General features: G+C 38.9%; 1 protein-coding gene across 6 annotated transcripts; it reads left to right on the top strand.

Annotated features, from left to right (window-relative positions):
- Nucleotides 1–15,541: 15,541 nt before the first annotated feature.
- On the top strand, nt 15,542–78,704 carry Slc38a1 (solute carrier family 38 member 1). 6 transcript variants are annotated; one of them, XM_026400614.2, is made up of 18 exons: nt 15,542–15,711; nt 15,936–16,062; nt 28,575–28,689; nt 31,933–32,150; nt 41,450–41,525; nt 41,807–41,922; nt 61,709–61,782; nt 63,322–63,414; nt 63,690–63,771; nt 64,803–64,885; nt 66,315–66,373; nt 66,506–66,622; nt 67,868–67,947; nt 69,932–70,032; nt 71,988–72,106; nt 72,752–72,893; nt 73,005–73,102; nt 74,807–78,704. In XM_026400614.2, the coding sequence occupies exons 4-18, from the start codon at nt 32,029–32,031 to the stop codon at nt 74,906–74,908; spliced, it is 1,464 nt and encodes a 487-aa protein (XP_026256399.1). In that variant the 5' UTR covers nt 15,542–15,711; nt 15,936–16,062; nt 28,575–28,689; nt 31,933–32,028; the 3' UTR covers nt 74,909–78,704. The 6 variants fall into 6 exon arrangements, with proteins under 6 accessions (XP_026256399.1, XP_026256400.1, XP_026256398.1 ...); XM_026400615.2 differs by having other exon boundaries at nt 15,967–16,062; XM_026400613.2 differs by lacking the exon at nt 15,936–16,062.
- Nucleotides 78,705–144,179: the final 65,475 nt, after the last annotated feature.

The following is a 144,179-nucleotide window of genomic DNA, read 5'->3' on the forward strand; positions in this document are numbered from 1 at the left end:
TCCCAGGGAAAAGAGCTGAAGTGGAAAGGATTTCACCAGTGCATTGCTGGTCTCCCCAGGGAAGGGGAGCGTCTGTGCATGGACTATTTATAGCACGTGCGTGCACACACCAGGGTGTTCATGTGCATGTGAGGGTTTCTGTTATTTGTAACTTCAACAGATCTGGAGGCGTCCAGATCTCAGAAAAGATGGTGGTAATAATGGTGGTGGTAGTAGCTAATTGTCACATGGCTCTTCCCCTGTTTAGAGTCTTTAAATACATTAACACACTAAATTTTCTCAACAACACTGTGAGTGGGAACTGTTAAAATCCCCATTCTGCAGACCGGGAAATTGAGAGACAACTTAGTTAAGCAACTTGCCCAGGGTTACACGGCCAGCATTGGGCAGAACCTGGGTTTGGCCCCAGGCCATCTGTTCTAGTGTCCAGTTTCTTAACCACCATGCTACACTGTCCCTCATAAGGATTCTGGTAAAGAATACTAATTCTTATTGATAAGTCATAAGTATTAAGCTCTACTCTTAATTGAGCTATATTCTCTTAAGCCTTATGTGTTAGATACAAGGTATATAAATAAACCTGTATCTCATGTAATCCACAAAACAATTGTACAAGATAGGTACCATTATTATCTCTACTTCACAAGTGAAAAAACCCAGGACTAAGGAGGTTAATTTACTTACCCACATTTGCATTTGGCACACAGGCAAAACTAGAATTTACGTATATTTAGTAGCAAAGCTCATGCTTGTATCCAGGACCCTATGCCAAAGGAAAGAATAACTAACTTACTATTTTAGGTTCTTCGTTAAAGTCAACAAACAATTCAAGAAAGCCTCTCTTATTGAGAATTTTTACTCCCTTTCATTCCTTTTTTTTTTTTTCCAATATATCCTGCTTTCCATTTCCAAAAACCTACTTCAGGGCATACTCTATGCCTTTCATGTCTCCCAGATACCAACTTGACACACACATTTGTAACTGGTCAAATAGTCAAAGGCATTAATTGGATAACTATCTCAGTTACTTTGCCACTTGGATAGGAGTGAAATAGTGAAAATAACACCCCAATAATGAATGGAACAGATAAGTCAATTGCTGTATATGAGTAAAATTGTATTCTACTTACCTGTTATTAATACCAGTAAATAGTAAAGTACCTGATAATCACTCCATGAATGTTTATTAAACCAAAGAATGATGAAAATAAAATCATTCTAATTACTTTGTCCTGTTTTATCACTCATATCACAATATATGGAAGGGAGACATTGAGAGCAGACAATCTCTTTGAATTCTAGCTTAGTGACTGTCTAAGAAATCTGACTAAGTTACAGCCCCTCTCTGCCCTTCAAATCCTCCCTCTGCAGATTGAGAATAACAGATCTATCTCAAAGTTTGCTGTGACAGTGAAACAGGAAATACACCAACACGTGCCCTAGAGGTGGATGCATGCAGGTGTTCAGTACTCTTCCTGCTCTGCCTTCCCTTGAGACTTTCCTCAGCAGGGACATTTCTCCTGCACCTCTGGGTCTTCCCTCTATCTCTACCTGCTCAGGCCCTTCATCTGGAATCCTTCATCATCAAGGGAAAAAGGAGTTTTGTTTTTTAATTTTTTATTTCTGGCACTGAGGATTGCTATATATACCTCTGAGCTATAGCCTCAGTCCATTTTAATTTTTATTTTGAGTCAGGGTCTTGCTAAATTGCTAAGTTTCCTTAAGTTAATGAGGTTGGCCTTAAACTTGCAGTCCTCTTGCCTCAGCCTCCAGAATCACAGCCCGACTGATGTTTTTCTTAGTATAAATATATTACTATCAAAATGACTGTTCTCTACTTAATCTATGGTATATCTGTCCCTTGAGATTCACCCCCCCCCAACCCTCCCCACCTCTTCCTCTCCTTCTCTGTTTCTCTAACACAGAATTTGTGCCTGCTAGGCAAGCCCTCTACCACTGAGCTACACCTCCAAACCCTTGTCTTCTTTTTTTTAATGCTGCTTCACTAAAGAATGGAATGGAGAGTAAATGAAATGAGAGTCAAATTTTTCTACCCTAGATTTTCATTTCCAAGAGTTGGACAAATTAAAAAAAAAAAAAATGAAAACCCTAGAATCCCTCTTTTTAAAATATATTTATTATCTGCTCACAATACAAAATGTATGCTTTTAGAAACAACTCAATAATTTCGATCTACTTTTACAAATACTAAATACACAATGCTGAAGTCGAAATCGTAAAGACTATTTTAAGTTTATACTCTAGTTGACACTGGGACATGGCCCATGTTCCCCTTGAGGACAGCAGCTGGAATTGCAGAAGGCCTCTTTTAATCGCCCTCTTAGGGAAGTGCATCAGCCAAAGTTAACTGCTTTGCCCAAGGTCACTTTGGCAACCCACACCGGCCACTGGGCAAGATGGGAATAAAATATTTGGCCCCTTCCTCTAACACAGGACAACTGAGCAGCCCCACACTCCCTTTGGGGTTGGATAAGGCCTTCGATGAGACTGCATGCTGACTTCCCTCTCTTCCCCTTAAGGCTTTCTTTCCTTCTCTTTCTCAAGTGCAGACCCCAAAGCACTCCCTAATAAATTTTCTGTTTATTAATCTTGACTTCAGAATATGTTCTATAACAGATGCCTAATTGGTTAATTTTCAAACATTTGAGCTGAAACCAAGATTCTCTTTTACTCCATATAGCAAACAAAAATTGCCATTTATGTCTACCTATAAAATGTCAACAATTGTATAAGGTTAAAAATTAAGCACATAAGGAGTTTGTATTTATGCTTGCCTAATATAAAAATATAACTTACCGAAAAATGGCTGTCTTCTCTAAGCATCATGAACACAATTCATTTTTTTTATTTAAAACAAATAGGATTTGTTTTAAATCCTATTAATTTTCTATAAATTATTAATTTTCTATAAATTAATTCAGTAAAAATTGACATCTTCAAACTGTAGCATGATACATTTTTTCAATGTATTCAGATTTTCATTTACCTATTAGCAAAGCTTTATACTAAAAAAAAAAAAAAAAAATAGCCAGGTGCATGGTACACATCTGTAATCCCAGTAACTTGGAGGCTGAAGCAGGAGGATCACAAGTTCAAAGCCAACTTAGCAAGATCCTGTGTCAACATAAAAAATAAAAAGGGCTGGGAATATAGTTCAGTAGTTAAGTGTCCCTGGGTTTAATCCCCAGTACGGCAACCTGTCATCCCCCAACACACACACACACACACACACACACACACACAAAAGAAAAAGTTAAGAAAGAAAGAAGGAGACTACTTAGGTATACATTTTTTTTTTTCTGTAAACACTTTATTGTAGGTGTTTCAATTGATTTTTAAGCATAACAAAAGCTCAGTTACAATGTTTTTGCTTTATTGGCTTAGTCATGATCCTAAAATTCATCTGGAATAATAAATAGATAAGAATAGCTAAGGAAAATATGAAAAGGCTTTTTACCCTCATTGTTAAAACACGAAACAAAGGTGTAATAAGTGAATTAGTATATAAAGAATAGATCAGTGAACAAACTAGTTGATCAGGAGCAGAACTTTTTTCTTTTTTCTTAATTAATAACATCTGCTAGAGGAGGTGCCACCACTGAGTGAGGAGAGAAACGAAGGGTTTCTCACAACTGGCACTAGAATAATTGGTTAGTGATTTGGAGAAAATCAATTTAGATTCTTATCTTTCATTTGAAGGATTCAAGAATTGAATTGAGAGAAAAGAATTGAGAGAAAAGAAATCTAAGTCATAAAAACTAAAACCAAATTCTGGGGAATATTATCTCTGTATAAGAAATGAATTGATTGACTTAAGAAAAAACATTCCATTGACATAACAACTTTAAACTGTTGAACATAAAAAAATACACGCACATTTTAAAAGTTCAACACAATCAATGAGAAAGAAATGTAAATTATATACAGAAACTCTTTTTGACCTACTAAATTAATAAAATGAGCAAAATTATAATAGTCAATATAATTCAATTAATTCCATAAGCATCTTTTTATACTGTAAGTGAGGATGTTAATGCATACTCTCTTTCTAGAAAGTAGTTTTATAATTTATCTGAGATATTATTAAATGTTGTTACATTTTTAACACTGAAATTATACTTCTACAAATTTATCTAATGGAAATAGATATGGGGACAAAGTATCATACACATATATAAGAAAAGAAAATCTGGGGGCTGGGGATGTGGCTCAAGCGGTAGCGCGCTCGCCTGGCATGCGTGCGGCCCGGGTTCGATCCTCAGCACCACATACCAACAAAGATGTTGTGTCCGCCGAGAACTAAAAAATAAATATTAAAAATTCTCTCTCTCTCTCTCTCTCTCTCTCCTCTCTCACTCTCTCTTTAAAAAAAAAAAAAAATCTGGGTCTGGTTTAGCATTTGCCTCAAATGCATGAGGCACTGGGTTCTATCCTCAGCACCACATAAACAAATAAATAAATACAATGAAGACATTGTGTCCATCTACAACTGAAAAGATTTTTAAAAAATGAAAATCTGAAATTAATGAGAACTATTATAAAACCATGTGATTGATTATCTTGTAGTTATTTTATAATTTGTTTTTGGAAGAATTTCTCATGATAAAGTAAAATGATCATAATTTGATGTCACAGGCAAATACATAACTGGACATGATTCTGAATGTCAAAAAGGTGTGAAAGGGTTCCAAAATGAGTGTCAACAGTGTTTATGAATGGTTTTGGTTGTACTGCCTTTTCAAGTTTTCTACAGTGAGAAAACAATTTTGCAAGTATATTTGTGTGTCTAAAGAGAGAATGCAAGGTAAAGAATTAGAAACATTTTAAACAATTCTTCAGAGAAGTTTGGTCTTAAACAAAAGATGAGAGCTGCTAAGGGAAATGTAAAATCCCCACCCCCCACTTCTCTCCTCTTCCCTTCTTTCTTTTTTATTCACGGAAGAAATGTGAATGCTTTACTGTCCACAAAGGATAATAATACAGAAATAAAAAAATAAAAATAAATGTAGGACTAAGTTTCTTGAGGAGATGAGAACCAAATAAAGAATGCTGCAGAAGAAATTCACTGGGAACTCATCCATCAAGTGAATGAATGAATGATGTCAAGTGGTAAGATTCAACACTAAAAAGGAAAGATTAGTGCATTTCTTTTTTCATTAAAGTAACAGTATTGGATATAGAGACAGAATTGTTTGTATTCATTATTAAATTAATATTGCTAAGTGGTTCATATCTGAACTACAGGATTATGCTTAAATACTATTTGTTACAAGAGCAAGTAGAAACAACAGAACAAATTAACTTGTAACTCTTCTTTTACAGCACAACATTTAATTAGACTCCATTTACATATGTTGGTTTCACACAGAGAATATGACTTGGAGAATGCTGGCACTTATCCAGATATTTCTGAAACCAAAAAGCACACTTGCTTTTGAGGAAGGGTAATTTTTAGGAAGTTGGGGCTCTGGATTTGTAGGTACTTTTTGTAAGGTAGAAAATGTTAAACCAAATATATTACTTTTTAAATATAGGCTGAGCTATATTCCTTTTTTCTTTTAAAAGAATGACATTCAAGGGGCTGGGGATGTGGCTCAAGCGGTAGCGTGCTCGCCTGGCATGCGTGCGGCCCGGGTTCGATCCTCAGGACCACATACAAACAAAGATGTTGTGTCGGCCAAAAACTAACTAACTAAATAAATAAATATTGAAAAATTATCTCTCTTTCTCTCTCTCTTTAAAAAAAAATGACATTTGGGGCTAGGGATGTGGCTCAAGCGGTAGCGCGCTCCCCTGGCATGCGTGCGGCCAGGGTTGGATCCTCAGCACCACATACAAACAAAGATGTTGTGTCCACCAAATACTAAAAAATAAATGTTAAAATCCTCTCTCTCTCTCTCTCACACTCTTTCTTTAAAAAAAAAAGTAAAAAAATGACATTCAATAGACACTTAATATTGATGTTTTAAAATTGTAATTTATTTATACAAGATCCCCAAAATAGTTAGAGTTCTAAAAATAGCTATTTATTTGATTTGTATATATAGACTACTAAACTTTAAGAACCTCACTAAATGTAACTTTGATAATTCACATACTTTTTTCATATCTCTTTCATTTGAAGGACTTGAAATGTAAATTAAATATAAACGAATTAGAGCTACATAACTGTAAAGATATATTATCTATTTATTCATCCAACAAGTATTTATTAAACTTCTGTTATGTGCTAGGTACTTGGAAACCAATATGAAGTTGTCATCTGCCCTTACAAAGCTTACAATCTGATAGGGAAGACAGTCTCTGTATAAATAGTTTCATTGTATAGAAACCTTAGCTAATTTGGGTTTCAAAAATGGCTGCCGAATGGATTCCACCGTATGTGTAATTATAATGCACCAACAAAAATGGCCACCAAAAGAAGTAATTTCTAATCTGTACTGGAAGGATTAGGTGATCTAGAGTGGGTAGAGAGAGTCCAGTTAAAAGACTCATGGATGCCAAGGCTGAGGCAGGAGGATTGCAAGTTCAAGGCCAACCTCAGCAACTTAAGAAGACCTGTTGCAAAATTAAAAAAAAAAAACAAAACGCTGGGAATGGGAATGTTGCTCCGTGGTTGAGCACCCCTGAATTCCATCCCTGGTAGAGAGAGAGAGAGAGAGAGAGAGAGAGAGAGAGAGAGAGAACACAAATGAACAACAAATGACCCGTGAAAGGTTAAAGCAGGGTCACAAAATGGACTTCAGGAGGAAAATATTAGAATGCTTATTCAGATTAACAGATTGAAGATGGCCCTGCCTCAGCCCACATTTCAGATAAGCCCCTGTCACTCAGAGCACTTAAGGTCTCTCAAGGAATGGGCACAGGGATGGCAGTGATACCTGGTTGATCTGTGACCTTTTGTACTACAGTTTCAGTGTATTTAGTTGTGTTAATTTATAAATCATATTATCTGATTTATATGGTTGCACTTATCTTTCCAAGATGGTCAATTAGATATAAAAGATTGCTCTGAATATACTGTACATACAAAATAATAGGACTGGGGGTGAGGCTCAGTGGTAGAGCACTTGCCTAACATGGGAGAAGCCTTAGTTCAATCTGCAGCACTGCACCAATCAATCAATCATAGGCATTAGGAAGGAAGCAAAAATAGAGTCAATACTTTTACCCCTAGGAAGAGCTCTTAGATGGGCCACAATGTAAGGTAAAACAATGACCATCTATTTAAATGTGATAAGAAGTCTACCCAAAACCAATTCAGGATTATGAAGAAGGATTCTTGGGTTCATCTCCATTAACGATGGCCCTTAGTTAAGTGCACATTTGTAGACAAATAACAAAAATCATGTCTTAGTAGGTGGATAGGATGGAGAAATAGATGGCTTGATCTGGAATTGGACCCTATGAGGCCCTTTCTCTAATGTGTCTACATGTCTGGGTGAGGTCTCTTTCTAGCTACAATAGTGGTTAAACTCAAGAATCTAAATAAGCCGAATTTGGAACCAGACTTGTGAATTGTTGTATCATAGAGCATTAAAGATTTAAAAAATAATAATAAATTATACCAAACCAAATTTATCTCACCCAAACATTAACAATTTAAAAATTAAGAATATATGATGATAGAATAAATTATTATTAACAAATCTAAAATGTAAAATCCTATTTAAACTTTCACATTTTTAAGAATACTTCTAATGTATATAATAAATAGTACTACATACATATTATTGCCAGTACATGCACAGATATATTATATTGGGCAGGTATAATGAAGATGTTTTTAACCTGGGGTGTGTTTTTAACTCTCTCTGGGGAGTCCTTGCTTGGGAATGAGTTAAAGGAGGTTTATACTAGCAATGATCATGGGCGTGAAGGAAAGGGAAAAATAGATGCCAGAAATATTTAGGAAGTGGGGTAATAGGATTGGTGATATTCCTTTAAAAATGCACATTGGATCATATCTGTCACCTGCTCTCCCTTCACCCTATTTCTTTTTGTTTTCAAAGTGCTGGGGATCAAACCCAAGGCTTTGTGCATACTAAATAAGTGCTCTACCACTGAGCTATACCTCCATCCCAATTGCTCACTTTTTATTAAAACTCTTAGTATAAATGCAGAGGATAGAGTGCAAACAAGGGTCACTTCTCCGGGGAAGCTTTCCCTGGTTCCCAGGTCGGTACCTAGTCCTCCATCATTCCTCCAGAGTCAGACTCCTCCTTTCCTCAGAGCTCTAATCTCCATCTGTAATTAGTACCTTCACTGGCAATATCATCTGAGTAATGTCAATCTCATACTTTAACTCCAAGCTCCACGAAAGACTAGCAGAATGCCTGGCACTTAGTAAATGTTAGAAGAATGAATTAATTAGATGCCAAGAGTAATGGAGAGGAGCCAGGATCCCCCCATATTTCTGGTTTGAGCATCTGTGCCCATGTGGTGCTATTTTCCAAGATGAGGTTTATCAGAGAAGAGGGTTTGAGTTGGGGAAAAGAACAATGAGTTTAATTTTAGACATATTACATTGGAATAAAAAACTTTGAACATCTTATTTTAGAAGCACATAAGTGTGTGTGTGTGTGCATAAATAACTATAAATATAGATCAACAGAAGACTATCAATTTTGAATCTGTCATTAAAATTACCCCTTGTGATTTTGTAATAGGTTCATATGCCGCAAATGTAAAAATCAACTGCACTAAAACTTATTTGAGGGCTGGGGATGTGGCTCAAGCGGTAGCGCGCTCGCCTGGCATGCGTGCGGCCCGGGTTCGATCCTCAGCACCACATACCAACAAAGATGTTGTGTCCACCGAGAACTAAAAAATAAATAATAAAATTCTCTCTCTCTCTCTCTCTCTCTCTCCCCTCTCTCACTCTCTCTTTAAAAAAAAAAAAAAAAACTTATTTGACGTTTCTTATTTTAAGAATAATCATCTAGAATGAAAGTTTATTTTTGTAAAGCATGTTACTCTACTCAAGTTATAAACAAGATTCTTCCCGTTACATACTGTCAGCCATTAAAAAAAAAAAAAAAAGAAAGAAAGAAAAAAAAAAAACACAACCTAGGGCTGGGGATGTGGTTCAAGAGGTAGCGCGCTCGCCTGGCACCCATGCGGCCCAGGTTCGATCCTCCGCACCACATACCAACAAAGATGTTGTGTCCTCCGAGAACTAAAAAAAAAATAAATAAATGTTAAAAATTCTCTCTCTCCTCTCTCACTCTCTTAAAAAAAAAAATAAATAAACACAACCTCTTTCCCAACCAAAAGCTACCTTTTTAGCAGAAAATATGAAAACTTATTTCTGCTCAGCAAGATTGTAGTATCAAATAGCACCCCTTGAAATCATGCCTCCCGCATCCTGAAACAGTCAGCCCCATCCTGCCCTGGGATCTCATGTGATGGGTTTCAGATTTCCTTGTGTTTTGATCTTGTCATTTATTTTCCTGTTTTCTTATCTATATACTGACTTCCCTTAAGCCATTCATCACTTCCTTGATATCACTTTCAGTTCCTGATCTTGGATGTAGGCTACATTACTTCTGGATGTTCAACCTGGACAGTAAGAGTGATCACATTAGATCAGAACTAAGGAATGGTCAGCCCTGTGTCCTATTTCTCAAACCCTGTTTCTCAGGGTTTATGGCAGGTTCAGGTTCAAAGCTCTCCCAAGCCTAGACTTCTAAGCATTTAATATGATCTATCATTTATGAATTTGTTATCCTTGTTTTTTTAAAAAATTTTAATTTGTTATATATGACAGCAGAATGCATTATAATTCATATTACACATATAGAATACACTTTTCCATATACACAAAGTAGAGTCACACCATTTGTGTCTATACACATGTACTTAGGGTAATGATGTCCGTCTCATTCCACTGTCTTTCGTAAGTTATCCTTGTTTTGAATGAAGTATTTAAACATGGTTCTTATCTTTACTTGCCTCATTCCAAAGCCTGTGCCCTTAGCTTCCTTTGTACATTATTTCTAGGGTTCAGATTTCCAGAAGTGATACATATGCTGGCCTCCTTCTACTACTTGCCAAACTGTTTTCCAATAATAATAATTGCTACTTATGAAATACTTAACTATTTAAAGTGCATTTTATGTATTAACGTGTATATTTCACAAAACCATGTGAGGTAGGTATTAGCATTCCCTTTTTAAGTGAGGAAACTGAAGGCACAGAGAAGTTAAGTAACTTGTCTATAAAGTTCCAGAGCTAATATGCTGTGGCACCAAAACTAGAACTCAAAGATCTGTCTCCAGAGCCCACAGTTACTAAATTTGCTACTTCACAAAAGTTGTGTCAATTTACACTGGTAAGTGAAGATGTTATGCTCTAGTTTGAAACACTTCTACTTTTTAATTAATACATTCTCATGTGTACCCAAAGCTTACTTTGTCACTTTAAAGTTAAGGCTGTGAGTGGAAATGGAGGCCCACCTATTCTCTAATACCTTCTCTTTCCCATTGCCACAGTGGGAAGAGTTTGAGCTGAGATATGGGCTTCATAGTTTCTTCAGAAAGAAGTAAACAGGGTCTGGGGACGTGGCTCAAGCGGTGGCGCACTCACCTGGCATGCGTGCGGCCCAGGTTTGATCCTCAGCACCACATACAAACAAAGATGTTGTGTCCGCTGAAAACTAAAAAATAAATATTAAAAAATTCTCTCTTTCTCTTTTAAAAAAAAAAGATAGACTCATATTTGAAATACCTTATTTACATTAAATTAACCACACCATGATGTAAACAGGACAGAATACCTTGTGTCTGTGAAGTTGTGTTTTGACATTTCATTGCCCCCTGCTCATCTCTGCAAAGTGTGCAAATAATGATAGGTACCATTTATTGAGTGCTTATTTTGTGCCAAACATCTGCTTAACTACTTTGCAGACTTTGAATCGTTTATGAGATGGGTATCACTACCCCATTTTAAAATAGCTAGGGGAGCTGCACTCAGTTGATCTGCATAATGGTGCATAAACATGCGGCAAATTAGACACTAAACTCCCAGGACTGCTCATTTGGCCTTGGTTCTTTAGTGAACTTGAATGAATGAGATTGTATCACCATGCAGTTGCAATAACTAATGAACGTCACCTTCAGTTTCCCCTGACAGACAAACATACGTGATCTAAGAAAGCTAACCTAGGCGAAAACCAGAGATAACAGATTTTTTTTTTTTTGAGGCTCATTCTGCTTTAGGATTTTAGTTTAAATTAAGTTTGGAGTCAGTAAGGGTTGTTGACCTCTTACAGTGCTACCATCAAGGGGGATTAGACCACACATGTCATGTATCTGTAGAAGGATGGCCAAGATAGTCGCTGTTTCCTTTCATTGTGAATTTATTTTGTGTTGTGGCTATTCCACCAATTTTAGTGTCAAAATATTGTCATGTATGGATGTGATCCAAAGAACCTTGAGGATGGTAACAAGGATTAATCAGACAAAAAAAAAATGTGATTTCATCAGTCAAGAAAAACCAGGAATTGTAAAAGACCATCTGTTGTTCTAGGGTAGACCATATAAATAGGAACAAAAGAGTGGTCTCAGAATACACAACCTGTTTTTACTGAGGTAGGATTTGGACATCTGGTTGCAGCACTGCTCCTGTTACATACAGGAAATTTGCAGGACACTCATTCCTAAATAACCTCATCAATTGACTTCCCTATTTTTTTCTTTCTTTTTTTTTTTTTTTTTGTACTGGGGATTAAACTCAGGGTCACTTTACCACTAAATTACATCCTCAGCCCTTTTTATTTTGAGACAGGGTTTTGCTAAATTGCTTAGGACCTCTCTAAGTTCCAGAGGCTGGCCTTGAACTTTAGACTCTCCCACCTCTGCCTTTTGAGTCCCTGGGACTAAGGTATGCACCAATGAACCCAGCCCTATTATTATTATTTTTTAAATATATTGTTAAAATTCAGGTTGCCCTGTGTTAGTCCTTTACAGATTAAAAAGAAAAACTATATTCAGAAAATAGTTTTGATCCCGGTCTGGGGTTGTGGCTCAGCAATAGAGCGCTCGCCTAGCATGTGTAAGGCCTGGGTTCGATCCTCAGCACCACATAAAAATAAAATAAAGGTATTGTGTCCAACTACAACTAAAACATAAAATATTTTTTAAAAATAGTTTTGATCCTGTTACTCAAAATTCTTATACAAGCAATCTACTTAATATCAGATCAGATATATTTGAAAGACTTTGAAAACCCATGGAAGAAAGCAGGTATTTTCTGTAAGCAGCCAGCATGGCCCCTTCTGCAGCTGTCCTGTTGGATAATTCAGGCAGAGAGCAAGTGCAACTGCAGGGAGAACAGGGTGAAGCTGGGATGAGAGCAGATGTGACTTAAGATCACATTCAATCTTTCTTGGGGTACAATTAATTTTCCTTCACAAATCAACTTTGGAAAGTCTCTCTTTCCTAATGCCATAAAAAATAGCTGATAGGGCTGGGGATGTGGCTCAAGCGGTAACACGCTCGCCTGGCATGCTTGGGGCGCTGGGTTCGATCCTCAGCAACACATAAAAATAAAATAAAGATGTTGTATCCACCGAAAACTGAAAAATAAATATAAAAAAAATAGCTGATGGTGCTACTGGAGATCACCCAGGTGAATTTATCCAATTTTCCTTTTATGATAAAACTTTTTAATGTCTCCTAAGGATGTTAGGGAAATCTGCTCAATCGGAAAAGGTCTACAAATAATATTCAATACTAGTAACAATGCCCTTGGAGCTCAAAAACCTAATACTGGACAAATTGACTCTGTGGACTTTGTGAAAACAGTAGTACTTCCTATCAGAAGTCTGAGTGGGTTGGGGCCCTTCCCACCTCCTCACCCTCCAAAGAGGGTTACTCCAGAATTGAGGGACATTTTAGAGTCAGACATAGAAAAGTGGCTTTGGAGTCAACACTGGATTCAGGACTTGCATATGCCAATTAAAATGTGTGAACTTGAAATAAATCTTTTAACCTCTGAATCAGGGATTAGGATAGTGTGTCCTGATAGAAAGGTTGTGAGGATTAAACTTGAGATCATGGGTAAGATGCTTAACCTGCTGCTTGTCTCTGAACACATTAAGGAGGGGAGCCATGGTCAAGATATCCCTTGAAGACCCCACTTGAGACCACAGCGATTGTGTTCAGGTGCTGAGTTACTGAAAGGGTATCAAAAAAAGGAAGTTTCACCTACAAGCAGTTCTGAGAAAAGGCTCACAGTGGTGTTACCAGGCACTCTTCCTGAACACTGCCTCTTTCCCCCTTCCACCACAACATCCACACAGCAACAATCCTTCATCACAGCCTCGGTTTCCTCCAGTTCCAGGTTGTCAACTGAAATCCAGAGGTCGGGTGAAGATTTTTGCCTGATTGCCCAATGGTTGAAGCACTGTGGTTAAGACTGGGCATGGACTTATATTAGACCCAAATGGAACTTGCTTCCCCCTTCACTATTTACAATCTTTTGTAAACATGACAAATTTAACCTCTTGGAACCTAGTTTCTTATTTATCTAATGAGGATAATACCTAATTGAGGGGTGAAAATTATTGAATGAGTAAATATGTATGTACATGTAAAGTGCTTAGTACAATAGCCGGCGAACAGTAGGGCCTCAGGACACAACCACTGAATCCTATTCAAAAGTGCAAGGTAACTGCAGTCTTTTGGTGTATAGGAACTAATAATTAAGTTAAAACTGGAATCAAAAGATATGCTGGGAATCACATTCTTTTAAAAAGGAATGGATGGCTATACATCCTATCTTTAATAAAAATTAACATTTCAACAGGCTTGAACTCGGCTCACAGTTTATCTACTTTACCTACTTCGGTTTCTTATTTATAACAATTACTTGTTCCAGACAAGATACACACTACCTAAAATCATTAATTTCATTCTAAATTAACTTCCTCTAGGAACAGGGTAGAAAGAATCAAGTTTCTGATGACCTATAGATTATTTGTGATGTGTGTACTATTATCTCCTTTTCTTACAAATTAGAAAAACAGCACCAGGACAAAAGATAATCAGGCGAAGGAAGCGATAAGTATCTTCAGAGTTGAGCTCAGGTGGGCTGAGGGAGGCTGAACCTTGGTCCCCTTCAGTTCCCCTTGACTGCCCTTTTACTTTCTCAGGTATAATCAAGAATATGTCTCCTAAACAGGGTTCTCAGGAAGCCAATCGAACTAGACAAGAACAACGCCTGCCATCGAAGAGAATGAGAATTTTAATCAATAATGAGAAACTTAAAATCTGGGTGTCATCTCACTTTTCCAGCGGGGATTAAAAAGCGACAGCCCCTGCCACACAGTGACTACTCAGTCTGCCCCCATGAACGACTCCAGGTAGATTAATTTCTGAATTATGATTCACCTTCCCTTTCCTGTTTTGATGGAACACGAAGACTAAACCATCTCTGTCAATAAAAAGCTCAAATTTCCTCCCTGCAAATTCGCGCTAGAACGACAGTCTAATTGGCTGACGCGCAGGTGGGATTTCCTGTCGCCATTTTAAGGAGACACATCCCTCTGCAAGAAGTGCCCAGCCAGTTAAAAGGGGCTGTGCTTGAAACAAAGAAAAAGCAGGAAAAAAGGGGGGGGAACGATCTCGGTCGCCCCTGCCTGCCTCCCCCTGCCCCCAACCCATCCCCGATTTGGGCGCTGGGAGGCGCCGGGCGGATAGGCGGAATCGCCTGAGGTCCTCGGGCTCCTCCATACTCGACTCTGGCCTCTTCGCGCCTAGGCAGGTGCGCGCTCGCAGCCCTTCAAATCTTCTGGTGCGCTTCACACCCAGTCCCCAAAACAGAGCTGCACAGAGCAGATCTCAGGGAGGGCTGGCGAGGTCTGCGGGTGTAGGATCCGGAAGAGGGAAGGAACCTCTTGGGGAGGGCTAGGGACAAAGGATTTCCAAAGGTTCTGCGCTCCCAGCTCCCCCAACCACTCCGGTCCTCTTCCCGCCCACCCGGGCCGTCTACCGGCCACCCAAGGAGCCGACACACGGCTCCATCCCTGCCCGTAGCTGCAGGCGCTGCCAGCAGCTTTCTGGGCTGCATTCCCGCCAGTCACTCTTGCGGCCATCCTCAGGCTGCATTCTTCCCACAATGCAACTCCTCTCGTTTCTTAGGCCCTGGCTGGTTCTGGCGTACCCCAAAATGTAGCCCTCCGCCCCAAGGGCCCAGCTTTCCTTTCCTCCGCGGATGCCCAGTTGGCCATTCCACCTTCAACCCCAAAGGTTCCCATTCTCCAATCACTACCGCAGCCGAGTTTGGAGCACGCTGCCGGGCCCCAGGAGGGCGCGGGGCAGGTGTCCTGGCAGCGTGGAGCCTCCACTCTCCTAGCTTTCATCAGTAAGCCCCTCACGCGCGCGCCCCGCATCCTCCCTCATCCCTTCCCCCCGAAGCTCAGTAGCCTCCAGCCTCGGTCACTGCAACGTCAGAGCTGCTAGAGGAAGGCAGAAAGGCGCGGCCGCCAGCAATGACACCATGTGACAAGCACCACTTAGTGACACGCAGCTTTGGTTGAAAGCGGGCGCGCAGAAGGGGAGGAGACGGTGGAGGAATGGCCTGACTTTCCCGGTTAAAACATCTTAAGCCCCAGACTGCAGAAGGACCACGCGCCTCCCAGTAGGAAATGACTACGGCTCGAGACCCTGAACGCCAGAGCGTGTCGATGTAAGTGAGAGGCTGGCGATAAGAGTGTGGGTGAGGGTTGGTGGTGGCGGTGGCTGGGGGGCGGGAGGAGATTCGAATTCAATCAGCCAAAAGGAAGAGAGCCAAAAGAACGCGGCCTGGGGCAGCCACGCCATTGCGCCTGAAGGTCGCTGGGAACCTCCGCCCTTCACCTTCCTCCGAAATCTGCCACGCCAAGCTTCCCAGCCCAACCCTCGCTGATTTAGGACCACCTTTTTTCCCTGCCCTGGGAGCCAGACCTTGACACAAAGGACATCAAACAGCAGTTGGGAATATCCGGAAGGGCGGACACTTTGACATCGCCTTTTGCCACCTTTCCCTTTATTTCCCAAGGTAAGGTGATTATTTTCACCCTAGGGAGGGCTGGGGGAGCGGCGGTAGGGAGAGGAGTGATGGTTTGAGCCTCGAGAGGAGGCTGAAACGTAGAAATTCTCCCAGCATGGAAGGAGGCAGAGCGCGGCTGCGCCTGATGTCTTCAGATTTTGCTTTTCGGAAAGGAAAAGTCCTAGTCCCCTGCTCTTCCCTGAGGTGCGGCCATGCGAGGAAGCGTCAGGGTCCCTGATTTCACCTTTGAAGGGGCTGTGGCTTACTTTTTTGATCTGTTTCTAGGGTGGCAGAGTGTGGCGTCAGGTCTGGTTACATTTCATTTGGTTCAGCGACCACGCAGGTCTGAAAGGAGAGAGCAGACAATGTGAGGGCGCGGAGTGCCGAGAAGTGTACGAATCCCCTTGGGGGGGAGGGTATTTCCTGAGTCGGTAGGGCCCCGAGAAGCGCGTATGTTGTCCCCGAGGGTGCGGCGTGCGGCTGGCAGGTCTAGGTACTGGCCACTATTTAGGGAGCCAAGCCGCCGAGCAGAGTAAACAGGAGCACGTTGGTCGCCCCTCCTTCGCGCTTTGCGGGTCTCTAATGAGGACGAGTAGGAAGATGCGGAGGGGGAACTATCAAAGGATGCTGGCAGTGACTCATTGTCTTTTCCCGCCCAGAAGAGATTCTTTACAAAATGGAGAGAGAGAGGGCAAAAGAGGTAGTTATTTTCCGAGACGCGGATCCGCTGGAGCCGGCGGACAAAAGGCCACCGCTTGAGCCGGGCCCCTCGCGGATTGTGCGCCCCTCCAGGCTCACCTCCTCCCCCCACCCCATCACCTCTCTCGGGTCCCTAAATGTTGCCACAAAAGGCTGTTAAACTCTCAGGCTTCCCTCCTGGAGGAAAACGCGCCTTCGATCTTGCGTGCGGCCCGCCCTTGTCTCCCCCCCAAATAATCCGCTTCTTTGCGCGCCTGAGCTCTTAGCACCCACTGGGACCCCGCAGGCGATCGCGATGCCTAGGCGCCGCTTGGTTGCCGAATCTCCAGGCCCTGGGTTTCTTCTGAAGTGTAGTCCCTGAAAGCACGAGTGCATATGGCGGCAAAAGGAATTTCGCGGTAACCGCGTCACGCCGTTCCCAGTGCCTTTCACAGGCTGCCTTTGGCCGGGGAAGGTGGTGCTAACAATTGAGTCCTTTGTGTCTCGCTCTGCGGCGCGGATCTGGAGTTTTTACGAGCCTGTTTCTTCCGTGGAAACCTAACTGCCGCCGGGATCGCGTACTTTTTTCAGACCAGTCTACCGTGATGTACGTAGTAAGAGTGGAAAAACCCGGCCGCTGGGAAACTGTATTCATTTGCATTTGGAAGGGGGTTTGACATCTCTGCAATGAGTTTTTACATTTTTGAATGTAAGGGGGAGTGGGACGTTAAATGTATGGTGGGCAGAATGTGGGGCCTAGCGAGGCTGTAATTTGTCACCTTGATAGAAGAAACTGTGCAACAAACTCGTGCTTTTTCTGACGTCAGAAGGACAACGGAAATAAAACCTGAGCCTGGCTGCTGGCTGGCCTCATTGTCAAATTTCTCACACCGGGTGGGTACTCCTGTAATCTATGCAAGACAGTCAAGTGGAGACACTGATCTCGTGTGGGACCCCTGGATTTTGTTTCAACCCCTGCCTCAAAATGGCTTTGCTCTTGAGAGTCTCTTAAGTTCTCAGTATGTTGCTGTAAGCAACTGGAAACCGGCCTATTTTGATTTGAGGTCTTAATCTTGATGAGGTTTATTCGCCTCCCCTCCATGTACTGCATGCGATATATTATGAATATACGTTTTCTCCTGAGGGCTCACTATGTAGCTGGTAGCAACTAACAAGATCAAATTTCTGCTTCTGTGATGCTTCCGTTCTCATGGGGGAAGCACATTATATGCATGCATGTATAGATACTCGTCTGGCAATGAAGAAACAGGTCTTGAGATAGAGTGACCCACTAGAAGGGCCCTAGTGTGTGGAAAGGTGACATCTGTCCTAAGACCTGAGTGATGAGAAAAGATCAGCTGTTTGAATTATCAGGAGAAGTCCAGCAGAAAGAACAGCAAGTACTTCCTTATTACACTCTGCTTTGCTGTAATGTAATTCAGCACATGAGGTCAATAGATTTTAAAGGTGTTTTTTTTTTTTTTTTATTCTTTAAACATATTCTGTTGCATATATATGTGCACACCTGTTTATCCTACTTTTTTCCTCTCTCTGGGTGATACTTGAGGGCAAAACCCATCTTACTCATTGTTCTCCTAATGTCTTGCACATAATAGTTGCTTAATAAGTACTTGCTGGATTGAGACCTTAGTCAAGCCATTTTATCCACCTCTTTATTATATTGTTAATCATCCCTTCCTTTCCATATCCCATTATCTGTTCCTTACTCCTAAGTTTGAAATATTGGGGTTTTGCTTGTTTGTTTTTTGTACTGCTTTTCTTTCTTTCTCTCCAACATGGTCCTGGGGATTGAACTGAGGGGCACTAGACTACTGAGCCACATCCCAGTCCTATTTTTTTTTTTTTTTTTGTATTTTGTTTAGAGACAGGGTCTCACTGAGTTGCTTAGTGCCTTGCTTTTTGCTGAGGCTGGCTTTGAACACACAATCCTCCTGCCTCAGCCTCCCAAGCTGCTGGGATTACAGGTGTGCACCACCAGCGCCTGGCTTTTTTTTTTTTTTTTTTTCTTTCTTGTATTTTGAACCAGGGTCTTGCCAAATTTCTGGGGTTCTGGGGCTGGCCTCTAACTCTCAACCCTCTTGCCTCAGCCTCCTGAGAGTCTGGGACTATAGGCATGTGCCACTGCGTGTGGTTCTGCTTTGCTTTTCTTTTTCACCAACTCTCCCTTTTTGAGCTGTGGCTAAGCCCTAGCAACTGCCTCTCAAACTTGTCCTCTTGTCTTCATCCTCACTGCCCAAGTATAGGTCCCTGTCACCTGACCTAGATGTAGCAATTCAACTAGAAGGCTGGACTATGAGAATCACGAAACAGAATGGAAGAATCCAGTGGTCGAGGGAGTAAGATGCAAATTCTAGGCCTGGTTAGGAGGGAAGGAGCCAACAAGTGAAGAGGAAGAGCTTCCCAGCTGGCCTCCTTCATACTAAGCTCTGCTCCTGTAATTCAACCTGGATACTCCCATGAGATTTGTATTTTTAAAACTCAGTTTACTTTTTTTTTTTTTTTTAAGACCTTGCTTCTAAGAGCCTCCAGTGGCCTACAAATAAAATCGAAATTCCTTCATGAGGCAGGCAAGACCCTTCATGTTCTGACTCCTCCCCTTTCCCTCTCTCTCCCGAGGTTCCCTTTCTCCCAGTACAGGCTCACAGTACACCCTTCCGTCACTTTTCTTCTTCAGTAGCTATGTGGATTCCAGACTGGAATGCCCACTGAAGTCATCATTTGTGACAGCCTAGCCAGATGCCATTCTTCTACCTCTTGGAAGAAGTGTTTGCTGATCACTTCATTGACTTTTTTTGGTTGTTGTTAAGGATTTGTTGATCCTCTACTATTTGCATTACTGTCACCCAGGTCGTGCATTACTGGGGTCTCATCAGGTCTCAAATTACTAGCCCCAAGGACGACCTTAGCATCTCTAAGTTTCAGTGTTTTTCAGTTGTTAAATAGGGATGCTGATGACAGTGGTAGTGGTAGTGCCCATCTTATTGAGTTATCCTGAAGATTTAATTAAGATAATGGATGTGATGTGTTTGGCATGGTGTTACCACTTCATTTATATTAAAGTAGAAAGGACTTCAGGTTCATCATCTTTCAGGAGAAGTGGGGAAAGTTGACCAGTGATGTTCCCCTTACCTTTGCAATTCTGTTTAATCTTTTAAAAATGCTTTTCTGAAAATAATATCCTAATGGAGAACTATCTGAAGTTTTCCAGCCTGTGACGTGTGGGGGTGGGCATGAAGGAAGTATGTGCATAGAAGTAGGCACATTCAAAACTGTATGATGGACTTCGGAAAAAGACATCTTGCTAGGCTGACCCAACTTGAATCTTTTAAAAACACTGTTAAGCTTACTAGTAGAATTTGATTGCATATTCATTGGTTTTCTAGTGATAATTTATGTATCAGGATTAGTTATCAATGGTAATGAGCTCAATGACTGGGAAAGCAAAGTGGCAACATGGTTTGGGGGAACTAGCCCTGGGTCTGCAGTCAAAAGACTGTGTCCAGCAAGGCTACAATGTGTCCTCCTTGCCAATAACTATCTGCCCAGTCTTGGGCAACTCATTCAACATTTTTATACCTCACTTCCCATCTGCCCAACTGTGAAGATATAATGAGAACTGAACAGAGAAAATCCTTGAACAAGTTAAAAGAACTATTCAAGATGATGGTCATCTGGAGGTCAAGCACATTGCTAATCTGCAGGTTTGGGGAAGGGTTTAGATATTAGTGATTCTCAGCCCTGGCTTCACAGCAAACTCATCTGCAGCCTTGTAAAAACCTACCAATACTCAGGCTCCATCTCCAGAAATTCAGATTTCATGTAGAGTAAAGCCCAGACACCAGATTTCAGAAAAAAAGGAAAAAAAAAAAAAAAGGAAGGAAGGAAGGATCACTAATATGTGGTAGTCTCTATTTAAAACAAAGCAAACAAACAAAATCAGAAATTCAATGAGGACCTCAGTCTGTTGCTTGATGAAGTCTTAGCAATGCAAAATTATGAGCTTGACTAACTTTTCCCCTTGATGTCACCGAGCCACCCAGTTGTTGACCTCATGGAGCCACAGCCTTGGGTTACAATTTATAACCTGAATTTTCCCAGGCGTAAAAGCCTGTCCAGTAATACAGCCAGGGCCACATGAAGATTTAATGTGGATCTCAGTTTCCATCTCTTAGGCATGACGAAGAGGATTAGAAAAGAAGGGACACAATGGAAAGGAGAAGGAAAGGGATACGTTGTGTCAGGCTGTAGAAGGAAGAGACTGGGTGGGCAGAGGGGAGAAAAGGTGGAGTTTAGTCTATTGAAACGGTGTTTGTTTAGGTTGCAAACTGGTGGTTTAGGGCCAAATTAAACCTGTGGACATGTTTTGTGTGACCTACACTTTCTTTTGAAATTGTTTGGAGTTCATTGCCAACATTGAAAAATCAGGATTTCACTTAATATCTGGATTTCTGGCATGTTTTGAAAAAAAGAAAACCACTTCTGGCTCATGGTTACTGCTAGCTGGGGGGAAAGAGATGGGATACTTGTTCTCCAGTTGGCTTTGGTCATTTATCTTGCCTGCCCGGACACTAGCTAAATTTGTTTTTAACTTTTTTTTTTTAACTTTTAATCTAAATCTGTAGAGTGGATTTTTGTTTTGTTTTGTTTTGGTTTGTTTGTTTGTTTGTTTTTTGATATTGGGGATTGAATGGGGGTAGGGGCACTTAACCACTGAGCCACATCTCCTGCCCTTCTTACATTTTTGTAAATTTTGAGACAGGGTCTTGCTAAATTGCTTAGGGCCTTGCTAAATCTCTGAGGCTGTCTTTGAACTCTGATCCTCCTGCCTCAGCTTCCTGAGTTGCTGTGATTAAATCTGTAGATTTTAAGGCTGGTTGCACATTCAGATCCCCTAGAAAGCATTTAAAATACCCATGTTTGGATCTCATCCTAGACCCATTAAGTCAGAAACTGTGGGTATTTGTTGTTCCCTTATCACTATTTAAAAAAAACAAAAAAACTTCCAGATGTTGAAAGAAACATCATTCATTGTTTAGTCTGCACAGGCTTGCCTCAGAATTGAGGACTACTTATCTACTAAGTCAACTATTCAAAAGAGGTCCATCTTATCTTTGAAAGTGAACCATTCAGGAAGAGTCTGTATAATCAGAGGACTTCAGAACTGGGGGAGATATTTGAGAAAGCATCATCCATTAATCCAACCTTCCTGAGACCTGGAGAGAAGAAAGGAATTGTTCAAACACTTCCATCACTTGGTTTTGAATTATGAAGTGTCTTTTGTTCCTTTTTTTTTCTTTTCAATGCGGGTATATTTTTAAAGGTTTCTTTTTAGAAATGATCCTCTTGATATATAACCACTTCATAGTGCTTTAAACTTCTCAATATTTCTATTTTTCCTAGAGTATTTTGTAAATGTCATAGCTTAGCTAGGACTTAAAAACTAACCATCAAAACTCTTATTCATTGTTTTTAGTTCTAGAACAGTCCTTGACCAGAAATGTCATCAGGACAAAAACATATAGATACAAAGAAAAATTTTCACAAAGGCTGAAATATTCCATGTTGTTTCTACTTCATAAGTTTTTAGTAATTATTGAAATCCATTTTCAGTTAATGAGAAATGCTTTTAATTTTGTTAGTACATAGACTAATATGCTCCCTGTTTAAACGAAGCTTCAAATGCTGTTGATTTTTCAATGTAATATATGGTCTGTACTCCTACATTCAAACTTATGGGTTGACTTAATTTCTGGAGTTTATCATTATTTTCTCTCTTGAAATCAGAATAGTTCCAAAACATCTCAATATAGAAAGGTTAATTCCCAGACGTCATAGGATGGGCATATTCATAACAGATTTTTCCGAGGAACTTGAATAGAAAAGGAATTATGGAACAGTAAAAACAGGTATTGGGTCATTGGACAAGATAGGACACAGTGGGCAGTCTGCTCCTGCAAGTTAGTGGCTCATCTCCAGGCCCCTGGCAGAAATAGTCAGTGTTCATCCCCTGTGAGTTTCCTATAACATCTTCTCACCCTCAGCACTGCCACTGACATTTTGGACCAGATGACTCTTTGTTATGGATGTTTAGCAGCATTCCTGGATTCTTTCCACTGGATGCCTACTGCACCCTCTCACTTGTGACAAGTAAAAAGGCCTCTAGACTTTGCCAACTATCTCCTCAGTTGAGAACCTCAGCTTTAATACAACTCTGTCTCTGGACTTTCATAAATCATACCAGCAGTTTCCAAATGTACCAAGTTCAGTGGCCTGAATATTCGTGACATGTACTTTACGTTTATGTAGTACTTTACAGTTTTAAGTGTATTTTTTCACCTGCCCAGGAAATTCAGTGGTAGACTTATTGAAAAACGATGAGACGGGGCTATCCACGTTGTTCTCGATTTTGTTTTGTTTTCCTACAGAGATTGTGTTTGAAAGAATTGCTGAATACATTGTCTGCGGGCAGATGATCATAGCTTTCTTTTTAAATTTCATCCTTCTTTTTATTATTAACACATGTCTACTATCGCCATGTGCTAGGGATCCAGGGGAACTGTGGTCCCTGTTCCCAAGGAGTTAAAATGGTAAATAAAACAATTATTAAAATATATGGCAACCCTTGCTGTCAGCCAGTGCGTAATCTGCATAGCAGTGTTGCAAGGTTTCCTAAGTAAACAATCAACCACAGATTGCTCATTGGTGAAAGGCATGATGGAGCAGGAAGAGTAAACAGGGATTGATTGGACATTGTTAGACAAAGCCGACAAGCTAGGCTTTGAAAGAAACGTCATTCATTGTGTCATTCATTGTTTAGTCCAGGCTTGATGGGAAGGTGGGAGATGTGTTCAGAAGCAGGAGGATGAGGAATGTAAAGCAGAAAGCTGCATGGGAACAGAATCTCTGAGGGAGTGGAGGGAGCGCTAGGTTCCAATGGGATGTGGTGGGAAGGAAAGGGGAAGAGATAGTGATGAGCCATCTGGGCTTTGCATTCTAGGTTCCAGTAATTAGACTTCGCCCTGTGGATGTGTGGAACAGTGATGTTTGGCAAGTTGGGAAGAAAAATGTGCAAGACACTCATTTTCAGGAAGATTTGTCTTCTACAGAGGAGAGTGACTGGGGCCACGTGAGGGTTGTGGGACTGCAAGGAAAGGGAGGAAGAGATGGGACAGGATGAAGGAAAGTTGGCAGGACTTGGTGACTGATTAGATAGGAGGTTTGTATTAAAGTGTTAGCCAGGTTTCAAGTCTGGGTGACAGGAGAATGTACATTATCTTAAACAGACATAGAAAAGCTGGCGCGTGAGGTCGGTTTTTTCACTTGTGGAGTCCAGCAGGCAGCCTGAGAAGGTAAAGAATTTGTGGAAATTTTTTTTCTAAGCAGGAAGAAACCTGAGAGATCATCTCTCCCTCCTGCCCTCTCATGTTACAGATGAAAAAAACACGGGACAGGTTAAGTGGTATGATCATTCTCAATGAGTATTTAAGAGGGAGATCCTATATCATAATGCAAAGGAATCCTAGTTGCATAAAATGGAAAAAAAGATCTGAAAGATGCCCTTGTGGGATCTTGAAGTCCTAAAAAGGAAAGAATTTGGAATGTGTGGAGCAGGAAGAGTAGAGGGCCAAAGAGCCCTTTATTCTGGGAGGAAGAAGGGAGTTGGCAGAGGAAGTAGCCAGGAAGGATGCAGAGAGAAGCAAGGTGGGAGAGGTGGGGACTCAGGATGAGGACTGGGAAAAGCCACTTGTCTTGGTTAGATTTTTACAGTAGGAAACATAGTCACAAAAGTAAGTGCTGCCCATGGACTAAATCATGGAATCTTTGTGACTGTTCAAGATGGGTCATACTTCCATTTTACTGATGAGAAAACTGAGACAAAGAGAAGTTAAACTACTTGCTCAAAATGACACAGCTCTGTAGTGGAGGAGCCAGAGAATACCAATCAAGCATGATTTCAGGGGACAGATGAAAACAAAAGCAAGGAGTTCTGAGGCTGTTGGAAGTAAAGGGGGGGGGGTGTGGTTCAAGGTTCTAGACCAGGTTACTTTGCAGATAAGGAGCTCAGAGAATGAAAGACAGAGGCCAGGGAAGCCAGAGGGGGCAAGCCTAGAGCCTTAGGCAACAGGAGATAAAACACTTCTGAGATTGTTTGCTGGCTCCTAGCCTTTTCACCACTAAAGGCTGTTTTTATTATTACTTAACTCCCAGGTTTCAAAGAGTTTGACTAACAACTTTAAGCTTTTAATTGAGGTACAAATTATGTACAATGCAATGTCCAGATCTCAGGTGTAACATTTAGTGAGTTTTTTTTTAAGTAGTTGATGGACCTTTATTTTATTTATGTATTTATATGTGATGCTGCGTGCCTAACACACAGGAGGCAAGTGCTCTACCACTGAGCCACAACCCCAGCTCCACATTTAGTGAGTTTTCATCATAAACTTAATATGTCATTTCACTTCCCAGTTTTATTACCCCCCAAAATGTGTGAAATTGCCAATTAGAACCTAAGATTATCACATCAGGCCGATACAATCTAGCTAAAAGTGAGGATACCTGGCATGGTACCCTGTTTAGCCTCTCTGAGGCTTTGTGAAATATATCCATATTAGCACATAGCTATATCTACATAACGTCATCTAAGAGTGCAGAGATCTAAGGACCCAACATGTATGAACAAGCTTAGTCAGTTATGGGAAGAGATGGCCAGGGAGAACAGGGCTATTTTGGATTTTATGCTTAAAACTATCTCTTTAAAAAAAATTATATATATTTCAAATATAAAATGACATTTTCTTCTTTTTTTGTGTGACAAGAAGATCTAAAGTCTACTTTTAACAAAAATCCCCAATCTAATACAATATAACTCTCATCCTCCTGTTGTACATTAGATCTCTAGACTGGTTCTTCTTACCTATCTGCAACTTTATATCCTTTGGCCTACATTTTCCCATTCCCCACTGGCTCCTGTAATCATTGTTTAATTCTCTGTGTATACATTTTCTTTTTTTTTTTACTTTCCACGTGTAAGATCTTGCAGTATTTTTCTTTCTGTCCCTGGCTTATTTCAATTAGCATAGTGTACTTCAGGTTAATCCATTTGTGGCAAATGACAGGCTCTTTTCTTCAGGCTGGATCACATTCCACTGTGTGTGTGTGGATCACAGTTTCTTAATGTATCCATCCATCAGTCCATCAGTGGACACTTTTTTTTTCTTTTTCTTCATATCTTGACTCTTGTGAGTAATGCTGGAAAGAACATGTGAGTGCAGGTATCTTTAAGAGGTGGTGACTTCATTTCCTTTGGGTACATGCCCAGTAAAGGGATTGCTGGGTCATTTGGTAGTTCTATCTTTAATTTCTTTAGGAATCTCAATTTGTTTCCTCCAACAATATACGAGGATTTCCTTTTCTCCACACCCTTGCCAACCCTGGTTATCTCCGGAGGTTTTGATGATAGCCATCCTAACAGGTGTGAAGTGATAGCTCCTTGTGGTTTTGATTTGCATTTCCCTGGTTAGTGACCGTTAGGCACTTTTCATACACACTTGGTCACTGTTGTGTCTTGTTTGGAGAAATGTCTATTGTCTCAATACCACTGGCCAAGCTATCAAAGTTGATTTTGGGGAGTTGAGCCAGGAGAGGTATGGTCCTATTAGTTCTTCTTAAAAAACAACAATGACTCATAAGATATTATCAATTTTAGTCTGTATAGCAACATATGTAGTAATAGTAAGGAATTGTTATTTTTTAGAGGTTTTTTTTTGTTTTTGTTTTTTGGTACCAGGGATTGAACCCGGGGGCACTTTACCACTGAGCCATATCCTTAGCCCTTTTAAAATATTTTATTTAGAATCAGTTGTCTGGCTGAGTTGCTTGGGGCCTCTCTTAAGTTGCTAAGGCTGGCTTTGAACTCATGATCCTCCTGCCTCAGCCTCCAATGGGCTTACAGGCATGTACCACTGCGCACAGCTTGTTATTTTCTAGGTTTGAGAGTAATATGGTGGTATTGTTGAAAATGACAGGCTTACCTTTTAAAGATAATGCTGAAAAATTCCAGGTGATGGTGGGTGGGGATAAAAATGTAGCCAGACTGCCCTGAATTGAAAATTGTTGAAATTGGCAAATGGTTGTTCATTATACTGGTCTACTTTTGTATGTATTTAAAATTTCACATACAAATTTTAAAAGAGAGGTTGGGAGAGTAATTCAGGGGTAAAGTATGTGCTTAGCATGTACAAGACCCTGTGTTCCAATCCCTAGTACCAAAAAATAAGTAAGTAAGTAAATAAATAAATAAAAAGAAGGATAAAATTAAAGATATCAGTCAGGTTTTAGCTGCATTTAACTGAGATTTTTCTATGATAAACCAAAAAAGTTTAACAAGGAATTAAGAACCTATAAAATTGCAGACAGAGGAGGTGATAGGCTGGGTGTCTAAGAATAATTACCATAACTGCACCATTCAGCTGGCTGACTAAGGTCAACTGCTAATTGTACCTACATCAGGAAGTCGTAAACTAGGAAGCCACTGTTACCATTGCATGCTCCAGGAACACATCACTCAGGCCAGATCTGACAATGAGGAATCATGACTACAGCTGTTGACTCTAGTGCCACCTACTTGCTATACCTGTTAGAATTGTTCCAGCAAAATGGATGCCTTCTCCCGCCACTACTACTCTCTGATGGTGAAATGTAATCACTGCTAGATCCCTGGCTGTAAGAGGGTGTGGGAAATGGAGTTTACTTCTTCCTACATGTTGTGAACTCTACTAAAAAAAGGTGGAAACAACTGAGTTGTCCATCCCACCACATACTACCATTCCCATCACACATTCCCACCACACAGTACCATCAGCAGTTGGTGTATTAGCACTGTTTCCAGTGTAATCTTAACTGTCTTTACACACAGTTCAAGTCCTGTCTCTTTAGAAAGCCTTACCTGACTTCTCCAGGCCCTATTTATTTTTCCTCCTTTTCTACGTTCCTGACTGTTTTCCTTCCTTCATGCACCCATGCATGTGTGTCATATGTGTGTGTATATATGTCTCTGAAACCTTTGTGGACATAGTCTTTGTTCTGCCATGTAATTTGATCTCTATCATGCAAACATTTTTTTTGGCATACCATCCGTTTATATGGGATGCCGTGCTTGCTTCGACAGGCGTTAAGTGACTTAAAGCAAGATAAGTTTGTATTTGTTCCTTCCTTGGGTATATAATTCCACATAGAGAGTAAATTTATGTATTTAACATGAGTACCATTGAAAAATGTACCAGTAAGTGTACCCGGATAATCATGCTTACCTTAAGTATCTTACAAGATTGTGGTACGGATCAGAAGTGTTCTGTGCTGAGTGAATTGTAATTTGTTGAGAGATAGTAATTATGATTAGGTTAACGCCAGGATTTTCACACGATGACCCCAGCATGCCTTTTAATTAATTGCATAGTTTGATGATTGTTTCTTATCTTTCAGTGAAAATGTAGTTCTTTGTTTTTTAAATTCAACCTGTACTTTCTGTCTCTCTGGGTTGAAGTCTAGGCTCAGGCCCCGTCTCCACCTGTCAGTCTTCTTTCCACCAAGCAGTCTGTCCAGCGATAGTGGGTCAGATGTCCATTTCTGGCACAGTCAATCAATTAACCAAGCATATGTAGTAATAGTGTAGACTTGGTTTACTGACAGAACTCAGGATAGAAAATGGTATCTTGTCAAGTGAAAAAAATACATATATATTTTAAAAGCTTAATGATTGGCATGATTTCCATCTTTGTAAATGTATATGTTTTTAAATTTATACTCATTCTTTCATTTAACAGATACTTACTGAGTGTCTCCAGTGTGCCAGGCAGCGGATCTATGCGCATAGAGGAACCTTGGAATGCAATACAGCAGTACGTATCCAGTGATCATCTCTTCTTGCTGATTTAACAGGTGACTTTTTTTTCTTTTTACCTGTTTCATTTCATTTGCAAAACCATTTTTTACAAAGACCTATTTGTTTATTAATAAAAAACTAATATTTTGGGGGGATGTGGTACTGGGGATTGAACTCAGGAGCACTCAGCCACTGAGCTACCTCCCCAGCCCTATTTTGTATTTTATTTAGAGACAGGGTCTCACTGAGTTGCTTACCACCTTGCTGTTGCTGAGGCTGGCTTTGAACTTTCCATCCTCCTGCCTCAGCCTTCTGAGCCGCTAGGATTTCAGGCGTGCACCACCGCACCCAGCAAGAACTAATGTTTTTTTTAAACATACTTCTATTCATCAAAATGCTTATAAGATGCCATTCCATGAAGAAAGTAGATTGAAAACAATCTAAAATCCACATGTTAAATTTTAAAGGGGGGTGGAGGGAGGTGCAGTGGCAGTGGCGCCTGTAATCACAGCTACTTGGGAGGCTGAGGTAGGAGGATCATGAGTTCAGCCAGCCTCAGCAACTTAGCAAGGCCCTAAGCAACTTAGCAAGCTCCCGTCTCAAAATAAAAAAATAGAAAAATGCTGGGGATGTAGCTCAATGGTTAAATACCCCAGGATTCAATCCTTGGTGCCAAAAATAAATAAATAAATAAACAAACAAACAAACAAATAAATGGTGAGGTGTTGTAGAGGTGGATAAATTGAGAAGGAGAAAAAGGTGGGGAAGAAAAGGTGGAGAGGAAATGCATTAAAATCCAACAATGGCCCATTTTTAGGGAATACAATTTCTTTTATGATATTGTTCTAAAGATTCTCGAGTGAGCCTATATTGCTCTCAGAAAACGATTGTTTTCAATGTTCAGTCCAAAGTTACTTTTCCACAAAGCTCCTCCAGATGCCTGAATATGACACTTTTCAAATTTTTTGAACCATTCCATCACTTAGCACTCAATAAATACATTGAATGGATAGTGTTTCCCAAGTGTAGCCTCAGACATGGTGATAGGTGTCACTAACTTTGTTTTTCTCTTCATATTCCAGAACAAGTTAGATTTCATACAGATTATTTTATAGCAAAATTTATTCCATATGATTAGTTCCTACTGACATTTGTCTAATATTGACCTGATTTTATTGGCCAGGTTTTCTGTCGTCTTTTGTCTTTAGCTCATTTCTTTAAGTAATTAGTTACATGTGTGCTGTTTATATACTACACACAAACACATATATTTGATATGAAAGTTTAAATTCAATGCTGGGCACAGAGGCACATGCCTGTAATCTCACTTAGGAGTCTGAGGTAGGACTATCACAAGTTCAAAGCCAACTCTGGCAACTTAGCGAGACCCTGTCTCAAAATAAAAAACAAGGGCTGGGAATATAGCTCAGTTGGTAGAGTGCTTGCCTCACATGCACAAAGCCCTGGGTTCCATCCCCAGCACCACAAAAAAAGGTGGGGGACAGGGAGCTGGAGTGTATTTTAGTAGTATAGTGCCCCTGGGTTAAATCCCCAGTACTGGGAAGGAAGAAAAAGAAAGCTTAAATTCAAACAGTAGTCTCCAAATCTATTATTAATCAACCTCTCTTCACCTCAGAAAATTTTTGTCTTGTGCCCTACTTCCTTCCAGTTTGAAGAGAGAAAAAGACTTCTTAACCCAGATTGGAAACTCCAAGCCTGCATTAGCTTTCTGTTAGACCTGTAGCATCACTTCAGTGGCCTTTGAGTAGTCAGGCAAGCAGAATCAGTTTGGCAGGAGTCCTAGAAATTACCTGGGCTAGCCCTTCTGAATAGCTTTCATCAAAGGGAGCCAAGAAGTGAGAGTGGGGTTTAAAGAATTTCAACTTTTGCTGAGTAAAGATGGTGGGGACCATGGGTACTGTGTGAAGGCACTAGAAGCAGTTAGAGCCAGGAGTACTGTAGCCAGATCAGTCAGCTTCAGGCCAGGAGGAGCAGGGTTCAGATTTCTCTGTCTTGGCTTCCTGACTTCCAGGAGTGGCCCTGCCCTGTAAAAGGAAGAGGTTCCTGCCACATGAGGGATTAGAAAGTATGTTGTGAAAAATTAAAGGACCCTGAAACCAGGGAAGTCATTCTAGATAGGAGGCCATGTAAAGGAAAAGGAATATTTGGCCTGGATATGGAAAGAGAAGAAGGGAACACCTGAAAAGTATCATTCTAAGGTACTTTCTGTGGGTCCTTAAAATATTATCAATGAGTAAAATGCTTGCTGCGATATACTAGGATGTGTAGATGGGCGTGATAAAGTTCTTACTCTTAACTAAGTTAGAGTCATCCTACGGAATTCAGAATCAGACAAAATATTTTGTTGTTCAAGATGTTTGCCATTTGGAAGTATGAAAAACCAAAATTCCTATTGACATTCTGCCTCATTCGTGGGTCCCCATTATGTCACTAAGAATCCCAGTGAGGCTCCCTAGTATTTATGGGTATTCACCTCTCTGGCCACCTTCTTTCTGACTTGTGATGCAGTGCCCCAAAACTCTTTCTTCCTCTTCTGGATATTTCATTGGTGACCTCTCAGAAATCTAATCCACAATCATCCGTGTAGGATAAAATGTGAGTTCTGATAGTCTTTCATTTCTGATGAGGAAATAGAGTAGCAGGTGGACTAGCCAAAATCCCCTGAGTATGAGTTTTTAATTCCTTAATTCCCTGACATTGGAGTGATTTCACTGAAGAGATTGATTTAATCTCTTGCAGTTGATGGATAAACTATTTGCTAAATTTCAAAACAATATCTGTCTTTTGCTTGGTTGGCCACCAGGTTGAGTTGTCTGTCAATCTTTGTTGATGCCACTTGAATGAGGATTTGCATTTTTATTTAACTGGAATTGCTACATCAGGGTGCTCTGTGCCTGTGCAGCCTGCACTCCAGCTATATTATGTGCCCTGTGATCTGACACATTAAAATAACTGACTCGGTTTCATTTTAAACACACGATTTCATAAAAGAGTATCTATATTGCCTGGAGCTGATAAGGCATTCCTCTAAATGTGAACATAAAGGTTATAGGATATGACTCATTTTACAGTTAAAAATAAAGGGGAATTTATGAGAGGCATAAACTTTACAGGTAGGCTTCTATGTTTTGAGGTGCAAAGATTTGCCTTAATGCATTCTACTAGCAAAATGTAAAAGTTGCATTATTAGTAAATTTACTGTTTACTTATAATAGTTCATTTTTCATCAGTGGTATTTTTCACATGATTAAGTCTTTTTTAATTTTGCTATATTTCAGGGGTATCACACATATATATTTGCTGCTATCTGCTACTACATACACTCAAAACGAGAAATTTGGACTAATTGTTTTGACTATAAATAACTTCTAAACATGATGCATTTCAAAAGTGGACTCGAATTAACTGAGTTGCAAAACATGACAGTGCCCGAGGATGATAACATTAGCAATGATTCCAATGATTTCACCGAAGTAGAAAATGGTCAAATAAATAGGTGAGTATTTTTCCACTAATATTTTCAATCCAGTGAAAGAAATGGCTTTTAAAAATTATTTCGGTTTTCCGTTATTCGTTTGAATTATTCATTACTAAAGTTATTCTCCATTTGAAGATGCAATTTGAATTTCTGATGTGACATCTGTTGGGCATAGTCTGCAATAGCAGATGAAGCAAATAGGAAAGTAATTTATTCATCTTTTCAAATCTTTCAATTGAGTCTAATAAAAATGTATAAATACATTGGACCCCAACCAGCCCAAACTTTCAAAAGCTCTGTGCTGATGAATTAGACTGTTGGAATTTCACTGCATCCCATATCTGAATATGTACTACACTCATTGGTACACATTTGAATCAAGAAGTGGTCCACGTTGCATTTGCCAGTGAACCTATGTTAAAACTAGAATTATGTCATCATTATGAGCATCATTTATATTGTGGATTTTAAATAATAATAACAATAATTGTGCCCATTTGCCATTATGAGAGTGTATTGTAGAGAAATGGTACATGAGGAGAAAGAAAAATAGAGGGGCAGGAGGGGAAAGAAGGCTGGTTTGGAAGCTCCCACCACTAGATGTGCCCTTGGGCGAGTCCTCCCAACGCTTGGGTCTCTTAATTATAAGAGCAGAACAAACAGTATGTCTTTTAAATGATTTGAGACATTTTCTGACTTAACTGATTTTTTAGCTGGTTTATGTGGATCCTTGGCAGGAAGTGGCTTGAGAGTTAGTGGCTTAGCCTCCTGAAAGTCTAGCAGAAGGAGAGTGGTATGTGTCAGACTATTTATTAGAACACCAATAAGTCACTTTGGTAAGGTCAGCAGGAAATTGGGGTAGGGGGAGATAAGAGCATTTTGTAAATTAACCAGATATCATTATAAAAATCTTTCTGGTAGTCTATTCTGTGTTCTCATTTAGTGAGTAACTGAAAGCCCACCAAAGGAATTAGCTGTCACTTAGAACACTTAGAATTTTCATTTTTCCTCTCTAAAATGAATATTAAGTCCTCAACTCAGGCTCTTTTCCTTAATAATCATGTAAGTATTATTTATTGTGTTAGATGACGATTGTTATTATTGGACTCAAGTTTACTTTCTTTCATTTTTTTTTTTGAGTCATACTAACTGCCAATTCTTGAATGCCAGGTATTTTACATGATACCATATACTCTTACAACTGTGATGCAAGGCGAGTTGTCTTCTGCAAATGAGGAAAATTTTAAAATTCAGTTTACAAATAAGGAAGCCAAGGCTCAGAGAAATAAGATAACTTTTGCATGGGCACATACAGAGTTGTCTAGGTCTGTGTCTTTCTGCTCTTCCCTCTGTCTCTGGTTGTACTTGGGTGTTGGTTGAAAAGCTAGGTTAATGGTTCCGTGCCATTTTGTGCCCTTTACTCCTGGAGTGTTCTGTAGTCACTGCTGACCTTCACTGAACAGTCACAACTGGGACATTTTTTTTTTTTTTTTAAAGAGAGGAGAGGGGGAGAGAGAGAGAGAGAGAGAGAGAAAGAGAGAATTTATTTATTTATTTAAGTTCTCGGCGGACTCAACATCTTTGTTGGTATGTGGTGCTGAGGATCGAACCCGGGCCGCACGCATGCCAGGCGAGCGCGCTACCGCTTGAGCCACATCCCCAGCCCACATTTTGGTTTTTAACAAATCTTCATTCTCATAGCAACATAGCCTCGACATCATTTATAACATTCAGTTTAGAATCTGAACTTGATTTTTTTAAGTTTTACTTACTCTAACTGTTAAAGTTTTAGGTGATTTCCATTTGCAGTAGGTGAAAAAAAAAAAAAAATACCCATCCTCATCCCAGACTTGGGCCCTTTGCCCACATGAACTCACTTCCCCATAGACTATGACTTGGTCTGTGAGCTGGTTCAGAGCTGTGGGTGCTGACCACTGGTTTTGTAGACTTTGGTTCCACTGTTTCCAATGCATTCTGATGCTTTTCTTTCTTTCTTCATTTTATTTCCCTTCCTTCACTGACATAGTTCACAAGTCTTATTTTTTTTTTTTCTGGCTCAAAGATAATTAAATTTAAAATAGCATATGATAACACTGAAGCTAATAAAGGTAACAAAACATAAAACAAACAAAAAACTCTGCCAATCTTAAGGCCCTCAATGGGTGACTTGGCTTATTGCTGGCATATTCTAGTAATCTATGGTTTCTGCAAAAGCTATACCTGAATATTTTTCACTCCTTTTGTAGCTTTCTCGCATTTGTGGGAAGAAGGCCGGACCAATTATATGAACCTAAAGAACACACCCCTTCCCAAATAGTGAACTGCTAGGTAGTAGTGACTCTTTTTAAGATGCTAGAGAAAATGTTGAAAACAATGCTGAACCCAGATTAGTTGGCATCTAGTTTGCCTGCAAACTCCTCACGGGGATACAATAAGAATTTTATTATTTTTTTCAGTTTCTTTTTTTAATTTATATTTTTTCTTTATATATGACAGCAGAATGCATTACAATTCACAATAAGAATTATTTTTTAAGTTTAGTTAATAATAGAGTAGAGCCAGGCATGCTTTACTCTGTTATTACAGAGTAGAGCTCTATAATCCTAGAGGTTTGGGAGGCTGAGGCAGAAGGATGGCAATTTTGGGACCAGTCTCAGCAATTTAGAGAGGGTTCAATCCCTGCTACCAAATTAATGATGATGATGATGATGATGATGTAGTAGAATCCCAGCAGGGTGGTGCACACCTATAATCTCAGCAACTCAGGAGGCTGAAGCAGGAGGATCACAAATTCAAGGCCAGTCTGAGCAATTTAGACCCTGTCTCAAAATAAAAAATAAAATGGACTGGGACTATAGAGTGCTTGTCTGGCATATACGAGGTCCTGGGTTTGATTCCCCAGTACTGAGGGGGAAAAAAAAGGTGAAAACCAAAAGAGAACCATTTGAGCATTAAAATATCTACAGTTATTCCAGTTCAATGTTTTTATTTTATTTTATTTTATTTCATGCCCTAATTTTGGGGTTTAATCCTAAAAATCTCTACCTGTAATGACAAAGCTTTCGAAATGTCTACTAGATCAGGGCTGTAGATAGTTTGATGTGCACATGAAACATTTAGAAACCTTGTTAAAATGCAGACTCTGATTTGGTAGGGCTGGGTTGGGGCCTGAGATCATGACTCCTGGCAAGCTCCCAGGTGATTCCCAAACTGCTGGTCTATGGACCGTACTTCTGAGTAGCAAGCTTTAGGCTCCTTCGGGACGTGAGCCTCTTGAGAGGGACTGTCTCAGTCATCTCTTTCTTCCTTGTACTGATCATTATATTAGACACAGGGGGGACATTCCAAATAATTACTTTTTGAATGAAGGGTGTGTGGGGGGTAAAGTAGATGGCTGTGGAAGTAGACCTGTGTGGAATCCTGGCTCTGTCATAGATCTATGTGATCTTACGTTCTAAGCTCAGGCCCATCCTTGTAAGACAGAAATAATGGAATTGTTGGGGAATGTGTAATGTAGTACTATTTTAGGTTAAGAACTTAGGCTCTGTAATCAGCCTGCTTAGGTTCAAATTCTGGCACAACAGTTTTAGTAATTAGCAATGTAACTTTGGTCAAGTTATTTAATTTCTCTAAAATAGCACGAAAACAGTACCAACCACATGTAATTAATGAAAATAGATGAGAAAATCCACCTAAAGTACTTGGCACTGTGTCTGGCAATAGTAAGCCTCTTAGTATGAGAAAAGTCTGTCTCAATAAAGCTACAACCCTCTTTCTTTGGCAAGGACTCCTTTTTTCTCCACCCCAAAGAGCAACAATATTGCTTTAGGTTTTGGATGACTGCTGGTTATTGCTCTCTTAAATTTGTTGAAATATTTGTAGATTATCCTAAGTGTATCCAGAATACTCTTCAAATATTTCCATACTTATCTGCTGCTGTTCTCATTTCTATCTGTGGATGATCATTGTTATGAACCGGGTGTTATTTAACAAAGACTTTCATTAAGATTTGTTCTTAAAAGAACTTGAGGTAACTCCTGTCATCACACCCTAAATCAATCTTTTTTGGTCTTTATATATTTTTTGGAGTTCATGTAGTGACTTTTTTTAAGTCACCAAAGAGGACCCTTGAAAAGTTCTTTCTTCTTTTTTCCTAATATATTTTGTATACTTAAGGGAAGAAGATTCCATAACTTCTTCCCATATTTAGTTAGAATATTCTTCCCTTGCTTCTGTCTTTCCTGTTACAATTAAAGTCTCTTTTCTCCATGTTTTTTTTTAAATTTTATTTATTTATTTTTTTTAATATTTATTTTTTTAGTTCTCGGCGGACACAACACCTTTGTTTGTATGTGGTGCTGAGGATCGAACCCGGGCCGCACGCATGCCAGGCGAGCGCGCTACCGCTTGAGCCACATCCCCAGCCCCTCTTTTCTCCATGTTTAGTGGGGTTCATTCACCAACCAAGGCTTTCCTGCTTCTCAATCTTCTCTTTAAACGCCTCTGCTATTTCGTTAATTCTTTCTCTTCATTTTTCTGATCCCTTTTTCCTTGCTTGAGGAAAGGTCATGTAAGCTGAGCCACTCAACTCTCTCTTGTCTCTTTTTTTGTTCTGAATCCTCAAATGAAGCACTATAATCTAGTAAGAACCTAAGCAATGGAGATTAAAACAGGAAGATTATCTTTCCATTGTACAACTCATCCTTAACTGGATTGTTGTGGTGGTTGATTTATTTTTAGTTTTACATAAGTGCTTTTATGTTGCTTGCTTCTCTTCTTATCCTTCTAAAGATTTTTTTTTTTTTAAATTAGGGGTCACCAAATCACCCGTTGTAGGGTTTAGTTTTGTTTTCTCAGAGCAATTGGCTACCTAATGGTTGATCAAATTCTGCTTTATGGGAACAGACTGACCCAGTGCAAACTCTTTACTTTCATCATCCTAAGATCACATGTCAAAGACATTTTATCCCATGGCACATTTTAAGTTAATAAAAAGAAATTTTAAGTCAATTTCATTGTGAGGTCAGTGCTTTTTTAACAAACAGTTGTGTTTTTAAAATGATAACAGAAACTTGTGATGAGCTGCTTGACCTAGATATTTTGAATGGAATTTTCCACTACAAAAAAGGTTGGTTTTTATCCATTTTTTAAAAAGTTTATAGGAACACAAAGATTTAAAAGCTTTAAATATTTTTAAAATTCTACCTAGTTGATAGGGCTGAGGCAGGAGAGTCACAAATTCAAGACCAGCCTGGGCAACTTAGCAAGAATCTATTTCAAAGTAAAATTGAAAAAAGGCTGGGGATGTAGCTGGGTGGCAGAGCACCTGCCTAGTATGCATGAGGCCCTGGGGTCAATCCTCAGCACTATTATGAAAAGCTAAAGGGAAGAAAAAGTTGAAACACCACAAAGAGAATAAAATATTCTTCTTTAGCTAAATTTTCCTGCAGCTTAAACTACTTCCTAATTCCTAAGTAGACAGTACACACTCAGTTTATATTCCCGGGAATTGCCAGTGTGGGGGTGGAGGCAAACAGAAGGAGCTAAAAGGCACAGGGTGCACGATATAATCACTATGGATTCAGGATGAGTAAAGCAGTAAGTAGGTTGGAGTGAGAAAACTCAGTTCAAACCAGAGTGTAGGAAGACTTGTGATCGCTAAGGGTTTTCACTTGCAGGAGGGGACTTACTGGGAGGACTAAGGGCTCCTCTGGGGAGAGGGATTCCTGCCACTGCCTTGTTTTTCATTCTCTGTCCTCGGGAATGCCCTGTCTTGTCTCCACCCACACTTGGGGACCTAAGATCTGAACACTGAGGCAAAATCAAATTAAGCAGCACTTGAAATGGCATGGTGAGGAATTTGTACCTGAAGCTTATTCAGTGGGGAAGCCAGTGGAGATTTTTTTGGGAAAATCTATTAAGTCTTACTGCAGAAAGTGGACCAACAGAGGCAGAGCTGAGGAGTCACTCAGCAAACAATAGGCTTTAATGTATTCCTTAATGGTTGTGCCTTAGAACAGCTCTGTAAATCAGTTTCATCTCCTTCTGCAGTTCCACAGGAAATTGCTGGAGGCCAGGCAGGGACTTTAGTCTTCTGCTCTTCTAGTTGCACAATGTTTGACCCTATTTAATGTCCCCTTCCCCATGTCAGGTTGCCCACATCCTTTTCTTCTCTGCCCACCAGTCCTCTGCCATCGACTCTGAGGAGTGTTGGCCAGGCCTGGTACTGAGATCTGCCAAAATGGTCCATTGATGGGTTTATTTGAAAAAAAAAATGCTCAGGCTTTTCCCTTAATTTGAAAATAATGGAAATTCTCTTTGGAAAACAAGTTTTCTCCACAAGAAAGGCAGATGGGGGACTTGTTAAGATTTGGTAGACTTGAGTTCTGGTCATTCAAATTAGCCTGATTACATTCAGTCTTTATGGAACAACAGGACTTAAATATGAGTCAGTTCCATTTTGGAAAGTCCAGAACCCACACTTCTTTGGGCTGCTAGTCTGGAAGGGAAGGCTGCTTTTCCCTGACCCTCTGCAGCCAGATCTGTAAATCTCAATTCTGTGAAAAGATTGAGAATGTTAAGGACAAAGGAAAGGCCAAACCAGTCCTTAGCAGCAATGCTATGCAGCTGTCAGAGTTCAAAAATGCTATGATGCCATGCTGTTGTTAAAAACAAGCAACACTATTTCTCAGGTTTAAATGCTTTTACGTTTCCAATGGCTAATCCCCCCCCAATACTTGCTTTTCCTTCTCTGGATTCCTTATCATCTTCATTTTGCTCAAGCCAACATTTCTGTACTGGTGTTAGCTGCTATGGTCTTATTTCAAGTGGAGCATGAACTCCTATTTCTGGAGACCAGGTTTTCACTGTGGTCCTTCACAGTGACTGGCAGGGTCTGCGGATTGTGCAGTTTATGCACATGATGGCTTCAGAGTGAGTTTGTAGTATATATTTTTTTTCTGGTCTTTGACTTATTCTGGCAAAATAGTATAAACTTGGAGAAGTAATGCCAGGGAGAACCAGATCTCTTGGATTAAAGATGAAGAAGGGAGATGAGTAAAATCAACATCAATGTAACATATGATTCATTTTTTAAAAAAATGCCTTATTGTGAAGTACAACATGACTCAAAAAGTGTTTGGAAATATAATGCACAGTTTCAAAATACATGCTCTTTAATACTTCAGCTTAGGTGGTTTCAAACTTATTAATGAACAATTCACTGTGATTAGTTCTAGCCATGGTCAGATAATTGATCTCCACACCTGGAAGGACCAAAAAGCAGCCTTAATGTGTCTTGAGAATACATGAATACATGAAGTGGTTTACCTCCTTTGACAAAATTATTTTTTTAACTAGAGATTTTTTAAAAATTAGAAATTTAGGCCATCAAGTTCTGATATCAACTCTGAATGCATTTAGTGAATCTAATGGTTCTTAGAGCATTTTGAATTTTTTAGTTGTATGTGGACACAATGTTTTTTATTTGTTTATTTTTTTTTTTATGTGGTGCTGAGGATCGAACCCAGGGCCCCAGGCATGTGAGGCAAGCGCTCCACCACTGAGCCACAACCCCAGCCCTGAATTTTTTTTTTAAGAGAGAGAGAGAGAATTTTTTTTTAATATTTATTTTTTAGTTCTTGGCGGACGCAACATCTTTGTTTGTATGTGGTGCTGAGGATCGAACCCGGACCGCACACATGCCAGGCGAGCACCCTACCGCTTGAGCCACATCCCCAGCCCCCCTCCCCAGCCCTGAATTCTTACTACTATATATTTGTGTGTATCCCATCCCAACTCAGGCCCCTCCCATGCTGTGGAGAGGGATGACTAATGTCTGTCCCTCTCATCTGCTGCTAGGTGCTGGACCCATGTTTTATACGTGCACTCTCTGTGAATTCTCCCAGTAGTGCTGTAGGGCAGTGTCATCATGTCACTCCCATTTCACCCTGAGCAGACAGGGTGGGGCATGCCCAGGTCCCCAGACCTGGTAAGGATTTGAACTTAAGTTATGAATCCCGTATGCTTTCTCAAAGCCCTAGCTTTACCCCTAAAGTGTGGACCATGAGCCCTGCCTCCCCTGCCGTAACTTTCTGAGTGCTATAGGAATTAGACTAATTAGGAATTAGAATTAGAATTGGTGCTATAGGAATTAGAATTCTTTTTAGTTATACATGACGGTAGAATGTATTTTAACATATCATGCAATACATGGAGTATACTCCATGTATACTTCCCATTCGTATGGTTGTACACGATGGGGAGTTACATTGTTCATGTATTCATATATGAACATAGGAAAGTAGTGTCTGATTTATTCTACTGTCTTTTATTCCCATCCCCCCTTCCCTTCTTTTCCCCTTGTATAATCCAAAGTATTTCTGTTCTCCCTCACCCCTGCCTTATTGTGTGTTAGCATCCCACATATCAGAGAGAACACTTGGCCTTTAGTTTATTGGGATTGGCTTATTTCACTGAGCACAATAGTCTCCAGTTCTATGCATTTGCCAGCAAATGCCATAATTTCATTCTTATTTATGGCTGAGTAATATTCCATTGTGTATATGTACACACATTTTTATTATCCATTCATCTGTTGAAGGGCACCTAGGTTGGTTCCATAGCTTAGCTGTTGTGAAATGAGCTTTAATAAACATTGATGTGCCTGCGTCACTGTAATATGCTGATTTTAAGTCCTTTAGGTATATTCCAAGGAGTGGGATAACTGGGTCAAGTTTTCTGAGCAATCTCCATTTATGAAACAGGGAGAGGGAATTTCTATTTAGTAACTCTTGGACTCCTAGAGTATGAATGAACTCAGAAGAAAGGTTGCCTCTAGTATTCTTTAAAATGCCAGGTTTATAGTAGTCTTTCTTGTTATCTAATTTTCCACTTAAAGGAAAATCTACATAAATAATTAACTTACATTGTATGTAATATTGTCATTTATTATGAAAATGATTCAAAATATATAGCTGTTTTAACTTAGAGTTGTGTTTCATTTCATCTCAAAATGAGCATCTGTTACAGGTATTTTTTGGTACCAGGTAGAGTGAGAGATATAAAAACAAATGAGGCAAGGTACCTACTTTGGAGCACTCAGCATTTATTTGGTAAAACAAAATTGTAGGCAAGTAATTCTGGTAAAACAAACAAACAAAAAAAATAGGGGGTGTCGAATAGGGCAATACATGTTTAGGCAACCAGTTGATAAATTTTCATATGTAATATGTTTTGGTAAGCAATAAATTTTTAGTCTTGATGTTAAGCTTGAAATCATTATCATAAGGTTAAATATATTATGCATGTCTTTACAGCAAGTTTATTTCTGACCGTGAAAGTAGAAGAAGTCTCACAAACAGCCATTTGGAAAAAAAGAAATGTGATGAATATGTAAGTGTCATTATAATAAAGTGTACTTATTTTTTAATCACATAAATTGGGACAATTGTTTTTAATTCATATAGCATGGTACCAAAAACAGAGTTGTCTGTACACTAGGATATTCCTCACATATCCTATGTAATTTCTCCTGTAACCCATTTAAAAAAAATAACTAGCTCAACTCAGAAAGGATTTCCATGCTGGTTCCTAGTAGTGCTTTAAAAGCTTTGGCCTGATGGGCTTTCCTGGAGACGGACTGACTCAGTGGGAACGTGTGTTTCTTTGTTCAGATCCCAGGAACGACCTCCTTGGGCATGTCCGTCTTTAACCTGAGCAACGCCATCATGGGCAGTGGGATTTTGGGACTCGCCTTTGCCTTGGCCAACACTGGAATCCTTCTCTTTCTGTGAGTATTGGCATGACAGAACTTTCCATTTTTAGAACTTTTCTGTATACTTATGTTACTACGTAGAAGAAATTGGAAATAATTCTAAATAATTCGTATTTATTTATGTCTAACTTGGCTATGTGAGCAGTAAGACTTTTATTTATCGTCAGACTGACCTTTTTATTAATTAAAGAAATTGAAATAGCCTTTAAAAAAAAAGATTAAAACATTTGAAAATAGCAGTTTTTCTTGTACTCTTCTTGTCTCTTTTCATATCACCTAAATGGGCAAAATATTAAGATATTTAACTCAGCCGGTCACCACTTTGGTATTTGGAGTGCCATGGAGCATGTACTATCGCCAAAGACAATTACAGAGGTGTTTGTAAGAAATGTGCAAGAAGCAGAGATGAGAAATGAGTTGTACCCTTTCTCTGAGATTCAGTGATAAGAAAATGGCAATTTTCTTTTCGAATAACTTCATCTCCAACCGTTGAATGGGATTTTCTGCAAATGTTGTCAGCTGGAACATGATTAAGACAGATCATAGAATTCATACCAGGAAAAGTCTCCCCCAGCCTGCAGAGCCGAGTGTCAGGGCACCTTCCTGTGTGAGGCCAGGAGCACGTGCGTCCTCTTGGCCCTGCCTGTTCCCCAGTTTTGCACTAAGGCTTCACAGACCTTGCTCTGTTTGGTTCTCATTGTTATGTCTTTCTAATGGTAGCATCATTTTCTTGGAAACAGAGACCCTACAGATTGTGTGTGTGTGTGTGTTGCCAAGTACCAGGTTTAAGAGTGATATGACATATTATTATTATTATTATTATTTTCTTTTTTTGGTATATGTGAAACTCTGAGGATGCTGCAGGCATATTGGGTAGTTACACTTATGATTTTCAGTGCATTGACATGAGACATTGGGTCCCAACTCCTGTTCTAAGTGACGGTGTACTCTTAAGCAAGTGACTTAGCCTCTCTAAGCTTCCCTTTCTTTCTCTTTAAGACAAGGAAATTGTACAAGATCAGATCTCAGAACCCTGCCAACCTCCAAAGCCCTATGGTTCTGTGACTTCTTTCCGTCATTCCAAAGCTAGAAATTCATGGAGTTCATAAATGTGTATTACATTGATTTCTTTCTTTCTTTTTAAAAAGTTATTGTAATATATCAAGTTATATGTTAAAGTATAAAAAGTCAATTACTTGATGGGCGTAACAACTCTTGCAGCTCTCGCTTTATTCTGCATCCTGACAGCTCTACAAGGTAGGTACCATACTATCGACAGTTCCCCATTTCACAGATAGGGAACCGAGGCATAGGGAGTAACTTGCAATGGGAATCTCTCTTTGTCACCTTTCTGGGGATTCCCTTCACTCCTCTTCTGTGGTAGAACCCTTGTTTGCTGTATTTCATTTCTTCCTCTTTCTAGTTTTATTTCCTTGCTGTTATTGCTGTGAAAAACATGAATGGGAATAAAGTTTTTGAGTTTCGTGTCTGAAAAATGTTTTGATTCTACTTTCATCTTTTTTTTGTCTGTTTGTTTTTGTTTTTGTTTTGGAGGCATCTCTTTTCTTTATTTTAAAATACAAAACTGTAGGAATTGAAATAATATGGTAGTGACATTAAAAAAAAAAAGGCATACAAATTGGTGGAACAGAATACGAGCCCAGAACTAAATCCCATATATAGTCAACTGATCTTCACCAAGGATGCAATATTAGACCAAGGAACAACTCCCAGTAGAATTGGGACAACAGAATATTCACATGCATAATGATGAAATTGGACCCAGATTTTATGTCTTACAGAAAAATAAAGCTTGAAATGAACTAAAGACTTAAAAAAAAAAAAAAAAAAAAAAAAGAACCAAGGCTATAAAAGTCCCGGAAAAAAAAACGAGGGTAAACTCTATGACTGTGGTCTTGGCAGTGATTTCAAAGGAATGATATAAAAAACACAGATAACAAATCAAAAATAGATTAGTGGAGTTGCATCAAATGAAGAAGCTTCTTTTTTTAAAAAAATTTTGTTCTAATTACTTATAAATGACAGTAGAATGTATTTTTGACACATCACACATAAATGGAGTATAATTTTTCATTCTTCTGGTTGTACATGATGAAGAATCACCAGTCGTGTAGTCATATATGTACATAGGGTAATAATGTCAAAGTCATTCTACTATCTTCCTACCTCTCTACCCCTCCCCTCCTTCACTCCCCTCTATCTAATCCAAAGTAACTCTATTCCTTGAAAAGAAGAAATCAATAAACCCAATTAAAAATTCAATGGAAAACATTATCACCAGACTAGACCACTTGGAAGACAGAGCCTCAGGCAAAGAAGACAAAATATATAACCTTGAAAATAAAGTTGATCTTGCAGAGAGGATAGTAAAAAACCATGAATTATGGGATAACACGAAAAGACCAAATTTAAGATTTATCCAGCTTCGTCTTTGATTGGCAGTTTGGCTAGATATAGAACTCTGTATTGGTGATAATTTTCCCTCAGAAGTTTGAAGATATTGCTCCATTGCCTTTGAGATTTTTCTGTTGTGAGATTCCAAATACTTCTGATTCCTAATCTTTTATATATAGTCCAGTTTGGGGTTTTATTTTTTCTGGAAACTTGCTGAATCTCTTTGTTGCAGTGTTGCGCAGTTTCACAGTGACCTCGTGGAGCCGTGCTGTGGGCCTGTTTTCATTTTTTGTGTGAGCAGTTGATGTGTCCTTTTAGAAATCCATGGTCTTCAGTTTGGGGAACTTTAAATTATTATGTTAATGAATTATTTCCTCTTGTTTTTCTTTTCTCTCCTGGAACCATTACCCAGATTTTGGACCTTCTGGACTGGTCCTCCAACTTTTAAAATATTTTTTAAATTTTCATTTCTAATAACATTTAGCTGTACTCCTTGGGATTTGTCAATTTTTTCCCCTAGCTCTTTAGTGACTATATTATTTTTGTTATTAGTTTTTTATTTATAGGAGCTTTCTAAAATACTCTGAATGTTCCCTTTCTTAATGTTATTTTGGTTCTGTCTCAGGGTCAGAAGTCTTAGGGTCATTGTCTTCTCTGAGAATTCTTATGATAGTTTTTCTCCATTGTGGAAAATTTCAAACATAGAATAATATAAAAGATTTTCATGTTCCCTCATCCTATGGCCACAATTATTTAATCAATCCACACCTAGATTGTCTTGAAGCAAATCTCAACCGTCATATCATTTCATCCATAAATATTTCCGTATATATAACATATAAGAACTAACATATAACGTATAACATATAAGAACTCTTAAAACATAACCATAATATGTCATACCTAAAACCAACAATTAACAACAGTTCCTTAATATTGAATATCCAACTAATATTTAAATCACTGATGATTTCATATTTAAACAAACCAAAACAGTTGGATTTTTTCAAATCCCCAGTACTCAAATAAGGTTCATACAGTGCAACTGTTGGTTATTATGTGTTTGAAGTCTCCTAATCTATACAGGGTCTGCTGTCTCTCTCCTTGTTTTCCATGTAATTTGTTGAAGAAACTGGACCATTTGTCTTAGAGATTTTCTAAGGATTGTATCCTTTTGTGCAAGGTGATGTTTGTTTTATTGTTTTGGATTCTTTCCTCAGATGTCAGGTGGCTCTTCCTTGTCTGTTATATTCAAGAATGCAGAAAAGCAAGGCTGACTGGAACCTTGTGGGTGCACACGGGGCCAGTTTGTAACAACTTCACTCAAGGTGCTCTTCATAACCCTTTACCTGAGGAGCCACCAGTGTCAGTTTCTCTATCAAATCTCCTTCCTTCCTTCCTTCCTTCCTTCCTTCCTTCCTTCCTTCCTTCCTTCCTTCCTTCCTTCCTTTATTTCTTTCTTTCTCAGTGCTGATTCTTGAGACCATGAACCCAGGGCCTCATGCATGCTAGGCAAGCCCTCTACCACAGAGCTATGTGCCTACCCCATGTCAGTTTCTCTAGGATGCTTCCTCTTTAGCTCTTTGGATCACACAGAGAAGATCTTGCAATTCCTGCAGGGTCTGGGCCTGGGTGTTGTCTTTCTGGGGACCAAGTCAGAGGAGGGGGCTGTTGGGACTATCACAGCATGCCTGTGTTCCCTGAATCCCTAATTCTCATCACAGTGCCCTATCCCCAAATTGTGCCTAATTCCTCACCCAGAGGTCTGTATTTTAAACTGTCCAGTATCTTCAAACTCTGTTAAGATGGAGAAAAGAGCGACGGCTCAGCTTTATGGAGGAAAAGCAAGCCTGCCCCTTCAAGAGCACTCAACATATTCAGCATATTAATTGATCCCTTCCATTGTCCCTTACTTCCAGTAATGCCACCAGAGTGTTTTGAGGATTCTGTGGTAAAAATTGGGTTGGTCTTGGCTCTGTCCACTGTCATTTCAGATTCAGTTCTGTCCACCTTCCAGCTTCTGAAACAATTGTCTTTCCTCATATTCTTATTGTCTCAGCAGCTTTACACCTTGAAAAGAGTAAAATCAAATCCCTTTACTTTTATATTAAAAGGGAGGAGGAGTAAATCCTTGTATCCAATCTACCGTTCTTGGAAATCGGTTAATTTTTTTCCACATTTTTTGTTGGTGCATTATAGTTGTACATATTGATGGGATTTGTTGTTACATATTTGTACATGCACACAGCGCAACAATACAGTTTGGCCAATATCACTTCCCTCTTTCCTCACATCAATTGATTTTTAACTATACTGGCTCAGGGATAATTGATCTCCTATCTCATGACTCTTTTGCTTCTGAATGAGCAAAGAATTGGATAATCTTGACTTTTATAGTTGAAAGATTTCCCCTGGATGAAACTATTCTAGGTCATTTAGTTCTTCGTAAGACACAGAAATAGCGAGCAGAACACACCAAATCTTTGGTGAAAGCTCCTGAAGGTAGTAGTATAAAGAGTCAAACTTAAAAAGTGTCTCATGACACACAGGACTCTCCCACCTTAGAACAAGGACTCGCTCTGTGACTGTTGTAAAACCAGCTGCTCCCACAGCTGCTCAAAGCCAAGAAGCATTTGGCAGGTTCAGGACATTTCATCTGGTACAGGGCCCTGTTCCAGGCTCATGGGCCAACAGGGAAACGGAGCCCAAGACTGTGCTGGCTTCTTTAGAGACGTAGCCGGCAAGGCTCCTCCGTGTCGCGCTGGGGCTGGGGTGGAACTCTTTGCTGGGGTCATCTGGAATCTTGTTGGTGTGGTTTCTTGGCTGAGTGTGGGACTGGCTTTTTTTTTTTTTTTTTTTTTTAACCTAGAGTAATGGCTGTTATTCCTGTTCAACCCACGCATCTATTCAATTCAATTTGATTCAGTGAGTTCTGCACATTGTAAGAATGCTGTTAGATTTTGCATTTTCCTGAATTCTGAGGTGTTTTGTTTTGTTGCTTTTCTTTTTTTTTTTTTTCAGTACCAGGAATTGAACCCAGGGGCACTTAACCAATGAGCCCCATCTCCAGCCTATTGTCATTTTTTTATTTAGAGACAGGGTCTTGCTAAGTTGCTCAGGGCTTTGCTAAGTTGCTAAAGCTGGCTTTGAACTCGACATCCTCCTGCCTCAGCCTCTCAAGTCATAGGTGTGCACGATGGTGCCCGGCTTCTGAGGTCTTATGATGCCTTCTGATAAACAGGAAGTATGCTTGTGCGGAATCTCAATTTACACTTGTTTCGAAGGTATAATTTTCTGTGGGAAACAAATGGGGCCATAGCTGGAGGCAGTAGTAAGGGATATACTGAGACACAAGTGCTCAGGGCAAAGGGTTCCTATGAATTGAGATTCCATTTCGATTGGGAATCCAAAGAAAAGGCAATAGGTGCCAAAGAAATTTCCTCCCATGTAACTTCTTTATTTTCCTAAGTATCCCCATAATGCTGTCATCACAAAAGTAGGAGTTAAAAGTTAGTATCGACATGAAAGAATGGTGGGTTATGTTTTGTCATGCTTTCTAAATATTTCCATTAAAGGCATGCATTTTATAGAAAATTTATCTCTTTAGAACATATCATCTCCTTATAATGCTAGGTAAATGAGGTGTTTATTAAACTATACAGAATCTGATAAAGCGATACATGATTTTTATTTAAATAATGTATCCCTTAAGTTTACAACTATGAATGAGGACAGTGAAACTCATGACACTTCTGAGATGTTAGAGTTTATTGTAAACAATGAGTGTGTAACTGGACAGGATGGTGCATGAGGGCAGCCTGGGAAACTTAGTGAGACCTTGTCTCAAAATAAAAAAACAAAAAGCGGGGTGGAGATAGCACAGTGGTAGAGCAAACCTGGCTTTAATCTCCATTAACACACACACATTTATACACATGCAAAACATAAAAACAAAAGAAACCCCAGTGAGTGTGTAAACAATCCCTTTGACGTAATACATAATATTGTCAAATAGCATTGCAATCTATACAAAATAATAGTTGTTTTTTTTTTTTTAATTTTGGTTGATTAGAATTCCAGACTTTTTTGTCTCTCTTGTTTTCTACCACACTTGGGTCCTGGTTGTGGAAATGCAAATGTATTTAAAACACACTTTGAAAAGTGACATGCAAGGAGAATTTTATTCATCAGTATTAATCCCTGCTGTGAGGGGTAAATGAATGTGCGGTGTGTGTGCATGCACGTGCATGCATATATTAATGTGTAAGAGAAAAGAGATGCAGAGGGTACTAGTAGTGCCTGGTATATAGTAAATATTTGTTCAAGTACTGTGGTTATTATTAGACAATAAATAATGGTTAACATATATTGAACTTCTACTGTGTAGGTAACTATGTATACCACGTTATCATATTTAATCCCCCCCAACAGCACAAGGAGGTACATATAGCCCACTCTACAGGTGAACTAAGTGAGGCTTAACAACTTACATATGATCATGAGTTAGGATGTAGAGGAGATAGGCTTGCTCAACTCCAGAACCAGTGAGATCAAAAGCCCTGGACTGCCTTTTAGTGTTGCCCTCTCCTTCAGAAACCAGCCCTGCGTGGGTAATGTACAATATGAGAGAAGCTTTATCCTCATCAATGGATGTTTGTAAGTTAATGCTTTTAACTTTCCAATATAATTCAGCTTTAAAATCACCTTGCAAAATCATCAGTATTCCGGATTTTTATCTTTTGGACTTATCGTGTTAGTATTCCACCAAGAACCATTCTCGTTATTGTAATAAAAACAGCTTTTCAGTATCAAGTGTACCAAACTGTAGAGCAAGGGTGGTCAAGTTCTTGGTCACAGTGAGTAGAACATATGCCTACAGTATATTACAAAACCAGTAGAGCAGCTGAACTGCTCAACAGCAACTTTGTGTTTTTCATGCTTTTCCTCATGTGCAGTTTAAGGATTTCCTACTGCCTCAGGAGCCCTTGAACTTAATTCCCAGCAAAGAGGTAACTAACTTTTTCTGTTATTAAAAATTGAACACCACATAGTAGCAAAGACAAATAAGACCAAGTTCATCATTAGGAAATTGGTTAAATAATCATGGTAGTTTCATAAAATAGAATATAAGATTATTACTAAGGAGAAAAATAGGCATGTTTCCCAAGAGCATTTTTATTGTAGATTATAATATTATTATGTGAAAGCAAACTGAATATTGGATGGCAGCGAGCACGGATGGAGACTGTATATTTGTGTACCTCTTGCCCAGAATATCTGAGGGGGTTGGACAAGAAAACTATTGATGGTGGGAACTTCTGGAGAGTGAGAGAGTCTGGGAGTGGAGTAGAGATGGAAAATTTATACTCTTTGAATTTATTTTTGCAATGTACTTTTAGGAGGAAAAAACTAGTTGAAAAAATTGGTCTCTAGAGAACTTAAAACCAATATAATAAAACTCCTTTTCCTCTTACCTAAAGAAAACTTGAGAAAATATTTTTGTTGTCTATAGACCACAAGAGCTCAAATGAGAAATCAGTGTGGTGCTGCCTGGTCCAAATTCTGTTTTCAACCTTATGCCTTGTGCTTTGGCCACATTGGTTATCTCCCAACCTATAGAAGCTGAGGTGCCTCCACTTCACCCCACCCCACCTCATCTCTCCATGCTTCTGAATCCTGGCAGTCCTGTAAGACTCAGGGCAGATGCCATCTCCTCCAGAGGTGCTTCTCTGATCCTCAAAAGTGGAAGGGAGATTTCTCTTCCTTTACTTTTCAGTGTAATCTCTACATTTCCAGTAAGTAAGTAACAGGATGGTAATACTTAACAGAATTCATGTTAAATTTTTCCTTGTTCATTCAAATTGTGATCCTTACCCCCAAGAGGATCTAGAACAGTGCTTGCATATAGGTATTTCTCAATAGAGTCTATTGAAATGAATGAATGATTATGTAAGCATTATATTTCGCAAAACAAAAAGCAAAGCTTTAGAACAAAACATTGGCTCTTATCATTGTTGCACTTACAGAGGAGACACAAAGTCAACCAAAAGGTTTAGTTTACCCTCAGATTTTTAGTTGGCCATGGAGATGAAATGATAATAATCAGAAGGTTCTGGAACTCACTGATTATTAGTTTCCTTAAGAATGTCTCCTTCATTTGAAAATTCAGAATAGTTCAAAGATTGTTAAGAAATACAGTGTGAGGTTAGTATTGCAAAATGGCATTTGTTGTTAAATTGCTGTTTGCAAAAAGGACAGTAATTGTCATTGTCAGTTTACAGCAATGACCTTCATTTTGTGGTGGGTTGTTTGCTTTCATTGTAGCTGAATTTTTCCCTTTCTCCTAATATTTGCCTTGGTGGGCCATTTGTCATTATTTTATCAATAAGAGAATACATCATTTTGTTGTCTGTAACTAGTGTTTACAAACAAACCAGTAAATAGCCACCTAGTAAAGATAAAATAAAATAAGGGTGTTTGTCAACTGAGATTAGATTACTAGGTCTCTCTTCTCTTTAAATTCAGCATTTTACAATTGCGCCCACATTAAGGGTAGACAGATAAAATTGGAACTACAGACTCATCAACACATGGCCCTAAGTACCTGTTCCTACATTGTGGGAACTAGTTTGTTGTCCTTTCATAGAAATGTTCTCATTTTATGAGGAGGTTTATATTCATTTTAAACAACTACCTCAACAGAGCTCTCTGTCTCTCAGTATCTGTCAGCAAACTCCAGATTGGGTTGAGATTGCCCTGTACCTTTGCAAATTTTCTCCCTGTTCTTGAACTGCCATTGCTTGGTTACTTCATATGTATTCTAAAAAGTTGGAGTGACGCCTATCAAGATGATAATTTTGCATTTAGTGGTAACAAAGATGGTTTTTGTGACATTTTCTGAGCTATTCCTTGTAAATGTTACGTCCTTTTTTTCCTCTGCACAGTTCCAAGGAAAGACCAAATAGGATCTCGTGATATAAAAATGGGGTATTTAAAAGAGTCAGTAAGGAAACCCTACTCTTCCGGATGATCCTAGGAGGTCCTTGGATAATGGGCATATTCGTCTTCTGTCTTGTCAATCAGTTACTTGTTTTTAAAATTCTTTGAGTTATAGTCATGGTTCCTTAGAAATGATCTGAAAAGTGCTGTCCCTCAGCTGGCAGCAAAAATTATTGGCATCGGGGTCTATTGTTTGGAAATAATAATCCTGGAACGGGAGAAGTGGCACATTGAGGTTTGCCAGCAGTTGAAATACATGTGAAAAAGGACAGTGGCAGTGCCACTGAATTCTATTGAAATTCATTGGATTTAGAAGCTTTTCAGAAATAGGGAAGTGGGAAAGTGAGTGTCATGCTAACAATGAGTGTCTATTTTGTAAACAGAAAGAGTTGGCATGAGTAGGAGAAGAGTCCCATCCATTGTTTTAAAAGTTGAGCATTTAGCTTATGAGTCATCTATCATGCATCTGATAAGGGGTTCTAAGAATTCAATTCTCTTGGCCTGGAAAGATAGGAATATGTGTGCGTGTGTGTGTGCCTGTGTGTGTGTGTGTGTGTGTGCGCACGCATGTGTGCGTATGTGTGTGTGCACGTGTCCATGCACAAGAGTTCACTTCTTTTGTGCTCAGATACCTTGGTGCTAACCCAAGGACAACGGGGTGGCCTCTGTTTGGGTCCACTGTATTTTTCTTAGCTTGCAAAATACAACTCTACTGTCCATGATTTTAACAGCATAATTCATCTCCATGATGTGTAGAATGCCTCTTCCATTCACGTTCTGGCTTGCAGGAGACTGGGTAGGTATCAGCAGAGTAGGATAGTTTAAATGTAGTTCGGAGAGTTAGATTGGCAAGGTTAGCTTGAACTTTTATTACTCACAGAGTGGTAGTTGGTTTAATAGATTAGGAAACAGCTCCTGTGTGGACTGGTTAGTTTTGCTTTGTTCTCTGGCCACAGACTTCTCCTTATATCAGGCACATGGTATCAAAGATCTACATCTATATCAAGGGTTGGTCGGCACATGACAGCCCATAGACCAAAGCTACCCACAGTCCCTTTTTGTGTGGCTTGCTAACTCAGAAGAGTTTTTATTTTTTAAAAGGTTTTTAAAAAGAATAAGATAGTTTTAATATATACATTGTTTCATGGACTCTCTATAACTACCCTATTTATCATCCCCATTTTATAAAGAAACTAAAATTCTCAGAGGTTAAGTGGCTTGCCCAGAATCACACTGATTCCTGGAATAAGGTGAGTATGGCAACATGTCCATTGGGCATTGCTGTTGTACCTCATCTCCTTAAGTGTGCAACATTACCATGGAAATGGAGTGTCAAAGTATGAATGAAACCCCACATCTACCATTCTACTGGGGAAAAGTCCAAAATACCCACCAAGAACTGCATATTTGTCTATTTTAATGGTATGTGGAATTTTTCACCTTTGGAGTATGAAAAGAGGGGCATCATTTTAAAGGGTAAGGATGTAGGTTTGAGGAGAAGAGCAACCAGCAGATGTCCTTATGGAATGCAAGAACAGGAAGGAGGAGGTGTCAGCAGTTATAAATGAAGCACCCACAAAACCCACAGTGCTTTACCAACTATAGGCAAAAACAGGAAGTGGTAGTAGCACACGGCTTTCTTTCTTACTAGTACAACTTCCTCATTTAAGCTCAGACTTCCTGCTAACTTTTTAACCCCACAAAGCTAAACTGGTAAACTAAACTGGTAAGCTTCTATTTCTGCCTTCATACCTCTTTTAAATACTTCTTTCTTTTTAGGATCATATGAACATTAGGTATTATTTGATTTGGACATCAGTGATACTTTTTCTAGACAAGGGAAAGTACCTAACCGAAAGGCTAGCTTAAGAGAAGTTTTGCAGCAAAGAGTTTAGACTGACTTATAAGAAAAGAAATGGAAGGAATTGTACAAATAATTGATACCTACCTGCTGCTGGGCCAGCATTTTAAAATCATCCCTTTTATTTCCTAGCCCAATTTGGAAATACTACAAATAATCACATGCTACCTAAGCCCGGTGTGCTAATCCTCTGATGCTAGCTGTGTGACCCTAGGCAAAAATACTTAATCTCTCTGGACTTCAGTTATCTGCAAAATAGGAATGTAATAGTCCTACTTATAAGTGAAATATGAAAAAAAAAATGTGCTGGGCATGGTGGTGCATGTCTGTAATCCCATCAATTCAGGAGGCTGAGGCAGGAGGGTTGCAAGTTTGAGGCCAGCTTCAGCAATTTAGCAACACCTTGTCTCAAAATAAAAATAAAAAGGAACTGGCGTTGTAGCTTAGTGGTAAAGTGTACCACTACCAAAGTGTACCAGTACATCCCACCACCAGAAAAAATGCATTTGATAGACCTGACATATAGTGAATACTCTAAAATTTATCATTGCTAATAACCAATAAAGTATTTTATTAATCATACTGAATTCCCATTAAAATAAATTAAAGCTGCTGGCCACAGTGGTGCACACCTGTAATCCCAGCGGCTTGGGAGGCTGAGGCAGGAGGATTGCAAGTTCAGTGAGTTCTCTAAAATACAAAATAGGGCTGGGGATGTGTCTCTGTGGTCCAGTGCCTCCTGATTTCAATCCCCTGTACCAAATAAATAAATAAATAAATAAATAAAATAAAATAAAATAAAGTTCAAGAAACTTGATGCAAAAGATAATTTTGAATTTTTCAGAATATCTAAAATATTCATATGAACTAGGGGACTCAAAACCCTCGTCCCTCTCTTCACTTTCAGGCGTCTCCTTCCATTTGAGCTCTCATTAAATAAAGGATTCTTTCCCTGTGTCCTTTGCCTCTTCATGTAAGCCTCCCACCTGGCATGGCTTCCACAGGACAGGACCTGTTCCTGGCCTTGAAGCTCATGGAGAACCTCTGGTCAGTGCCTCTTTCTCTGTCCACATTAAATATCAAGGTCCCTCACTTGCTCGTACTCTGCTTCCTTTTCCACTGACTGTCCAGCACACCGTCCTGGTTCTGAGTTTTCCAACCACGCAGACAGACAGCACTTCACGTTCTCGGTCTCCATCAACAGTTGAGTCCTCCACGCTGCCCAGCCCCTCCATGACTTTCAGGAAGGTCTGTCCTCTGTCAACAGTTTTCAGATCTTCATTCTCTCCGTACACATATTTCCCTTGGAGGAATGGGAGGTGGGATGGAAGACGATGAGAGGTAACAAAGATGAATGAAGAGGTGCAGGTGGACAGCAGGGATGGTTGGGAAAGCAGGGAGGTAAGAGGTAGGAACAGGAGAGAGAGAGGCCAGCAGCAGAGGGTCAGGGCTGCAGGAAGATGATCAACCAAAAAGCAACGTGCTTCCCTTGGTTTATCTAGTTCTTTGGTACTGGATTTTAATTTTTTCTCAACCAGCAGTATGTCTGAGTTTTGAAGTGAGGGTTGTGGGTTGACATAAATAAAAACAGAACAAGTATTAAGACCATTTTAAAAATTCTAGCTCAGGGAGTTTTTTTTACAGATTGTTCTGTTCACTTAATTGAGGATGGTTGAAGTTTTATGCTTCCAACTGGATTTAGAAGAGGAAGAATTAGGTTTTTGGCTTTGGAGGAGGCGAAGGTGCAACTTTCTTCAGTTGTCGTGATCCAGGTTCATCCAGCACCAGCTGCTCCTACTGCGCAACCCAGTTTTGATCCCATTGAGATCAACACTCTGTGCCTGAGGTGGACTATCAGCAGGCAGGTGCCACGTCCACGCTGGATCCTGAGATCGCACCCCTGAATCAGCCTCCAAAACAGATTGATGATTCATTGCCAAGGCAACTGGTGACTAAACAGAGCTGAGGATTATAGTGAAGCTGACCTTTAGGACAGATAGGCCCGGATTGAGGCTTCTACCTCTACCTTGATCTTCAAAGCCTCAAGGAATCATGAAGAGACAGAAAGAAATAGAAAAACTTCAAACAGAGGAATATGACTTTTTATGAGACCTCCAACATTGCCCAACAGATATGGCAATGACATTTAGCCAAAGAACTTTCTGGAACCCTTAAGGAGATCCCAGGGACTGCCCAGTCTCTGGGCTGAGATGCTGATGGCCACCACCCTAGTGACATCCTAGATGACAGCAGTGGGATGAGTGGGATGCCCAGCTAGTTAAGAAGGACAAAGAAAAATATTTCAATATAGGACCAGCTGACCAAAAAAGAAAGATGAGGAAGCATTATATAGTGTGGTGAGCCTCAGATCACTTTTAGAAAGAGCAACATGGAGGAGAAGAATTTGAAAATAATGTTTAAATATATATCCTGGTGAAGTAAGGAAAGCTTAAGGAAATCAACCCAAAAACGTGCAATTCAGCTGTGAAGTGCTTCCTTTCATTGCAGTCTGACCTGGATAACTATGGGTCTATGTTCCAGACAATGGAGCTATCACGCTGGCCCAGACAGTGTGGCAGACTACCTGGCTGAGAAACAGAAACAACTGAGATTTATGGGGCCAGAGCTTGAGCCTTTTTTTATTTTATTTTTTTCTCTTGGAACTGGGGGGTGAACCCAGTGCCAGATTGGGCACACTACCAATCAAGCTAAAAAGACTGGGGAATGCTTTTAATTTAATTTTGAGAAAGGGTCTTGCTAAGTTGCCCAGGCTGGTCTCGAACTTGCAGTTTTCCTGTCTCAGATTGTTTCATTTTTTAAATTTTTCCTCCAAGTAGCTGGGATTACAAGCATGCACCACAGCATCTAACTGGGAGGCTTTAAACCTCAGCCCTCCATGTGTGGTCCATGGACCAGCAAGCACAAGCATTTTTGGAATGCTTGTTAGAATGCAGAATTTCAGGTCCCAGCCCATACCTGCCCAATTAGCTCCTTTCAGCTTTGGCAAGGGAGAGTCATGCTCCAGAGGGCTGGTACGGGTTCTCTGTTCTTTTGAAAACAGCGGGTCCTGGAGGAGTTGAAAGCACTCAGCTGGGAACCAGCCCCCAACACCCCCATCTGAGCTATTTCTGGATCCAAAGCAGTGACAGCTGCTTCACCTCCACCCCTCGCAAGGGCTCTGATGCTGGGTTGGGAGTGTCACTTGAATCTTGCTGTATAACAAGGCTTTTAAAAATATAGTTGCATCTCCCTTAAAGTCTTCTGAGGTTGTTTGTTTTTGTTGTTAGGTATACTTTATATACAATAAAATCCCCAGTTCAAAGGAGAGGATTTGATAAGTTTACCTGATTACACTTGTGATCATGGTATAGAGCATTTCAGCCACCTTAAATATTTTGGTTCTGTTTGTTGTCGAAGCTTTCCATCTTATTCTCATTGTATTTTAAAAATGAAATTTATTGTAACTTCATCCATAGAATCTTTGGGTAAGTTATGGAAGAATAAAGAATTACATTCCTGTCAATATGATTCAAAACATAAGTGTGTAGAAGTTCATTGTTTGATATGAGTCAAATTTTCTAGTAGCAAATAGAGTAAATGTATCTTAAACCTCTGTCACAAATATTTAAGAACTCATGGAGAGCAGGAGTATCCCTGAGGATTGGAAGTAGGCAGATTTCATCCCAGCTTTCAAAAGTGGCCAAAAAGTGGACTCCAAGCAATGTTATATAGCAAATTACTAAATGGCTTGTTTATGTGCAGTTAACACAGAAAATATTGTTCCAAAGAGACTTAAAACTTCCCTAAATGGCATTAAATTAACTTTTTCTTTTTTGATACTGAGGATTGAACCCAGAGATGCTCTACCGCTGAGCTATATCGCTAGCCCTTTATTTACTTATTTTTTAAAATTTTGAAACAGTGTCTCACTAAGTCGTCAAAACTGGACTTGAACTTGTGACCCTCCTGTCTCAGTTCCCTTCTCCCCCAATTAGATGAGATTACAGATGTGCACCTTCTAACTCAGCCTAACATCATCTTTCAACATCTGGATAAACTAGTAGGTCACAGGGACTATCCTAAATAAGTCTTGATTTTACCAAGGTATTGATATAGACTCACCTAACTTGCAAACGAGATCCTAATATTTGTAAATTCACTGATTCTTAGCTAAGAATCTGTTGTTTGTGTGTTTGGTGTCGAGTGTAAACAGATCCTAATATTTGTAAGTTCACTGATTCTTAGCTAAGAGTCTATTGTTTGTGTGTTTGGTGTTGAGTGTAAACAGGTAAGTAGGTGAATTCAGTCACCATGGCCTGTCCTGTAATCTGGTGATGGAGACACAAAAAAGCAATAAAATAAAAAATGATTCTGGCTACTGGGTGAAGGATAGATCTAAGGAGGTACAAAAAGGGAGATGGGTAAAAGTTATCAGAAGTTAAAGATGATAAGCTCCTTAGACTGATGTCAGTGGAGATAGGGAAAGCAGCTTATGTATTTGGGATATATTCTGGAGGTAGAAATGATGAGAGCTTTGCTTGTGAATTGGGTATGAGGAATGAGAGAAAAGGTAAGAAATCAACAGTGACTTCCAGGCTTCTGGCTTGAGCTGTCAGCTAGACAGTGAGTCATTTGCAGATTGTCCTGTTCTATTCAGTCAGGATCAGAGGCTTCATGAAGGTACACTGAAGATACGAAGCTGCTGAGATGGGTAGAACCAAAAAAAAAAAAAGAAGAATTTTAAAAGATAGCACAAGACTTGAGAGATAAAATGTAATAAAAATAGATGTGGAATTTTACACTTAAAAAAAGTAGACAGGATAGGCTAGAATCAGGCAGACTTGGCCTAGGAGCATTTTATACCAGAGCTCAAAAAGAATGAGAAGTGTGATATGACTGCCATAAAAATGAATCCCCAAATAGTTTGCCTTAAAAGAAATATGATGTCCAACTCAAGAGAACCGAAAATCACATCATGCTTTGCACTATCTGGATAGAAACTGAAGTTGTAGTGTTGTGCTTGTCTCAGCACACAGGCCTTGGAAGAGGAAATCATCTGAACCCTTTCTCACAAGATGAACCGTTGAAAAGTCTGGAGGTGTGTTTAAGTCAAAGTGTCCAGTCACCTTCGGAGGGATTGTTAGGTAGAAGAGGGGTTAGATTTCAGGTAGATTCAAACAGATCTTGAGGGTAAAGTGAGGACCAAGGGTAGAATAGCAGCAGTGATTTCAGCTCAGTCTCAGTTCCAAAGCACAGAACTATCCAGAAACAGAACAAGTTGCCTAATGGGTCCCCTCTCAGAATATATTTTGCAGATCTGGTACCTGTATGTTTGCGTGGAGTGTGGCGGTTTCTTGTACTGGGTGTAGATCTAGACCGAGGTCGTCTGGGAAGGTCTGTCCCTGATTCAAGTCTAGAAATCCTCTAGAGTTCCCTAGCAATTCTCCCAGGAGACAAAATTTCCTGATCACATTCTTCACACTTCTGACCTTCCCACCGCCCCTTCCCCACGGCCCATCTAGTTACATGCCCTAGATCCCCTCTAGTCAAGGCCAGACACAAGTGTGAAATATCAACATCTCAAAACCCCAAGTATCATGTAAAAATGCCTTTTCCAGCCACCAGTTTTTTTTTGCCAGCCGTATTAAAACTTTCGCCCAATGGTTAACAGTGTGGAGGCTTAAATGATAATCCAGATAAAATGAAAAAAGGAATTACTCCTGTTCCCCTTTGTTAACTCAAGAATACCAGCTAGTGTTTCTCTTCCAGGAAGCCATAATTATGTGTTCAAATACCTATTTAGACAAATAGGGGCATCGTGCTACTGAACACCAGTGTTTAAATAAGCCCTCACGGTCTCTCCCATTGTTCCTCTCAGTGTTTTCCTTTAAATGTCATGGTTTCTGTGTTTGGTTTTCTTAAACTATTGTGGGATCTGTTAGAGTCAATTAGACAACATACTGCTTATTTCTAAGAATCTAAATAAAGAGGTGTTCTTTTCTAAATTTTAATCTTGCTAATGCTAGTTTCTGATATCCCAGAAGAATTATTAGAATTTTACCACTTACAGTTTGCTTTTTTAGTGGCCTGGACAAGGGGAAAAAAAAGTTTTGTTGTATGTTAGTTTTCAGTCATGAAAGGAAAGATTCATATTCTGTGAGGGAGGAAATAGAATCTTCATAGATTGAATGGTTAAATGCAGAGGCTCTGGGACACTCGCTATGTGTCCTTTCCTGTGGGGTGCAGTGTTCTGTCCTTTAAACATGGGAGCAGAATTGTTTCCGTCGCTGTGGGAGCACTTCATCCTGCTGTGTTTTAAAGTGGGGAACAAAATCGGGAATCATCCTACTCCAATCTTCTCTGATCAACACTTATCCCATCTGATAAAGGAAAAGGAGTAACAGGATTTTATGAAGAAATTCTTCAATTCTTTGACGAGGGCCAGAGGCCCACTGATGAGCATCATCCACTAAGAGATTCAACTGTAGAATGCGTGAAGAGACAACCATGTGGTTCCAGGGGCTATTAGCGAAGAGAACACTGCAAATGTTTTCATAGAATATTTCTTTTGCTATTAGGTATTCAGTTTCTTCCAAGTTTAGAGCTTCTGGTAAATCATTATATAGATGCTAAGTAATTAATACTTCCTGCTAGGCACATCTTTCTGCAAGGTCATACCACAGCCTTGGGTATGTAGTAATACCTCCTGTACTGTTCTTCTCAGGCCCCAGCAGAGTCCGATTAGGTCACATGATCACCCCAGAATAGCACATGACAAAATCCTAAGATGGCACCCATCCTCTCCTCACTGGGAAGCCCATACTGTTCTGTTCTGTGCCTCCAGGGTCTGTCATATGCACATTAGAAGTCGACACTTAGTGTTCAGGATCCCTGAACTTGAGAAAACTCTGAATAAAACTCAAAGTTTACTTTTTTAACATAAATATTATTTATCTTATAGGGGAAAAAAAATCAAGCTACAATTTGATCCTGTATCTTTTTCTCTCACAGAGCATATCAAATCATGTTTCATTACATATGTCAAAGCTACTGGGTTGATCAATAAACACTTGCTCTCAATGTTTTATGTCCTTTAACCAGCAAAGATTGTAAGGGACTTACCTTACCATCTTAGTCACCCCCCTTAATCACTTACCATCTTAATCTCCTCGATCAAGCTAAACAAATATGCATCTGAAGGTATCTCCTCAATCAGCATAATTAATCTAAATTCCCCTTTATTGGCAGGACAGTTTGGCCTGTACGCAAAGTGTTGGGTTTTCGATTTTTCCTCCCAAGTGCTCTGACTCTCTTTCTGACCAATTTCTGTCAGTCCATCTGTTTAGCTGGTGACCATTCTGTACTTCCTGTTTTCCTCCACAGCATTTTGCATGCAGGAGAAGCAAAATGCTATAGGACCAGAGACTAAGGAACAGTCATTCCACCCAGTGCAAAGGAATGGCCCTATGAGATGGCCTCTGAGCTGGGCCAAGAGCCCCTGGAGTTCAAAAGGTGTGCATGCAGTGGGGGAGGATCAGGAGTAGGAGCCCCGCCAAGAACAGCATGTTGTGCCAAGTGCCTCTCAACAGCACTTGCTAGGAAAATAATTGCCTTTATTTACTCAAACATGGAATCAATTGCAGTAATTTATTGTTCTAGGTCTATATTTCCCTACATCAGAGAGTGAGTGGTTTCACTTGGGGAATGGAATATTTTCCCCCCTCTTTTTAATAAATGGGTTTTATTTTTAGTATCATGTCAGTTTTAACCAAAGGATTCAGAAATAATCTATGTAATCTCCCACATCATTTTAACTGTAAATTTTCTTGAGAAGGGTTTCATAATGAGCCAGATGTACTAAAACAAAAACATGAGTTCATCATTGAAAAAAGCCTTTTCATTATGCTTGATTGTCAGAATCTCCCCACTGGAAGAGGTGGGTATGCATCTCAGAGGAACCACATGCAAAAAACAAGGAAATTAGATAAGTGGTACAATGTATGGATTTGAAAATAGCCATAGGGGGAAAGGTCACCCATGGAAGCAGTGAAGCAAGTTGCCTAGAGTCACGTGGTCTCTCTTGGAAGGTCACTCCCTGCAAGCTTTTTCTTTCACTCCCCACCCCCAAACCACTTTCTCACCCAGATGTAAAGAGAGACTATCCATACTCTAGACTAAAAATGTATTGTTTCACAATGTGGTCTTACAGTCATCTCAACTGAAATGTTCCCAGAGAGCTGTTTCGGCTTCGAATGACATAAAAAATGTTCCCAGAGAGCTGTTTCGGCTTCGAATGACATAAAGAACTTGAACTGGTAGACTTACTCAGATTCTAATGAGCACTTCTTTATTTGGTAGGACATTTTTATTGAGGTTTCTAAAGCAGGGTGACTAACAGTTTCCACATTTTGGATACTATTAACAAATAGTGTTAACCATATAAATAAACCTTTGCCCTTCTAAAATGCAAGATCAGAATATGCTGTTTTCTAGTTATTACAACAGAATTTATTTTCTTTGCTTCAGGATACTTTTGACTTCAGTAACATTGCTGTCCATCTATTCAATAAACCTTCTATTGATCTGTTCCAAGGAAACAGGTAAGCTAAGAAAAAGTCTAATTTTGTTAAGGCTGAGGTGAATAATGTTCATGGTGAATTGTGAACAAATGATGCTCTCTTTGTTCAGCAATTTGATTATTAAAAAGAAAGTCTACTTTGACCTACAGTAACTGGAAGACTTATTGTGTTATTTGCCTAGAGAAACAGGCACTCAAGTTTAAATTGTCATGAGCAATGAGCAAATAGCATTGTCATTTAAAGTGAACCCTTAGTTGCATCTGTTTTTCTACTTTAAGATGACTTCATTTTCAAGGCTTCTGTTTTCCCTTAGGCCTTCATAAATCCTGAACAAAGATTGCATGTTTTATATCATAACCTCCAAGGTTTTAAAAAGTAAATAGACCTTTTATCCTCTTTGGTGCATATTCCAAGGAGAAAATGTTACTCCTGAGGCAGTGTGGGAGGGAGCCAGCTACCAAGGACTTCAAGTTCTCTGGGCAGTGTAATACCTGAAGTGTTTATTTTCTATTCCTGGGACACTGGATTATGTTTGTAATACTTTGACTTTTACATTAGCTAAAACCACATTGGCCAGCTATTATTGTATACAGATGACTGGAACATTTTGTAATAAATTTAGGATCTATCCATTGTCTAGTTTAAACACCAGTCTTATGAGAGATTAAATAAAGGTTTAATTATAGCCTGATCCATATTGCTTTCTTGAACTGTCATAAAGAAATGTAACAGGTCGTTGTGTTTTGTTTTTTGTTGTTGTTCTGTCTTTTTTTCTTTTGGGGGTACTGGGGATTGAACCCAGAACCACCCACATGCTAGGCAAATACTCTACCAACTGAGCCATACACACAGCTCTTATTTTTTTGTTTTGAGACAGGGTCTGTAAGTTGCCCAGGCTGCCCTTGATGTTGCCTCAGCCACCCTACCCAGGCAGTTTTTGTTGTTGTTGTTTTTAATGAATGGATAACAATTTTAGTATCTACTGATATGAGCTTTTTGATCACTTTAGAATTTTGCTACAGCCAGATTAGTCTTGGCTCAGATTTGTCTGCGGCTTTCTTTGAACTAAATTTTATGAATGATCAGAATTCTTATGTGATTACTACTAGAAGCCTATCTTTATATTTAGGACAAGAGGGATTGATGGAATGTTATGAAGATAATTCTTTGTTAGCCTGATCTGTTCAGGTAGTTAATCATAAAGGAATCTTTTTGTTTTAAACACCAGGATCTTTTTTTAATCAATTCTTCAGCAGTACATACCAAACCTGAGAAAAAGATGAAAGTGGGAATTGCCCTCCAGTAAGGTAGAGATATTTTAAAATAAGCCATATGATCTAGAGTTTAATTATAATGCCATGTAATTATGTAGCCAGCTTGAAAAAGGAGAAATGGTGGTCATGTCTGACCTTTAAAAATGTCAAGATGTTATTTTATCAATGTAATGCATTAACCCTTGCATAGCCAAGCTGGCTGCTATTTGTCTGAGTTTGAGAAAGACACAAAATAATTTGAGGAATGGTCAACAGGATTGTGTCCTTAATTTTGACTCTTAAATAGGCTGCATGGTTTATGAAAAGCTGGGAGAACAAGTCTTTGGCACCACAGGGAAGCTGGTCATCTTTGGAGCCACCTCTCTACAGAACACTGGAGGTAAAGAGAACATGCTTTCCATACATAAAGTATGTGACTTATTGCCTTTTCTAATTCTGGTAGTGGGGTGTCCACACAATTCAAGCAGTTATCACACATGGAATGTACGGCAGAGATAGCCGTTCTTACTTAAAGACAAATATCCCACTAGGGCTGCTAAAGCTACCTTTGTGTCTTACTGAAGGTTAGTCTAAGAACAGGCTGGTAGTCTTCTAGATAGCTTGCAATATGATCCTTGGTATTATCTTTCTAAAAATGTCCTCATTTTCCTCCAGCAATGCTGAGCTACCTCTTCATAGTAAAAAATGAACTACCCTCTGCCATAAAATTTCTGATGGGAAAGGAAGAGGCATTTTCGTAAGTTATAGACTGTGTGTGTGTGTGTGTGTGTGTGTGTGTGTGTGTGTGTGTGTGTGTAATAAAACTAAAATGTTTTTAATTTAAATGCAGGCTAACCAAAGCTTTTGTTTTATGAAAATTGCAGAAACAGAGTTTTTCCTTGGCTGTTTTTTTTTTCCCCTTTGTTCAACAATAAATTTCTTTGGGGATATATAAGTGAAAGAAGCAGGGAGAGCTATTTGAATATGAACGTTTAAAGGTAGAATTATCTGTTATGCTGCAAACAATTGATACTGCATTTTCCCATGAGCCTGAAATCTATATCAAATTTCTGTGAAATAGAACAGATATAGAATATTTTTACACAGAAGCAGGACATGAAAAAATACAAAAAATAAGACCCTAGCCCTCTTACTTAAAGGCTTATAGCATTTGGGGAGCAAAGTTTATATGAACGAACCTCATTAAAGATGTTGTTAATCCTGGAAAATGTTGCCAGCCACTTTTGGCATAGGAATTATGTTTTGACTCTTTCTTGTTTAATAGTTCTTATTAGTCTTAGTTTCTGTTTTCCTTTGGAGAATTGTAGGAGCCAGAGTTCCTAGTGCTCTATCCTCGGGATTCAAGGTCAAATCCAAGGGATCAGCGAGAGAGAACTGCCTACCTGTGGTGACTCGATTCTCACTGATACCAGCCAAGCAAAACAAAAAGGAACTTTCTCTTTGAATAATTGATAGGACAAGTTGTAATCTGACAGAATGCAATGTATGCATTCAGCTTCGAAACTACATAAATAATTCAGAGGAATGCCACATTTAGCCAATGAGAGACAAAGCTCATTCCCCTTCTTTCATTACCTGGGAGTGAGGCAGTAGTAAAGGAGTAATAGTTGGGTTAAAGTGTCTGGATAAAACCTGAATAATGATTAAAAATACCAATGGTAAAATTAGTAATAAACATGAATTACAATATATCATGAAATTTTACCTGGGGCAGGCGTGTCACTTTCTGAACAAAACATAGAACCTAGCTGCTTACCTGCCTTTCAGAGCCTGGTATGTGGACGGCCGAGTTCTGGTGGTGATGGTTACCTTTGGCATAATTCTCCCTCTGTGTCTCTTGAAGAATTTAGGTAAGGAAAGATCTTGCCTTTATCTTTATCTTGCCTTTATCTTGCCCATAATCTCTACAGTGCCCACACGATTTAGAAGCCTCATAAAAATGAACAACATTGCCTTGTACTTCCACTTGCAGGGTCATAATTAAGTGAATCATAAATTGCAAGTATTAATCAGGCCCAGTGTTAAAATGTGTGAGGAAAACACATCAGTATGTGACTTCCTGAGTAGTCCCTCTACTAAGCTGGGGTGGGCAAAGGGAAGGTTTTTGGGGCCGATAATACAGTATACAGGTTGCCCCAAGGAAAGTCCTGAAAATGGAATTCTCTTCTTATGAGGTCATAAATACTCTGATTATTTAGACAGATTTTCATATTTAATATCAAGACAGAAAGTTGCTTGTATTTATACCCCAAAGTGTTATGAATCACTCTTAAATTTCGAGTCTAGCTAATATCAGTGATTTCCCTTGCTGAAAGGAGAGTGAAAAAGTTTAAAGTCAAAAATGACATGATCTCCAAGTCACATCCATTTGGTTTTGACATTTTGTTTCTATGCTTGTGAGTTGGAGACAAGTATGCCTGCTGTTAAGAGAATTTCATACACTGAGTAATGAGGCCAGGTTGCTGTGTAGTCAAAAACCTCTAAGAGGCATTTTCTTAAAGTCTGGGCTAATTCAAGGCAAAATTTTGGATTAATGTTCTTCCAAAAATAATTATGAAGCAGTTTTTTTTTCCCCCCTGTTAAAAAAAGAAAAGTCACACTTCTATAGCTTCTATGAAGTTTATTAAATAGACTTGTTTTCTTTTAAGTACTCAATTTTCTACTTTCTGGGTTGGTGTAGGCTTTTCTATGATGCCAGAGAAGGGCCCTTCCTCAGGGATGAGAAGAATGCAGTTCCCAGGAGCCCACTTACTTCACCTTCCTAGAGGCTGTGCAGAGAGGCAGATGGAGTTCTTAGAATCCCAGTTGAATTCTAAGGGGAACAAGTAAAGCTCCTCAGATATGCCATTTATCCCTAGAAATTCACATCTTGTGCCTGTCATCTGGGGGAAGAATTGTTATAATTGACACCCAGTGTGCACGATGAAGAACTACAGAGCATTGAGGAGTAAAGGGATTTGCCTGTAGGACTGCCTTAGAGAACATCAGCACACAGGCCTAGGGCCAAAATTGGGAGGCTCCTTTTCCCTGAATTCTGGGAATCTGTGTTCTCTAGTGTGCCAGGGAGCACTGAAATCAAAACACCTAATATCATGCTTTTATTCAAAGCCCTAATTTTTTTTTGCCAATAAAGTAGCACTGTCAAATAATAAATCTTGTATTCACATGGACATGTGTGCATATTATTGGAGTTCCAAGCTAGGCTTCAAATAATGCATTGAAAGAAATGAAATAATTGATGAAATAATAATAGCAATTTATTTTTTTTACTTTTTAAAGGATATCTTGGGTATACTAGTGGATTTTCCTTGAGCTGTATGGTCTTTTTCCTCATAGTGGTAAGTGCTGATTGAAATGGTTTGATTTTGACATAGTACAATGCCATGTAACAATTATTCATTGTTTGGCTTTAGTAAAATCTATATAGTTTCTCTGGTTTTTTTTTTTTTTTTTTTTTTTTTTAATACCAGGTTATCTACAAGAAATTTCAAATTCCCTGTGGTTTTCGAGAGCTAAATTCAACAGCAAATGCTAATTCAACAAATGCTGACATGTGTACGCCAAAATATGTTACTTTCAATTCTAAGGTAAGTTTCCTTGTCCTTTAAAGATAAACAAGAACATCTTGATTAAGGCCAATATATTTCTCATACTTGTAAAATTACACTGTTTTGAGTATATTAGTTCTTGTAAGAACACATGGGGTCATTGCTTTTGTATCCCACAGTCCATTCAGAGACCTTTGAGATGTATGGAAATATATTTCCCCTTACTTCTTATCTGCTTAAGACAAACCATGAGCGTTTACTGTGAAAATTTCTTTCTGGGTAATTATCTCAGCTTTTCTCTTAGGTAGAGTACAGGGTGATGCTTTAAAAGCAAAGTATAATATCCTTAGCCCACTGCATTTATATGATGGTGACAGAAGGAATTCCTCAAACCTGTTCAGTTTGCACAGTTGAAATATAGACTTATCACCACGAATTGGCATGTAAAAAAAAAATGTTTATACTGTAAAATAGGGTTGATAATATGGGGAACCATGGACTCTATGGTCCGTCAGGCTTGGATTTCAGTCCTTAGGCAAGTCATATCGCTTGTGTCAAAATGAGAATCCTTTTCTTTATCTCCCAGGGTTTTGTGGGACCAGGTCTCCTATAGAACTTCAGCAAAGTAAGAACAGGAGATATGCTAACTTTTCTTCCCTTCTCTATCAATTTCCTTTTCTATAACAAATTCTATTGAGTTTGAGAGTTTAAAAAAATCTTATCTAAGAGAATAAATAGGTCTCTCTCTCTCACACTTTAAGGATACAAAGTAGTGAACTATGGAACTAGCTTTCTTTTTAGATGCTATCTTTTAAGTACTCTTTGATGCACCTGACCTAGCCAAAGAGCGGTCAAACAGAGGTGGAAGTCCTAAGCACATTACCTAACCTGTCCGAGGGATTCCAAGAACAGCAAGCAATGGCCTCTCTGCTGCTCAGGGCTGCTGCAGGGATCCAGTGAGAGTGTGATGTAGGAAAATTGCCATGTAACTGACTAATGCCACTTAACCATGGGTTTACTGCGCTTGCAGTGCATAAACACCCTGTAGGCGGGCCAGATCTAAAGCCGTTATGTGACAAACGCCTAATGGCTAGAGCTAGATAAGCCCTCTTGAGAAAAGCTGCTCCTGTTTTAGAGATCAAAACTTTCCTAATTACCAAATAATCCAGAGATTCTGAAGAGCTGTCAGATAAAAAACAGCTCTGGAAACACTGGAGTGAGCTGTATAATTTTTATGGTAAAGATGTCTTTTTCTTAATGTTTATTTCTTTTTCTTTCAAATAGACCGTGTATGCTTTACCAACCATCGCATTTGCATTTGTCTGCCACCCATCAGTCCTGCCAATCTACAGTGAGCTTAAAGAGTAAGAGATTTCATTTTTATATCTTGATCATTTTATGCCCCCTCATTAGTGGACAAGTTCTGTATTAAAATAAAATCTTATGGGCTGGGGCTGGGGCTCAGTGGGGTTCGATCCTCAGCACCACATATAAATAAATAAAATAAAGGTCTATCAGCAACTAAAAAATAAATAAATAAAATAAAATCTTATACAATGAACCACCACAGATTCATCACCCAGTTTTCAACATTGACTGACATTTGCCATTCTTAAGTACTGTATTTAAAAATCCAGAAATCTGCAGTATTCTTTGGCCATAAATATAGAAAGTGGCCAATCCTGTGGGATTTTTAGTTAATTTGTATTTTCAAATATTGTATTAACTTAGGAGAGTTCAAGTACTTGTGTTGCTTTTTGTTCCTTGTGCTTAGTTTTCAAGTAATGATAATCTTCAGACTGATCTGGAAACTGCTAAATGCACTGTCTTTGATTCCCCTGATGGTTGGGGTAGAAAGGGCTGGTAAATCAGACAATAGGAAATTAATATTAAGGCTACAAACTAGAAAGAATAATATATTATTTTTATGGACACATTATCTTTATTTATTTATTTATTTATTTATTAAAGAAAGAGTGAGAGAGAGAGAATTTTAATATTTATTTTTTAGTATTTGGCGGACACAACATCTTTGTTGGTATGTGGTGCTGAGGATCGAACCCAGGCCGCACGCATGCCAGGCGAGCGCGCTATCGCTTGAGCCACATCCCCAGCCCCACTTATTTATTTTTATGTGGTGCTGAGGATCAAACCCAGTGCCTGACATGTTAGGCAAGCACTCTACTACTGATCTACAGCCCCAGCCCAGAAGAATAATATTGTTGTTTGAAATTATTAAGATGATTCTATGGATTTATTTTTGATTGTCCTTTTAGAGAAGAGTAAAGACCAGCTTATAAATCTCCTCTGGTGTTCTCCTGTTATCAGATTATTCTATATAAAAATAGTCATCAAGGAATAGTCTTAGGTTCAGAAAAGATATACAATATAGTTGTTCATCTCCATTTTTAGACAAAAATATTGATGCCATTTAGCATTGACTTCTCTCTCAATTCTTCCCCTTTCATATTTAATTGATAAATGGCCAAATTTTGAAATGTTTCCTTTTATTTAAAATCTGCATATAAATTCGTGATCCTACATTTAGAGAATTTAAATATGTCTTCATCATCTTTTCAATTTAATGGTCTGCTTTTAGTTTATCATTTTCTCAAGTATGTACTGCTCGTTTTCCTCATTTTCCACGCTCTCTCACGACATCCCAGATTCTGTATTAGGACACAACTAAATGTTATGACTATCTGTGGTCTGTTATGGAATACAGTCTTGTAGATTAATTATTTTAGCAGTTTAAAAAACTTAAAAGGGTCATTCCAACCCCAGAGTAGACTGGACCTGAGAGACAGCCCACCCTCATCGCCAGTGCCATCTCTTGAGTCCCTCCTGCTCTGGAGATACACAGACTTCCAGGTGCCTCCCTGGGGTACTTGATGGGCCAACCAGAGCCCACACAGCAGCCTTCAAGACACAACTCCTGAGGTCAAGTTCTAGCTCTGCCACTGATCTCTGCAGCTGGGAGAAAGAGCACTTGAATTTTTTCTGCCTTTTTTTTTTTTTTTCTTTGCCCAGTCAGTGTGGAGATAATAAACACAAATATTAAAAAGTACTGTCTGGCCTTCAGATGAGAACTTGATATTCTTTTAAAAGCATGGGGAAGAACACTCAAGGGAGGGTAGTTCATGGATCACTCCCTCACAACATCCATTTGGTATTAAAGGTAGTTATTTTAAACTGGCATAATTGCTGGGGGTTTCTAGCTGACCAGATCTGCCCCAACTTGATGGAAGTAAAGTTAAATGAGTATGTTCCTCAGTGTTAGCCCCCGCACTTCAGTTCAGTAATACATTTTTTTTTTTAATTTTCAAATTTATTTATCTTTGTTTTTAGTCGATCACAGAAAAAAATGCAGATGGTTTCAAATATCTCCTTTTTCGCCATGTTTGTTATGTACTTCTTGACTGCCATTTTTGGCTACTTGACATTCTATGGTAAGTAATCTCTGTCGATGCATACTTACAGGTATGTACAAATAAATTAGTTAAAATCAATAACAAAATGACAGGGAGACCAAACAGGGCAACCAAGTTAGCTTTTCATTGGTTTTACTGTTTTCACGTAAAATGGTGATGGTTTCTTTTACATGTTTATGTAGATTGCAAAATAGGATCATCACTAAAACAATATTCTGTAGTTGTTTTCTTCTCATAGCGTCCTTAAAAGAAATTGCATTTTAGTAAAAGGCGAAAGATTTATACGATCTGAAGAGAAACCAGAGTATAAGAAATTGCATTTTAGGAGCATGCCGTCTGAGGAAAGTTTGAAACTACATCACAGAAGACTTTCCTAATTGACACTGAAAATTGGGTCAGACTCCATTAATAGAAAAGACAGAGACAGATGCTGGAAGTGAGGAAAAGGAGAGTGCCACACTCATGACACTCTACATTAATTAAAAATAAAACGCTAAGTGTTTACCGGAAGTTGGGGCCTTGCAAAGACCAGAAGGAATGACATAGAAAGTTAAATGAAATGAAATCTGAAAAAGAAAGCAAGGTTTTATTTGTAACTTGTATTGACCCTTTTAAATAGCTTACCTGCTTTTGCTACTTAATCTCTCCTACTCAAATTATCCTGCATCTTTGTTTATCATGTTTCAGTGGCATATTTTCACAATTATCTCTATTAAGTGATATTTCTTTAGGGCATTTTTCTTTTACATACAAAAATTGCCTCAAAATTTAAACACATTTAAAGATTAATTTAGCTTGGAGAGAAAGGCTACTCTGATTATACAGTTGTATTATTACTATTTCACAAGCAATAGAGAATAGCATTATCTACGACTCCATAACTAGCACATTTAATTTTGCATAAAAATGGTGTTTCTGCAGTTCCCACAGAGTCATAGGACTAGGGTGGGTGGAGGGAGGGAGAGAGGGAGAAGTAATGTTAATTGAACAGTCTCACTGTTACCTTCTTCAAGCTCTGATTTTTCTTTGTAAATACATTTTTTAACATATAATAGAATACTGAACCCTTTTATACTCTTAGAAGAAAGAAAAAAGATGAGCTATTTTTAAGTGATTATGAATTCTGAATCAAGAAAATGAGAACTAATGAGTTGGGTTTTTTTTTTTTTTTTTTTTTAATAACCTTTGGTCCTTTTCCAGACTGAGACAAGCTCTATGGTACAGGTTAGAATTTGAACTTCAGGCCCAGAATCTTGAGATTGGTTCAATGAGAAGCTTTTGAAAGGAGACATGAGGGGAAATGATTTCTTATCAAAAGAACGAGCATTTCCATGCTGTTCTTTGACTGCTTTCCCAGCATTGGTAGTCTTTGAAATAACACTTTCTAGAATTTGAGCTGAGAGAAATTCAAAGTAGTACATCAACTGTATGCTTTTTTTTTTTTTTTTTCCTCCTCTTAACAAAAAAAACATTCGTGGAGGAGAAGCATTCTTTCTCAGTGGTCGTGAGGATGGTGAGGTTAGGTTGGTACCTCTGCTCCTTGGCCACTGGAGGTTGAGTTGCAAGAGTGGAGTGTGAAGGAAAAAAGCTCTCGTGGTCTGCAGCCCCCTAGGAAGACTGCAGCAAGTCGTTGTAGCTTGGAGAGTAGCTCTCAGTCAGGGGAGTCTGTAGATTTGGAGGGGCTTGTGCCTCAGTCATGCAGGTTAATTAGTTTCAGTGAAGCAGCCCTGCTCCATGCACCTTCTTCTAGTGATTGCTTTGCATTCTTTTCAGCTAAAGGTACACCTGAACGCTGGAGCATGTCTCTCTCACATAGGGGTGGTTGTTGTTTTTTTTTTTTTTTCAACTTTATAAATGGTTTTAACAGATATTTCTTTACCCTTTGGTTTACAAATTCTTGGTAGTTCACAAGAACTCATTCAGCAAAACCCTTTGTCTCCTTCTAAAACTCACTTGCTTTTCCCTCCCTGTAGACAATGTGCATTCAGACCTCCTTCACAAGTACCAGAGCAAAGATGACATTCTCATCCTGACAGTGCGGCTAGCTGTCATTGTTGCTGTCATCCTCACCGTGCCGGTGTTATTTTTCACAGTGAGTAAAAGGCCTCAGTGTCATCTGAGAAAAGCTGGGGTCTTGCCTTTCTTTTTTGCCTTCAGAACCCTGTTCCAGAAAAAGCCTGCCTAGGTGACTTCCCTAGTCATTGAATGAGCCTGAGAGGCTCCATGCTCTTGGGACAGTAAGTGGGATCTGTGAGCTAGTGTACCCTCTGTAGATGGAATCTTTTTTTTTTTTTAGTTGTAGATAGACACAATATCTTCATTTTATTTATTATTTAGATTTATGTGGTGCTGAGGATCGAACCCAGTGCCTCACACATGCTAGGCAAGTGCTCTACCACTGAGCTACAGCCCCAGCCCTCTGTAGGTGGAATGGTTGAATGTCAGGCCTACATGATGAGAGGGTGTAGAAAGACCAGGAGAGAACACTCAAATCTTAGTTAAAGCAAAGAAATTACCCACCCCAAAGGAAAACTCTTACCGTTCATATATGCAAATACTTGGAAGTTGAAGTCAAGCCCCATACGTCCAAAACTGTTAAGCTATCTCAGAATTCACAAGGCATTATGAAACATTCCACAGATTCCTGTGCCGCAAGCCATCAATTATTCTACTGAGAAATGTGAAGTTTAGTGTTCTGCTTAGGCCTTTACAGAATCCTTACTTTCTTTTCCTACAGGTTCGTTCATCTTTATTTGAACTGGCTAAGAAAACAAAGTTTAATTTATGTCGTCATGTCTTGGTTACCTTCATACTCTTGGTTATCATCAACTTGCTGGTGATCTTCATACCCTCCATGAAGGATATTTTTGGAGTCGTAGGTATGGCTTTATGACTTTCCACCTATCATTCCACAACATACTGCAGCTGTTTAATGTTAAAATTGCATAAGAACAATCCTAAGCTGCCTTCTTTTTTTTTTTTCTTTGCAGGAGTTACATCTGCTAATATGCTTATTTTCATTCTTCCTTCATCTCTTTATTTAAAAATCACAAACCAGGATGGAGATAAAGGCACTCAAAGAATCTGGGTATGTCTCTTGCCAACCACTCTAATTTTCTGATTAGCTTTCCATTTGAATTTGGCAAATAAATAGTTCATCTCTCTACCATCTTAAACTACTTTTAGTAGCCTTGAAGGGAGGCATTAGCCCTATAGTTTTCCCCTTGGGGATATGTAAAATTTCAAATCATATCTTCTCCATTCCCTCAAAATATCTTTTCCATTTTTTACTCTTATTGTGCGTTAGCTTTTACTCTGATCCAGCTAGCCAGGAGATGGATGTTTCTACTCCTGTGACTCCATAGGTGTGTGATGCCTCTCTTTATTGAGATATGAAGTGGAGAGACTCAAAGATTGGATGCAGTCTTCTGTTTCTGCATGATTTCTAGTCACATAACTAACTCCTTCCTACAACCCAGGGCATAGGCAGTGACTTAAATGAAATGTCTGAATTAGTTTAAAGAGCCTTTTTATGAATTGACAGAAATGCTTTGGAGCAAGCAGACCTGGATTCAAAAACTACCTTTCTATATTGGGATTCTTGTTTCCAGGTCTGGTGAAGTTCAAGGGCATCTTGAAGGTGGTGCACTTGGAGACAGTGAGGGAAGCAGGGGTGAAGTGGCTGCTACATGAGTCCCTTCTGGAGCACCATTTTGCTTGGCCTCGAAGAAGGCTTCTCAGCTGCCCTCCCAGATAGTGTAAGCACTGTAATTGCACATGTTACCTGAGTCAACAGACCCAGAGGCAGGAGGGACCATCCCTATGCACTTAGAAATAGAAACATCATTGATGCTGGTAGAGCATCTAGTTTATCCCTGAAGCCATAAACTCCAAATCCTTCTAGGCCTTTACCTGTAGGATCTACCCAAGGATAGAGAGGAAGGAGAATTCACTGTGGCACTATCATGAAATATCCTAAGATGGAATTGGTACAAATGGGGAAGGCCTGTTGTCTGTAAATTCTCTGGGCCTCTCCATTCACACTCCCATGATAAAACTGCATCTACCAAATAGCATTAGGCAAGGGCTCCTTGTAGGGACTACTGGGAGTTAGATGGGTCAGCTCCATAATTTGCCTCATCTCCTTCCCTTACCTCTTCTACCCGCAAGTTCCCAGGCTAGCCCTTGGCTCTCATATGGCTTCATCTTCCCCTGCAAAACTCACTTTTCTCAAGGCCAAACAACTTATAATCACCAGTTCTCCAGATGCTGAACTTAGTAACCTGTCCACCTGTGGCCTTCATCAACCCTCCAAGTAACTTAGTTTTTGACACTTGTTTCTGATCTCACTTGATCAAATCTACTTTGCTTTTGCTTATATTTGTTCCATTTTTTCAAACAGAAAGGTCTGCCTGCCAGTGATAATTTAGGTTGGTAGGTAACAAGTACCACAATGACCTGGATTTTTTTTCTTTTTAAGTTATAATTTTACTTTGAGAAAAAAGCTCTAAGGATACCCAGTCATTTGTAGACTGGATACATTTGAGGTGACCATGAAGTTAAAGAACGGAATGTAGAGGACGGCTGTGCTTAGCTTATTTTTCTTATTTTCCCATTCTTGCAGAATCAGATTCACACAATTGTAGAATCTCACCATTCAGCAATGGTTATAACAAACTCCAACTATAAGGGGACACAAAGGGAGAGGGGAAAAATTTTCTATTTTTTTCCCAGGTGCATATGGAAAAGGTCAACGGCATTGAAAATAATCCATGTCTTTTTATTGCTCCAGGCGGCCCTCTTTTTGGGCCTGGGGGTGCTGTTCTCCTTGGTCAGCATCCCCTTGGTCATCTATGATTGGGCCTGCTCATCCGGTAGTGACGAAGGCCACTGAGACCAGCCGGAAAAGAAAGCATTCCGGTCTGCTGCTCATCAAGTCTCCACACATCAGCAACTCCTCATCACTTCTTTTGCAAGTTCACAGAAACAACAGAAAAGTACAAGATACTTAAAATGGAACAGCACTTTGGTTGCAAATTGGAGGCCTGTTTCTGTAACAGTTTGTGCCCCTCCAACATTTGGGATCTCTTTAGGAATGGTGGACCTTTCCCCCTATCCTCAAATTTCATGCACTTATATTATAAAGTACTTTTCAAGTCAGTTTCCATTCTCCTAACTCTGTTTTTGTGGCTTTGTAGTCTCTTAGAATTTTGAAAACATGATCACCAATCGTGTTGACTTATTATATATCCAGGTTCTGAGATAATTTTCCTACTGATGTTCAGCTCACACTATCTGGGTCTTTTTAGAAAAGAATCTTGAATTGTATATATTTATTTTGCTTTATAGGAAAAAAACCAGTTTTTCGTAAATAATTTGCCTATTTTGGTTGACATAGCACACCAAGTTAATCATATGGGAGTCATAGGGTACGTGCCATTGCCTAATCTGAGCACGCCCATTGTTTGAGGCAGCTCAGATCAGGGCCGTCCAGCTGCCTAGCAGGTACAACATACTGCTCCCATGAAAGATATTCCCTTGTGAGTGTCCTCAGATAGGAAGAGGTTGGAATAATACCTTCATAAATATATTAAACTACACATTTATCTAATCTTGCAAATGAAGTTTGTTTTTTTTTTTTCCTTTTAGAATCTTAGGTCAGAGTTCCTCTAGGCTAAGTGAGCTTCTACTGGGGGAGACCCCTGGCACCTGCCATAAAAAGATTGTCCAAGATGCCTAAGAAAATACTCCTCTGATGTAGATAGCCTTTAACTCTACACCTGTATCATTGAAGTGAGGGAAATATTTTATTGAGTTTATAAGCCCAGCAGCATTTATTTAGTCATGTCCACCAGCTTTTTGTCATAGAGAATAATGTGTCCCTAACTAAGGACGATCTAGGTAAGTAATTCCTATTTTATATTGGGTACTTTAGGAGAGTCTTTAATAGACTTGTTTTATATAATAAATCTAGGTTATTACAAATACAAGATTTTTGTACCTCAAATAAGCCTCATTTCTCTTTCTTCTCCATTAACTTTCCATCCAGTCTTGAAAATAAGCTTTCAGAGAGTCTTTGTGAAGAACCTTTGGTGAAATCACTGTGTACCTTCCTTTTCCCCACAGGGAAGACGAGGGCCTCAGAGTCCGCACTCTCTCTCTTCTCATTACTGTTCATCTCAGCGTGGTTTGTGCAGCACAGAGTTGCCCCAAACTCTTACTCAGTCCCTCCCCTAAAGGGAGTGGAAAGAAACTATGAAGAGATGAAATGAGAGAGCTTGTGACAAGGTAGCTGGAACAGGAATGGGGGACACAAAGGACACCCAGATAGCAACCCCCAAAGCTGGGCCATCCCATCACTTGTGATTGGCATGTCCCTGTCTTATGAATGGTAAGAAATGTGCATGCTCTGTGAGCTGGTCTCTTGAAACAGGGCTTATGCCTTATCTATATGTATTCTGGTTGCATTTTCTAAACATGTAAGTTTACCGAGCACAGATTTCTTATCTGGAGATAAGTAGAATCTAACCACAGATGGTTGGCAGAGTTTCCAGGCACTTAGCTCTGGCTTCTGTTCCTTCCACCTTGACTCCCTGACTCCCCAAAGGGCTTTGCTGTCACTGAGAGTCGGTCACAGGGAACTGCCCCCCCCCCCTTTTTTTTTTTTACAAACTAATGTCTGTAGATAAGGCAGGCATCAAAGCACCTGTCACAGTCCTCTTGGAGGAGAATGAAAGGTTATTTCCTGCTTTACACCATCATAGCTTTTAATGTAATACTGCAGAATGACATCCATATGGAGTCAGAGTTCAGGCAACTGGATTTGATCGCCTGACCCAGATCCCAGTACCTTAACCTAGTAAGTCCACAGCCATCTTGTCCTTTTTAGAAGAAGTAGTTTCCATGTTAACATGAGCAATGCTAGAAACTGAGCATTTCTATTTCACCAAGTAATGAAATAGTCAGAGAATGGGATGACCCTACATTAAAAAAAAAATACATAATTTAGTTTGCAAGCTATACTACTATGCATCTTTCTATTTTCTTCATTACTCAGTTCATTTTATATTCACAAAGTGAATTCAGAAAATTATTAATTCTGGGTTGTGTAGTGATATTCTTTGGATCTCTGGATTTTGTGTGTCAGTATGAGAAATTTGTTATTTAAGATATATTTATTTAGAGGAAGCACATTATTGTTGATGTCTGTTATTCACATTTTTCAACCTTTCTTTGTAAGTTTAGTTGGTTGTTAACTGACTATTATAGACCCTACTGTAATTTGTCAAATATTACTGATTATATGACTTGTATGGAATTCACTATGAAGTGTACTGCTATTCTTATTCAAAATAGTGCACTGGTATCCAAAAAATAACATGTATTGCAGATGTTAGGTAGAACTTAAGCAGCACAAGTCAAGTGCTATAGATGTTTTTCTGCTAAATTAGTAGACTAAAGATACTGTATCTTAGCCAGAGGAAGCAGCACGTTTTCCTTTGGTAGATAGGATCTCTATACTAGTGAACAGTGTCAGTTTCATACTGTGGATTTAGAACTGTTCTCTGGTTATGGTAACACAGAATACTACAAATCCCTAATTTACTTCATGTCACTTATTGGAAGTGGGGGTAGCAAAACATGCCCAGGAAGAAAATCTACTCTTTTTAGGCATAGGTAGCCACCAGTTATAAGGAATTTATATTGTGAAACTTTGTGGGTTGTTTGCAACCTGGAATGTATTTTCCTTTAGAAATCAGGTTAGGCACCCAGACCAGCTAGAAATGATTATCAGACCCATAGTTTAGCTGAAATTGAATAATTTAATATGACTGCAAAAGGAACCAAGCCACCAAATACGACTGGTTCCTGGGGGTGTTTGTTCAGAGCTGTCAAGAACATCTCTGCCTGTTGCTAGTGGAATCTAGACTGTTCATCTCAGCCACATATCACCTGCTGGACAGAATAATGGTCTCCAGCAAAGATGAGGGAGAAAAAGTCCAGAAAGCCTGGGGGTAGGAGGAGTGGAAGCAGGATGAGGGGCCTCCAGGGGCGGGGGATTGTAAGCGTTCCTCAGCTGGTACCTTTTCTTTCATCCGGGGTCTCAGGCTGGACTTCTTTTGCTCCCATAGTTCACCTCCTTTCCAGCCCATTACAGAAAAGGACATCACTGCATAGCTTTTCCTATGTACCAGGGTGTGGTGGAGGCCAGCACATGACACTTGGAATAGCCTTAGTGCTCTTGATTGCAGTTTAATTGCCCAGTAACCACAGGAAGGGTAAAAAGTCTCCACTTTCCTTTTCACATACACCCTGTTGGAAAAAAAAAAAAAAAAAGAAAGAAAGAAAGGTACACATCAGTTAGGGGGTGGAGGTAGGCAAAGGGCAGTGGTAAAATTCCTCAGCATCTTAGAGGACACCTCCCTTACTGCCAAGAGAGACTTCTTCCTGGAGCTGGACTCAAGCCTCCAAGCTGGTGGTTCTCAAAGTGCATCCCCCAGACCAGCAGCATCAGCATCATGCATGAACCTGTTAGAATGCACATTCCCAGGCCTGGCTTCAGACTGAAATTGGCCGCTCTCAGAAAGGGGCAGCAATCTGAACAAGGCCTCCAGGTGATGCTAATGCACATCAAGTTTAAGAACCGCTCTGGACTAATTAGTTCTCTCCATGAGTCCTAATTCAGAAGATAGTTTCCAGGCAAAAAAAATGGGAGCCCAGTCAGGGAGGGGAGGAAAACACCTCAGTGACTCTGCAATGGCAGGAAAAGCAAAGGAATCTCTTGCTGTCACCCGCTGTGCCCCCTCCCTCCAGAATTACCAGTGCAGGTGCACACTCCAAAACTACACTTAGGGTTACTTCAGGTAAGGCACAGTGAGGATGACATTTTTATAGCTGTGAAGAAATCAAAGTAAGGCTTTTTTTTTTTCCTTTTCTTTTTTCTTTTTTTGAGGGAAATTAAAAGAAAATCCCTTTTGTAAATGTAACCTTGGAGGAAATACTGAATTTGTGTCAGAAGTCAGTTTGCCACAGAGTGTGTTCGTGGGGGCATCAATCCTGTCCTCCTTTTAAAGTGAATTCGCAGTCAGTGGTAGAGCACTTGCCTAGCATGCACAAGGCCCTGGGTTCTATCCACAATGTAGCAAAAATAAATAAAGTGAATTCTCTCCTGATAGGTCTACACTGCTAAAGGAACTACAAACTGCTCTGAAAAGTAGCAATTTGGCTCCATTGCAGTGTAGCCCAGCAGTGGAGGGCACTAGTAATTGGGGTGGGTAGAAGGTGGTGATAATACTGGATATTTGATTTTGTGCCTTGGAGAAAAACCTTCCCTCCATTTTTCAGTTTAAATGACTTGGGGCTTAGGAAGGGCATAGGCTTTAAGACTAATTCCCTCCCTCAAGCAAATGTCCAGCAACTTTCAAAACAACAATCCAGATGACATCATTTAGCAGTACTCATAAATGGTTTTCCTTAAGGATGGCAGATCTCAAACTTTGTTAGCAACAGAACATTCTTCCTCTGAAATAGAGTGAATTTTTAATAATGATATAAGGCTTTCAGGTACAAATTGGGGGTGGGGTGGCTAACAACTGAAAAATATCAGAATCAAAAGAGAGTTCTTGGAAAACAATGTAAGATTTGCAAGGATGCAGACATCCTCCTTTGGGGTTTTCTCTGAGGAAGGCCCTGAAACTGGGCCTATTTGTATACAGGCTCAAATTTGTGTTTTTAAGGAAGAATCTATGCAGCTGAGGCTTATTGTAGGAATGCTTCATTTGTATATAAATATATTGTAAATAAATAGGAGGCTGTATATTTTTGCAGTTGTTGATCCACACTGAAATAGAAGTCACTAGTATCTGCATATAAAGAATAAATGTTTTCATAGATATTAGTGGTTTTGTTTGAGAATTAGAACAATTTTAATTTCCTTCCCAGGTATCATAATTCTCTCAGTATAAACTTGGAACCTAAAACCTTACTTAATTGTTTAGAAAAAGAAATGTCTGAGAAATAGCTGTGTTGATTTTTTTATGCTGGTATTAAAATCACTTGTTTAAATGATAGTTCTCTGAGCTACAAGAATATTTAGACCCCAATCATTGTCATATAAAAATAGATAAACCCCAAATGACAGATTGTTTCTTAATAAAATTCTTTTGCTGTTTAACATTGATGCCACTATGCAGTATTTACGAAAACAGGAGTTAGGAGAATGTTTTTGTTTTTTGTTTTTCCAAAACTGAATTGCTACATTTCCCAAACTTTGGGATCTTGGTGTGGAGAGTATGGGTAGGGGGACTGAATATTAACTATGAGCACAAATTTGAAGGGAAAAAAAGTTATTTTATCAAGTTTTGAAAGTTGCATGTTTGCTTTTTATTTTAGTGTTGAGGCCGACATAGTCTCTTATGTAAGTGTTTTTCCCCAAAACACTTGAATCCTAATTGTTGGTTCGTAATCCATTCTCTGGAGTCCAGTGTATTTTAGACTTCATCTGAGTCCGGTATGTGTAGCACACCACTGTTCTATTAATGTAAAAACCTTGTAAATGAATTTCAGATGGGTCATTTGGGTCACGAATCACAAAACTTTGCTATTCACAGTTAAGCAAATAGAGAGTTTTGTTTTCTTTTTCAGGGTGTGGTGTAAATAAAGAAATGTAAGGAGTCCTGTTCTATAACTGCTCTGTTAACATAGTTTTTAAACAGTAAAAATGTGAACTAAAAGTACTTAGAAGTCTTGTCTTGGTTCTTTGGGGATGCAGTGCTGAAATGGGGGGCAGTTGAGTATTATTTATCCTACTTAGAACCACTGGAGAAAAGTTTGTGTGTGTGTGTGTGTGTGTGTGCGCGCGAGCGTGCGCATTCCTCAATGTTTTTGATCATGGAAACTTATATTTTAAGATTCCCACCTTTTTAAAAAATTAATTAATTATTTTTTCATTTACATATGACAGTGGAAAGCATTACCATTCATATTACACATATAGAGCACAATTGTTCATATCTGTGGTTGTATACAAAGTATATTCATACCAATTCGTGTCTTCATACATGAACTTTGCAAAATGATGACCATCTCATTCCACCATCAAAATAAAAAAGTTCTGATAGAAACCCATTTGGTCTGACACATATTAGGTATGTCACTTTCTTCCTACTCAGAGTAGTTTGGAGACAATGTTTTCTTTTTTAACTCGGGTTCATCTTTAGGAGTGTTCATTTCTGTCCTGTGCTGTAGAAGGAACACTACCCACACTGCAGCTGCCATAAAATGGGATATTCTGCCTACACCTGTGTTTCCCTGGGAACCAGGAGGGAAGAAACCACTGAGTTTTGCCTTTTCCTTCCCATCACCTGTTTCATCACAAGATCTCAGAGAAGTTTTCTCAGAGGACCAACACAGTCAGGGTCTGATGAACAGATTCTTCTTGTAAGCACAGTCAGTGCAAGACCAGGCTGGGCGTTTCTTGGTGTAACTGGGTGTGAGGCTCACCTTGATTCTCCCTGGGCTGCTCAGATGATGACAGCCCATGGGGCAGGGCCCATCAGCACACATGTGCATCTCAAGGTGGAAACAAGGAACAGAGTCCAAGTCACATACTCCAGTCTAGCTTTATTGGGAATAAAGCTGATATTTTTATCCTTCCATGTCTCTTGTGTCTACTTTTTAATTGATCAAAATCCCAAAGGCAAAGTATGTAATTATCACTTTCAAACCTAAGCAGTGGTAAAAAATCACATTGAAAAGGTTATTGAGAATCTGAGCATTTTGTTTGAATTCTACATATCTTTTGATCATTCTGGCTGCTTCCACTGTCACTTCATGACTGCCTGCCAATACTGTACACCTTTATTCTGCCCCATGGAACACATACATGGTGGGTAAGGGTTATCCTGCCTCTCCCTATGAAACAAACTATGGGCTTAGTGAGACCTTTGCAATTCAGAGGCCCTGTTTGCTTATTTTTGAGATTGATAATTGTGTTCTGCTTGGTTTAATATGGTCTGAAAAGGGTTAGACTAAAATTGTAGAACAATCTACTCTTCCTTGGGAGGTTCAGTAGAACATCAAAATAACCTGCCAAGTCATCAAAATGTATTTTAAAGCTATAGCACTTAAAACAGATTTGTACTAGTATAGAAATAAATAGATCAAAATAGAATGCACATAAATGACCCAAATAATACCAAAAAGGTGGCCTTTTAAATCAATGGGGGAAATAAAGGTTACCTAATAAATGGGGACAACATGCCTAGTTTTTGAAGAAAATAAAACTAGATCTCTATATTGCCCCTAAAGAGAACTCGAAATATATTTAAGATTTTAAACAAGACATGTAATAGATCTACTCTTTACAAGTATGAAAAATTATAATTGTGTCAAGCTTTTTTATTTAGCTTATTATTAATGAAGGAACAAGGTGTTTAAAAATGGTTCAAATAACAGATATATTATAGAAGCAATCAGGAATGCTGAAACAAATTTGCTAATAGATGCAAAACTAGTTGTCCACAGAGGAAAATCAGCTGCATCTCCAACAGAATTCATGTGTTTCTCTAGACAGTAATCTCTATTTCTATCAGTTTGCTATAAAGTATAGGATTATAAAGTAGTTCAAAGGCCTGAAAAGGAAGAGGAGAGATGGAAGGAAGGAAGAGAGGGAGAGAGGGAAGGAGGGGGGGAGGAAGAGAGGGAGGGAGGGAGACCTGTGTACAATCAGATGACCCAAAAAAGACACCTAATATTTCATTTAAAGTACATCCAGTAATCTTTCCTTTTCCTCTTTAAAAGCTGTTGGTTTTTTTTTTTTCCTTAACAACTTCCCCCTTTGTTGCCATAAAAGTCTCAAAGATTATTCTTAGTCATAGGAAGGCTGGTCTCATTAAGTTTGACCTACTTATTTGCATAGGAGCAGTGAGTGTCAATTAACTGTATAGGCTTCCGTGAGTTTGCTTGCAATCTAAAACTATGCAGTATTGAATTGCTGCTGGAGCCACAGAATTGTACATTTAAAAATCTACTTTTTGCTAGTTCAAGGCTAGGAAAACAAGCCCAAGAAACTACCACATTTCAACAGTACTATCTGTAAATTTGAGTAAATTCATCTTTACTTGAGTTCCCCCAAATTTGCTAAATCCCTGGCTTACCAGGAAGTTCCCGTTCTTACTACCTGTAAGGTTGGTACCCTACATTTAGAACTAAGCTATTGGTTATGCCCTTAAGACTTTGGTCCTAGGCCAGTTTTTCTGGGAGTGTTTTGTAGGCATTGGCTTTATAAGTAAAAATCAACCTTTACTCCTTAGGGTTGTTTGACACTGGCTAAATGACCATCATTCTCAAATATGACATTCCAAGTAAGGCCAGGGTTAATACAATCAATTTCATCCAATTATATGCAGGAAAAAGGGAGAGAGGCAGTTGAATGTATGTAACTAAAAACGTTGCTATGTAAAAGTAAGGGGACTCGGTTGCAGTTTTCCAATTCAGGGCTGGAGGAGAGTTCAGTGAGAAACAGAAAAAAAAATGTTTAATTTCACTTTATAAAAGCAAAGTCAGTTGAATCTTCTCAAGATAGTTTAAGAAGAAAGATAAATGGCTTCCTTATATACCCAGAAAATAGAGCATTAAAACATAGTCACAATAAAATATTCCTTCTCAGGTCATTTTGTCCTTGTAATTTTGTTTTGCTAGATCTTGGATTAGCATTCTGCTTTCATAAAGCTGTCTCCTTCTAGATTAAACAGTCCTGGAAAAACACACTTGCTCCACAGGTACAGACTGAATGTCATCTAAGTATCAGCTCAGAGCTTGTACCCAAGAGTCTTTCTCTACAGTGTCGATTCTTTAACGTACTTTTACACAGTCATTTTCCATGAGTTTCTGGGGCCCTCTTTCTTTGCTGAAGAACAAGATTTTGGCCTGTAGTTTATAACAGAAACTCAGGCTAGTTTCAGGAAGCAGAAACCTGTTTGATAATGAGACTGGAAGGCTGTAGTTAATTTACTACAGTAGCTCTTGGTTATTCACTCCATCCTGAGCATCCATTATACCATAGGTGTCCTTCAGGTAACCTTGAAGGCTGTGGAGTATTCCCTGAAAGTTTACCCAGTAATTCTCCATCCCCTTCAGAGTCCTTCACAGTTTTTCTGTTATAATCTGTATATCTATAACTATGTCTCACACATATAATGTCTTGCAGTAGAGAGAACTTTCTTGTTACAAAACACAGAACTAACAAAGGAGGTAATTGATAGATAATATTTTAAAACTCTATTTGACATACAATAGTGCTAAAATGCAAAAAAAAAAAAAAAAATCCAGAATGGAAGACAAAGTTAACCTTTGCTACACACATTTTGCAATTGGCGGAATGTGTCTCTCAAGTTTGAAGTTCCAATTGTTCAACAAATCCCTTGGACCAAATTACCAGGATGCCCAATATCATTTCCTTTCCCAACTCTGAATTGTCCAAGAACTCTAAAGATATCTGACTGCAGGGGCTGTGGCTAAGGATCAGTGGTAGAGCGCTTGCCTAGCATGTGTGAGGCACTGGGTTTGATCCTCAGCACCACATAAAAATAAAATAAAGGCATTCTGTCCATCTACAACTACAAAAATAAAAATAAAAAGATATCTGACTGCAGGCAAAGAGAGAAATGGTGAGTTTACTCAGTTCACAGCATCTTGCCCACCTTAGTCACTTTGTTGCTGGCACATAGTGTCACTGCTGAACACCAGCACTGCACAGTTTGTTAACCTATGCCTACCCTGGCCCTGGGTTCTTCACATGTTCAACTCTGAGGGCTGGCCCAAGCCAGGGATAGTTCTTCAGTTTGCCCCAGTTTTCTCTCAATTCACACCCTGCAGCCTGTTGCACAAAGGAGGGACTTCTGTTTATAATATTTTTAAACTGTACACTACAGATGAAGGAATTGGGTAGGTGACAATATAACCCCCTGGAGGCTTTCTAGTGCCTCTGCAAATTTATCTGGCTGTTTCAGCAATCTTTGATTCAACATGCCAAGGGATATGTAGCTTGGGGTAGTCACATTAAACCACAGAAACATTCTTCTTACCTCCTTGCTTTAGGGGGATGAGTGCCTTGGCTCTGACTTAGATCTTAAGGGGGAGGGCATTGGACTCACTTTTTCTTATTTAAAAGTAACTAACTGTCTTCACAAAGAAGCACTTAGACACTTAGTAAAGTATGGCCTAAGCAGCCCTTGACAATATAACACAATCTCCTTAATAAATCAAGAGTTTCTAAAAATCACCAAAAAAAAAAAAGTCCAAAAGAAAAATAGACTGCAGAAATACAAAAGGAGCTATTCGTAAAAGATACAATAAATACCCAAAGAGAAGGTCAATTTAACACTAACTCATAAGTAAATTAAAGTGTGAGAATGTCTACATGATACCTTCTTATTTTTTACTTATCATACATCAAAAACTGAAATGGTTACTATTATAGTTCTCGTAAAGATATAAGAAACAGGAATTTTTAGGGGCTGGTATTGTAGCTAAGTGGTAGAGCACTTGCCTAGCGCATGTGAGGCACTGGGTTCAATCCTCAGCACTACCTAAAAAAGAAATAAATAGAATAAAAGGTATTGAAAAGAAAAAAAAAGAAACAGCAGTTTATGAGAGTGTACATAGTTATAGTATTTTTGAAGAGAAATTTAGCAGTACCTAATAATACAGTAAATACTCCTAACTTTTCCCCCTGCATTCCATGTCTAGATTTTCTAACTCACAAGAAGCTATGAGAATATATGAACAATATAGTATCAGATTCTCTTCTCTCCTTTCATCTTAATTCATATTCTGGTCTCTTTGCAGTTTCTGTTGTCCTTCCAGCTATTTTTATAACTTGTCTTTTTTTTTTTTTTGGTACAGGTAAAACAGAGTCTCCCTGAGTTGTTTAGGGTCTCACCAAGTTACTGAGGCTGCCTTTGAACTTGCTATCCTCCTTCCTCTGCCTCCTGAACTTCTGGGATTACAAGCATGTACCATCATGTCTGCCTCTTGCTTTTTTTTTTTTCCTCCTTTTTTTCATAAGTTCTAGAACAGTCCTCTGTTAACCCTTTCCCCAATTAACCCCAGCTCCTTGCCCTATTTTCCACATTCTGGTTCCAAGTGAGCCTAGCTATATACCACACACACAAATAGATAGTACTTGATCATATGATCAGAAAATATTAATTGGCACTGGGGAATGATTGATCAAATTATGTACATGTACCAACATGGCACAATGAGGTCCACTATTATGTATAATTTTAATTCATCAATAAAAAAAGAAAAAATACACAAAATTTGGGAAAAGAGAAAGAAAGAAAAGCAAAATACTAATTGGTAGCTCTTTGTTTAACCATGGCTTGGTTCTTTACAGTGAATTCCAAAAGATCAGCAGATTGGTTTTATGAATTTAGGATAGCTTAAAAAATAATTTACCTCAGATCAACTAAATTATAATCTCTCCTGTCTTAAATATATATGTCTTAAAAATTATCCAAAATTTACAGTGAAGAAGGACGTAATATTAGACTAGGATATTATTTACTACACCCACCCAAGGATTAGTGGAGAAATCTACAGCACTGATGTTTGATGTGCCATATTTGCTATTGACTAAAAGCCCATATTTTGTGATGTTACATATTATTTGTTAACAATTTTTTTTCTGGTAGATACACAAACGATTTTTGTCTACTAGAAAAATTATAACTTCAAAAGTTTTGTGTGTTATTTAGATCTCTTATTCCATAATTCCTTTAAAAATACCTGCTGTTATTCAAAATACTTTTTGAATCAGTTTTACTGTCTTAGTTCAGATTGAGTTTGTATGGTCTTTGGCTGACTATTTTTATTAAGAAAATTATTCAAAAAATGTGATTTTTTTTGTCTATCTCTATCTCTGTTGATATTTTATGTTGCCAGACTCACTGTCCCCTGGTATGTTATTATTATTTTTTTTAACTTTGTTTTTTAGTCTTTTATTCATACTATGGACACCCTGGACACAAGACTAATCTTCTGAAAGATTCTTGGTGGTCAAAAAATATCTTAGATGAAGACAAACATTGAAATTCCAATTTTTAAACACACCATGCCAGCCAAATAGAACAAGTCTGAGAACAGGTTAGGCATCTGAACGCTCGTTGGTGACTTTTGAAGCAAACCAAACCTGCACGGACAGCTTGGCTCTTGAAGACTGGGCATCAGAGAGAGTATTATGTGCTGTCCTCACCTTTTGAAAGGGTAGCTCTTCTGAGTGCTAACAACAGTCTTCTCTGCAGCTTGCTTTTACTTTTCAAACATCAAAGTTTATATTTGAGGTAAAGGTTTATTTTCCTGTGGAATTTGGGTGGATTGGAATAACATGAAGGAAAGAGTTAGATCTACTTTCCTCTCCTAGCTTTCAAAGACCCCTTTGACACTCAGATGATGTCCTTATCCCTGGATCTTTTCCCTTAGAGATTTCCAGCGGTGTCTACTCTGTGATCTACATGCTTGGGCATTTAGCATTTCTCTCCTTACTTAACCAGGTTGGTGTGTGGTATAAATGGCACAGCACCCTTTCCTGTGATGGGGACAGTGTGGAGGTGTGCTTATGGGTCTGCAGAGCTTCCCTGGGGGATGGAGCCAGTTTCCCTTTGGACTGTGGTTGATACAGCATCCTTCCTGCAGGGCTCCTTCCCTTCCTAGTGCCTGTGAATTCTTAGGAATACTTCCTAATAAATCACTTTCACATAAATTTTGTCTTTGGATTTGCTTCTGGGAAGCCTGACCTAACACACAGTGTCTATAGGTTATATGTGAAATGATCATTTTCTCCTTATTGTCCTCAGACTTCTCAGTAAGTCAAAATCCTGATTTGGTTTTTAGTCTTGGACGGGACTGTGTAAGTCTGATGGACATTTTTCCCTTTGTTCAAAATCAAACAAATAAAAACTGCTCCCTATCAATTGTCCCTATCAATCTTTCAAGATTCTGAATGATGTATCAAACCACATAGAACAACACATTCTATCTTCAGGGTCTGTTCAGGTAGGAACTGGACGGGACTTCCAAATTGTTCTCAGGAACCCCACAATGTTCTCCTTTCAGACTTCTCTGAATATTCTCCCAGGTCACTTCCTCTCTTTAAATACTGTTTTGAGGGGATACTCACTGCAGCGTTCCTAGGTACCATGTGGAGTGAATGTCAAATGCCATACTACAGTTAACAGGGATTCCTTTGTTGCTTTAAAATGCAAACGATGTGTGCATGTGCACGTGTGTGTGTGTGTGTGTGTGTGTGTGTGTGTGTGTTTCCTTTTATGTTCTCTCTTTTTTCTTCCTTTTCTCCCTCTCCCCCTCCTTAACAGCAGGGGAAACAAGATGAACACTTTGCAATCATAGGCCAAGTTACCATGTCCTTCACTCCCTCACTGACCACATTACAGAAAACCAGACCTGGAAACTGGTGCCAGCAAGTTGAGCAACAGCTCTCTCAGGGCCACCAGCTGGACATTAATTATGTTTACTGATAATTACACTTGGAGTATAGTTTTTGTATTTCCTTTAAAAAGTTCTTTATTTCTCCTTGTAAGGGACATGCCATTCTTTGGGACATGAGTCTGCTGGCTTTCTTCTTTGCTAGCAAATCAATAAAACTTCCAGTTCCTTTTTCTCAAAAACCTTGTCTTCAGTATTTGGATTGGTGGGGACAAGGACTGAGCTTGTCCTTCGAGTCTGATATGACCAAGAAAATCATCTATATTTCCAATACCAGTTTACTAAGTCATATCATGTCATTGTTTGTCCAAGATTCTCCAGTGGCTTCACATATCACTCAGAGAAAAAGTTACAGTCTTCCTCAACATAGTCTTCCCATGATCTCTTTCACTTCACCACCTCCACCCCAAAGTGGCCTTCTTGTTTCTTGAACACACCAAGCATGCACTGACCTCAGGGCCTTCAGATTTATTGTTCCCTCAGCTGTCCTACTCTGCCCACAGTTATCAACATAGCTTATCCACGGACAGTTAATCTCATTGCCTTCAGGTATCTTCTTAAATAGTACCTTATCACCAAGATCTTCTCTGACCCTTCTACAACAAATAACTCAGCTAAGCATCACACTCATACCACTCCGCCTGTATTCTTTATCTTGTTTTATTTTTCTAGTCAGCTCTTGTCTCCATCTGAAATGCCTTAGTTTGCTTACTTATTTGTTTATAGTCTGTCTATATGTAAACTCCTTGAAGATGGTATCTGTCTTTATTCTGTCCCCTACTATGTCCCCAGCACCTGGAACAGGGATGGTATTCAATAAATCTTTGTTGAATGAATGAACAAATGAGAATGTAATAAGTTACACTATCATTTTTTCTCATTAAAGTGAAACAATTAGATGTAGTATTCAACATCATGTTCTCAGATTTATTTTCTCCCCCTTAACGATTTTATAATTTAATGTTTAAGTATTTTTCTTTAAGCCCCAGAGATGGTGGCACACACCTGTAATCCCAGAGACTCAGGAGGCAGGAGAATTGCAATTTCGAGGCCAGCCTTGGCAATTTAGTGACACCCTATCTGAAAATAAAACAGGCTGGGAATATAGCTCTGTGGTAAAATCCTGGGTTCAATCCCTAGTACCACAAAAATGTATATAAACATTTATAGGTATTTTTAAAAGTATAGGGTTCTTGCTGGGTGTGGTGGCTCACGTCTGTAATCCCAGCAGCTCGGGAGGGTGAGATAGGAGGATCAAGAGTTCAAAGCCAGTCTCAGCAACTTCAAGGCGCTAAGCAACTCAGTGAGATCCTGTCTCTAAGTAAAATACAAAAAAATGGGGCTAGGGATATGGCTCAGTGGTTGAGTGTCCCTGAGTTCAATCCCCAGTACTCCCCTGCTCTCCTCAAAAATATAGGCTTCTTGGAACAAGTCAGATATTACAGATAATCATTAAGAAATGATTAATAGTCTGCTCTTTTATAATTCCATCCTCTAAAATAACCAAAATTAACATTTCTCCCCTGTGCTCATATAGATATACATAGATGTATGCCCGTCTGGGTTTTTTTTTTTTTAGGATACTGGATTGATAGCAAATATCAGAAATATGACTTTCAGCATGGTGGTTACACACATATACCACTTTTTTGTTGTTGTAGTAATGGAGATGGAATCTAGGACCTCATGCATGCTAAACAAGCACTCTGCCACTGAGCTACACCATCAGTCCCACACATGGACTCTAAGTTACATGCTCTGGCTTCACATTTATTGGACTGGTAAACTCAGACATGTTTTTGAGATCTCAATGCTGGCTTTTGCCTTTGTAAAATGGTAGTAGTAACAGTAATAGAATTGCTATGAGGATTAAATGGCTTAATTAAAACAGCCACAACTTAGAATAAAAATGTCATGTTATGGGCTGGAGTTGTGGCTGAGTGGTAGAGTGCTTGCCTAGCACATGTGAGGCACTGGATTCGATTCCCAGCACCATATACAGATATATTAAACAAAGGTCCACCAACAACTAAAAAAAATATTCTAAAAAATGTCATGTTGTAAGCATTAAGTAAATTATACCCCGCCCTCCCGCCACATACACACTTAACAATACATCTTGAATATCACTCTAGGACAGTAGCTATAGTTTAACTCTAGAAATTCTATGAATTCTTACATAGAATTCCCTGGTATTGATAAATGAGGGATATATATATATATTGATATATATATATTGATATATATATAAATTTTTTAGTTTTAGTTGGACACAATATCTTTATTTTATTTATTTTTATGTGGTGCTAAGGATTGAACCCAGGGCTTTGCACGTGCTAGGCAAGCGCTCTACCACTGAGCCACATCCCCAGCCCAGGGATATATATTTTTAAATAACCATTTTTTATCTATAAACATACAGATACTTTGCAGTTTTTGCCAGTACATATAGTGTTACAATAAACATCCTTGACCATATGTCCTCATAAATTGGTACTTTACAGGTAGGGATGGAAGTACACTCATTTTATGTATTTGGGAAGACTAGAAATTTTTATTGGTATATTATAATTATGTATAATAGTGGGATTTATTATATCATATTTCTACATGCACTTAATTTGGTCAATTTCATTTTTGTAGTTCCCCTTTTCCTCCCCTGATCTGCTTGTTCTACTTTACAGATCTTTCCCTTGAATTATTATTATTTAAATTAGTGCATTGTGTGTGTGTGTTTGTGTGTGTGTGTATCAATATATATGTGATTCATTATGGTATACTCATACACAGACATAACATAATTTGGTAGACTTCATTCCCCAGTACTACCCCATGCCCTCCCCTCCTCCCTTCCTCTGGATCCCCTTCCTCTACTTTGCTGGTCTCCCTTCTGTTTTCATGAGATCTTTTTTGGTTTTTTAAACTCCTCTGTCTCTCCCCTCCCCATCTCCCTCCCTTTCCCCCCTCCCTCCCTCTGTCTCTCCCACATATGATTGAAAACATTCAACCTTTGACTTCCTGAGTCTGGCTTATTTCACTTAGCATGATGTTCTGCAGTTCCATCCATTTACGAACAAATGACATAATTTCATTCTTCTTTATGGCTGAGTAAAACTTCATTGTGTATCTATACCACATTTTTTAACCACTTTATCTAGCCTATTGATGGGCACCTAGGCTTGTTCCACAGCTTGGCTATTGTGAATTGTGCTGCTATAAATGTTGATGTGCGTGTATCACTGTAGTATGTTGATTTTAGTTCTTTTGGATAAATACCAAGGAGTGTGAGAGCTGGGTCATGTGATAGTTCCATTTGTAGTCTTTTGCAGTATCTCCATACTGTTTTCCATAGATAGGGATGGAAGTACATTAATCTTATTTATTTGGGAAGAAAAGACATTTTTCTTATACTCAGTCTTCCTCTCACACAAACCACAGTGTATCTTTCAGTTGCTTTTATTTCTTTCTGTTGCAGTAAACTGGGGATTAAAGTCAGGGTGCTCTACCCTTGAGCTACATCCCCAGCACTTTTTATTTTTTTATTTTGAGACAGGATCTAGCTAAGGTGCTTCAGCCCTCTCTAAGTTGCTGAGGCTGGCCTCAAACTTGCAATTCTCCTGCCTCAGCCTTCTGAATAGCTGGGATTTACAGGCATGTACCACCATGTCTGGCTTAATTTTTGCAGATATTATCTTCTGTCTTTCAGAAAAACTTTACAGTTTATTTAGTATAGGTCATATACTTTCCTTTTAAAATGTATTCCTAAGAACTTTATAGTTTTTGTCACAATAAACTGAATATTTTTCTCCATTTCCACTTCAGAACTAGCAGACTCCATATTTTTATTTTATTTTACTCAGTGGAAGTACCTCGCCTGATTCTCCCACCAAAATTATCGCCAACATTTCTCTTTTTTTAAAAAATTTACCATTATTTTATTTTATTTTTTAAAAATATTTTCCAAAGACTTTCAGAAATTTAATTTAAAAAAAAACGTAACCAACCTGCCAAAGACAAACTAATAGCAAATAGAATAAGGTAAGTAGCAAGTAGCCTGCAGACATATTTGAAGAAATATGTCTATGTCTATAGAAGGAAGGCTAACCTTCCTTCTACCAGATAAACATTTGTTTTTCTTCATCAATAGAAATGATCAGTTTCCAAACAAACTCATGTAACTAAAGCAAACATGTGGGTAGTTATTATCCATCCAGAAATGACATCGCATACTTATGAAGACATCTTATGCGGAATTTTTATTTCATCATACTCATGTTCTCTGTAGAACAGATCCAGATGTTCAGAAATGCATGTTGACTTTTATATGTTTCATATTTGACTGATGATCAGAAAAATCAAAGATTTAAGAGCCGAAAAGAAATAAACCAAATATCTCTTCATTTTACCTAACAAATAAGTAAACTAGAACACTGTAATATTTATTTATTTGCCCAAGATGGCAGAATTAGTTAATGGCAATATTGCTCATAGAAAATAGTTCTGATTTTTGACCCCATGTACAGATACTTATTCACTGTGTTTGTGAATATATCATGCAAACTCTGTTAGACATGAGGACGTTAGCAATGTAGGAATCTCATGGAAAAGCATTCCACATAGAGGGAATAGTTAAGAGGAAATCCCTACTGTGGGAGCCCATTTGCATGTTCACAAAAAGTTTGCACAGCTGGAGTCAAGTTTTACCATTATTTTAGCTCTAAAAACTTACAGTAAGCTTGGAAAGCTATTTCTGCTTCATATTGTGTGTTTTATATATAATCATGATTTTCCCTTGCTAGAATGTTCAACGTAGTGCCTAGAATTTATCTATGAGCTAAAAACAACAACAACAACAACAAACATTTATAAGAAGAAACTCTAGTTGTGCAGGATTTGGAGTTGGATGTAGGATTACTTTATAGTCATACAATATAGTTGAAAAGACTGTCCTATGATGAATACCTGCCACTTTACTGTGTCCCTTTATAGATACTCCCTGCAATAGTATTTTCATAACTCAGACTCAAGGCATAACAGCCTCAGCAGTATGAACAGGTGGAGAGGTAGAGAGGTTCTGAATGAGGACAGGTTGTCAGCGGGATCTCCCAGCTGCAGAGGCTGACTTTGAAAGGTGGGGAACTGGGGGAGGCTCAGAGAGTGAGAACCACACCAGCTTCGGTGGAGATCACCCATCTGTCAAAGCTACAGATGCCAAGAAAGTGTCCAGGCTCCTCCTAGTGGTGGAACTCTGAAACAGAAAACCAGGGAGATTCCTAAGTCAGGATGGCCATAGCCTTCAGTCAAGAAACTTCTCCAAAGACATTGGGACCACAGACAAACACGACTTAACAGAGAAGGATGGGTTGGAACTTAGGAACCAAGACCGAGGTAAAAATCAGTGCACCATTGGAGGCAGCAACAGCAGGCAGAGCAATACCAGCATCCATCTGATGATATCACGTGGTGGTTTGGGAATAATTCGAGGCCCAGGGCCACCAGTATATCTGAGTCTGGTGTCTTAGTTATTGATTCTCCCCTGTCTCTATGGCTGTCCTTCACCACACCCACTCACTCATATGTAATACGTAGACCTTGTCATCACCACTATTATGGAGTTCCTCCATTGTCCCAATTCCATGCATCCCACTTCCTGACCACCACTTCCTCTCTGTGGAGCTCACTCCCTCTGCTATCTGAATGCTAACTCTCTTTTGCTCTCACCACATGAGTTTTCCCTTAGAGTCTCACTGTCCCTCATGCCCTGGGTGCCCTCTTGACCCATCTTAAATTCCATCATCACTCTAATCACTCCCTTGGGTACTCATTTGACTCCTTTCATTTCATTGTATTCATTTGGTAATATCAAAACCAGTCATCCTGAATACCCTTCCCTGTTTTCCCCTTCAGATCCACCATCTGCTCTGTGCCCCAGGAGGCTGCCTTTTGTAGATGCTTCATCAAAACTCCCTTAACCATTAGCTACCCATTGGGTTGAGGCAATGACAGGCAGCAGCAGAAAGTGGGGCAGAGAAAGAGAGATAGGGATATTTTCCCCCTGCTCCCTGCTAGCAGGCTGCAGTTAGGCAGTGGCTGAGTTTCTTCAAGGTCATATCTATGAAAGAGAGACCCCTCCCCTACAGCTGCACCTATCTGGAGGAGGTTCTGCTGACTCCTCTTTGCTCTTGCCCTTTCAGCCTGGGGGTGGTAATGGCTCCCTGCTCTAACCAACTCTGGCTGCTTCACTTTCTTGTTAGTTCCCTTGATGTTGCCCATAAATTACCCCTTCATTAGTGCCTTCTCTTTCGTCCTTGGTTCAAATCCACTTCTGAACTACTCTGTGCCTGAGTATCTACATATGGCTACAGAAACACCCCAACCTCCTGGTAAATTGTACATAAACAGACGACCAGAAACCACAACAGAGTCCCTGTTTCCTACAGGCAAAGATACCATATATTTCAAGTTCATTCCTTCTTCTATTCTTTTACACAACTCTTTCACACCTTCTTTCTTCTTAATCTCCTAGACTTCACACCCATCTTCCTCTTCCATATATGATTTTATTTCCTACTTCACTGAGAAAATTGAAGCACTCAGAAGAGAAATCCCCAGATGCGTCATCTCCTGCCCACTAGCTGTCCTCTCTCTACCATAGCGGAACCTTCTGTCCTCTATAGAAAGTCACTCTCTGTACTTGGAGGCTGTACTCCAAGAATATTTGGGTGCCTACTATGTGTCAGGCACTGCTCTAGGCACTTGGAATATGTCGGTGAGCAAAACAGAAAGATCCCTTCCCTTGCAGACTTACATTCCAGTATGGGGGAGAGATAACAAATGATATTCACAAGTAAGACAGTAGTTCTATGAGAAAATGATTAATTTTCCATTGTCTCATTCCAGCATCAATTTTCTCACTCCTTCTATTGGATAATTCTCATCAGTCAATAGGCATGATTATACTTCCCTCGTTTTAACAGTAACAATAATAGCAATACCTTACAACCTTTTATGAGTTGCTGCCCCGTTTCTTTTCCTTTGCATTTGCCCCAAGATTCTTAGAAAGAGTTGTCTGTATTTACTGTCTTCAACTGTTTCCCTTCTCTTCCACTTAACCCTCTCCAATCAGGTTTTATCTCCAATAACTTCATTGAAATTGCTTTTGTCACAGTCATCAATGATGACCAGGTGGCTAATTATAATGAGCAATCCTTGGACTTTTATCTATCAGCAGCCTTATGATGCACCTCCTCTTCCTAATACACCCCAACATACCACATTCTCTTGGTTTCCGTTCCACCTCTCGGGGTGCTTCTTCTCACTTTCTTTTGCTATTTGCTTCTCTTAACTCATCCTCTTAGTGTTAGGATGTGCCAGAGCTCAGAACATCTTCATCATTTACATTTTGATAACCTCAAGTAGTCCTATGTCTTGAAATAAAATACATAGGCTGATGATTCATATTTACATCTTTCTTGAACTTCAAGTTCATATGCCTAAAAGCCTCAACAACTCTACTTGGATATCTGAGCTTTCTAAAACAAACCTCTTCATTTCCTAAACTTTCTCACCCTCATCACTATCTATCTTAGCTGATATCAATTCCAATCTTTTAAAAAAATATTTATTTGTTCTAGTTTGTTATACATGACAGCAGAATGCATTTCAATTCATAGTACACATATACAGCACAATTTTTCATTTCTCTGGTTGTACACAAAGTAGAGTCGCAGCATTCTTGTCTTCACAGATGTACTTAGGGTAATGATGTCCATCTCATCTCACCATCTTTCCTACCCCATACCCCATCCCTTCCCTTCCCTCCCCTTTGCCATATCTAAAGCTCCTTCACTCCTCCCATGCTCCCCTCTTTATGAATCAGCATCCACCTATCAGAGAAAACATTCAGCTTTTGTTTTTTGGGGGATTGGATTATTTTACTTAGCATAATATTCTCCAGCTCTATCCATTTACCTGCAAATGTCATGATTTTATTCTCTTTTATTGCTGAGTAATATTTCATTGTGTATATATACCACATTTTCTTTATCCATTTATCTACTGAAGGGCATCTAGGTTGGTTCCATAATTTAGCTATTGTGAATTGTGCTGCTACAAACATTGATGTGGCTGTGTCACTGTAGTATGCTGACTTTATGTCCTTTGGGTCTAAACCAAGGAGTGAAATAGCTGGGTCAAATGGTGGTTCCATTCCAAGTTTTCCAAGCAATTTCCAATCTGCTTTCCAAATTGGTCTACCAATTTACAGTCCCACCAGCAATGTATGAGTGTACGTTTTACCACATCCTCGCCAACACTTATTATTGTCTGTATTCTTGATAGCTGCCATTCTGACTGGAGAGAGATGAAATCTTAGTTTTGATTTGCATTTCTCTAATTGCTAGAGATGTTGAACATTTTTTTCATAATTGATTGATTGATTGTATAGCATCTTATGAGAGGCATCTATTCAGTTTCTTGGCCCATTTATTGATTGGGTTATTTGGGTTTTTTTGGTGTTAAGATTTTTGAGTTCTTTATATATTCTAGAAATTAGTGCTCTATCTGATGTGCATGTGATAAAAATTTGCTCCCATTCTGTAGGCTCTCTATTCATCCCACTGATTGTGTCTTTGAGAAGAAACTTTTTAGTTTGAATCCATCCATTTATTGATTCTTGATTTTATTTCTTGAACTTTAGGACTCTTGTTAAGGAAGTCGGGGCCTAATCCCACATGATGAAGATTTGGGCCTACTTTTTCTTCTATTAGGCTCAGGGCCTCTGATCTAATTCCTAGGTCCTTGATCACTTTTAGTTGAGTTGTGTGCATGGTGAGAGATGGAAGTATAATTTCATTTTGCTGCATATGTATTTCCAGTTTTCCCAGCACCATTTGTTGAAGAAGCTATCCTTTCTCCAATATATGTTTTTGGTGTCTTTGTCTAATATGAGATAACTGTATTTATGTGGGTTTGTCTCTGTGTCTTCTATTCTGTACCACTGGTTTACAAGTCTATTTTGGTGCCAATGCCATGCCTTTTTTGTTACTATTGCTCTGTAGTATAGTTTAAGCTCTGATATAGTGATACTACCTGTTTCACTCTTCTTACTAAGGATTGCTTTGGCTATTCTGGGTTTCTTATTTTTCCAGAAGAATTTCATGACTGCTTTTTCTATTTCTATGAGGAATGTCATTGGGATTTTGATTGGAATTGCAATAAATCTGTATAATGTTTTTGGTAGTATGGTCATTTTCGAAATATTAATTCTGCCTATTCAAGAACAAGGGAGATCTTTTCATATTTTAAGGTCTTCTTTAATTTCTTTCATTAGCATTCTGTAGTTTTCATTGTACAGATCTTTCACCTCTTTTGTTAAATTGATTCCCAAGAATTTAATTTTTTTTTAGTCTATTGTAAATGAGGTAGTTCTCCTAGTTTCTCTTTAAGAGGATTTGTCACGGATGTACAGAAATGCCTTTGATTTATGGGTTATTGATTTTATAACCTGCTACTTTGCTGAATTCATTTATTAGTTCTAGAAGTTTTCTGGTGGAATTCTTGGATCCTCTAGGTATAGAATCATGTCACTGGCAAATAGTGATAGTTTGAGTTCTTCTTTTCTTATCCATATCCCTTTAATTTCTTTCTTCTCTCTGATTGCTCTGGCAATTTAACTATGTTAAATAGAAGTGGTAAAAGAGGTCATCCCCGTCTTGTTCCAGTTTTTAGAGGGAATGTTTTCAATTTTTCTCCATTTAGAATGATGTTGGCCTGATGATAGCTTTTACAATGTTGAGATATGTTCTTGTTATCCCTAGGTTTTCTAGTGTTTTGAACATGAAGAGGTTCAAAACACTATTTTGTAGAAAGCTCTTTCTGCATCTATTGAGATGTCCATATGATTCTTATCTTTAAATCTATTGATGTGATGAATTACATTTATTGATTTCCTTATGTTGAACCAAACTTGCATCCCTGGGATGAACTCCACTTGATTGTGGTGCACTATCTTTTGGGTATGTTTTTGTATTCAGTTTGCCAGAATTTTATTGAGAATTTTTGCTTCTATGTTCATTAGAGATTTGGTCTGAAGTTTTCTTTCTTTGATGTGTCTTTGTCTGGTTTTGGAATCAGGATGATATTGGCCTCATAGAATGAGTTTGGAAGTGTTCCCTCTCTTTCTATTTCATAAAATAATTTGAGGAGTATTGGTTTTTCTTCGAAGGTCTTATAGAACTCAGCTGTGTATCCATCTGGTCTTGGGCTTTTCTTGGTTGGTAGGCTTCTGATGATGTCTTCTATTTCATCACTTGATATTGGTTTGTTTAAATTGTGTATATCTTCCTGATTCAATCTGGGCAAGTCATATAACTTAAGAAATTTATTGATGCCTTCAATATCTTCTATTTTATTGGAGTATAAGTTTTCAAAATAATTTCAATTATCCTCTTAATCTTTTGCTTCCTGTATTTGTTTATGTAGCTCTTTATCAAAATGATCTTTTGCTGCCTATATTTGCTGTCTTATATCATCCTTTATTTCACAGGACATTTTTTAATTATATACATCCTGAACTCCTTCTCTGTCATTTTTTCTGTTGTGCTGGCTATGGATTCTAATAATATAGTAGCTTGGTTTGTTTGGGGCACCTTTTTCCCTTGTCTTTTCATGTTGTTTGTGTGTCTTCCCTTCTAGCACTGAAGATCCAAGGTGTCACAGTTTTTACCCTGTAGGATTCCAATACCTCTCCTTTAAGGGGGAGAACAACATTAATAGATCCTTATAAAAACATTATACAGCCTTAAACCAAATAGCTTCTATGAAGAAGTTCACGGTTTTGTTACAATATACAGAAATGATAAGTTCAATTATTATCTACAATATAAACAGTAGGTTTGCAAAAGGGTCTACTGTTTCTGATGGTGGACAAGGAACTGGGGGTGAGGTGTAGGATGAGATGTTGAGGGGGTAGGAGATGAGGATATAGACTCATTAGATCTTAGAAAGCATGAAAGAAGTTGGTTAGTAGCAGAAGAGAAAGTGATTTTGGACAGACAAGTTGGAAGACAATAGAGAGTACAAAAAACAAACAAACATAAATATGAAGAGAAATAAAATATGTAAATATAGGAGATAAAAGAATATACAACACCACTGTAATATTCTATTCAGACATCCTAGTCCTCAATAGCCTAATTCATGAAAAGTACTTGGTTTCACAAATGTTGGGGATGTGAGGAGAAGAGAGAGAAAAGAGAAAAAAAGAAATCTCAAAGGGAGATACAAGGATTGTTTTTGTTGGAGATCAGTATCTTTCCTACTTCCCTTCTCATCCAATAGCTGGGCTTGTCTGTTGTTTGCTGGTATCTCCACCCTCAGGGTGGTGAAGGTTATTAGGGTGGAAGGGTTGGTCTTGTTGGCAGGGCTCTTGGGGGTGGAGTATAGCACTTGCTGGTCCTGATGGGAGACTGTACCTCAAGGACCTCCTTTTGGGTCCTGCTTGTTGATGAGGGTGTCTGGTCTTATCTCCTTATATCTCCTGTAGACCTCAAATTCTCTAATTTGTCTCTAAATTGTATCTCACTCACCTCCTCCCTTTCTCCTTCCCAATCAGGAACCTTTCTCTCCAGAGGTCTTATGGGACATGTTCTGGGGGCTGCCCACCTGTCATGGAGAGCTGTTTTGCATTGGGCAGTTCAAGACCAGGTTTTGCAAGCTAAGGACTGACCACCTAGCTGCAGGCACTGTGCCAGGTTAGTGGCTGCAAAGGAGAGGGGGTCGTGGGGACTGTAGGTACCTTGATTTTGCTTCTACGCTCCAGCCAGTGTCCCAAGCTTCAAGTAAATATAGTGACAAAGATATCCCAAGATGGAGGCGGCTGCTTTCAGCAATGGGGTATCAGGTTGGTTGGGCTTGAGTGGTGGCGTTGGGTGGTATGTTCAGAGATGCAGCTCTGTGGTGTGCAGTGTTGTTGCTGGTGGCTGTCTCCAGACCCTGTGCGGTGTCCCCAGGTGCAGGCTGTCGCTCATAGGGGACTATGGCAGTGATTGCAGTGTCCCAAGATGGAAGCTACCAGAGGATCCCCAAGTTGGTACATGGGGGTCTACACAGGAGTGGCCTCTGGAGGTCCTGCACGTGGGCAGTGGCCAGGATTCCTGAGCCAGTGCTGATGTCAATGGTCCTTCTTGAGCACCCTGAGGTCCTGTGTGGGTGAGCAGCCTGGAGTCCTGCGCTGGCGCTGAGGCTTGGAGACCTGTGTGCCCACACAGTAGTCATGATTCCTGCACAGGAGCATCTGTCAGGGGTCCTCTAATAACTCGCAGAGAAATAGTACTCCCACTACTTGAATCCTGGGTCACAGAAAAACACAGAATGCAGCCTCCCACTAGCCCGCCATCTTGGATCCTTCAACTCCAATCTTACAGTAGCTGAGACAAAAATGTTGGAGATATTCTTGCCTTTCCTCACTATTACTTCTTCTTCTTCTTTTTTTTTTTTTTTTGGTACTAGGGATTGAACCCAGGGGTGCTTAACCACTGGGTCACCCCAGCCCTTTTTTTTGTATTTTATTTAGAGGCAAGATCTCACTCTGTCGCTAAGTGCCTTGTCAACTTGCTGAGGCTCGCTTTGAACTCTCAAATCCTCCTGCCTCAGCCTCCTGGGATTACAGGCATGCGCACCACCCCTGGCTTCACTCTTACTTCTCATGTCCTTCTTGCTCAAATGGTTCCACCTACATTGGCTTTTTTTTTCTTTTTTTTTTTTTTTTAAATGGCAGTCTCACCCCTGCCTCTTTGCTCTAGTTTATCCTCCCACAAATGTCCTCTGGCTAACTCCCTCCCATCGTTTAAATCATTCACAAGTTTCACTTTTCCAGGAAGGTTTATGCTGACTGTTCTATGTAACAATGTGGTTTACACACACACACACACACACACACACACACACACGGGGTGGGGGGAGCACACTTTTTGTCATTTTCTGACAGAACTTACTGGTTTACTTATGAATATTGCTTTTTGTCCCCCCACACCTTAACCTACTGAAATATAAGCTCTACAAGGGGAGGGATATTTCTGTTGTGTAGATAGATCCTAAGTTCCTAGAGCAGTGCCTGAAACATAGTAGGCACTCAAATATTGAGTAGGCACTCAAATATTGTAGAATGGATGGAAGATGATTTAAATATTAGATCCTACTGGTTTGTGGGGGAGGAATCTTTATCTGTTCATATCCTGCTTATCTCAGACAAAATGGAATATAGGGTCAGGTCAGAACTTACAGATTGAATCTACCTGGATGGGCCTGGATAGAGGAGTTCAGTTAAGGTAAGAGAGAGGTTCGGGGAAAGGGGGAAAAGGTCAGCAGCTCCCCACCCAAAGGCAGCAGTGTAAGCTCAGCCAAGGGGACCCTTGTCAATGTTGGTTAACGTTTTCATGAGTCAAACATGAAGACAATAACAAAGGCCAAGAGTTCATTCATTAAAATGACTAGAGAAAGGCTTTCCTAATGATGAAATAAGCATCTCCACACCTATATCTGCAGAAGATACCCATGAGTCCAGAAATTGCAGATTTGTGTGTGTATAGAGTGCTGTTGTGCCCACTTCTCCTGAATGTAGCTTATATAATCCAGAGGGGATGAGACAATATGCAAACTCGAGACCAAAGATAAGTTCCAAAGATCCTCTGTTCAAACTTGTCTTCCCAACCCTTCATCAGGTTTCACTCCCCGAGGGAATTCAGTCTGTTTTACTTGCATCTACAGACTTGAATCCCTTCTAGAACAGCTCAGTGCCTTTCAAAGTATGGCCTGAGGATCACCTGAATCAGAGGAGTGGGTGTCTCTTAAAAGTGTAAATTCCTGGATCCTTCTCAGACCTATTAAATCACACAGTGGGGCCTGGAATCTGCATACTCAGAAAGATCTCTAGAAAATTCTAGTGTATGGTAGTTTCAGAATTGCTGCTATAGATGGCGAGATGGGCTTTGTCTGCTTCAATTTGTCTATCCTATTTTATCTTTCGTACTGTGTCTCATCCTTCTTATTTTACTTTTTAAAAGCACAAAAACAAAGACTATTTTGAAAACAATCCACGTTTGGGATTGATTGGGAAATTACAGCTGAAATGGACTTGATTCAACAATTCCTGTGACTCATTTTGTTCTACTTCACTTTACTTTTAGGCGGGGGATAAAAAGCACCAGTCCATGTCCTAAATAGGCACACAAATTACCCTTTCCTCCCTGGTAGATTTTTATTGAAATTTCAAAACCCTTTCCCCCGATTACAGATTGAATCTACCTGGATGGGCCTGGATAGAGGATGATAACTCCTTCTAATTTAAGAGCTACCTTATGGAGAAAGTGGACAGTTTCACACCAAATTTAGGAATAGCAGAATTTCAGGTTAAAACATCCCCTCCAAATATCAATTAACCCAAGATCAAATTGTACTAGGCAGTTGATCATCTGTAACACCATCCATTATTAGAACATTCATGACCTGCAATCTTTGGCCATGTTGTCCTGGAAGGCAAACCCACTGACTGAGCAGCAAATAGGTAGAAAGTCATAGCTAAAGAAGTTTCCAAAAAGTTATCACTCAACTTGATCATGGCAAATAACTGGATGACTTTAAGATATTCCAGAATATTTTTTTTTAAATATTTATTTATTTATTTATTTATTTAAGTTTTCGGCGGACACAACATCTTTGTTGGTATGTGGTGCTGAGGATCGAACCCGGGCCGCACGCATGCCAGGCGAGTGCGCTACCGCTTGAGCCACATCCCTGCCCTCCAGAATATTTTTTAAAGAGAATATTTTTAGATATTTTAAAAATAATTTTTAAATATTTTCAGTAGAGGAAATTTAGCAAATAAAATTTCTATCACTCTAGCTTATCTCCACCATAAAATGATTGTTTTTATCAAAGGGACTTCCAACTTACACTCTTCCAACTTTTTGCCCAGTTCATTCGTTATCATGAAAGCTAAAAAGAATTCAGCAGACATTAGGATAATTCCAAAACACCATTTTGATACTGTTAGGTATCTTGTTTTCTAAATGAGACCCCACTTCCCCTGGAAAATCAGGTACAGTTCCAAAACCCTTTAAGACAACAGGAAACTTTCAACACACCCCGTCCCTTCAGAATTCAATTGCTTTTAGAAAGAAGAGTTTCTTTACTACCACTTCAGAAGGGCATGCTGAAATGTTTGTCATTTTGGAACTCCTATTTATTATGCATTAATTTTTAGTTTTCTGTTCTTAAAATAATTCTGTGATAGTGATTACTTTTCCTATTTTCTCAATGTGGGGGAGGGAGAAAAATACTTTGGAAGTTTATTAGATCTATGCCAGAATCTCATGACACTATTTTCTGCAGAAAGGAATTTGGTAAGGAGTGTTCATCTTATATGGCAAGTGAATGAGTAGAAGCATTAATTGACAGTTTCCTCTCTACACCAGTGTTGCAACTGCCCCCAAGCCAGGCCTTTCATCAAACCTCCACATAAAATGGGAATAATGTGGGAAACAGGTCTTACAGCTTGCCCAAGGAGATGTCCAGCTGGCCTTGCCTTTTAGTGAACTGATTTAGGCCTCCCTTTTGAAGAGTGGCCCTTGGGTGGACATGGTAGAGGCAAAGCTCCATTCTCAGAGTGAACAAGCAGCCTGAACAAAACAATGTATCAGGACCCATCACCACCATGTGAGTCTTCAGGAAGGGGCTGTCTTCTGGAGACTTCTCAGTCGGCTCTACAAGAATGAATCCCAAGTATGATTGGGAGCAAAGCTAGACTCAGGGATGGGGGTCTGTATGAGTGTGTGTGTGTGTGTGTGTGTGTATGTGCACATGTAATGCCTGTCCTTCTCTTTCAGGGTTCCCCACAAGACCAAAGGACAAATGATTTATCTAGAAGAAAGTGTAAGGAGTTAGAAATGTGGATTTGGACCCAGATTGACCTTGCTTAGAATCCTGCCTCTGCCACTTACAACTTACAAAGCTAAGTAACATTGGGCAGGTTTCCTTCATCTTTCTCATTCTCAGTTTCCTCAACCATAAAAAAGTAATGGCAAAAATGGCCTCCCCAGAGAGTGTTTGTAAGGAATAAATTAAATAGGAAAAATACTGTAAATTGCTTAGCATAGTATGTGTCACATAATAAACCTACAACAGAGGCCTCCTATTACCCTATGGTGATCTTATCTGTGCACCCATATCACATGTTTCCTTTGAGCTGATAGAAGTAAGTAGTGAGAAAACTCTGCTCAGCAAATACAAAATCATTGTTTAGACCAGAGTTTTTTTGAGGCCAGGATAAAAGCCAAAATAATGTTGTAGTTAGAGAGTCCAAATGCAACCCTAGCTCTTCTTACTTCCCAAAGGGGCTACTCAAGGTAGAGCCGCCACAGAGTTTGTGACTAAACCATTGTCTTAAAGCCAAACACATTGCATGCTTTAAAAAGCAGTTGTTTTCACATGGGTAACTGCTTGAGATGAATGCAGTCAAGAGTCAAAGCAGAGTAGATTCTCATCAGGAAAGTGTACTCACAGCAAAGACTTTTGGCAGAGAACAGAAAGTGTTATGCCGTGACATCAGATCTGTGGGCTGCTGAGCCTCGTAAGCAAGGCCAACAGGGCAAAAACTCTCCAGTAAAAATTAACACTAGTGGAAGTTGAAGAACACCAGGCCCCAAGAAGCATGAAAAGCCACATGTGCTACAGGGCAGCTGGTTCCATCTGTGCCTGAGATCATGACCACATTTAATCCTTCTCCATAATAATGAATTACCTGCATTAATTTAGAGATTCTGGAGTGAGATAATATGAAAAGTACTAGGTGCTGCATGAATGGTCCCTTAACCATAATGAGAAATTATGTATATCGTAACTAATTTGCTATAACTAAACCTGCGAGCTCCAACATGTCAATCTTGTTCTTCGTGTCATTAGACGCCTGAGCAGTTTTATTTTGTTTTTTTAACTGTCCCTGGCAGCAGTCCAATAATACTTGGAGAGAAGCAGTCTCTTGCCCCCCAGCCACCCTCACCCTGCTCCCATTTAGCCTGCTAAACAAGCTGGTTGAGCAATTATGGCAGGAACACTGAAACCTTACTCACCTTCCCTCAACCTTTCCTTAATTGGGCAATCAATTTGCGTACTTCCAGTCCTGAGGAAGGATACAAAGCCTTGGATTCCTGGACCATGCTACTCAGATCACAATGCATTTATCTATATTCAGGCTTCTAGGTTACACATACATAACACCAAAGATCCACATATTCTTTCTCATGCTTCACCTTTCTTGATTTTTCAGCAGGTGGAAATTTAGCTCAAATACAAAAACATTCTTAATATTTACATGCCACCTGTTTACTCATCACAGGGAGGGTTAGATTTTTTGAGAGAAAAGAAAAACCAAAAAATAGCTATTTGGATGATTAGAATTACATACATTATTGACAGAACAGTAAACTGAAGTGAGACAGGTAAATTGTTCTAAATATTTGATCATACTAGAATATTTTAAAAAGAGAACTTTTGTTCACTTTTGTGTTCCCACATGGTAGGTACTCTGTAAATATCCAATGGGGCTGGGCATGGTGGTAAGAAACTGATGTGAGGGGCTGGGGATGTGGCTCAAGTGGTAGCGCGCTCGCCTGGCATGTGTGCCGCCCGGGTTCGATCCTCAGCACCACATACAAAGATGTTGTGTCCGCTGATAAAAATAAATATTAAAAAATCTCTCTCTTTCTCTCTCTCTCTCTCTCTCTCTCTCTCTCTCTCTCTCTCTCTCTCTCCCTCTCTCTCTCTCCCTCTCTCTTTAAAAAAAAAAAAAAAAGAAACTGATGTGACTTCATTTTTGAGACACCAGTCTGTACCTCAGAGCTAAGCCTGTCCAAGGAAGGGGGCATGACCCTTGTCTTTGGAAAAACCCACAGAGCCTTCCTAGGCACATATCCACCCTGCTGAGTTGTTTGTCTGTAAATAATAGGAGAGATCTTCGGTGCCTGGTGTCCCTGACTCAGTTGGGCTAGGTGAGGACCCATAGCAAACCCCTAGCAACCACCAATCAGCATGAGACAGGGAAAATACCTGGAATGCCAGATGACCCCCCAGTAGTTTATGGTGATTGATAACATGTTGATAAACCATGTAGTTTAGCACGTACACCCCTTGTGGCCTAAACCAGTTCAAACAAATCCCCCTCTTGTACTAACCAATCACCCTTACCCAACTTGTTGCCGCCAGTGAATGTGCTAATCAATGTTAAAATTTATTGTTTGACTTTCCTGCAGTGTGAAGTGATTTGCTGTGTGATGTTGTGACACATAGAGTATCCCCCAAAACCTATAAAATCTCTCTGAACAAAGGACCAGGGCTCACTCCCTGGAACCACTGCATTGGAAACGGTTGTGAGTCCAGGCTCGAGGCTGCACTAAAGACTCTTGTGTGATTGCATCTGATTCGGCTCCTGGAGGCCTATTGGGGTCCCACGAATCTGGCATTACAGTGGCACACGCCTGTCCTCTCAGGGACTTGGAAGTCTGAGACAGGAAGATTGCAGGTTCAATGTCAGCCTGGTCACCAATATGACCCTGTCTCAAAATAAAAAACAAAAAGGGCTGGAGATATAGTTCAGGAGTAAAGCACCCCTGGGTTTGATCCCTTTTAACCCACCCCCCTGCAAGCCCCCCCCCCCCCCGCCCACTAAATAAATAAATAAATGTCCAATGAGGATTTAAGGTTGAACAGACTACCACTGACTGGGAACAGTAGTTCTCAAACATTTATGTCTAGTGCTGATCCAGAATATACTTTTCATCTGTCAGGGGGGATATGAGAAAATTAAGGTATGGCAGTAAGTTTTTTTTTCCCCCATGGATTTGAAGTTATTCCACTTAAAGAGTTGACCTTGAGCTGGGGGTGTGGCTCAAGCGGTAGCCCGCTCACCTGGCATGGGTGGGGCCCTGGGTTTGATCCTCAGCACCACATAAAAATAAAATAAAGATGTTGTGTCCACCAGAAAACTGGAAAATAAATATTTAAAAATTCTCTCTCTCTCTCTCTCTTTAAAAAAAAAAAAAAAAGAGTTGACCTTAGTTCTAAGATTTGTTAAAGCTTTTATCTATCTCCATACTTTCTTTCCCTGTGATGTTGGGGATGGAGCCAGGACCTTGTACAGGCTAAGTAGGCACACTACCACTGAGCTACAACCCCAGCCCTTCTTTTATTTTTAATTATACTTCTTGAAATCTAAATCTGGGAACCACTGCTGGTGTACATCTAGAGTATGAGAGCCTATCAGCTGAGAACTGACATATTGTCCAGCCACAGAAAAGCTATTGGCTTTAGGTCAATAACAATCTGGCTCAGCCAGCTGAAAATAGACCCAGATGGTGTCCAGTCTCTTACCCTTATCCTGTTCTAATTAAGTCCACTCCCTTCTCAAATCCTGACGAGCACAAGATGCCTTCATTTAACTATAGGAAGGGCTGAACCAAACACTTTTATTTGAACCAAAGAATAGTGAATGACTGCTGGGTAAACCAGCAGTTGAATTCTGTGCAATAGAACAATCCCTGAAGAATGAAAATGGAGGAAAATAAATACTCTCATCTCTCTAAAACACAATGATTGCCCAGATTAAAGAAAGAAGGAGAGAAAGAAAGAAGAAATAAAGAAAAGAAAAGAAAAGAAAAGAAAATCTGGAAGCAGGCAGCACTGTTTTGATTCAGCTCACCAGTGTGAAGGCATCATTTTGGAAAAAAAATTATTGTAACCAAGAAGTAAAATACAGAATTCCAGTCTTAGCTGAGACCACCTGTTATGAGCTAAGTGAAAGCACATCAGAAGGAAATGTCTCTTTATCACTGTATTTATGGTATTACAATTTGACTTCTTAGCATGATGCCCCAAAGTGAGCATGTATAACCACAGCACTCTTGGGCTGAAGTGGCTGAGAAATTTTATTCCCTAGAGGAAAGAAGAGCATGAGAATCCTTTAAGGAGAGTGATCCTGGTGGGGACTCTGGTTAGGACTCCAGCCTGGGTGAATTTTAGATTCTTTGAAATGGTTTATGATTATATCCAATTTCTCATCACTGGAGGGCAGGGGCAGAGACTCCATAGCCCTCTCCCAAAGAAGATATTTTCAATTTGGATTTAATTAACTCCAAGTTCTTGTACACAGAGGGGAAGATACATATAAAACTGTCACTGTGATGCACTTCTACGAAAAATTAATACAGTTTTAGGATCTGGTGTATTGAGAATCAGTGGCCATCCCTCAGCCCCCATAACCAATGATATAAAATGGGAACCATCATGGTGATTCTTTTGGCTAGCTTGTACACTGAGAGCAAAGCAGAGTTAGACATGGAGAGAATCTTGGTTTTAGGAATTCTAAGGAATTGAGGGCAGTGATTTTCAAACAGAAGTCTAGAACAGGAGCTTGTGTCAACCTCCTCTTTCTCCATGGTGGTGACCTCAGTTGTGTATGTGTGGTACTGGGGATTAAACCCAGGGTGGGGCTCTACCACTGAACTATATCCCAGCCCTTTTAATTTTGAGGTAGGGTCCCCTTGAGGCTGACCTTGGACTTGCAAGGATTAGAAACATGTGACACCATGTCAGCCCACCTCTGTCTTTTTTGATGTTCTCTTGCTATCTATTTTATTCCCCCCTACCTAAGGTCTGATGGAGGCATTACTTAGTAAGATAAATAGTGAACTCTTAGTGCTTCTTTAATTGACCAAGTACTTTCGATTTACTGTTATTCTTCATTACTACAGAACATACAGGGCAAGCATTCTTACTATATTCGATCTTTTTTTTTGGCGGGGGAGTGGGAAGAAATTGAGGTTCTCAGATGAAAAAGACCATCTAGAAAATGTGGCAGAACTGGAACTCGAATACAGTATTAGTTTTCCTAGTTTCACATCCTAGTTTCCTTCCTGCCCCCATACTGGGGATTGGACCCAGGCCCTTGAGCATGCTAAGCATTCTACCCCTGAGCTACATCACCAGCTCCCTATCCTGTGTTTTAAGTAGCATTTGAAGCGAAAGTTAGTAGTATAAAGACTAAGTCAAGGATCTGAATTTTTTACTTAAACATACTTTCCTTTTTTTCCTCTCAAGATTCATAGTTCCCTGAGTACCTAAAACATGGTTTAAAACAAACAAACAAAAAATGCCAGAATTGTGGGGCTTACCTGAAGTTCCAGCATCTTGAGAGAATGAGGCAGAAGGATCACAAATTCAAGGTCAGCCTGAACAACTTAGTGGAAATTAATTAAAACTAAAAAGCCTGTGGATGTAACTCAGTGGTAGAGCACTTGCCTAGCATGCTTAAGGTCCTGGGTTCAATCCCCAGCACTACAAAACAAAACAAAAGTCCTCCAGACAACCTAAGAGTAGCAGAGCCCTCATTACTCATTTCCCCTTTCTCTTAAGGAAATTAAAACCAACTGCATGATGAGGCAGCCATTACAGTTCTGAAAGAAAAAAGGAAGTATGAAAAACTAGGACAAAAGTGGAAATAGTGTTTATTGTAACTAAATTAGTGAAGTTGTTGTGCAACCATTACCATAATCTAATTTAAAAATGTTTCATCAACTCCCAAAGAAACCTTGAACCCATCAGCAGTCAATTTCCACCCCATTCTCTGGACTTCAGCAACCACAACTTATAATTCTGTCTTTTAAAATTGGCCTATTCTGGACTTCTCCTATAAATGCTATCATACAGTATGTGGTCTTTTGTGACTGGTTTCTTCCACTTGGCATGAATGAAAGTTGATGCTGTCAAGGTTCATCCATCTTATAGCTTGCACCAGTACTTCATTCCTTCCATAGCCAAATCATTTTACATTGCATGGACATTTGGATTGTGTCCACTTTGGGACAATTATGAAAATGCTGCCATCAACATTCTTTGTGAGGACATGTGCTTTTGTTTCTCTGAGAATAATACCTAGAAGTGGAACCACTGACTCATATGGGAACTCTATGTTCAATCATTTGAAGAACTGGGCAAACTGTTTTCCAAAGTTGATGTGCCTTTTTACACTCCCAATAATGATGTATGAGGGTTCCAATTTCTCCATGTCTTAGCCAACAGCTGTTATGTTCAAATTTTCTACGTAAGAATGGATTTGAAGTGGTATCTCAAGGTAGTTTTGATTTGCATTTCCCTCATGACTGATGATGAGATTGCTCCAAGTTCTTATTAGCCATTTATATATCTTCTCTGGAGAAATTTTTATTCAAATCCCTTTTAATTGGCTCATTTAATTACTGAGTTATAAGGGTTCTTTATGATACCAGTGTCTTACCATATATGTAATTTGCAAATATTTTCTCCCATTTTGTAGATTGTCTTTTCACCATTCCAATGGTGTCCTTTGAAACACAAACATTTTTACTTTTAATTTAGTTCAGTTTATCAGTCTTCTCTATCACTTTTGCTGGTGGTGCCAAATGTGAGAGATCATCACCTAACCCAAGGTTACAAAGGTGGACTGCTGCTTTCCTCATCAGGTTCTTTCTTACATTTAGGACTATGATCTACTACAGGTTATATTTTAAGTGTTGTCACACAAACAACTTGGAAATTGGGGAAGAGCTCAGCTGGGTTTTGCCAGGGTAACATGATGCCAGTTAGCCTGGCCTATTTGTTTTCATCCCACTTTAATTGGGAAGATGAGGAAGCTGCTAAGATAGTTATGTAATGACTATGGAACAACCCTTGTTTTCATGGTTCTTTATACAATGCCTCACTACAGAAGTCAAAATGCTTTAGGATTGGGAGAGGGAAACAAACTCAGATATCACTCTAAAACCCAAGTTTTGCTAATTCTTTTCTACAGACCAATAGGGCTTGTAATTGATCAAGGTTTCATCTCTGATGTATTGCTCTTCAAAGAAACTTAGTTTTCTTTTTGTGTGCATATCTTACTCTGTGACTACTTAGACTAAGTGAAATCTAACTTCACTTAGACTTTGAGAGGCAAGTGTGCTATTTGTTATCTTCTTTCTTATGAGTCTCTGTTGCTGGAGAGGAGCCTGCTCCTGTGGATGTCTTTTGCTGGACTTGATGATTCCACTTAACCCACCCCAATCATTTGGCCTTGATATTCCTATAAAGCACCAGTTTGACACCCTTCTGTAAAACTCAACTTTGAATACTCCTGGAAAGCATTTCACATAATCAGATTTTTTTTTAATTTGTAGATGGACATAAGACCTTTATTTTATTTATTTATTTTTATGTGGTGCTGAGAATTGAACCCAGTGCCTCATATATGCTAGGCAAGCGCTCTACCACTGAGCCTCAGCCCCAGCCCCTTATCAGATATTTTTGACATATGTTAGATGGTTAATTTTTGGGGGGGGCATATTACCAGGGACTGAACTCAGGGGCACTTGACCACTGAGCTACAAACCCAGCCCTATTTGTATTTTATTTAGAATCAGGATCTCACTGAGTTGCTTAGTGCCTCACTTTTGCTGAGGCTGGCTTTGAACTCGCAATCCTCCTGTCTCAGCTTCCCGAGCCGCTGGGATTACAGGCATGAGCCACTGCACCTGGCTAGATGATTAATTTTGGGCTCTGAACTTTTGAAATCTTCTTTCCTCAAGCCTTATGTGCATTCTAACAATGCTTAGCAATTTCTTATTTGGTAATAAAAACTTTGGCACTATGTAACTTCTTTCCCATAAAGTTCCTGCTATATCACCTTAGCAAAATATATTATTTTTTGTTATTCAGAATTCAGTCCAGGGTGACCTTCAGAGCCTCCCAAGAGACAAAACTGATTAGCAAGGGAAGCAAAAAAGTACCCAATTCTCTTCATCCTTTCTGTAACATCATTCCTTAGTTTTGGTTTTATAACTCTGCCGCAGTCTGGCTGGGCACAATTCAGGAGCTACTTGTCAAAAGAAACAAACTTTATTTTTAAAACTACAAACGCCAAACAAAACAGCTCCTCAGGAAAAACCCTCAGAGCCCAACTGCCACCACCGGCTTCCACAAGCCTCTCCACACACCAACCACCACCTCCCACAATCCTCCTGCTCTTGAGGCCGATTGGCTAGGTCACGTGGGCGGAGCCAAAGAAGTCCCCCAATGAGCAGTTCCGTAGTCTGAAGGGCAGGGAAACAGCCCAATGAACATGACTGCAGAGGAGCCAATCAGCTAGATGTTGCTGGGGCCACTGTGAGCCAATCATCAGCTGGCAGCTTGAAGGGCAGGGAAACAGCCCAATGAACATGACTGCAGAGGAGCCAATCAGCTAGATGTTGCTGGGGCCACTGTGAGCCAATCATCAGCTGGCAGCTTGAAGGGCAGGGAAACAGCCCAATGAACATCACCACAGAGGAGCCAATCAGCTAGATGTTGCTGGGGCCACTGTGAGGCAATCATCAGCCGGCAGCTGGAAGTTTGCTGGCAGCTGGAAGTTTGCTGGGGCCCCTTTGGCTGTGGCTCTCAACATAACTCTGCTTTAGAAAAACATCTACTATTCATCTGGCTGGTCATTCCACTACAACAATTTTTCTATTTCTATTTCTTTTGCTTTGATGTTTACCAAGTGTTTCTCATCATGTTGTACCCTAAGTTCAATGTTATTCAACAAATATTTACTGAGTCTACTTTTCGCAAAGTACTACTCTGAAAGAAAAAACATTCATCTACATATAAATATGTTAGTTCTTGGGCTGGGGATGTGGCTCAAGTGGTAGCGCTCGCCTGGCAATGCGTGCCGCCCCGGTTTGATCCTCAGCACCACATACCAACAAAGATGTTGTGTCCGCCGAAAACTACAAAATAAATATTAAAAAATTCTCTCTCTCTCTCTCTTTCTCTCTCTCTCTTTAAAAATAAATAAATAAATAAATATGTTAGTTCTCGACATACTTCTACCCTTTACCACTTCAGGTCCTCCTCCCATGTGATGATGAATAGCTGACTCATGACAGAGACAAACCATTATTGATTAATGAGACCTATTATGAATACAGGGTGTCAGCACTTGTGTAATATATTTCAGATCCTAACCTATGGGCATGATGATATCAAATAATTATTTTTTAACAGTGTGTAGACTCTTGGTTGCCTACTCAATAGTTGCCCACCTCCATTTTTTCTTGCTAAAAGAACTGAAATTTTAATGAGATAGGGGTATAGAGATCCCTCCTACTCCTGAGGATGAATTTTTCTTAGTCTAAGACAATCATGGTCATATGATGTTTTATTCTCGTTTATGATATGTAATATATGAAAATGGGTCTGCTGAGGTAGAAGTGGGAGCACTTCAGGGAAAGATGTCCCTTTTTATTAACATGAGACCACAGAGTGGAATGGCTCCTCTTTATTCAATTTGATGTGCTTGCATCTACATGTGTCACCCAGAATGTCACATGAGAGATGGCAGTTGTCATCTTGCAACCACAAGGGGACAAACCTAAGGACAAAATTCAAGATGGTGAAGATGACAAAACAGAGAAATTGAAACATAAGCATCCTCGATGATGTCACTGGACTGCTAATTAACCAACACAAAACTGTGCTATCTTCTGTTTTGTGAGATAGTGCGTTATACTTACTCTTTAAATATATGTATGCATTAGTGTGTGTTTCTCTCTTTATAAATTTCTTTGATTTAAAATTGTGGTTATATATTTGAATGTGGCCTTAGAGGTAATCTATATTCTAGTTCAACTCTTTCAGTTATTTATAAAGAACAGCTTAGAAAAGTAAAGCACCTTGCTCAAGGTCAAAAGTGAGTGGTTGATTGATTCTAGAATCCCAGTTTATGGGTTTCTTTCTGATTCCACGGTGCCGTCTACTCCCCTGAGAAGAGAATATAATTCAAAACCTTCCCAGACATTTTGATTGAGGAGAAATGACATGGGGTATCTAATCTTCAGACAAGGAATGACTGATTTTCCTACAGTGAGAGTTTCATTCAATCATTTTCATGTGGGCTTCTGCCAGGGGAAAAATTTCCACATTAGAGACAACTCCTGTCTAGCTTCACAGGACTGCTGCAGACCTTTCACCACAAACATGTGGCTTTCATCTAATTTAAGTAAATATGTGATTTTATTTTCTTATTAAGCATCCACAGGTACTCAGAGAGCCACATGTAGATATTTGGGCATTATTTCTATAAAGGAAATTTTATAGAAAGAAAGAACCTTTATCTCTTAGGAGGTGACTTCTGGGAATAAAAATATGTAAGCATTTACTTTTCTATGTTTATAACTTCCACACCAAGGAGACCAAACCAGAAAAGCAAAACCACAACAAAACATTATTTAAAATAAAAGCAGATCTGCTGGTGCTTATATATGGCATGGCTTAGCGGTTTGCTCCTTGTTTGAATCTGAATGGTGTTTCCATTTTAACCACCTTAGTAATGGTTTGTTTTGAATTTTGCTCCTTTTCTACATGTTTTTATACCTCCATAAATACAGCACTGTGTTTTGCAAAGATAAGGGCATTCTCTGGACATTTTGCTGTCAAATACAAAGAATGGTGACTTGTACTTTTTTTTTCCCCCCTACACTGGAGATTGAACCCAGGGATGCTCTACCACTGAGCTACATCCCCACCCATATTTAAAATTATATTTTATTTTATTTTGAAACAAGCTCTCACTAAATTGCCCAGGCTGGCCTCAAACCTGTGATCCTCCTGCCTCAGCCTCCTGTGTATCTGGGATTATGGGTGCATGCCACCTTTCTTAGCAGTGCTGTACACTTTTGCATTACTACCCACCATAAATAAATGTACAACTCTATTTTTACTAAGTACATTGCTGATAAATCACTATAGATTAAAATAATCCCAGGGTTGGGTTGTGGCTCAGTGTTAGAATGTTTGCCTAGCATGTGTGAGGCACTGGGTTCAATTCTCAGCACCACATATAAATAAATAAAGTTCATTGACTGCTAAAAAAAATCTTTAAAAAATCCCAAATTTTAAAATAACAATATTTAAAAGTCTGATAGAAATTGTATTGTATTGCTCTGTCATATTAACAGCTTATTTTCAGATAAAGAGGAATTATAATATAATAACTTACCTCTTAAAAAAAGATTTAAAGAATGTTTTCCTCCATGAAAATAGCACCACCACCTGGAATCCTATGGTTTGTGCAGTAAATAAATTTATGAGGTTTTTGTTTTAGGTGGTAGAAAAGGAATTTGTGTCTTCTTGAGAGGTTTTACAGATAAAAAATAATGCACAGACAGCACTTTTTTTTCCATGCTAAAAAGAATCATATCCCTCCTCTTCTGCAATAGATTCATATTCTTTGTGTCCTACAGAAACAGACTGATTTTAATGGTATCAAATGCTCCCAGGATTTCTTTTATGGCTCATGTTATTGCAAAATTAATATTTCAACAGGGATTAATTTTATATTTCTTTCCTGACTACACATTTTCTCCAAAATAAAACTACATTTTTTTCTTTAGCCTGATGTAAAAAAGTTTGATGTTTCAATTTCTGACAATTTTTTCCCTCAAGAGAAGTAATTAATCAAGGCACACGATGGAAAACAAAACAGAACTGCTCCTCTAAAAACCGAAAGTTTGGTAAAACAATTTTAAGCATTACACAAGCATACAAAATTATTGTTAGCATTGTTATATAAATTCCTTGGACCACTAATAGTGTAGCATACATAGATACACACATGTGGCTCAAATGTGGATCTGTTTAATAGTTTATTTAACAGTATATAAAATTCTGCAAACCTTAAGCTCTTCAAAAGTTGAAAACACTACATAATATTTGTTAAAATTTTTGCTATTCTCATGAATGGAACAAAAAAGTGTATTCAAGAGGCAAAAATCACACTCAACACTCTCAACAATCATTCTCTTGTATTGTATTAGGACGTTTTAATCAATGACCCTACTGCCATTGTTTTTCATAAATCGGCCCAAAGACTGAAAACTCCAGTGTTCCATTCACTTGCCAAAATCAGTCTCATCATGCACTGAGCCATGTGCATCCTCTAAAGTGGAGCCAAGAACAACTGTTTCCTGGAAAACAAAGGCAGAGCTTTTCCAGTATGCCAAATGAACACTACAGATAAACATCCTTTTATATCGATTCCTATGGCCACTTTTGTGTTCCAGTTCTGTAATCTGTGAATATGCTACTAATCAGCTCATGTAGTGACCTTGTCTCCTTTACTACTATTATTCCAACCACTTAAGCTGGTAGCTAAAACTGAGTGTACCAGCACTGCTCTAAAGGGCTCACATAGTAGGCACTATAATTTCCCCCATTTTTATAGATCGGGGACCGAGGATCAGAGAAGTTAAAGTTTTCCCAAGATCACACAGTTATTAAGAGGCCCACCATGGATTCCAACATAGGTAGTCAAGATCCCTTGCCTTAATTCCAAGCACTCTAATCCTGCTCTTCTAACAACTCCACAATGGGGAATTTTTCCCAGGGGGAAAGAATTGGTCAAATGCAAAATCCAAGATAGCAATTCCGTCACATTTTTATACCAACAAAAAGTTAGAAGTAACTTAAATGTCTATTGGTAAGAAGTTGGTTTAATAACTTATGGTACAACCAGAAAGGAAATACCATTACAAATTCTGACGCAGATCTATCAGATTTATTAATGTGGAAAACCACAAGATTTATTTTGAATGAAAAAAAAAATCCGGTTGTAAAATAGCATGATTAATATGAACCTGCATTGTAAAAATATTTGTGAGTATGGGCACAGAAAATAAACTAAAAGAATATGCTTTGGCAAATGCTAACTGTGTTGATTATGAGATAATAAGATTCCAAGTGATTTTCACTTTCTTTTTTTAGGAATTTCTGTATTCTTTGTTTTTCTTTACAATGATTAGGCATTACTTTTACAACATTTCAAAAAAAATGCTACTTCCATGAGCAAAATCAAAACCTTGGAAAGATGAGCATGACATTATCTCCTGCCACACCACATCCCTGTCCTTCAGATCTGTCAGCAATGTTTATATGTATTGGTGGGCAAAAGAGGGAATGTAGCACTGAGGGGAGGGAGGGATCTATTTTTATTACAAATGTAAATACTTGATATGAGTACTTAACCTTTCAAGGCTAATTTAAATATAACCATCCTAGGATTTTTTTTTCCACTAAGATTCAGCAGAAAAGTGTTTATGATTTCCTTAATCATCAGATTTTTTTTTAAAGGTTGCTGACTGTAACAATGATATTTCTGAATACACCATAAATAGGCTCATGAACTACACCATACAAGGTAAGTCTCTCCTTCAAGACTTAGCTTCTCCCCTCACCAAACATTTATTATGCACTGACTCTGTGCCAGGCACAGAGATTACTAAATAGGTGAAACAGTCTCTACCCTTAAAAGGTCTACTTTCTTGCAAAGGGTAGGCAGACAAGTCAACATATGACACAGTTAATTCTGATTGTGCTATATCAACAGCAACAAATCATCCAGGTACAAAGACTACTTACTGAGCAAGTCAGAAAAAGCTTTCTAAGAGGTAACTCTTGAGCTGGGCCTGGAGACTTGGAAATATTTGTCTTCAGTGGAGACAGGAGAATAATGACAAAACATAAGTTGTGTTCCAAGGCATAACAAAAGAAAGTCAGATGAAGAATATACATAATGGTGTGCTGGGAGTGCTCAAGTAAAAGGCTTTTTTTTTTTTTAAATTAACTTACAAAAGCAGTGCGTCCTCATTGTAATGTATTACACAACCCAAAGTTTTTAATGAAACAGGCTGAGGTATCTATTACCTTCTCCCCTATTCATTCTTCCATGCCCCTTCCTGAAAGTATTCTTGGCAACAGTATCCTTTCACAAGCTGTCCATCAAACACAGAACAGGGACAAGAGTTTTATTTGCTTGCTTTTAGTTTGTCTCACTTTGGCAAATATGGAAACATACTATTTGCACTATTGTATAACTTTCTTTTTAAATTTTATTTAACAATCTATCCAAGGCTATCTCTCTTGGTTAATGAATACAGATCTGATACATTTTTAAAATAGCTGCATAATACTGCATACTGTTGAATTCAATCATTTCCCTGTTATAAAACATTCAGCTTGTTTTCATTCCTTTCCTTTTCCCCCACTTTCCAATATAAACAATCATTAATTTCAGGATATAGAATACATGTGTATCCTAAGTTTTGTTTGTGGGTGTGTGTGTGTGTGTGTTTATGGGATGGATTTGCTGAGTCAAACACTAATGGACTTTAAGTCTTAATAGATGATATCAATTTTCTTTCAAATAGCTTTTAGTCATTCATACACCCCCACTGCATGAGGACCCATGTCTTAGTCAGATTTATTTATTAAATATATTTGTCTCTCTAGTCGGTGCAAAACCTGATGGCTGAAAAATGATACGATTAAAGTTTTCCTAGCTACTTGGGAGGCTGAATAACTTTTCTTATATTTATTGGGCATTTAGAATTCTTATTCTGTGAATTTTCTCTTTATATACTTTATTCATTTTCCTATTACACCTTTGTCTTACCATTTTGTAGAAGTCTCTTTTTTTCTTACATGTAATACAAATAGTTTTCCCAGTCTATAATTTTTCTTTTGATTTTGACTTTGTTTCATTTTCATGTTGTCATATAAGCTTGCCATATTCCTTTGTGACATTAGAATTCCTCTTAATTTTCTTTTCTTTTTCTTTTTTGTCTTTAGGTTGTAGACTTTTCATTCATCTAGATTTTTAAAAAATATGATCTCAGGAAATAATCTAACTTTGATTTATTCTAAAGGCTTATCATGTTATACTGGCATCATTTATTAAATATCCCATGCTGGGCTGGGGATGTGGCTCAAGCGGTAGCGCGCTCGCCTGGCATGCGTGCGGCCCGGGTTCGATCCTCAGCACCACATACCAACAAAGATGTTGTGTCCGCCGAGAACTAAAAAATGAATATTAAAAATTCTCTCTTTCTCTCTCTCTCTCTCTCTCCCTCCTCTCTCACTCTCTCTTTAAAAAAAAAAAAATATCCCATGCTTTCCTCCTAAATTGCAATGTCACCTTCTGCCATGAATCCATTTCTAGACTCTGTTCTGCTCCAGTGATCTACTTACCTATTCCTGTGTTGATATCACACTTTTTGTTGCTCTAGCTTTTATGGCTGTCTTAAGAATTTTAAACCAGACAGCAGTTGGGTTAAGTATGTGGGCTCTTGAAACTGAAGGTCAGGATTTAGATCAGATTTCACCAACTTTGTAATCCTGGTCAAGTTACTTCAATGTCTTCATCTATTTAAAAAGGAGATAATAATAGTACTTAACTCATGGGGTTATTGCGAAGATTAAATGATTAATTTTCATAAAGTGTTCAGAACAGTTGTCTGGCACAAAGTGAGGTCAGTGTTGGCTGGAGAGGGGTGTCACCTTTCATTATTCTTATGCATGATTTTCTTGTTTGTTTGTTTTTTTTCCTCTTTGGCTTTTACTTTTCCTTTCTCATTTTCCCACAAAATTTGTGGGATTCTTATTCATACAAGCACAGAATGGATACCCAAAGAGATCACAAGAGACTTGCAACCATGATTTTCTCTATGGAGGGAAACAAGTTGAAATTTCACACAACTGAATTTTCTAACATGTTGTATTTATCATTTTTTAAAAAAAATCTTTCCAGTTTTCTTTTTTATAACCCTTTTATGTTCTGATTGGAATTGCCTTCATGGATTCTGGACGACTCCCTTTGAGCATTAGAAGGGTGGCTAGTGTAGCTGAGGAATGGAAAGCTTTGTCAGAAAGGAGTATCTTGGTGACTCCTGGAAGGCTGTGTAGATGTTTTTCTGACAATGAGTGGTGAGAAATTCCAGAGTTTTGGTATGGCCTTGCAGGAAGAAAAAGGGATACCATCAAGCACTGTGTGCGAGTGGCAGAGCCCTGAGTGCTGGGAATGGGAGGAGATGGGAGAAGAACTGACTGTAAATAGAAACAAAGGCTGAGTCCTGGGACTTAAGGAAAAATGAGATGAAATGGAAAAAGTGATCCAAGTCCCAGGGAACTTCAGGTTGGGAAAAAAGATGGGGCAGAAGGAAAGGTGAAACCAAGATAGCCAACAGAAGGTTATCTGTGAAGACAAGCACCATGCCTGTCCCATTCAGCACCTATTTCTTTCTAGCTCTTAGGACATTACACACATGTGCCCCCACAAGTATTTGCTGAATGAATGAATGAATGAATGAATGACATATCCAAAACAATAGTAAATGTTTTAAGTAAGGAATGAAAGCAAATGATAATACCAAATATATTACAAGGAAATTATTGCTAGCATGGCAAAAAAATCATGAAGCAATCTCTTGCAATACTAATATTAAACATATGATGAATACCTTCTGAATCACTGAATGTACATAAAATGGGACTGAAGAACATTAGAAAAATTAGCTTCTTAAGCTCTTTTAATTTGGAAATACTAGTTTTTTGGAGGAAGCATTCTTCCTTCAAGCCTTTATTTGGAAATGAGTTGTTAAAATCTTGTAACTACATAAATTGAAAGTTATTCCAAGAATCAATGGGGGGAAAATGAGGCTTGGATGGAATGGAGGTAACAGGTATATCAGTGATGTGAAGAAGCTACTGATTTTGGTGGAAGCAGCTCTGTCCTGGCATCAGCAGACCCTGATTCCTATCCCAGATTTCATACTCATGAGGCAGACCCTGTTTTCAGTTCTTCCAACTACACATGATCTCTAAGTTCCCAGCCAGCTCTAATATTCTGTGATTCTAAGTATTGAAGAAAAAGGAGAAGGGAAGTTCCACAGGCTGGCAATTTTGGGCCAAATCATTATCCACTGTCCACTGTAGTCATGATAGAAAAGAAACATCCTTTAGTCAACAAATATTCTTCTGTCTTGTAAAATAGCATGCCAAGTGACAGAAAATTAATAAAAATATAAGCCCCACTTTCAAGGAGCTTATAATTTAGTAGAAGAGCAAAAAAAAAAAAGAGAGAGAGAGTAGAAATAAATAAGATTCAAGGTACAAATGTATGAAATATGATATGTCAAGAGCTTTGTAATGTTTTGAACAACCAATAAAAAAAAACTAAAAAAAAAAAAAGATTCAAGGCAAATAAGATTCAAGGCAAAGTGTGGCAAGCACGTTGGGAGAAACTGAGCATCTGAGGCTGGTCCCATGAGGCTCCCACATTGACACAGAGTAGGGTGTGAGAGGTGAGAACCCTGAAGAAGGGCTGATGGAATTTGCCTTGCCAACCTCTCTGCAGCCATGCCCACTTCATATAATACAGCACTGACCTGTGGAGTTGAGTTTATTTCAATACAGACAGTTCCCAATTAACAAATATTGAGCCCCAGAAATTAATTCATGTGTTAGTTTTTAGGTTCTCAAACTCACACATGATTCCTTATTTATTGGTGATAAAGTTTCCAGAATAGCCAATCAAAGCCAGTTTAAGGCACGAGGTAACAGAGGTATAGTATGAATAAGACAATTTTGACAACATTTAACCCTACACATTTAATGTCTTGAAGGCTGGGTTCAACTGGGACTGCCTACCAGAGCACCTACATGGCACCTGTCCTACACAGTGGTCACAGGATAATGGAACTTCTTACATGGATGCTAAGGCCTCCAAAAGACATGGTAGAAGCTGCTTAGCAACTGTGACTTAACACCGACATCACACAGTACTATACACACGCTGCTCCGCTGGTGGAGGAGTCACAAATCTCTGTGGATGCAGATGCCCTCTAAATTAAAGGCAAGTCAAAGAATTTAAAGCCTAGATTAAAATTGCCAAAAGGATTAAAGAATAGAGGCCCATACACCAAAGAGCAAGGGCTTTCTCATCCAGAGCATTTTAGCTTCTAAATAAAGAGGCCTCTGTAGATGTTTAATTGTGGAAAAAGGAGCAGTAACCCTAACTAGGCAGAGAACTTCTGAACTGTTGTTGCATCTATTTACTCGCATGTGATAATCGTTGGTAAAATGAATTAGGAAAATTTGGTTTAGATCTTTTTTTTAATTTTAAATAACACACCTACATCTAGTTGGGCACAGTGGTGCAACTGTAATCCAAGAAATTTGGGAAGCTGAAGCAGGAGGATCACAAGTTCAAGGCCAGCCTCAATAATTTTGTGAGGACTTAAACAATTTAGCAAGATCCTGTCTTAAAATTGAAAAACTAAAAAAGACCTAGGGATGTAGTTTAATGGTAAATATCTCTGGATTTGATCCCCAGTATCAAAAAATAAAAATAAAAAACACATACACACACACATCTAAATAGGCAATAACATATTCCTTTAAATATCCTGATAATTTGAATATTTTACTCAATTTTCAAATAGAGTAATTGACTCTTACTGAAGTAGTGTTATTAAGTGTACAAATGACTGAAGTAGTGTTATTAAGTTCATAGTTTTCTTCATGTCTGGCAAAACACAAACTGATTTGTGGTGTGTGCATATTTCTTTCTCTTTGGTACCCTTTAATTATCCTTAAAATGGAAATACCTACCATGTAATTGTGGAGGAAAAAATTAGGGGTTGTTACTGGGGATCAAATCTAGGGGAGCTCTACCACTGAGCTACATCCCCAGCTCTTTTTATTTATTTTTGAGACAGGGTCTCACTAAGGTCAGCTGAGGCTGACCTTGAACTTATGATCCTCCTGCTTCAGCCTTCCAAGTTGCTTAAAGGTGTGCACAACTGCACATAGCCAGAAAACATTTTCAAATTTAGAATCTTAGTCTTTTCCTTTTATTTTGCCCCAATGTTCTAAGTTATCGATTCATTCACTTAACAGTAAACTGAATTCCAAAGTACTGTTCCTCGACAGGGGAATTGTTTCCATAATTGAATGTGTCAGATATTATCTGAGGTAAGGAGCCTAGAAAAGAAAAGTGCTTACTTACTTACACAATGAAGAGGACTTCTGATCTCATATCAGGGAAATACGCTGAGGATGGTCCCCTTTAAAAATGTCACTGTCATTATTTCCCCTTGCTTTCTACAGGCAATGATAGGTGAACTCTAGGAAAATGATCCTTGGCTTTATTTATCCGGGATCCTAGTGTGAAACAGAATAGAGACAACTAGCAACTAACGGATCCAGTATGAAGGATGCGTAGGTACATCTGGAATGATCTGAGAAAGAAAGGTAACAAAAACAAGGATTTGGTTTAGGCTTAAGAGTTTTTTGTAGATTGAGAATGGCCTTTCATTAATATTCATGCCATATTTGATAGTGCTAAGCCCAAACAAACTTATAAAGAAACTCAAAGTGCCATGGGAGGGGGCCCTGGAGGTGGAGCTCAATGTTAGAGTAAGCACTTAGCACGTGCAGGTCCCGGGTTTGATCCAAACCCAGTAACAACAACAACAAAAGTGCCACAGGAGCAGTCGTGCATTCCCATAATCCCAGCGGCTCGAGAGGCTGAGGCAGGAGGATTGAGAGTTCAAAGCCAGCCTCAGCAACTTAACAAGGCACTTAGCAACTCAGCAAGATCCTCTCTCTAAATAAAATATAAAAACGGGCTGGGGATGTGGCTCAGTGATTGAGTGCACCTCTGGGTTCAATCCTCAAAAAAAAAAGTCATTGGTGTTCCCAAGGAGATTCTTACAAACACCACTGAGCCACATCTCTATGCTTCTCTCTCTCTCTCTCTCTCTCTTTTTTTTTTTTAGACAGGATATCACTACATTGCTCATTAAGTTGTTGAGACTGGCTTTGAACTTAAGATCCTCCTATCTCTGAGTCTCTGGGATTATAGATGTGTACAATTGCGCCTAGTTTACACACACTTAGATCAGTTTGGGCTGGCCTCTATGATGCCATTTTTTGAAGTGTTTTAAGGGATCTTAGACAATGTTCAGAGATGCAAACTAGAGAGATATCATGAAGAAGGTACTTCATGGTACTTCATAATGTTACCTCTACTGGCTACTAGCAACCAAAGCCAGGTACATCACAACCCTCCTGACTTCAAGCAATGCATGGTCCCTACTGAGGTGCAAATTACGGCTCATTGCCCTGGCTATTGATGCTAGACATCTTCTCCACAGTCTGACATCTCTGCTATCTCCTGAAAAGTGAAGAATATGCACTTCATTCTGTCATAGACTATTTAGCAGGTTCCCCTGGAAAGAGGAATTTTCATTCACACACAGAAATCCAAGGATACTAGAAAAGATTGAATAGATTCAGAGCCTACTGCCCCAATTTATATATAAAAAATAAAATAAAACTTTGCTTCATCCTTCTATAATTTTGCTAAATTTGGCAGATCATACCAAATTCTACCTCCTGTAACATGGTTTCTATCATGTCTCCTAACACACTGTAAATGTAGCACATGCACATACACATAAAAAAAATCCAGCATTTGATGTTCTATATATACAAATATGTCTATATTGAATTTTAAACATACTTCTGAGTTCTTCTCCACTCTTTTATATTGGCTAGAGTAGATTCTTGAGAAGAAAACAGTTTTGTTTCATACTTTAAATGCAACCAACCCTCAATTTCAGGCCACTTGGAATGGCCATTCCACCATTGCTGTTCAGTATTGCAGCTTCTATTTTACTTGTCTCTCTCCACATCTGTGAGCTGCTCCAAGAGAAGAGACTAAGCCAAGTCCCTTGGTCACCCAGTATTGTATTTTCATTACCCAGCATGGTCCCAAAGCACATGACAAGTGTCCATAAAATATTTGTTGAATGAATGACAATTGAGAATTTAAAATGGTGCCAGAGATCTACAAAATAACATAAGAGTTTTAATCATTTAGATAATGATAAAGAGTTCACTTCCAATAATAATAACCATTTAAGAATTTCTTCATAGGATGGGCATGGTGGTACATACTTCTAGTCCTAGCTACTTGGGAGGCTGAGGCAGGAGGATGGCAAGTTCCAGGCCAGGCTGGGCAACTTAACAAAACCCTGTTTCAAAAGAAAATGGGAAATGGGGCAGTATGTAGCTTAGTGGCAGAGCACTTGCCTAGCATGTATGAAACCCTGGATTCAATCTGCAACAGCACGAACAATAACTAATTAACTAACTAAATAAATAAATCTTATTTAATAAACATGCAATAAATAATAACAATACTACCTGAAACTCTTCTTCAAAATGTGGGTTTCAGTAGTGCTATGGTTTTAATATGACTTGTTCCCTCTAAAACTCATGCTAAAATATGAGCCCCACTATGATATATTAAAAGGTGGGAACTGGTAGGAACTTTAAGAAGTTGGGAATCTGGGCTGGGATTGTGGCTCAGCAGTAGAGCGCTTGCCTAGAATGGGCGGGACCTGGGTTTGGTCCTCAGCACCACATAAAAGTAAAGGCATTGTGTTGTGTCCATCTACACCTAAAAAAAATAAAATAAAATAAATAGAAGTTGGAAATCTGCCCTCATGATTGGGTTAATTCACTTGTGTGATTATTGTATTGATGGACTAATGGGTTACTTATAGAAGTGGACTTCTATAAGAGCTAGTTTAGCTAGAGCTCTCACATACTCCCTGTCTCTCATCATATAATGGCCTGTACTGCCTCAGAATCCCACCAGCAAGAAGGCTATCACCAGATGTGGCTCCTCAAACTTGAACCAGAACAATGAGCCAAAATAAACCTTTGTTCTTTATAACTTATTCAGTCTTGGTATTGTGATATGAACAGCAGAAAATGGACTAATAAAAATAGTCTGTTCATCTTTGTATCATCTGTGAAATGTCAGTGTTTTAAATATACAATCAGAGCCCATTTAACAAATGACTGTTTTTTTTTTTTAAGTGCAGAAGATAAAGAGCCAAAGGAAGAGCAGCAAGCAGTACTCAAGAGCTTTGAAGGGAAGAATCATCATGGTAGGAAGAGGCATTGACGATTATGGACCATAAATGCATGACATGCAAATTTGGTGCAAGATATATGCAAACCACAGTCTATTATTCCCAGTAATCAACCTATTCAGGTGCTTTCTACAATAAGATTATTGTAGTAAAATAACAATAGTAATCATAATCTCTGCCCAAATTTTAATCAATATGATACTTTTCCAATGGGATTGGGGAGTGAGACATTCCCTAAAATGAAGTCTCTCAAAAAAAAAAAACCCAAAACAGAATGCACTGATCTTTCTAAGTGATGTCTGGGCTGGAGCCTGTGAACAGGAAGGCAGTTCACAACAGAGCTGAGGTGCCCTGGTACTGTTTGCTTGGGTGCCACATGCACAGGACAACAAGCCTCCTCACAATGGTATGCCAGTGTTTCCTCACCCAGGCACGGAGATGGAAGCATAGCAATGACTACCCTTTCCTTGGCCTCCTGCTGGGTCTGCCAACAATGGTGCTACTTGGTACCAGCCGTGAAAGCCTGCAACACTGAGAAAGACCACCTCACTTCCTGTCAACGAGAAAATAGTCTGTAGATGTCACTGATCGAGTCATCACCAACCTAGATTAGATTTTGACATAATCTGGAGACCCCCTAAATCAGCCTTTCAAAGAATAATACACCCATACTTTGAAGAGCATGTTTTTCAAATAAGTGAAATATTAAGATTTTCCATGGAAACTCTGAACTGATTGGACCTTACAGAAATGCCAGGAGACACGTGAAAACCTGAAATCATCATAAGACCCCAAAGAAAATACCATGCTCAGTACGAGGGATAATGTGTCATAGTTAATTTTTAAAAATATATTATGCATACTTTTAAACACTTCCACATTAAATTTGAGATGTGGACAAAAATTTATTATGCTGTGGCTGGACAAAGAAAGAGAGGCTGTCTGCTCTGCAGGGCTGCTGGATTAACAAACCCCACAGAACTGATGTCAATTCTTTTAAGCAGCAAGCCAATTCAGCTAAACAATAAGTCATTTAAATTAAATGCTTGGTATGGTTATCTCTTTTCAATGAATTAACTGGTTGATGAAAATGCTCAGAGGGGTTCGATATTTTAACATTGATAGATATAAGTTAGAGACTTGGTGAACAAATCAAAAGAAACCAAATAGCCTAGTACCTATTGTACATTCCTATTCAAGTAAAATAAACCACCACGACCACCACTATTTCCCCCAAAATTATTTAAAATCTTTTCTACCATTGCACTTTAGCAGTTTAATTTACAACATTATAGAGCAAAAGACCTGTCACTATATGATCAAAATCTTCTTTCAGTAATAAGAAAGGAGATTAAAACAATACATTGTAGGGCAAACCATTCACTTCCACAGCTTAAGTTCCTACCTTAACCCACAAAATAGAAACTTTGCCTATTCTGAGTTTTTGGAAGATGAGCTTTCTTTCTTCCTCTCTCCCAACTTGATTATCATCCCTGCTCCAGGAAAAAGAAATGACCTATGCAATCAGTATGATTGAGACAATGAAGCAGGAACTGAGGGTGCAGGGTGCAGTCTCTGACTCTTGGTCTCCTTCTTTCAGTCCCTCTGTCACTCAGCATGGCCCAACGTAAGGACAAACACATTCGCTCCCCCAAAATGCAGGAAAAAAACATATATGAGGGAAATTTATAGTCTGTGATTGTCCAGCCCTGTGAATGACCACAGTGTGAACTGCATTTAGGGTCAAGGAATTAGGAAGTGCATCTGGCCACAGATCAATGTTGTGACCTCTGATTAGGTTTACTAGTAATTCAGTGTAGCGATTGATCTTCTATCATTCAGATAGTTCCAAACTCAGAAGGGAAAGAGAGGAGAATTATTTTTTTTATTACTTCTCCCAGAAAATTCAGTACATTTAAACTCTAATGATTTGTGGTAATTATTATGTTGGTGCTTTATTTGACTTTTTATTTCTAGCAATAAATTAATCCTCAATACAGGAATTGAAAAGACTTTCTACAAATATTGATAAAATGGTAAACATTCAACAACAAGCTTTGGGGGAAGAAAAGGCCCAGGTCTATAGTGTTTGGTGACTTTTGTGCTGTGAACACTTCCACATGCCGACTGCCAGCTGCCAGTGTGAAGTCATTGGAAGGGAGTCACATCACTGGCTCTCACAAGCTAGTGCTAACCATCTGTAGCTCATTGCTCTCAATAAAGTATGCCGAATTTCTGCTGTTTCCTGAAAATTAAGTTCAAGGATGATTGTGTGTCTTGGTACATTTTGTGCTGCTGTAACAGAATAACACAGACTGGGTAATTTATTTTTAAAAATGTATTTTCTCACAGTTCCGGAGGTAGATAAGACTGTAATTAAGTCACTGGTATCTGTTGAGGAAGTTCTTGCTGTATCCTTACATGTCAGAAGACAGAAGGACAAGAAAGAAAAAAGAAAATGTGTCCTCAAATGGCAGAAGAGCCAAAGAGAAAGAGCCCACTCCCACAGCCTCCTGCCTTTTTGTCATTAATCCATTTATTAGAGTGAGGCTTCATGACCTAAACACCTGGTTGATTACTATGGTACTCAGATCTGAAATTTATGGATTTTTTTGAATTTGTTTCCCTAAACAATGTCATATAATCTATGCAGAGTATAAAATGGGATGTTTCATGAAAGAAACAGCTTTCTCCTATGTCAATTATGGGACAAAAAAACACCATTCAGAGACTCTATTTTTAGTCTCAGCCAGAACTGGTCCTAACACTACAAGAAGAGAGTTGGGGAGCTGTATTGGTCCCAGACATCTCCCTGTACCCTCTGTGCCTCCTGGGTAAATATCCTTGGAACTATTAGTGAAGTTTGCTACTGTGTCAGATCCCTGGCACACAAGAGTCTAATTTGATAACCTGACCCTATTCTCATGCCTTTAGAAAATTAGTTCATACTTGATCATAAGTTTTCTCATCCATAAAATGGGACTTATAATGCTGATCTTTCATAACAAGAAGAATAAAACAGATAAGACAGGAAAGGCACCTAGTTCATAGCAAAGAACAATAAATGCCACTTATATCTTCTACCTCTGATTCTCCACTAATAAAATGATGTTCTCAAGTGTGTACACTGAGCCTTCAGGATTTGTTTACTTTATTAATAAAATGTCTTCAAGGGGTGTCAATTATGCAAATAAGCAGTGTATGTCAACATTTTTGCACACACTCTACACAATGGAGTGCCATTTCAAAACATATTTTTTTCCTCTAAAGAAAAAAATGCTAAACCTTATAGACAAGCTTAAAAACTTGCAAAAATTATTAAACTAAATGATATCTGGATTACAATTTTTTTGGCATAACTAAAATTTTCTAATTACATACATGAATTAGTTAAATAAAATTTTTCTAAGAGTCGTGACACACGACTAAACCAGTCAAAGTCACTCCAAGTGAATTTGGGGACTAAATAAAGATACAGACACAGAAAGTACCTTTTTATTTGGGTTCAGTGACTGCTCCTCAGCCGTAGCTCCCACAAGGGGGGCAAGGCAGGCAAGAAAGAGAAAGAGCACGCTTTGAACCCAGGTTTTATTGGGGAGAAGCCATTCAAAGAGACAAGAGGTCAGATTTCAAGGGGTTGAGTCTAGCTTCCTGGGTGTCTTGCTGTCAGCTATTGACTGACATCTTGGAAGGTCACACCCATCTCCTGTGCTGTGTGATGATCAAAGGCAGAGCAAACAAAAGGGACACATACGTGCACAGCTCAGACAGAGCAGCATCCAGTCTGCTTTATATACTCAAAATGCTCACAGCTCACACACACAGCCCATGGCTGGCTTGCCACATCTAAGCCTTTATTTAACAAGTATTTATTAAGCACCTACTATACACAAGATATGTGTAAGGCCATGAGAATACAGAGGTGAACCAAACAGTGTGGCCCCTGCCCTTTCATGTGGAGCTAATAGCCTAACAGAGAAACTGTCTTTAAATAGGTATCATTCATATAAATTTATTGCTATAAATCCCATGTGTTACTGAGATGAGAAAGTACAGATGGATGAGAGAGTAAACAGGACTATAGTTAAATTGAAGGCTCAGCGAGGACAGCCTTTAATCCAGGACACTAAGGATTAATAGTGTTGGTCAGGTTGGGGGAAAGGAAGGGTTCATTTGATTCTTATGTTATGTTCAGCCAAGTTGAGAATCACTACACAGATCATTTGCTTCTCTGGTTCTTCTCTTGGTCTCTGTGCTGCCCTGTACCCATGTCCCCTCCAAATCACTAGTCACCTCTTTTTGTGGTTTCTTTGGAAGCTTTTTGTCTTTTCTACTCATCACCACATGATGGAGTCCTTCAGGCTCTGCTCCAGTTCCCTCTTCTCTTTATTTCATCTACCCAAGGCCTCATATACATCTGTATGCTGACCACTCTGACCACCTTCTGAGCTCCAAATCAATATCCAACCCTGTGCTTCAACTTCTGCTTGAGTCTAGGCACAGACATGCCAGGTAGCATGGAGACACAGAGCTCCTGGTCTCCATCTGCCTCTTCTCCTATCTGCTCCCTCCCCAGAGCTCTGCATCAGTAAATGACCCACCCACTACCCAATCACACATGCCAGAGACATGGGAATCATCCCTGATGCATCAATCACGGAATGTCATGAGGCAACCACTCTCTATTCTGGCGATAAGAGGGTTGCAAGTGTAAGGCCAGCCTAGGCAATTTAGCAAGACACTGTCTCAAAATGATATAAAAAGAGTGGGGCCTATAGCTTGGTGGTTGAGTGCTTGCCTAGTATGTGTGAGGCTCTGGGTTCCAATGCTATAATCCTAATTCAAGATGCTATAATCCTAATTCAAGTCACTATAATCAGATACTGTTCCTCTCCTACTTAAAGCCCCAGGATACTGCTCATTGTGCTTATGATGAAGTCCCACTCCAGACCCACTAAACTACAGTTTCATAGAATTTGGCTCAGATGTCAACATTTTTTAAATGCCCCTAAGTGATTCTAATGTGCGAGTCAGTGTTGAAAAGTATTGATTTCACTTGAAGGTGGATTGGAGTGGGCTGAAGAGTGAACTGCAAGTGGGGAACAGGTGGCCAAATATGAGGGTGATTCCAAAAACCTTGCAGAGAAGGAGCTAAGAGATACCAAATAATCATGAGAGGGGAGTCAGCTTTTTACTTTTTGCTATTTACAAAATGTGCAGGATTTGCATACATTTGTCCATAGGACTAATTTTCACTAACTGTATGATTTCTGGCAAAGCCAAACTACCCAACTAAAGATCACCAGTATGATATGGTTGGGAAGCCCTGGATTAGTGTTCAGAAGTTCCTTAGTCATATCCTAGTCATATCCGGCACTGCCACCTTCTAACTATGTGCTATTGGATAAATTAAGTTATCCAAGCCTCAGCTTTTTTGATGCTAAATGATGATTACAACATTTAGCTCACAGACAATGAAATAATATATGCAAAGAATATGTGCCGAGAGCCATGGTGCACATCTATAATCCCAATGACTCAGGAAACTAAGGCATGAGAAGTGCAAGTTCCAGGCCAACCTCAGCAACTGAGTTAGATCCTGTCTCAAAATAAAAAATAAAAAGTGCTGGGGTTGTGGCTCAGTGATAAAGGGCCTCTGTATTTGAAAAAAAAAAAAAAAGTAAGCCCATGCAGAGCACTTCCCAAGCTCTCCCCTAGTGCTCTAGTGCCCTCAAGTGGCTTCCCAGATGGTCTAGAACCCATCATACCTGTCCTCCTGGGCAGCTCAACATATCTTGGTCATTCCCTGAGCCACTCCTCAACCACTAGTATTCAGTCTCTTATCCATTCCTTTATTCTCCAACCTTAATCTAGCTGAATAAATTTGAGCCAGATGAACTGAAGTTCAAAACAAGATGTGTCAGAATCCCAGGATAACATGAAGTGCTTTGTAAAATGCACTATTCCAGAGCTTAATATAAGGATTGACTGATGTGCAAATTTCAAACTCTGAGACCAAAGACAGAGACTGTTAAACTGAGGAAACTATTTATCACCATCCAGATCATACCATGGAGTGGTATCCAAAGCTTTGAGTCTATCTCAAACTTCTTGATTCAATTTTCTCTATCTAACACAATTTCATTAGGATCATTCTTCGTATGACACAAACATATCATATCACTCTGTAGCTCAAAATATGTTCAGAGACTCTTTTCTTGCTCCCTCCTCCTTCAGTTGGTGGAACATCCTTTGCCAGAGCCCCTATTCACCTCACGGGGGTGAAAGATTGTTAGAATGTAATACGAAGTTAGCCCTCACATTTGTGGGTTCTGCATCCATGAATTCAACCACCCATGGATCAAAAAATACTTGGGAGTCTGTACTGAACATGGACAGTCTTTAACCCCCATCTTTATTTCCTAAGCAATACACTATACCAACTATTTACATAGCACTTGCATTGTATTAGGTATTATACGTAATCTAGAAATGACTTAAAGTCTAAGAGAGGATGTGTGTAAGTAATACAGAAGAATTCCACCACTTTATATGAGACTTGAGAGTCTGTGGATTTTGGTATCTGAGAGCATTCCTGGAAACAGTCCCCCACAGACACCAAGGGAGCAGGAGGATTGTATTATCACACTTTCTCCCTTCCTCTAAGAGATTACAGAATTCTTTGCTCTCAAATCTGTTGAGACCACAAAAGTAGAGAAAGACACTTAGTTTGAGGAGGCAGGGAAAGAATTGAGGTGGACTTTTTCATCTTTACTTTTTTTTTCTTTTTAATGGAGTCTCATTATGTCACCCATGCTGGCATTGAACTTGATGACCCTCCTGCCTCTGTCTCTGGAGTAGCTGGGATTACAGGTAGATACCATCAAGCCCAACTAAGTTATATACAATCTTCTCACCTGTGTAGGTTGTGTGTCCAACACCACAGTAAAGACAATGAATAGTTCCAACACTATAATGATCCCTCATATTGTCCCTTTATAACCACACTCACCTCCCTTATCTCCTCCCCTATTCCCAACACTTAGCAACCGCTTGTTCTCTGTAAAATCTTGCCTTTTCAATAATGTTGTGTAAATAGTTTATACAGCATCTAACATTTGAGATCGGATTTTTTTTCCACCTCAGAGTAATTCCCTGGAGATTCACCCAAGTTGTTACGTATATGAACAACTTGATCCTTTTTATTGCTGAAGAGATTTCATGATGTGTCTATGCAGCAATTGGTTTAACCAGTTATTTGTTGAAAGACATCTAAACTGACTCTATTTTTTTTTCTATTATAAATGAAGCTACCGTGAACAATCATATAGAGTTTTTTTTTTTTTTTATTTCTCTGCAGCAAATACTCAAGAGTACAGCTGTTTGGGTCAATTGCATGTTTTAATTTTTAAGCAAAGTACCTATCTCTTTTCTAGAGTGTACCTTTTCTATTCCGACCAGCAATCAATTTACTCTGGATCTCCATTGTTTAGCCAAGATGTGCTACCAGAAGGTGGATGGCTCTTCCTGCTCAAAGACTGAAAGCAGGGGGGGTGACCAAAAGGAGACTGCTACTTTTTTGGATAATAATAAGTGACATGACCAAGTACTTATTTTCTATGCTGCACTCTACTAAAGATGTCCTATGTTCACGTCCATTTCTTACTTCAAAGAGCCCTATCATAGTTTAGATCTAGAATGTGGAATATCCTCCAAAGGCTCATATGTTGAAGGCTTGGTCCCCCAGCTGGTAGTGCTACTGGGAGTGTTGGATAATTTATGAGGTAGAGCCTATTGGGAGACATGTGTCACCAGGAGTGTGCCCTTGATGGGTATATTTTGTCTCTGAACTCTTCTCCTATTCCCTCTGCTTCCTGGCCACCATGAGGTAAGCAGCTTTGCCCCACCATATGCTCTGCACCACAGTGCTTTGTCTCACTATGGCCCAGAGACAATGGAGCCAAGGGTCTATGGCCTGAGACCTCTGAAATTATGAGCCAAAATGAATCTTTCCTCTTTTAAGTTGACTTTCTTGAGTATTTTGTCACAGCAACAGAAAGCTGACAAATTTAAGAGCTAAGGGTAGGCCTATTATAATCCAGTTTATAGATTAGGAAGCTGAAGCTTTGGCACAGAAGAACCTTGCTCATAGTTACAGTAAGTGCCAAGTTCAGGATTTGAACCTAGAGGACTGTACTCTCGCCTACCTGACTGTTCTGCCTCCTGTGTAATAATGAAAGAAGTAGATCTGTTTGTGCAGAAGCAGCTGTGTGGGTCATGTTATAGTTAGGACGATGTTTCTCTCTTCATATGTAAATATAGATTTTACCATTTCTGGGAATTAATGTATATTCTTGCAATGTGTGTGTATGTGTAACTTGGGGAGGTTAAAAACATATCCTAAATAACGTGGGAAAAGAATCAAAAAGAATTTATCAGGGCTGGGGATGTGGCTCAAGCGGTAGCGCGCTCGCCTGGCATGCGTGCGGCCCGGGTTCGATCCTCAGCACCACATACAAACGAAGATGTTGTGTCCGCCGAGAACTAAAAAATAAATATTAAAAATTCTCTCTCTCTCTCTCTCTCTCTCTCTCTCTCTCTCTCTCTCTCTCTCTCTCTCCTCTCTCACTCTCTCTTAAAAAAAAAAGAGTTTATCAAAAGAAGAAGAATTTTCCATAATATCTCAAAGTAAGTAGAACATCTTGGCAAACACCCTGCTAAGCAAACACAGGAAGAAAAATGATGCAACGATTACAGGCTGGAAGAAAATATAACTCTAAGATCAGAAAACCTTCCCTGCAGAGTTTCACGGTATAGAAAAACTTAAGATCTCAAAGGCCAAATGATAAAACAAGAGGCAAAATAAGAAACAGCTGAACTAAGATTACAAATTGAGGACAAATACAACACCATGGGGAAACTAATAAATTAGAGCAAGGATCAAATAGGCTGAAATGATATAATTTAATGATAAAAGATATTGATATTGTCACCACACATTCAGGAAAAAAAGAGAAGATTTTAACAAGAGGAATAGATGTGAGAGATAGAGATGATCCTGTGCAAGGAGGATTGGTGTCTCTGAAGTGGAGAACCAGAAAAATAAAACAGAAATAAAATATTAAAAATGACAATTCCCTTAAAATTTATGAAGAACTAACTTTGCATATGAAGGAGGCAGGTTGAATTCCAGAAAAACTGGTATACAACAATGAAAACAGATACATAGCCTAGTTAGACCAATGACCTTTGGGGAGTTTAACAGAGAAATCAAGGTAGAAATACAGGCCACCTGCATGAAAAACAAAGTTATACTGGCTTAGATTTCCCCTGCAACAACCAATGGCAGAAGATTATGAATCTGGCTCTACACAACTCTTGAGAGGGAAAAGTGTGATTTAAGAAAGTGTGGTTGAGCACTGTAATCCCAGCAACTTGGGACGCTGAGGCATGAAGATTGTGAGTTCAAAACCAGCCTCAGAAATTTAGCAAGTCCCTAAGTAACTTAGCAATACCATTTCAAAGTAAAAGAAAAGAATACCCAGCCATGGGTTCAATCCCCAGTACTACAAAAGATAAAGAATGCTTAGCCAGTCTTCTTGTTTGAGAATAAAGACAGTACGCACACATTTTTCAAACAGAAAAGGACTTACCAAATATAGATGTTCTTGGGAAAAATTCCCAGAAATGAAGTTAAGCTACACAAGAAATGAACAGACATGCTAGGATAAAAGGCATGATATTCAGTATTAAAAGGATATAGTGTATGTAGTGGGTAGTTCAGGAGTGAGAGCACCTGAGTTTGAATCTTGGCTCTGCCAATTCTCACATTGGTTGCAGACAAATTATTTAACTGCTTTATTCTCTTACTGATAAGATGAAGAGGATAATGTTTGGGAATCAAGGGAATAATTCATGTAAAGTTCTCAGCATTGTGACCAGCCATTATAATAAATGATAAAACATACAATGATAAAAACATAAATAATGATAAAACATAAAATAATATATATATATAAACATATAATGATAAAAACATAACTTTAAGGCTTTTTTGTAATATTTTTTCTCTTAATTGTAGAAACTAGTACCTTTGTGATAAGGAAAATTTTAAACCACTTCAACCTCTGAAGTGGTAGACAAGAAAATAATCCCATTGATACTTCTGGAAAGGAAACAGGGTAAATGGGAAACATAGTAGGAGGGAAATTTTCACTGTTTTTTTTTTTTTTTTTGAAATTTACACCATGTGAATATATTACCTATTTTTCTTAAAAGCTAAAGCTAAAGAAATGTTTACCTAGGTTTCCATAATTTCTTAATTTTTATCAGTTTTTTTCTTTTCAACTTCAAGCATAATTAAATTGATGCTTATGTAAAACTAACACATAGTGTGGTCCCCATTTTTGGCAAAATTATTCCTAGCCAGCCAATCCTCCAACTTTAAATATACAACAAAAGAAGTCTAAAGTGACACTAATGTTAATGATGGTTATTTCCTAGGTGATGAAAGTCATTGTCCTAAGTAAATAAAAACTGTTACCTATCAGTTGACAGTTCACAAAGCACTGAGCTCTGAATGCCTGTCCACCCGGGAGGGTCCAGCTGAAGCTCTGGTTGTATGATTGTCTGTCTCAGCTCCTGCTTTGCTCAGTGTGCTACAGGAAGCATTGTGTCCCACAGTGTGCCTTGCTGATACTTTAAGTGAGAAGGTGACACCTGAGCTACACTCCTGCCAAACGAAACTCCTGTCCTTCCCCTGTATGCTTTTGTTCCTGATCCTCCAAAAATCAGCTAGAATACCCTCCTGCTCCCTGAGCCTCAGTCACATCTTTCCTCCAAAGCCATGTCAGACACCATGTCCTCCATGTACATTCTCCAAATCTGTATACTAATTTCCCTCTTTGAAACCCCACAGCACATGTTTACAATTGTCTTATGGCTGTTCATTTATTCAACAAATGTTTCTTGAACATATACCTCATCTTTGACTAGATTCCTGTTTTATCTTCCCTACAAGTTACCTGAGGGCAGGAGGTACATCAGTCAGCTGTTCTACAACACCCAGCATAATACCTGTTGCAGAACAATGTTCAAAAAGTGTTTGTTGGTAATTAAATAAATGAACACGCAAAAAGCACTTGTTGAATTGAACTGATTATTTTTATCAATTTTTAAAAGCTTGAAAATCTTTAGTTTTAAAAATCAACTGATTCGTGTGAGTTTTCCAAAGAGTGAATGTCTCCCCTTTCTCTGAAAACACTGGCATGCATCAAAATCCATGGAACAGCAGACGGTCCAAATAACTAAATAACTGAATAGGATTTTTATTTCTGTTTCCTCTTGAGGAGGTACAACAGTCTTGAAAACTGACATAGGAAAGGCAATTTCTTCTTAGCCCCTCAAATCTCTAATGTCTAATATTGGCTCAGAGACAGTGTTTCAAAATAAGTTCATGTTACTCAGGTTTTTCATCTTTTAATTCATATTGCTCAAAACAAATAAAGCTAATTTAGTATAATGGCATATGGGTGATGAGATTTAAGATAAAGTCATTATGAGTATAAAATAAAGCACAGAATTAAAAGAGTAACTTTATGAGACAATAAGAACTAGATATGGAAACTATCAGTCTATGTTCTAATTAGGGCTGTCTTTCCAAAACTGGGTTTATTGAATAAACTATTCCCCCCTCCCCCAATACTGAGCAAGGAGTAATATGCTGCCACCTACTGACAACTGGAGGAAAGAGCAGCTGAAGACACATGGAAATTTTTTTAAAAAAAATCTTAAAAAGTTTCAGAATAAATGTTTAGAATATCCTATTTTAAACCTAGCCATTGGCGCCTGAAAGACTCTTAACATCAGAGGGGATAATCATCATGTAAATTAAGGTAATTGAAAAAGAAAATGAGATAAGCTAACATAAGCTGGTAGGCCAGGCATTCCTATGTTCTAACACCAGGGAATTCTGTGCGGGAGGGATATGGTCATATGCTATTCCTCAGAGCAATAGGGATCTGTTCTCATCCGGCCCTATTTCTCTTCAGTGACCCTTTATATATCTATCTAAGCAATCTAAACCTTTCCTGAAGGCTCGGTTCCAGCTGGCTCACTCTTGGGGTGAACAAAGTTCCACAAGCAACATACAATAAGTAACATAAACTGAGGAGAGACCACAGGACCTGACATTTTATATTCACCAATATATTTCTAGCCTGTGTGTAGTTCCCACCGCATGGTAGGACTTTAAGAATACTTCTTGAATGGATAAATATGTACATAGGCTTTCTGTTTCTCTTCACATTTTTTTTTTTTTGTATTTGATCTCCAAGCAATGTTATCAGAATCCTAGCATCTCAAGACCCAATACTATGACTCTGTGATTTCTATTTTGTTTTGGTTTTAGAAAAATATTTCTGGTTAAAGATTAGCTTACGTCTGAATCATTAGGATACCTTCTCAATTTTCCAGTTCAGTTAACATTATTTATCAATTAAGGGTTTAGTACATTGCAAACTGAAATGTAAAACTTGGCTCAGTGCTGAAGGTTAACTTTCAATGTGTAGTCCAAAGGCAAAATTAAGGAAGAAAATTGGAGAAGAGCCTGTACCTGATCAGGAGGATTAGAAATGGCTTTGAAAGCGGTTAGCTTAGACTTCCTGGTTGAAAGAAAGTTATTTGGTCTGGGGAGACACTTTCCCGTTTTTTAGTCCATTAGCCTATAATCAGAACTGGGAGTGGAGGCCAATTCCTGTAATCCCAACTACTGGGGACTGAGGCAGGAGGATCACAAGTTTGAGGCCAGCCTGGGAAACTTAGTGAGACCCCGTCTCAAAATAAAATTTTAAAAAAGACTGAGGATGTAGCTTAGTGGTAGAGCACTTGCCTAGTAGGTATGAAGCTCTGGGTTCAATCTTCAATACTGTGAAACAAATAACAAAAACACACCTATATTCACATAGCCAAAGTCAGGGAAATGCCAATTTTTACCTTACATTCACCCCCTAGTAATCACCTGTTTATGTTGGCAGAAGCCCAGATAGAATATTGTCTGAATATTGTCTGAATAGTATCATGTCTACTCTGTTCAGGGACCCTCAGGTGTAACTTGTGTTTTGATTGAGGACATGTGCACAGATGTGTGACACAGAGCCAGACACAGTGGTGCATACCTGTAATCTCAACTCCAGGAGCATTCAAAGGCAGGGGCAGGAGGATCACAAGTTTGAGGTCAGCTTCAGTAATTTAGAGAGTGCCTGTGTCAAAATAAGAAATAAAAGAGCATGTTATGCATCTTGGTGATAAAGCATCCATGGGTTCAATCCCCAATATGGAAGGAAAAAAAAAACATACATGAGACAAACAGCCTGACACCAAGAGTCACAGCAATTTTTCAGAGAACTTTGTATCCAACTATCTAATAATATAGTGCACTTCACAATGTATGAGTAAGGAAGTCCCTGCCTTTGAAGAAGAGGGGATTTAAACAGTTTCAAAAGATAAAGTGAAGGGAATATTACCATATTTGAAGATTCATAAGATTAAAAGAGTGGGCAAACATCTGGTTTGAGATAGTGTGACTGACATTACAAAGGAGATTGAATTTGAATATGTCTTTAAAGATATGTAGAGTCTTGTATTAGGGAGATTCACATGGAGAAAAAAAATTACAAACCACATTTAGAAGATACTGAAAATGTTTGTAAACAGGAATTTTGTTAGTATGAACTCAATCTTCATCATCAAAAAGTGGCAACTAAATTGGAATGGCAACATTTAATGTACTGGTTCTGAAACTGGTTGCCTGGGGTGAGTCTTAACCCCATTCCTTATTTGCTGCGTGTTTGGACAAGTTTTTTTTTAATATTTTTATTCTTTTTATTATTTGTAGTTGGACACAACATCTTTATTTCACTTATTTATTTTTATGTGGTGCTGAGGATCGAACCCAGATGGAACCCTTGCTCATTGCACGTGCGAGGCGAGCACTCTACCGCTGAGCCACAACCCCAGCCCTTGGACAAGTGTATTTAGTTTATTTGGCCTTTGAGTGCCTTAAAATGAGGACAATAGAAAATCTTACATTATAAGTCTATTTTGTGGGTTCACTGGAAGAATTTATGTGCTTCAATCATGCTGAATATAGTAGATGCTCAAAAAATATCACCTATTAAATTTGGCAGGATTGAACTTGATTTACTAAACAATGGGGAATTTTTAAAGATTTCTGAACAGAAGAGCTGTATGTTTGAAACTGAAACTTAATTAGTCCGTCAATGATGCTTAAGATGAATTTAAAGGAAGCTGAAACTATAGTTAAGAATCCCAGATAGGGGAATTTTATGACTGTCTAGGGAAATGTAATGATAATCAGTATTATAGATAAGGTGGTAAAAGAGAAAGAGGAGGAACAGAAAGAAGGGACAATTTTGAAAAATATTCAGAGAAATAATAGGACTGAGTGTGACATACAAGGGATGGAGAGCCATTAAAGACAACTTTAAGCCTTTGAACCTGGGTCCTAGGAAACCACTAATTTAAAAAAAAAAAAGAGCAATGAGGAAACCTGGTTGGGGGAAAGTTATTCATGTAGAGATCACAATAGACAGTTACATATTTAATGCAGACCTCAGAAGAGAAGTTAAACCTAGCTTAAGTGTCTTCAACTTAGGGGTGGAAGTGGAGACTGAAGTAGATGAAATCACAGAGGATGAGAAGTCATCTGACTAAAATCCCTTATTCTTTCTACCTGTGGAAATTATAGGAGTTTGCATCCATCAGTGGAAAGAGAAAAGAACTTATATATATATATTTTTTTTCAATGAGGTTCAACTCCTGATTTTTCTAGCTAGCACCATGTCACTTTAGGGATCAGTTTCTTGTCCCAGCACTAGATGCAATTTGTACTTTCCTTGAAGAGTTGTTCTGAGTATCAAATGAGTTCTCATCTTTGTCTGGATTATCCAACAGTGATTACAGACACAGGGTGGAATTTTTTTCCTTTGAAGGTCCTTGAGGCTCTGGGCTTGTTCATACATACTTACTCCTCTGCCCACGTCTCGTTTCTTCACCACCCACCATTTAAACTCATCTCCTCCAAATCTCCCAAGCCTCGATCACATTCTACCAGCTACTTTACCAGCTTCTCCTGACTAATTTCAAGCCCCCTGTCCCTGGACCTCCTGGGTCCCATTGCCTCTTCTGTAAAAATTCAGATGCTTTCAGTGAGGTAACTGGAAAGGTATTGATAAGGAAAAACAGAAACAAGGAGAAGATGATTCAGGGAAAATTACTTGTATGGGGATTGGAGGGGGTAGCGGGGATTAAACCCAGGGCTTGGTGCTAGGCAAGTGTTATCCACTGAGATATATCCCCAGCCCTGCAAAAGTTATTCTTTTAACTCTCTCAGTTATGGGCTCCATTTTCATTTTGTCCTTCATAAGAATTCTTATCCCAGAGTTTCATCTAATCTCAGTTTATCAATCCTATTACCCCACAACAAAATAAACATTCTCCACACACTTATACATGCACATACAAACACACATACAGTTATTTTGTCTGTAGAGAAAAGAGCTATTGTTTTTTTCAGAACATTTTTTTTCTACTTTTTGGCCACAGGAGGAAGAGACCCCTATGACCCGAATTTGAGTTATTTGATCCATTGGTTTTTATTCCCTTCCCCTGTCTTGTTCAACGAAGCTTAAGCAAGTAGGTTTTTAATCTGCTTAATTTCACCTTGAGAGGGCCCAATACCTCCATAAATTACACTATTTCTACTTACAAGATTGCTCAAAAGCGCCTTCAATTTTACTGTAAATTGCTATAGACTTGGGGTGTCTTTCGGTTTCCAGGAAAGCCAGAATGCTCTCTCTGTACTCGTTCAGCAGAGTGACCTATAATTTTATAATTTTTTGCAGCCTGTATTTTGGTTTTCCTGCCCATTCATTAGTCTGACAAATGTCTGTTATCACCTGAAGTATTTACATTCCAAACCTAAAATCAGTTTTCTCCAACTCAGCATCTTTTTGTCCTCTGGAAATCAGCAGGGTCCTATTGACAGATTTTTCAGGAAAAGGGACATTACAGTATATCTAAAACAGTGGAACCCTGAATCCTCACTTCAAACTTCAATATTAGCATCAAGGGTAGTCTGGACACATATCTTGCATCAAATAGTAATCAACATATGTGCTATTAGGTGCCCTCATGGGCTCTTCACTACATTATGTGATGTGAGAGAATCAGAAGTAGAAATGAAGATTACATCTGTTTTGAACATAACTTTATACCCAGTATATCCAGTACCTGGTATAGAGTCTGACACATGAAAAATAATAAAAAAAGACTAATGAATAAGTGAATAGTAGCTCTGAGAAACTTAACACATGAGAAGCTATAAAGAATGACTCAAGGGCTGGGGATGTGGCTCAAGCGGTAGTGTGCTTGCCTGGCATACGCGGGGTGCTGGGTTCAATCCTCAGCACCACATACAAATAAAATAAAGATGTTGTGTCCACCGAAAACTAAAAACTAAATATTAAAAAATTCTCTCTCTCTTAAAGAAAAAAAAAAGAATGACCCAAGCAATTCAGTTAAGGAATCCCTTAGGTGGTGGTTCAACTACTGCATGGGATTACAGTAATTCAGAGAAGTGAGATCTTAACATAGGCTGAAGTCGTTATAGGTGAACCATACACATAATCTATAAAAATAAGTGTTTTTGGAGGAATCACTAAAGAGAGGACCAGAATTTTAGGCAATAGAAAAACATGTGTGAAGCCAATTCAGTCAGTAAAGAGATCAGCTAATGAGAAACAGGGGAAATATTATACAGTAAAAAATAAGGTTGAATAAGTGGGACTAGATAACAAAGGACATTAAAAGACAAGACAGAAGAATTGTCAGTGAGCCAAAGTTTGCCTTTTAGTTAATTGTTTAAAATTCAAATTTTTTTCATATGAAACATTGTAATCTAAGTTATGAGTAGCCCTAACATAGATATTCCTCTCTTTATGAGATGACTAGTTAGAAAAATTTATAATTAATTATCAAGGATGTCTGCCCATTTTTAAAGAACTTTAGTTTCCACCTTATTAGAAGAATAGTAAATTCAGCTAAGTCCCAGGAACAACTCAGCAATCCTTAAACAATCTTTAGTCTGTCCCCTTCTTTTGGCCCTCAGCCACCATTTCAAACCTTCATCAGTCTCCTTATGTCCTTGCTACGGTCTCTCATAGCACATGACTTGAGTGACCACTTCCTGATTAAATGAAAACCATCATGGAGTTCCTTACATTTCTTGGCCTGCCCTCAAAATGCATATATTACCCTTTTCTAAATTTCTTTTCCTTCCCTATCTTCTATTCTTGACTTTTCCAAGCCTCCCTTGTCTTCCTTCCTTCCCCTCCTTCCCTTTTCAGTCTAATTACCCCTCTATACTGTGCTCCTCCATTTCCTATAGCTTCCACTATAAATATATCAATACCTCCTTAAATCTGTATCACCAGGTATTTTTTTAAAAAAACTGAGCTCCAGATTCCTCTTTTCAATTCATATAAACTCCACTTGGTTCTACCACAGTGACTTTATACTTGGCATGCCCAAAATATAACTTTCTATCTATAATAGGCAGAACAATGGCCCCTCAAAGATGTCTATGACCTAATTCTAGAAACCTTTAACTATACCAGGTTACAAAGTAAAGGGGAATTAAGATTGTAGATGGAATCGAAGTTTTATCAACTGAATTTAAATTAGAGAGACTATCTT

This window comes from Urocitellus parryii, chromosome 5 (genome assembly GCF_045843805.1).
Source record: "Urocitellus parryii isolate mUroPar1 chromosome 5, mUroPar1.hap1, whole genome shotgun sequence".
Taxonomy (NCBI): Eukaryota; Metazoa; Chordata; class Mammalia; order Rodentia; family Sciuridae; genus Urocitellus; species Urocitellus parryii.

Bases quoted from the DNA above. Each gene is read 5' to 3' on its own strand.
- Slc38a1 (XM_026400614.2), top strand. From the start codon at position 32,029: ATGATGCATTTCAAAAGTGGACTCGAATTAACTGAGTTGCAAAACATG. The intron at 64,886-66,314 runs GTAAGGAAAGAT...TACTTTTTAAAG, and splicing joins GTGTCTCTTGAAGAATTTAG to GATATCTTGGGTATACTAGT. The intron at 66,623-67,867 runs GTAAGTTTCCTT...TCTTTCAAATAG, and splicing joins ATGTTACTTTCAATTCTAAG to ACCGTGTATGCTTTACCAAC.